A 125,995-nucleotide genomic window follows, 5' to 3' on the forward strand; every position below is an offset into this window, starting at 1 on the left:
CTACTTCTGAGTGGTCTCCAACATTGCATAAGGGAGCAGGCACAGATTGAAGGGAGTGCTATGGGTTTAAAATCCAAATGACACCCTATTTCCTTAGTTGTCCACTTTCAGCGGGAACCTCCCACCCAGTATGTTCCTGTCTACATGTGCATTTTAGCTAACTAGAGCCAGCTCACAATGGGTGGGATGGGCCAGGAGCCAGGGGAGATGAGAGGAAGCTAGTTGGGGAGCAAAAACAAGATATTATATATGGCACACACACACACGATACCACCTCCTGCTGGCATGAGACGTGACAGGTCTGAGTGGCAACATTTCCTGTTGGCTGTGCACTTTTAACAACACTACATCCCTCTTATCATTTGAATTACGGTAGCACACAGGGCCTCTGGTCAAGATCAGGGCCCCTGTTGTCTATGCCACTGCACAGACATGTAGTGACAGACAGTCCCTGCCCTAAGGAGCTGAAATAGCCATGACGGACAAGAGGTGGGAGGGGAAACGGAAGCCCAGAGAGGTGGATTGATTTGCACAAGCTCGCACAGCAGAGCTAAGGTGAGAATGCAGGTTTCCTGAACCCCGGTCCAGTGTCCTCTCCACTCGCTCCACCCTCCTGCTGTGCTAAGGCTACCTTTCAAATGGAGACCCAGGGCCTGTCCTTGTGCAGCCATTCATCCCTGTGCAAAGTGCATGTAAAATGCTGCCACCTCCAAATGGGAGTATTTTACCCCCATGTTGCACAGGGCTAAATGACAACCCAAAGGGCAGGAAAGGGGAAATCTAGGCCCTCAGATTGTTAAAGCCCAGCCGAAAAGAAAGCAAAGAGTTAAAGTAGACACTCAGTTGCATAACTGCATTCTGCTGCAGCTGAAATCTTCCCACAAAAGAGGCCTTTCATTTCTAAATAAATGGAATTGATAAGCACAAAATATTACAGTAATGGAGAAGCTTTATGGTACATAAGTGGCGTAGGAGGACTAACGCATAAGAAATGGGTGGCTTTTTGTTGCAGGTCCAAGAAATCATTTAAAAAGAAGCCTGACCAATGTTCTGCTGTGCAAACTTTCACCCTTTTGTTCTAGGCTCATCCCTGTGACCCTGCGAGTATGTCTTTCTACAAGACTTCAAATAGAAGTGGTGGAAGCATCAGTCTTTGTAAGATTCCTTGTGGTGTTGCTCAGTGAGAGGAAGGCTGGCCTGGGAATCAGGAGATTGGGGTTCAGTTCCCAGGTTTGCCACTGACTTCCTGTGTGATTTAAACTGGGATTTCAAAAAGGTGTGTAAGGGAATAAGGTGCCACTGAACTTCCATGAGAAAATTCAGCTGCACTCTCTGTGCCTCACTTCCCCATCTACACAATGGGAACAATAATCCCCCATCTGTCTGTCTTGTCTAGATACAGTGTAAGGTTTTCAGAATAGGGACTCTTACTATGTGTATGTACAGTGCCTAGCACCATGGGTATATAGGCACTACCATAACATAAATAATAAAACAAGGCAGCTGGAGATTAAACTGGCAGATTTTCCTGTCCGTATGCAGAGAACTACATTGCCTACAGGTTGTGCTATGATTGGATTAATTGAATTCTTCCTTTTTAATATATCTGTTTATATGATGATATGCCAGACTTTCATTAAGCATTTCCTTAACACTTTATAATGTACGACATGTTATACTTTAATTATGGCAGTTTACAGCATTCATGATTATGGCAAAATGTATCCCATCATGAAAAGAGAAAACAAATCTGCCCTTTCATCTGCCTTTCCCTGGCACGGTCCATTTTGAAACAACAGGCTTGAGGCGTTTACAGACATTGTCAATTACACCAGACCAGCTTGTGATTGGAATTGTGTTACACTGTATTTTGCAAGGCAGACCCATGTTGTCCCTAATGCTAACCATTTCCAAAGTTTGCCCCTTGGGAGCGAGAGAGAGGGGACGGGATTCTTTATTTAAGATGCTGGACCCATAGAGACGGTGTAGCTCCCCAACTTTCATGTGCAGACAGCCTCTGCTGCAGTGTCACCACACCAGGGCCCTCATAATCTGCACTCTTCACAGCTCGGCGGGAGGAATGCAAAGGTGGCTTTAATACACCTTTACTCTCACCCAGTCCTGCCCTGGTGCTGTTACAGTCCATGAACAGAGCAATCCAAAGGTTGCTATAATCTGTAACGCCTGCAGACTGCATCAGGGCGACCATTCTGTCCACTGGGGATTACCTGGGTGTAGGAACACCTTGGCCTCACAATCCTTTTCCCTCCCAGACACACTCTCACTGCTCCATGGGCTTAGGGGTGGGTTGTAGGCGCTATACTACCAGCCATTCCCTTAGTCCGAGAGAGCACCACTGGCTGGTTATGCTGGTATGAGGCAATTTTGTAGCACCACAGAACTGCCCCATTGCAAAGGGCGATAGGGCCCAGGGTCCACCTAAATCCTAACCCAGATTTAGCAAATCCCAGAGTGGATGGGTGACTCCAGCACTAAAGTGAGAAAAGAAAAGCTTAGCAATTCTAACCTAGAAGGCAAGAATAGCAGATAAAACAAGCAAGTATGTGAGGCAGTGCAACCACTAGAAGGAGCCCGAGTGTAACACATCAGGAAACAAACAGTGGGTTTGGACCTTGTAAAGTAGAATCATTAGTCACAATCAGGGAGAACAGAAATCTCTGGGGAATACTGGCAAAATATGCAGGAATTTCCCATTTTATTTGCTATTCTATTTGGCTGCAGCTCTTCTGTTCTGATACCTGTTAGTTTTTTTTAAGACTGAGGAAGGTCATTAAAAATATTTCTTAGCTGATTGAAAGTGACTAACTGCCTTAGGGGAACTGGTTGGTTTAGGGGATTGGTAAAGTGGTCAGGAGTCATCTGAAACCAGTTCTAATCTGGTCCACGTCAGCAGGGCCTGAATGCCAGACCATCTGATATGCTTTTTCGGTAGCCCATGTTTAAAGGAGTTGCTTGTCTCAGTGCAGTTCCTAGTGGACAGACACCCGTGTCACAACAATGACAATTGGTACCAACTAGCAGGAGTGAGTGTAATAGCCAAGCTATATAGTTTAAAAGCATAAGATTTCTTGGAGGCAAAGATTGTTAAGAGGAACAATGGAAATGCAAAATGAACAGAAGTGTTCATTCAGACAGCACAGGGGGAGAAGCAAAGAAGTCCTGCTGCATTCTTCATGAATCCACTCCTGCAGAGATGGGGAAGACAGGAAATAGGATGTGTTGGGCCCAGACCACAGCTGGTGTAAACTGGCTGAGGTCTCAGACTCATGGACTTTAAGGCCAGAAGGGACCATCATGATCTAGTCTGACCCTTCTGCACACTGCAGGCCACAGAACCTCACCCATTCACTCCTGTAATGGACCCTAACCTCTGGCTGAGTTACTGAAGTCCTCAGATCATGGTTTGAAGACTTCAAGTTACTGACAATCCACCATTTACACTAATTTAAACCTGCAAGTGACCCATGGCCCATGCTGCAGAGGAAAGTGAAAACCCCCCCAGGATCTCTGCCAATCTGACCAGGGGAAAAATTTCTTCCTGTCCCCTAATATGGTGATCAGTTGGACCCTGAGGTCAATGGAGCTATGTTGAGTTACACCAGCAGAGGACGTGTCCTGGTGTTAGCACTAGGTAGAAGTTGAGGAGGGAGCAGGAATAAACCTCTTTTCTCACTGAGACATCCTGTCCCTTGTTATTTTTTAATATAAAGATTTGCAGGCCCTGCCTCTGCAATGGGGACTCAGCATTGCCATGTTTTCTCCATTGGTATTTTCTTAAGTTTTTCACTGCATTTACCCTGGCCATGGAATCCTGCTGTCTACTGAGAGCAGTCCCTGTAAATGACTCTGAATCTAGTACAGGCGTGGCCAAACTGTGGCTCGTGAGCCGCATGCGGCTCTTTCACAGTTAAAGTGCGGCTCCCAGAGCTTCCCATGCGCCTCCCCCACCACATTCTCCTCCTACTAGACTGGACCGGGGGTGGGGGCCTCAGGGCTTCTGCCCTGCAAGGGGTGGGACCGGACTAGGGGCTTCAGCCCTGCAGGGAGGGGGGTCTAAGGGCTTTAACCTCTTGCCCCGGCAGGGGCCGCCCCGTGGGGCAGGTTGTGCATGTCTTGTGGCTCTTGCGCTTCTTAAGAATATTGTATGCGGCTTGGAGGGTCAGTAAGTTTGGCCACTCCTGATCTAAAGTAGATCTAAAATCTGCCTTCAAAAATGTTCCGAAGATGAAGAGTAACAAAATGAAGAATAATGTCAGGATCTATGGGCTAAGTTCAGAGGCATCTGCGTAAGGTGCTCAGATACGATGGAGACGGGCTCCAGCCCAAGACACTAGGATAGATAGCTTTGAATTGGTAAGTGGCTATAAAGCAGCATAAATCAGTGTTAACTCTGAGGTCCTGATTGTGCTGTCAGTTCTGTCAGTGCAAAGCCAGAGAAACTCTTGCCGTGTCTACACTGGGAAAGTGAGGTGGGTTTAGAACACTTTTTCTCAACACTCCTTGTTTTCCCAGTGTAAACAAGACCTACTTTGGTTTCAGCAGTGCTATGCGAGCTCAGACCAATGTGAGAGCAGAAAGCAGCCCTGAATGGACAGGAAAGAGGAGTGCAGCAGGCAAAGAAACTTCTGAGGAGGGGAGAGAGGAGCCCGTACACTGCTTTAGCTCACCCCTTCTTCTGTCCTCTCTAACAACACCACAGTGCCCTGGATACCACCGTCTGGGTCAGCACTGAACTGGGCCCTCTGAGTGTTAACAGTGATCCCGGTCCAGATCCTGAGAGGTATTTAAGTGTCTGACTCCCACTGATTTCAATGGGAGACAGGCACCTAAACTACCTTTGAGGATCTGTACCCACATTCCCGAGGAGCAAGCAGCAGACACCAGCCTGCAAGTCTGTCTGACTTTTCACTCCCTTTCCTGCCACCTCCTCCAACCCTCCCAGCACTGGCACGGACTGACATTATTTTTCTCTTGTTGTTTTTCCACCTCCTCTCCTTCCTCCTCAGGGGAATCAGCACTGGTGACCTACGTATGAGTGACTCACAGCCTGGGGCCTGTGGGGAATCAGCTAAGCTACCAAACATATTTTCCATTGCCTGCTCTCAGAGCATTTCCTCTGGTGCGCTACTCTACTGGAATACCTTCTGCAGCTGGCTGAAGAGTCAAGGGAGGGCTGTCAGAGGACTAATTAAATTATATTCCCTAGAAGTCTTGGCAAACAGTGACCCAGTCTGCGAATGATGCTGATAAATTCCTTGTCAATGAATGTTCTGCCAGACTTCACTGTTATCTACAAACCGCAATTTCGCCTGGACATCAAAGAGGGGCTTCCGGACTGCGGGAACTCATAAAGAAAGAGGGACGACACTTAGTCTTGTGAGTTAAGGCAAAGGCCTGGGAGGAATGAGAGCTGGCTTTCTTGTCTCTGCCGCAGACTTCCTATGTGACGAGGGGCACATTACTTAGGCCTGGATCCTCAAAGGGATTTAGGCATCTAATTCCCATTGGGGATCTGGGCCTTGATCTTTGTGCCGTCATTATCCCATCTGTAAAGCAGGGTAAATAATGCATCTCTGCTTCACAAGGGGGTGGCAAAGTATTACACCACCTTTCCATTCCTCTAATCCTGGGGGAAAATGAGGGCTGCTTCTGTCCAGCCTTAGGGCGCCTCGAACTTCCACCAACTGGTAACAGGCCCCCGGGAAGATTGCCAGAGCACAGCTCCGTTCTAGCCAAACCACCTCAGACCCCCACAGAATGCCATCCTTCTGTGGCAGTCCCCCACTGACTATTTAAGCCAGCTTTCTGGCATTGGTGCAATTCTAAAGATGCCAAAGTGGGAGCTAGAATGTGACCCAACATGTGACATACTCTCACCACTGAACTTGGCCCCTATAACCTGCGTGTAAAGACTGGAGAAAACCAATACCATGAAAGGAGACTCTCACCCATAGGGGGAGCATTTCCTCAGAACTCAAGAGTTCCCTCATTTAAAGCTGAGGCAGAGTGATGTTTCCAAGAGCATCCGATGAAGCTTATGCTCAAATAAATTGGTTAGTCTCTAAGGTGCCACAAGTACTGCTTTTCTTTTTGTGAATATAGACTAACACGGCTGTTACTCTGAAACCTCCAAGAGCATTTTTTTCTCTCCTCAGTAACCCCAAGCTGGTTTCTTTTCCCAGGCCAATAATTACTTACAATTGACACCGCACGGAAGTGGTTTAGAGCAATTACCTGCTTCTCTCGTCTGGTGAAATGCCCCTGTACAGGGATTATTTCAGCTGGGGACAAGGAGGCCTCAAATCCGCCCTCATCTCTGGCTTCCTGCATGCTCACAGACTGCACACTGATCACATCATTCAGCATAGCAGAGGAAGCTTGTTCACACCTGGGCGGTAGAACTAACACGCTCTACATTAGGCAAAGAGACATCCTAGTTTCATGAATCCCCTTTACAGGGAACATGCCCCTCAAGGCCCTGGGCCATATCCCCAGTGGGTGTAAATCACCCTCGCTCTCCTGACGTCAGTGGAGGCTCTGCTCTCCGTCTCCCAGCTCAGCTTCCATTCCTGAGGTCCTGCTTTCTCCTCACCAACCGAAACACCTCCTGAACGAAGCTCAGATTTTTCCAGTGCCACTTTCCATACCCAAAAGAGCACAAACACACAGTATTGCCCTGCCCAAGGATTCACACCCAAGTCTGGCCCCCAAAATCATGAGATCGGTTTAAAACCCCCCCCCCCAATGAATTTTTCTCTTTTTAAAAACCTCATGCATTTGGGTTTTTTTCCTTGCCTTCAGGCTCCTGAGCCTGCAGGGTGCTCTCGCTCCACGTTTCCAAGCTTTTCTCAACAGGGTGAGAAACATAAATGCGCTTTTATAAAAAAAAACGAAAGGGGGAATTGTCATGCAGACTCTCACGCCCAGCAGCTGGACTCCCAGTGAAACTGGCAAGAGTTAACCATACTGGGAACCTTTGAAGAAAGGTTTCCCCTTGGATAGCGTTAAAGCTGCTGCACGTGCAGGATCCATTTTTGTTCTGTTTGTACAGTGCCTAGCACACGGGGGCCTGAGCACCTAGACACTACTGCTATACGAATAAAGAATTTCCCCTGTGATGGAGTTAAGTTAACGGGAAGATGTAGCAGTTTAGAAGAAATTATCATTTGATCCACTCAGTGTTAAATACTCCTCCTTTCAAGGGAAATGGCACGGAGAGGTCAGTGGGGTTTTGACTCACTAAGCTGCCTACTCATGTAACATGTCAACAGCTGTCTCCTGCATGAGTTTGTGGACGCTAAATTCCGCTCGCAGGTTAACATGAGGACAGGGCCTAACCCTCTGCGTATTGGTTTACACAGCACATTAGAGTGCCACTAGCCCACTAACAGAGATGGAAGACTGCAGCTTGACAAGGCAGGAATAAATAGATAGAAGCCATTTTCCATAGAACAAAAAGAGTACTGGTGTATCGCCTACAGACCCTGGTCGTCGGCAGGCAGGATCGAACCGGGGACCTCTGGAGCTTAGTGTATTAGCCACTACAGCATGAGCTAAAAGCCAACTGCCTCTAGCTAAGGCTGTAGAGCAGACTCATTAATTGCTCTCTAAGTGGTCTCGGTGCCACAAGGTGGGATAGAACACCACACCCAGAAGGTGAGTGGGTTACACTGGCACTCTCTGAAAGGAATAAAGCTGTTAAAGGAGCTCTCAGCACGAGCAGAAGTGAATACCAGTCTACGCAGCTATGCATGCCTGAGTTATTTACTGCAGCGAGAGATATGGAGGGGCTGGGGAAGAGGGGAAGTCTGACCTAAAGTATTCGTTGCTTTGGTTGATTGTTTGTGAAGGTGGCAGTGACGGCTGCGGCGTGTTTGGTGCAATGTAAGGGACACAAGCGGACAGGATGGCCCTCCGAGCAGATAACTCGGGCACACAGTGCTCACAGGCAGGAAGGCACTGGAGCCAGTGGTTAGAGCGGGCAGAGCACCCCTGACTTGGGCTAGACATTTTTAACCTCTCTAGGTGTGTCTACAAAGCAAGTGGTGCGTCTCAGAGCTCTGGTCTATAGGCTTGGGCTATAGCTCTAAAAATAACTAGGCAGGCATTTGGGCTTGGGCTCTGAAGCCCACCTCCCTAGGCTTCAGAGCCTGGGCTGCCATGTGTACACGGCTGTGCTTAGCGCCATAGTGTGAGCCCTCCTCTGTCGCCCTAGGCTCTGAGACTCGCTGCCGCTGGCTATGTAGACGTACCTACTGTGCCTAACCTTAACTGTCTCCTCATTTACCGCTGTGCAACGCAAGTGCAAACCTACCACCAACTCACAGCTCTTCACTCTGCTGGTGTATTTTAGAACCCCCATGCTCAATGGTAAATGACAACACAGTGCCCAGCCCTAGAGAACCACACCCACAAAGACCTGTCTCAGCAGACCCAGGGCTCACTATATAACCCAGGACAGATTTCTGGGGACAGTTACTCCAAAAACCTGGTCAGGAACTTTGAGAGGATGCCCCCACAGGACATTACAGTGATCTAATGTGGTGTTTCTCAACCTTTTTGATACCATGGAGCGGCTTGCTGCCTTCCTAAGCCGTGTCAGGGAGACCTCAGGGACTCAGTAATCATGTTTTTAGGTCCAAAGGAAAAAAATATGGAGGAAGCCAAAGTGCAGCAGGGAAGGACTTGTTAATTACCCCAGAAGTTCTGAAATAGATGAACCATCCATTAAAATAATGCTCCTATGATGTCGTCCAGCTTCCAGTAAGTAAAGAACATAAATACTCTTCGGCTTAATGAAGCCTGATGTAATGTACCCTGCAACAGCAGTTAAGGTGGGCTGGGCTGGGCTGGGGTTGGGCTTGCTATTGCGTCTGGGTTTGCATTTCCAGGACCAGTGGGAGAACTTTCTCTGCCTTTTGAACGTGCTCCACCAATAGTTCCAGTGTAGGACACACGGCACTATTTAGGGTTTGGATGACCTTTTGTTCCCTGATGAGATTTCTGGTGACAGCAGCAGAGGTTTTGGCTAATACCACCTCCTGTTGGTGGCTTTGAAAGTTGTTCCCTTTAACACCACAAACTATTTAAAGGCAGAAAGATGAGTTAGGCACCCAATTCTGATTGGACTTTCATTGAGAATTGGGTTCCTCTCATGCCTCTAAAAGTCTCCCCCCATATTTATAGCTAGGTCTCTCATTGCCACGGCAACAGGTGCTCTAAATAACTTAGGTCCAGATTCTGATATCTTTACAGTGAGTTACATTACTCAGAGTAATAATAATAGTCCCATTCATTTTACTCTTTTCCTGTCTGATTTCAATGGGGCTGCTGATGGAGTAAATGTACCACTCAGTGTGACTAAGAAGGTAGAACTTAGCCATCAGCAATGTACTCTTTCCGTAACAGCTGTAACCTTAGAAACCCAACTTTGTTAGAATCAGTCAGTAGCAGATGGAGCTCTGGCAGAATCTCAAGCAGGCAACTGAAGCCAAGGCAATCATGTTGGACCTGCTTCAGCATGAGTGTTTGCATTTGTTTCTCACAAGACAATATAGTTGCCTTACAGGTTAGAGAGACAGGAATTGGATCAGTTTTCCCACTAGAGATGGAGAAACTGCTTTGGAATTCATGAGAAATAACTGAACTAGAACTGAGTCATTAAGGTTGTAAAACAGGGATCGGCAACCTTCGGCATTCAGCCCACCAGGGTAAGCCCCCTGGCCGGCCGGGCCGGTTTGTTTACCTGCCGCTTCCGCAAGTTTGGCCGATTGCAGCTTCCACTGGCTGCAGTTTGCCACTCCAGGCCAATGGGGGCTGCAGGAAGTGGCGGCCAGCACATCTCTAGCGTCTCTTATCCTCTTGTATCTTCTCTAAAACCTTGTTCAACTTTGTAGGAACTCCAGAGGGCAGCTGAGAGGGGCAGGGGGGAGGAGAAAAGCCTTCCTCTCCTCGCCAATCAGAACCAAACTCCTTATTTTAGGCTGAATTTAGAGCTGGTGAAAGATCCTGGCTGACATATTTGACCACCAGGATGCAAAGGGAAACCCATAGAAGGCTCCTCTCACAGATTCTTCCCTCCTCCCCCGCAGTTTGAGGGGAGGAGGCCAAAAAGGAACTGGGATCAACTGTTTACTTGGGACAACACAAAAAAAGGTAGGGTCAGGAATGGGGTACAAGAGCAACAAAAAAGGGCCAGTCCACAGACACCAAACAGAATCCAGGGCAGTGCCCACTGCTCTGAGAATTTGCCAAAGAAGCCAGCAGACACTGAAGCCAGGAGCTCTGCCTGAGTAGATGTGGGGCTAAGGAAAACAATCCCACAGCCACAGAAAGCCTCCCTGCTCCTGGCCTTCAACATAACCTGCTTGGCCAATGGTGAAAAATGTTGGGCCCAGAGACAGATGCCTTTTTTCTGTTTATTCCCATAGCCAGTGTGCTTCATACCCAGGGACTGCCTCTTGGAATGAAGGCAGAACAGACTCATGGCCAGGACAGGCTTTGGCAGAGCAGAACGCTGGTAGATTACAGCTCACCTTATGTTAGCCGATGGCCAAGGATGTTTGGTGAGGTGCCAGCTATGCCCGTTTTATACCATCCGTGACTTTAACCGCTAGGACGCACTGTCCCTTCGCGGCAGGTAGCCCGGGCTAGGCTGACGGATGCCCCAAGGTCCTAAACACCCGTGACTTTAACTGCTAGAGCTCAGAGCTCCTTCGCAGTGGGCAGTCAACACTGACTGACAGGTGCCCCAATGGCAGCACTAAGAGCCTCTCCACACCCGTGACTTTAACTGCTAGAGCTCAGAGCTCCTTCGCAGTGGGCAGTCAACACTGACTGACAGGTGCCCCAAGAGTTTGCCCCGTGGAGGCGGCACAACTCAACGCTAGGCTCTTAGTACTCTCACCTAATGGCCAGGCTTTATAGCCAAAACGGCTGAGGTTCTTTAATTGTGTTGGCTGCTTTACAGTAAACCAGAGAAACAAGTCAGGCTTATGCACAAATGGTTACCAAAATTTATTAAACTAGATTCTAATCATGTGGTTACAAAATTGCTAGTGCCTACTTATTTAAATGTAGAGATGTTACACACACAAACAAGTTACAAAACTGAAGCCACAATCCCAAAGAAAGAAAACAAAGTATAGAGCTCTATTTCAAAATATGTGTACACTAAAGATAGGACATCAGGTGTGGGTGCTTCTTACCCTCCTTGCATCTCTCGATTCCAGCAGTGCCAAGCCAGGATCGGTCACTCAGTTCCGCGGAAAGACGAATAAGGGACAAGGCTTAGGGACCCTCTCAGCTGCAGAAGCCTTGGGAGGCTGTCACTTATCTGACCAGCAGATAGATAGTGAAAAGCACTCAAAAATCATGGTGCTGTAGGTCCCATACTTATACCTCTGTACTCCTTTATTCTCTTTCTCCTTTCTTATGCCAAATTGGGGCTGGTCTGTCTGGGCGACGCCAGCTCTCGCAAGAGTAGTTTACACTTGCAAGGGAGAGAAACAATAAGTTTCGACTACTGGACATTCCTTTTATTAGGGTAAATATTTTCCCACCTAGGATGTTGGGGTGTGTGCATCACGCTATTTAGTAGGGGCTAAGAGCCATGTCTGTCACAGCTTCTCTGTCTGCTGTGAGCCTAATCGTTGTATATGTTCCCAGAGGCACATTGTAGCAGCACACCTGTGCTTCTCACAGCTTCAAAGGCTGTGCTGGAATTTATGTTAAGTGCCCTGTTGTTTTGGCTCCCCTTTGTTCCCAGCCATGCTGGTCTGAGAAGGGGGGGGGGGGGCTGGCTGTCTGGCTACACCTTACCTGATCACTCTCCTTACAGTGTGTATGGTACCAGCCATTGTTTCATGTTCTCTGTGTATATAAATCTCCCCACTGTATTTTCCACTGAATGCATCCGAGGAAGTGAGCTGTAGCTCACGAAAGCTTATGCTCAAATAAATTTGTTAGTCTCTAAGGTGCCACAAGTCCTCCTTTTCTTTTTGCGGATACAGACTAACAAGGCTGCTACTCTGAAACTGATTTGGAAGGTTCTATTTACATATGGGCCAAATTCTAGTTTCAATTACACCCCATGCAACCCCACCCACTTCATGGGGCATATCTCAGATCAGAATTTGCTCCATAGTTCTCCACAGGTCTTTATCTTAATTGAATTAAATTAACTCCTAATTCTAATCCTTATTTTTAATTAATTCTTCTATCATCTCTCTCTCTTTCTCTCTCTCTCTCCCTCCTATTTTTTGTATTTCCTTACTTCTTTACAGTACTTCAATCAAGTTGAGCCTAATTCAATCCTAAATTGCATGGGTATAACTGAGGGGAGAATTCATAGAATCATAGAATCATAGAATCATAGAATATCAGGGTTGGAAGGGACCCCAGAAGGTCATCTAGTCCAACCCCCTGCTTGAAGCAGGACCAATTCCCAGTTAAATCATCCCAGCCAGGGCTTTGTCAAGCCTGACCTTAAAAACCTCTAAGGAAGGAGATTCTACCACCTCCCTAGGTAACGCATTCCAGTGTTTCACCACCCTCTTAGTGAAAAAGTTTTTCCTAATATCCAATCTAAACCTCCCCCATTGCAACTTGAGACCATTACTGCTCGTTCTGTCATCTGCTACCATTGAGAACAGTCTAGAGCCATCCTCTTTGGAACCCCCTTTCAGGTAGTTGAAAGCAGCTATCAAATCCCCCCTCATTCTTCTCTTGTGCAGACTAAACAATCCCAGCTCCCTCAGCCTCTCTTCATAAGTCATGTACTCTAGACCCCTAATCATTTTTGTTGCCCTTCGCTGGACTCTCTCCAATTTATCCACATCCTTCTTGTAGTGTGGGGCCCAAAACTGGACACAGTACTCCAGATGAGGCCTCACCAGTGTCGAATAGAGGGGAACGATCACGTCCCTCGATCTGCTCGCTATGCCCCTACTTATACATCCCAAAATGCCATTGGCCTTCTTGGCAACAAGAGCACACTGTTGACTCATATCCAGCTTCTCGTCCACTGTCACCCCTAGGTCCTTTTCCGCAGAACTGCTGCCTAGCCATTCGGTCCCTAGTCTGTAGCGGTGCATTGGATTCTTCCATCCTAAGTGCAGGACCCTGCACTTATCCTTATTGAACCTCATCAGATTTCTTTTGGCCCAATCCTCCAATTTGTCTAGGTCCTTCTGTATCCTATCCCTCCCCTCCAGCGTATCTACCACTCCTCCCAGTTTAGTATCATCTGCAAATTTGCTGAGAGTGCAATCCACACCATCCTCCAGATCATTTATGAAGATATTGAACAAAACCGGCCCCAGGACCGACCCCTGGGGCACTCCACTTGACACCGGCTGCCAACTAGACATGGAGCCATTGACCACTACCCGTTGAGCCCGACAATCTAGCCACCTTTCTACCCACCTTATAGTGCATTCATCCAGCCCATACTTCCATACTTCCTTAACTTGCTGACAAGAATACTGTGCAAAGAAAATTTGCCCCTTTACTTTCTTTGTCTGGCATCCTTAGATTCTCTGCTTTCTTCTCTAACGTCTGCATCTGGGGCTAGATTCTGTTATCAGTAACACTGGTGTAATTTTGGAGTAACTACAATGCAGTCAATGGGGCAGATCCTTATTGGTGTAAATGGAGTAAACAAAGTGGCTTTAGTGAAGTCAAAGTAGTTATGCCAGTTTACACCAGCTGACGATCTGGCTCCATGGATTAACATTGTTGTCACTGAAGTCAGAAACTGTTCCACGCTCTCTGTTCAGCTTAAATTGCCATTTCCACCTACCCTGGAACATTCTAATTCTGGCAATCTTCAGATTAAAGCGCTTGTCCATGTCAGGCAGGGGCAACTCTGGGACAAGATTTCCTCACAGAGTTGTTCTGTTGAGATGCTTGTGAAAGCTGCCATTACCGCATTCTTATGCTGTCATTTGCCTGAAAGGCAGGGCAGCTACCGTTTTATGAGTAAGACCTGAATTGGCTATTACAAAAGGAAATATCACTATTCTCTGCCATATTTCTTTTTGTTTCCAGCCCTATGTACCAGGGAGGGTATGAACTGGAGGAAGGCTCCTGGAAAAATGATTTACTAGGTAGAGTGTATTGCATGAGTAACCCTCCTGGCCTAGGGTGACCAGACAGCAAGTGTGAAAAATCAGGACAGAGGATGGGGAGTAATAGGAGCCTATATAAGAAAAAGACCCAAAAATCGGGACTATCCCTATAAAATTGGGACATCAGGTAACTCTACCCTGGCCTGATCCATAGCCCTGCCCCTAAACTGCATGCCCCTCCCCTTGAACCATAGCACTGCCCCCAAACAGAAGGCCCCGCCTCTTGAGCATCAGGCTCCGCCCCCCCAGTGCTACGTCCCGGCCCCCAGCGTTGCCTCAGACTCAGCCTGGTTGTAAGCCCCGCCCCTCACGTGTGCCAGTGGGCGGTGCAGGCTCCCAATAAAGTTGCTGTGGTTGGGGCGGGCAGCTGCTTCGGGGGCGGCCGGGGGGGTGGGAGGGAAGGAAGAGACAGAGCGGGATGCAAACAAACATGGCGGCGGCGGTCGGTGAGGGGGAGGCGGCGCTGCTGCCGGGGCCAGGCGGAGGAGAGCGGCCGAGTGAGCGCCGCGCAGCCGGAGCCCGGCCAGCCAGCCGCCCCGCGGGACGAGGGATGGAGGCGGTGGGGGCCGGGGAGGTGGAGAGCTACACGGTGAGGGGTTAAAGGGGCCGCCCCCCGGGGGCCGGTGTGGGGGTAACGCTGGAGGGCCGGGGGCCGCCCCCCGGGGGCCGGTGTGGGGGTAACGCTGGAGGGCCGGGAGTGGGACCAGCCGAGGGTGTCATCCCATGCATGGGGTGGAATGGGATCGTGGGAGGCAGGGAGGGGAGTAGGTTGCCCCCAGGTCCCATGGGTGAGATGGGGCCGGTGAGAGGGGAGCAGGACAACCCCCAGTGCACTAGTACTTAGCTCAGGGTCTCCTCGCGAAGTAGGGAAGGGAGTTGTCTGAGTGCTGGCTTTGAATAGCGATGCGGCCAGTTTGGGTAGCCTCCTCATTTCACTCCTCCCTCGGCTGCCCTCGGGAACGGAAGGGCAGAATTTTCAAAAGTGCCCAGTCCCCACTCTTGGGGCCAGATTTTCAAAAGCACCCAGTACATTGGAGAATGAGCCTTGCTCCTAATGGACGAGCACTCTTAAAAATCTGGCCCCAATTGCTGGTGCTGAGCCCTTGGAAATCTGGCCCAGGAGCTCATTTGAAAATCTAGCCCTGTGGAGCAAAGCAGTGCCTTTTATTTTGGCAGGATTTGTATGAGTGGCTATCATGTTCTTAGCATCTGTTTGCTCTGAGAATTTGTCAGTAAGGGAAGATCGCTTTTAAACCTAGACTAAATTAAATATTTTAATGATTGACATAATGAAAACACTTTAAACCTGTCTTCTAGGTGAAAAGTTTTGAGAGCTTTCTTGGGGAAAATCAGACGATTTGGGGGGGGGGGTGATTGGGGTTAAAATTCTCAGCAGACATTTCTGAGTTTACTTAAACAACAACTTGGGGAAGGAATTTAAAAGTACGCAAATTCTGTTTCTAAACTGTGTATATAGGAATTATGCTATATAAAATAGTTCCTTGGTCTGTTTTTCAGGAAGAAGCTGTTTAAAATAAAAAAAGTAATTGCACATGTCCATTAAATTACTCTGTGTCTATAACTAAACATTTGTTCTCCTAGGCTAGTTTACTGTGATTAGAACAATCTCTTCTCACTGAATCCATCAGTATGATTGCACAAACTTCATTCTGCCCACAGAATGAAGTGCTCTGAAAATGCTTAGAAAATTTAAAGGGACACAGTCAACTTAAAATTGGCTCTTTCTGAAATTTTTTTACCTACTATTGTTACAAGTACATCTAAGCTTACTGTAGCTGAAATTTTTGAAAAAAACCCTGTCTTTTTTTCATGTTACCTCTGTGAACAGGGGTGCTGGAACAATTTATATAGTGAGGGTGCTGAGAGTCATTGAACCAAACTGTAAACCCTGTATATGATAGAAACTGTTTCAAGCCAGTGGGTGTGGCAGCATCCCCAGAATCCCTAGTTCCAGAGTCTGTCTATGAACCTTCACACAGTTTTTAAATAGGCAAGTGTGTAGAACCAGGAATTGGCAGGAGGACTCAGACAGATGTAGTGCCTGAAATTCTGTAACTGTTTAGACGGATTTCAGAGTAGCAGTTGTGTTAGTCTGTATTCGCAAAAAGAAAAGGAGTACTTGTGGCACCTTAGAGACTAACAGATTTATCTGAGCTTAAACTTTCGTGAGCTACAGCTCACTTAAGCTTATGCTCAGATTAATTTGTTAGTCTCTAAGGTGCCACAAGTACTCCTTTTCTTTTTGTTTAGACTGACTAGATTTCAGGTTGGTGGTGTCCCTTTAAACATGTGTAATGTGACTATTCTCCCTATTTTTTCCACACTTTGCAATGAGTCAGACGTGACAAGCAAATTTGTTTGCTGTTTAAGAGCAATCACTGTGTTCCCTGTACAGCAGGGGTTCTCAACCTTTTTCTCTCTGAGGCCCCCCCCAACATGCTATAAAAATTCCATGGCCCAGCTGTGCCACAACAATGGTTTTTCTGCATATAAAAGCCAGGGCTGGTGTTAGGGGGTAGCAAGGGTAATTGCCTGGGGCCACACACCATAGTGGGCACTGTGAAGCTAAGTTGCTCAGGTTTTGGCATCAGTCCTGGGTGGTGGGGCTTGGGGCCCGAGCGGCAGTCCTGCATGGATGGACTTCAGCTTTCTGGCATGGGACGTAGTGAGTCTAATGCCAGTCGCTTGTAAACTTAGATTTGACCTAAAATTTAATTTTTATAAAATCAAGCTTTTATAAAACCTAAGGCCAATAGTAATGTTTTTATACATTTTTTAAAAGTCTACAGATTTTTTTAAAAATAAACACTTGTCTTGAGTGTTTGGAACTCAAACATTGCAACACGGAGAACCTGGAAGTGAAAGAGCCTACACAGAAGTGAAATGACTTAATTGTTTTTTTTTTCAATCTGAGAAAAATGTAAAAAAAAAAAAAATTAGCAGCAAACTGAATTTTTGCAATTTCCACTTTTAGTAATCCAAAGGTAGTGGTAGCAACATTTATACTGTGATTTTTAAATTCTCTCCTTTAAAAGACAAACAAAAAACAACGAAGGCCTGGTTCTGGGTTTTAATAAGGCGCACCTGTATTAAAAACGCTGAATTAACTTAAACGTTTAAATTAAGGGGGAAATAGGGTAAAAGTCCACCTCCGCTTTGAATTTTCTGCATGAACTTTTATTTTATGTTGTTGGTTTTAAATGAATCAGATTGCTTTAGCTTATTGCTTCTTATTTTCTTCCACTCCATGAGACTATTGAATTCAAGAAGGTCACAGAGACTGGAAAAATTTAAAGAGCCATTTTAATGCCTGTATCTTTGTAACAGCTTTGTCCTGTAAAATATCAGGGGTAAGACAACAGTTCTAGGTGGCTTAAACAGATGTTGGCAATTACCACTGAAATTGTTACAGGTGCTGAAGAATGGAAAGAAGGATTAAACTAACCTGAAAGAAACTAAACTTGCTATTGAGTCTCTGTTTGTCTTTGAAAACATTTATCAACGAAAATGTGAAGAGTCAGGGCTTTCTCTTGCTTTTACTACCTTTGTATTGTTCTGCTTGCAATTTAAGCTTTAGACATACCACAGCTTTGTCCTTCCTACTTAAGCCATTGCTATTAGATACTCACTGAAGGTTGTCTGGTTAAAGAAAGGACTCTTACCACTAGCACTGCATTTGTTTCCCCAACACACCTGGTTCATTGCCCCTGAGTTATGTGCTCCTGCATTTCCTGGCAATTGCAAATGTTTTTTAATCTAAATACTTTTCTTGATTTTTTTAAAGGAAATTATTGCAGCTTCTTGTATTGATAGAGAGTTTTTATCTACTTGTAGCTTTATTAGGGAGGAAATATGGTTTTGTGGTTATATTATGGGTCTGAAATTTGGAACTTGTTGGTGATCTGCACACCTCTGCCCCAGATTTCGGGCAAATCCCAGTTTCTCCTTCTGTAAAATGGAAGTACTTGCCATTTTCACCATTGTGTTAGCCATAATTCATTAGCATCTACTATGCTTTGAGATCCTTATGTAGAAGTTGCTATGGAAGTACAAATCATTCAAGTCTCTAATGTGAGACCAGCAGCTTTCTTCCTTGCACATAGAGCAAGTGAACTGGAATCAGGCTGTAGCACTGATGTTCACTTTAGCAAATGGGGTTAACAATCATACTGTTCTTTTTGAAATACTAACTTAATATAACATTTTCTTTATGTGCTTGAGAGGAATTCTATGTAGGATATAAACTCCTAACTACAACATCAACCTTAAAAAAAAAAAATCAAAATTCTTATCAGCTATTTGTTATGCATGCTAAATATTGGTCTTTGATACAAACATTTCAAACAAATTAAAAACTTGAAGTGACTAGACTGAGTAAACAGCTTCATGTCAAGAATGAAGAGATACACGTGCTCAGTACTGTAAGAGTATTAGCACGAAAAAATGACTGATCTATAGATACACTGAAGACTTTACAAAAGAGGATCTAACCTGTCCAAGACAATTAGTATATGCTGAAGGGTACAGAGTCCCTCACTAAACAGAGCAATCTGGTAAAATGAGACTGCCTGCAAAGTGGGAGTTGTGCTCAGAGGAGCAAGCCAGTGAACAGTCAGGTTGTAAACAGTTCTGAGATTTAATGAAAAACCTGTGTATGGCTAAAATGTATGCAGAGCTCTCTTGCACTAAGTTAATTTTTGTCTGCAAGACCTTACAGGTTGATGCAATTTTGTCATCTATTTCACTTTGTTTATATCATTCCAACAGATGGCTTGATAGACACACGGCCCATGAAAACTCTTAATATAGTAAGCATAGTCAGCCTTGTTGTATTAGTGGGATCAAACAAAATCAGTTAGGAATAGTTTTAAACATTAGTCTGACAAATCTTTTTTTAATCAGATTTTGCTTTAACAATTGGTAGTTAATTCTGTATCAGTTTTTGAAGCATTGCTTTGCAGGAAATCCAAGGCTCTATTCATATTTACTGAGTAAGTTATGACAGTGTGGATTATTGTGAAGTGATTCACCAATACTCTGGTTGCTAATGCTTTTAGGGGTGTGTGTATATGTGTGCTAATACACGGTGAATGAAGTCTAATTCCTTCCTCCTTGCCGCAGGTTATCAGTTTATACTGAGAAGTTTGACGTTTGATTAACTGTACCTTTACCATAGCTTGACTACTTCGAGTATTTTTGATCAGGCATTATCCAGTCTGTGTTTTACATGTAGCCACAATGTATAACCTCCCATAATAGTTAATTCATAAAGCTGATTTTGCTGCATAAAGTATTTCCTCTTATTAGTTCTAAATTTAATACCCTCCACTTTCATTAAGTCTTCCCTTTGCTTTTATATGGGAGCAGGTTATAGGGAAGGGACTGATAGTTTTAATCATATACTTAATAATTAGTACCACTCCAATTTGTTTTTGTTGAATTGTCCTAGGCCAGGTATACACTAGAGCAGTGCTCTTCACTATTTTTGAAGTGGGGGCCACTTAGACAAAAAACCTTCAATGTGAAAGCCACATCAACCTGACACAGATGGCTGAACTCTCAGAGTTCTTTGTTGGTTGATATGGTAATAATACGGTTATTGGTAATATTGCTTGCGGTGCAGGAAGGGATATGGGAGGCTGGCTCTGGGAGGGGGCTTGGGGCTGGGGTGCAGGAGGGGGTGAGGGATGCAAGCTCTGGGAGGGAGTTTGGGTGCAGGAGGGAACTCCAGGCTGGCACATAGTGTTTGGGTGCAGGAGGGGTATGGGATGCAGGCTCTGGGCGGGGGTTCAGGGCAGGGGCTTGGGCTCCAGGAAGGGGTATGGGGTGCTGGCTCCAGCAGAGGTTATGGGGTGCAGGAGGGGTTATGGGGTGCAGGCTCTGGGAGGGGGCAGGGGCTTGGTGTGCAGGAGGGGGTATTGGGGGCTGGCTCTGGGAGGGGGCTCGGGGTGGGGTGCAGGAGGGGGTGAGGAGTGCAAGCTCCGGGAGGCTACAGGTTGGGTGGTGGAAGAACTATTCAGAACCTGCCCATTGAAGGGGGTGGCACTTACTTTGGGTGGCCCCAGCCCCACACCACTCCTGAAAGGGGCCAACTTGCCTCTCCGGCCCCTGGGGGGGCACATGGCTCTGCATGCTGCCCCTCTCTGCAGGCACTGCCCCCACAATTCCCATTGGCCACAGTTCCCCGTTCTTCACCAAAGGGAGTTGCGGGGGCGGTGCTTGTAGGCAGGAGCAGCGTGTGGAGACCTCTGCTCCACCTATTATCCCCTGGGGCCGCGGGGGCCTGCTGGCCACTTCCAGGAGCAGCGTGGGGCCAGGGTAGGCAGGGAGCCTGTCTTAGCTGCAGCCCCACTGCGCCGCTGGAGAGCGTGATTGACAGGGAGCCGCACTTAGGGTCCATGGGAGCTGCCACTGGCTCATGGGCCTTGCAGGGAGAACACTGCACTACAGACTTATATCGGTATAACTGTCTTTCTCAGGAGTGTGAAAAATCATAGAATATCAGGGTTGGAAGGGACCTCAGGAGGTCATCTAGTCCAGCCCTCTGCTCAAAGCAGGACCAATCCCCAACTAAATCATCCCAGCCAGGGCTTTGTCAAGCCTGACCTTAAAAACCTCAAAGGAAGGAGATTCCACCACCTCCCTAGGTAACACATTCCAGTGCTTCACCACCCTCCTAGTGAAAAAGTCTTTCCTAATATCCAACCTAAACCTCTCCCACTGCAACTTGAGACCATTACTCCTCGTTCTGTCATCTGGTACCACTGAGAACAGTCTAGATCCATCCTCTTTGGAACCCCCTTTCAGGTAGTTGAAAGCAGCTATCAAATCCCCCCTCATTCTTCTCTTGTGCAGACTAAACAATCCCAGTTCCCTCAGCCTCTCCTCATGAGTCATGTGTTCCAGTCCCCTAATCATTTTTGTTGCCCTCCGCTGGACGCTTTCCAAATTTTCCACATCCTTGTAGTGTGTGGCCCAAAACTGGACACAGTACTCCAGATGAGGCCTCACCAACGTCGAATAGAGGGGAACGATCATGTCCCTCGATCTGCTGGCAATGCCCCTACTTATACATCCCAAAATGTCATTGGCCTTCTTGGCAACAAGGGCACATTGTTGACTCATATCCACCTTTTCGTCCACTGTAACCCCTAGGTCCTTTTCTGCAGAACTGCTGCTTAGCCATTCCATGCCCAATCTCTGTGCATATAAATCTCCCCACTGTATTTTCCACTGAATGCATCCGATGAAGTGAGCTGTAGCTCACGAAAGCTTATGCTCAAATAAATTTGTTAGTCTCTAAGGTGCCACAAGTCCTCCTTTTCTTTTTCCAAATCAGTGTAGAGGACAGTTTAAATTCTGCCATTGCTTACACTGTGCTTTGTAAGTGAGGGTAGAATTTGTCCCAATATTATTTTATGATTAATAGTATCTAGCTCTTATATATCACTTTTCATCAGTAGAATTCAAAGTGCTTTACCAAGGAGTTATCATTATCCCCCTTTACATTATGTAACACTTTTTATCCATAGACCTCAAAGCAGTTTACAATGGAGGTATCATTAGTCCCATTTTACAGATGGGAAAACTGAATCACAGAGTAAGTGTTGAGAGTCTCAGTGTCTTGCGAACAGGTAGGAGTACCTTGGGACTGGACAGTAAATAAGCAGGACAAGTCTTCCACCAAGGGCAAATGCCAGCTTGATATATGCATGCTTTTTTTATTCTTTCCTGAGCGTGGGAGTGCTGGCCTTCTTTCCCGCAGCTTTGTGACCTCAAAGGGGATAGTGCCTGTGAGAAGACTAAGACCTAAGCTGAATACATTCCAGGAAGAAGGTCTTCTGCCATCACCACAGTGTCTGCAGGATCTGCTGCTAAGCACTGTGTCATAATGAGGGAAGTATTTTTAGAGAGCAATTTTAATTAAGATCCCTCTGAATGTTCCATCTTCTTAGGTAAATAACAATTTGCTGTACTGGCATGTTTGTCTTCTTGTCTCATCCTGTTCTCCTGTTCCTAATTAATTCTCAACTGTGCGTGGGTGGCAGGATTAGTATATGCAGTCAGCGTCCCATCAGCCATTTCTCCTATCACTGTTTAAGGAAGCATTACACAAAAATGTCATGTTTGGAAAAGAGATGACTAAGGGGGGACATGATAAATGTCTATAAAAGCATGACTGGTGTTGAGAAAGTGAATCAGCAAGTACTTTATTTACCGCTTTACATAACACAAGAACCAGGGGTCAGCTGATGAAATTAAAAGACAGCAGATTTAAAACAAACATAAGGAAGTACATCTTCACACAATGCACAGTCAACCTGTGGAACTCATTGACAGGGATGCGGTGACGGTCAGAAGTATAACTGCGTCAAACAAGAATTAGATAAATTCATAGAGGATCAGACCATCAATGGCTATTAACCAAGCTGGTCAGGGATGCAACCCCATGGTTTGCATGTCCCTAAACCTCTGACTGCCAGAGGCTGGGAGTGGACAACAGGGGATGCATCATCTGATGATTGCCCATTCTGTTCATTCCCTCTGAAGCATGTGGCACTGGCCGCTTTGGGAAGACAGGATACTAGGCTAGATGGTCCATTGATCTGATCCTCTGTGGCCATTTTTATGTTCTTATGCAGTTCAGTTACTTTACTAGGCAAACACAGGGTCAGAGTCTGTGTTGATTTAACCTGGGGTTGCACAGGATGTAAATCAGTGCAGAATTTAGTCTATGGAGGATAAAATCACATGACGCTACTGCTTTAGTACCAAGAGTGAAATTTCTCTCTCTGTTACACCATTTAATTTCCATTGAAATCAACAGGGTTGAACTGATGTAACAGAGGAAAATTTGACCCTAACTGAGCATTTAACCTGCTTGAATAAATTCAAGAGCTCACAAAGGGTCTGATCTTCTTAAGTGCTAGACACCCTTATCTGCAATTGATTTGCAGGGAGAGAAGCACACTCAATATCTTACAGAACGTGCTCAGCCCCTTGCTATATCAAACCCTCCCTTGTGACTAGTGAAAAAAAAATCTTTCTTAAGAGCTCAGAGACTTACACTCCTTCCCCTTTTTGATTTCGCTGTTTGTGTAACCAAAGACAGTCACTGTTAAAGCCATTCTTAGAGTGTGTGAAGTGGACTATAGCTGCATCAGAAAATGTGTTGAAATCAGTACACAACCCTCCCACCCTCCTCTCTTTAGATGGTTTTGATTAACAGACAAATGAGGTTATAGAAATGACTTTTATTGTACCACAAAGAGCCTGCGGCCCACAAGGTACTGCCTCTCATGATCTCCAGATTAAATGAATTTCTGCTGTATTGACAGTCAGCAGACCGATGTTCTGTTTACCCACAGAACAGCCACACTGTGGACAAGCAGGAATGTTAGCATCCTCCATGCTGCTCCCTGGGGAATCACATCTAAAGGTTAGAGGGGGATTCAGAAGCAGATGGCATTCGGGGCCCTCCCACAACTGCAAGAGCATGCCCTTTGAAACAATCCCCAGTAACCAGCACTGTATTTTGATTTCCCACAAAAGGAGGGTGATGATCAAAATGGAGAGCAAACAGCCATGGAAGTCAGCAGGAGTTTTGCTTCCAGGAGGACAGCAGGATCAGACTATATACTGAAAGCTTTTCTTTACTTGTGTTACTCATAAGCTTCAGATTATTAAAAATGAAAGGATTCACATTTCCCCGTTGCTCCCATTTGTTCAGGTTTTGTGGTTCATTCTTTCCAGAAAGAAAACTAGTCTGGTTAATTTTACTTCGTGTTTGTAGTCAGTGAACTACAGCATTCTACAGTAATTATGCAAAGCACTGCAATTTACAACACCACAATGATTAGAGACATTACTGTGCTAGTGTTGTCTTTTGAAATAAGGGAAAGCTTTTGAGACTGATTTTCCAAAACAGCAGGTTAGTTTTTAAAGGGACGCTGTCAAATAATTTCATTTTTAAAAAGCGTTTCAAGGAGTTTCAGCTACTACATCTGCCTCTACCCCCTGCAGCTTCTGTAGTTCACGGACTTTTTGTTTCCATCGTTGTACCACCTCAGCACTTATTTACAATGAACAAACATTGGTGTCTTTGTAACCCCTCCCCAATAGATGGGACTCCTTGAAATGCAGCCCCTTGCTAACACCACCACTTTGGTCCTAGTAACTCACAGAAATCAGGAGGCTGGTTTGAGGAGGAGAAAAAAAATCACCTTTTCTTGGCAGCAAGCAAGAGGCAGGGACAGTGAGGGGGGAAAGATTCTCCCTCCAACTGCCGAGAGGAGGGAGGAGAAAAGAGAAGTTCTCTACTTGAAGCAGTCAAAAGGCAGCTCCCCATCACAGCAATCAGGAGGCAGGGAGGGAAGAGAACTTGATACATATCAGACATCCATTTGCTAAGGACCATACGAAAAAGGGAGACACAGGGCAGGGCCTAGGAATAGGTGGGAATCACAGTGACCCTTTCTGGTCAGCCAGAGCTGGGGAGCTTTGTGACAGGCTTCTAACCAGGTCATGCTCCTGGTCCTTGCGCAAGGATACGGAAGTAACTTTCCCTTCTGGCTAATAGGTTTTGGCCTCTGGGTATAGGGATGTCAGTACATCTTACAAGCCCTTTCCATCAGCCAGTCTAATCAGCCCTTATACTTTCAGAGGAGCATGCTATTTTTTTTTTCTGCAGAATTCCACATAACCAACCAGTGACTGCAGTTTTCATTCAGTGGAGACAAATACTAGTAATGGGCGAGCAGGGATTTTATTCACAGGGGACAGGCACTGTGCTGTTTACAGCAAGGGTTGGTGAGCAGAGAAAGACACCTTCCCTTCTGCCTTCTCAAAACACCATTGACTGAGATGTGTTACAGCTTTCCAACCTCTGCTCACCCTAACTAAATCACTGTTTCGCTTCTCAGAGGGCCTGATCAAAAGCCAAAGCCTTCCAAGGGCTTTGGACCAGGCACTAAAAATACTATGAGGCATCCCACAGGCTTTACATAGGGGAATGACTCATAGTAATCACCTCCCAGAGCGGCAGGAAGTGAGCATGAACTGGGCATCACACTCAGAATAATGCCCACTACAGGTGTGCTTCACAATGGACCTTCAAGGCTGTTGTGGGGTCACAAACAGGCTTACACATTAGCTCCCTGAAATGAGTATGGTATTATTCGGCACAGAATCCTATATTATCTGCCTGGGAAACAAAAATGGATAAAATAACATATCAGATGTGAATAGAACTTTTCTGACAAAGAATTGTTATTGTATAGTATGCTACACTATACGTAACACCCAGATCGAACTACTACTCTGTATTGATTATAAAGCCCCAATGACATTAGCTCAATCAAACTGTGAGTGAGAGAGAAGTGCAGTCGAGAGGTTAGAACAGGGGGACTGGAAGTCATGATTCCGTGGTTTTGTTCCCAGTCCATTGAATGCCCCTGGACAAACTGAGCTCTTTGTGCTTCAGTTTCCCTTAACATAGTGTATTCTTGAAAAGTGGCCATGACTCACAGCCACGAAGCACTTTGCCGTGTGCTGACCTTTGTGTGTCCAAAGCACCGAACCCCTACTAATATGCTACCTACGAAAGGCTAATATGCTCTAAAAAGAAAAAAAAATAACCTTTTTCTTTTAATTTCTTTGTTGGGCTGATGCTGACAAGAGGCCGGCTGTGTGTGGCGAACAGGTGTAACAAGGCTAGCAGGAGCCTGCAGAACAGCTAAAACACAGGCAGCTGCACAATCAGTTTCTCCTCTGCCACTCTGGCAATGTGCATCCATCCTAACCTGGAACGACTACTTCTCACGGGAGTGTTCCTGTGATTATTTGGTCCTTGGCCTCCCTGCAACCACCAGCTAGGCTGCCAATGAATGCTAATTATGATATGGATTAGAGATGGTCAAAATGTTTGCACAAAATGCCTGCCCCCCACGGAAAAGTAACCTTTTTGCAAACTATTGTTAGCATTAACCAAAGGTTCCTTTTTTGGTTACATTTTTGGTGGTATTTTGGGTAATTTTGTTGGTATGAAAACTTCTCAGTTACTGGAAGCCATCTTTTCTTGCTGAAAACCAGGTGGTCAGTAAATGAAAAATAGTCAATTTCAGTAAATAATATCACATAATTTTTCTGGAGAAAAACTGAAAACAGGTTCATTTCCATGCCTGCAAAACAGGGGAAAAAAAACTTTGAAAACTGTTCGCAAACTCATTTTCCCATTTTTTGACCAGTGCCAATATGGATACTTGTCCAAAGAGAACTGGACAGAGGCCACCAAACTCATTTCACATAGACCACCTTTAGCCTCATTTTCAGAGGTGCAGAGCCCCCAAAACTTGCAATTAAGCGGGTGTTCAGCACCTCTGGAAATTAGGCCATAAATGATCATTACTGACCTGAGTTTTACATCATGTTACCAGTCCTCAGATCCATCCTCTCCCCTACAGAACATCCCTTTTCTCAGCAGGGCAGAGACAGCGGTTGCTTTTGGTATTGGCTAATTTGTAAAACAGTCCAAGAAACACACGGGTGTCACGTTTAGCTGACTTCTTTTGCTGCTTTTCTTACTGTCTGCATTTGGACACAAGAGGGAGCCCCGGATTACTAAAGGAAAAGGACCTCACCATGGATTCCATACTTGTTCCAAGATCTTTAGCAATGTGCCAAACACTTTTCATGTATTTATTTATGCATATAGTACAATTAATGATAATAAGCTTATTTTTGCTGAGCCAGATTCTGCTCTCAGCTGCACTGGAGAAAATCCAGAGTAAATTCATCAACTTCAATGGATCTGAACCCGTATAACTGAGGACAGGATTTGCACCAACAATTTGTGAGTGAATAGAGAGCTGTGAAGTCACTTGTGAGCATCACCAGGGTAACTGAGAATTTACAATACAATAAAACAATACTGGCACTTAATAGTCTTTTCTTTAACATCTCTCAAGGTGTTTTACGAAGGAGGCTAGATATTAAATATCTCCATTCTGCAGACAGACAAACTGAGCCACTAAGAGGTTAGGTGACTTGCTTAAGGTCACTCAGTGAGTCAGTGGCAGAGTTGTAGATGAACCCCAATGGCCCATTGTATTATGTTCCTGATAGCTGTGCAGTGAGATAGAAATAGCATAAACTTAATTGACAGCCTTTTCTGCTTACTCACTTTCTGAAGAGGAGAAATGTATATAAATTGCTCATTGGAAGCTCTTCCACTTGTTTGTCTTCTATAAAAAAAGAAAGCAGAGACAGTTTGGATCAGAACCCAAGCTATTCCAGGTATTGGGAGTATTTGGATCCAGGGTTTGGGTCCAGTTTGTTATAAAGAAAGGGGCTAGTTGTCCAAACAGATGTCAATATTTAGTTCCGGACACCCTTCTGTTCTCACTGACTTCAAAGGGAAATTTGCCAGGGAACTCCAGAGGATCAAACCCATAGCTTGACACGAATATTTGCCAGTATTCACTTAATGTATTAAGCCAACTGACTTCAATGAGAGCTGGATCGGGCCCTTGGAATGCCAGCTGTAGGCCTTGCACAGTGCCCCTTCCCTCCCCTCCTCACAGGGGTGAGGAATTCTTGCTTGGAGTGGGTATCATTGATAGATATATGTTAGATTGCTGATGTGGTGAGCAGCAGCCCCTGAGTGACACATTTAGGGCTGACACCTTGCTATATTAGCAGGCATAGAAGGAGGGGACAGCTGACAGAGACTTGAAGTTTGTCTCTGTAGTGTTTGCCCTCCCTATCCAGCTTCTGACCAGCAATAACTAACCGTAGATGATATTTACAAGGCAGCAGTAAGTAATATATTTAAGTTACCTTGGTGAGAGTGCCTTTGTTGTATTAGAATGATGTTTCAAAGAGTTTTTGCTGATCTCCTAAAGCCACAATAAGGCACAGCAATGATTGTCTTTACACTGCGAGTACTTAATGTAACAATGAAATGCACTTAGGAATGTTAGCTCTAGTGAGGCACCTTCTAGTTCAGAACATAGAATTTTTCATGCCATGGCAATTCTAAATATGTAACGTTCTTCTTGTAAGCAGATAATTCTAAAAATAAGCTGCTAAATTATTTGTAATAAGTCTTTCCCTGGTTCTGTGTTGTGAAATAGAGAGATGGCATGTAAGTGTAATTTTAAATATATTTTGAAAAATCTACCGAAGTATCAGGTATGGTTACTGCTTGATCCAGGACCTGACAGGTCAACTGTTTCAATGAGGAACTGAAGAAGCATTGTTATTTTCATGTATTAAAATGCTGCCATTTCCAATTTCCATGGCTGAATGTTTTTCTGCAAGATATATTTTGAAAACCCCTTTTGATAAAGGCTTAGGAAATAAGTGATCTGATTTGCAATGTCTCTTTCCTTGTTCTTGATATCTATAGTGCAAAAAATTATAATGTAAAATGTGCTTTCTAAAGAGGACAAGAGAAAGCAGTTTTGCCTTCAACCATTGCATATCAAGCTTACTGTATAAACCCAAACTGTTCTGTCTTCCCCCCAATAAAGATGCAGCATTATTTTGTACCTTAAATAGCTGATGATATGGAGGCAGAACAACATGAGAGTGGTATCTTTCTGGAATCTGTATTGCATGAATCCCTGTACCTTAAATTCTGTGTTACCATGCTCTGTACATGACTCTTGTTGTTGGTTACAGGGTTATATATGGCGTTGCAGATAGCTAACAATTGGTTAGGTTGATCTTCACATTTCTATCAAGAGCATAAAGATAAATCAAATGTGGATATTTTCTTTCAAAAGTTCAAGATGTCCTAAAGGAACAGGATCGTGGTTGACACATGGCAACAAAACAAGTTGTCCTTCATATTAGACTAAACTATGACCTGCACTGAACTGGGACTCCATTCTACAGACCCCAGTCCTCTTGGGTTCAGTGAGCCAAAAGTCCAGGTCTTCAAAAAGAATGAAATAAAAAAGTGACCTATAGAAGTAAACAAAATTCATGTCTCTGCAATTGGCTCTTTAATTAGACTCCTGCGCCATAATGTTTAGAGGCATCACACACATGGTTATGAAGAAACGCTGAAACATTTTGGAAGCCAGCAATGCTAACAATTAGCCAAATGGATCAAATGTCAGTCAGGTGGATGGAATGCATTCTCTAGCACAAGGAAAGAATTAGAGTCAAGAGACTGATAGAGGAAGGTTTCCCATGCACAACTTTCAGCCTCTTTCATACCTCTCAACCTGCTAAACCCCACACAGGTCAAAGACCCAGAAAACCAAATTAATCCCTAATCTAACTCCATGGATTTCAATGGAGTTTGAGTTTAGTTCAAAAAAGGGCCACAAATACAAAAAATTCCATACCCCATAACCAACAAACTTCTTACTCCAAGCATAGCGTCGTTCTATAGCCAAGAAAGAGAGAGGAGAAGAAGACTCCGTGAAGTCCAGCAGAGACTTTGCTATGCCAATTTTTTTTTTAGCTTGGGGCACATTCAGATACTATGTTGATGAGAACCAGTAAAAAACTAATGTAGCTAGATGAAGTGGGATTCCTGTCTTGAGCAGGTTAACATAGCTGCATTTGTACTGTAATTAATTTACAAAGGCAAAATAATATTGGGTTGGGGCACAAACGTGGTTCTAAAATGCAGTACAACTGAGTGAAAAGGATATTTCCTTGGACCATTCCATAAAGACAGATCCTAAATATATGTACTGTAACAAAATATTAAACTGGAAGAAATCTAGAGAGTAACTAAAGCAAGGCAAAGTTGATTGGCTCTCACCAGCACAATTTCAGATGGAAACAGTGAATGAAGAACAAAGCCAAAAAAGGAATAACCAAGACAGCACCTTATGGCACTGTTTATGTATCCTGACAGCATCCTCAGCATTTACACACTGAGGCAGTAATGAAAGAAGTCAACCCCCAAGATCATGATACAGCTCAGGAACAGAGTGTATTGGCAACACTGGGGATATGGCACTAAGAAGTTGGGGAAGCAACCGGTAATGACTGTGGTTCATTGGCCTTATGTTATAGGCTGGTAAAGTGGTTGCAGATTTGGGTCCCATTTACATAGACTGATTTCAGAAAGGGGGTAGGAAAATGGTGTGAGAGCAGGACCAAAGGCAGAACCCTGTAAGCATCACAATTGAGCTGCCTAGTGACAGGGGAGTGTGGGTGGTGACAAGCAGTAGCAGTTGGATAGCTGCTGGAGGAAAGGAACCAGGAAGGTGCTGAAAGTGCCACCGAATTCAGCAGGCTGGTTGAATAGGATGTTATGGTCTGTGGTATTAAATGAAGCATTAACATCAGGAAGGAATTAACTGAGAGGGGGCAGTAGGTTCAGATAAGAGGAGAGGTGCTAACATTGTCCAACCAGTGGTTCTCAATCTTTCCAGACTACTGCATCCCTTTCAAGACTTTGATTTGCCTTGCGTACCCCAAGTTTCACCTCACTTAAAAACTGTTTGCTTACAAAATCAGACATAAAAATACCAAAGTGTCACAGCACGGTACTACTGAAAAATTGCTGACTCTCTCATTTTTACCATATAATTATATAAAATAAATTGAATGGACTATAAATAGTGTACTTACATTTCAGTGCAATATTTGAACCTATTTTTCACTTATGATCCTTTTGTGAAGCTGAAGCCCTGCCACCAGGGGCTGAAGCACGTAACTTAGCTTCATGGGGCCCCGGGCAATTGCCCTGCTTGCCACCCTCTAATGCCGGCCCTGCACTTGTGATGCCCCAAACCCATCCCATGACCCCCCTGGGGGCTGCAACCCCAAGGTTGAGAGACACTGATCTATATGAACTGAATACCCCCTGGAAGACCTCTGAGTACCTCCAGGGGTACACATACCCCTGGTTGAGAACCACTGGTCCAGACCACTAGCACATAACTACACAATCCTATTTGCTGTTCATGATAAGTTCATGGAGGATAGGTCCATCAATGGCATCCCTAGCCTCTGTTTGCCAGAAGCTGGGAATGGGCAACAGAGAATGGATCCTGTTCGGTTCATTCCCTCTGGGGCACCTGGCATTGGCCACTGTCGGAAGACAGGATATTGGGCTAGATCGACCTTTGGTCTGACCCAGTATGGCCGCTCTTATGTTCTGTTCCTGTAGATGTATCTTATTAATTCAAGTTTACACTAAGCCCCCACTATTTGATTGCTCTTGATAATCAGGGAAGGAGATAGAAATTATCTTACAGTCTAGTATTAATTCAGTACTTGACTAGAGGAACTCATTTACATATGATGCATAGCAGACATGCAGGGAAAAGCCACTACCCCTATAGAAGGGAGAGTAGGGTGCTCCTCCAACCTGCAAAGGCCATGGGTATGTTGAGTTTGGGGATTGGACCAAGGGCATGACAGGCCAGGTCCACTCGCTCTGGGATTATCCATAGACTTCAATAGACTGTGGAGCTGCCCTCCACTCTGTCCATAGCTCCAGGTGTCCATTCCCACCAGAGCACAAAGCCTACTTAATCAAGGACTTGGCAGGGTGAATTTTCACATTTTCACATTAAACTGTAGTAATGCAATTTCATTTGTTACCCTTATTTAATTCCTCTTCAGACTCTGTATTACCTCCACTTTTCAGCACACTTTTAGAGCACCAATGACGTAAGACTATAACAGAAACTGGAAGAACAGAAGTCCCTATGATCTATGTTCGGTCTCTGGGTTGATGGCATTAGTTGTGATTTCTCACTTAATAGAGTGGACCACATGAAGGCTGCCATCTTCCATTCTTGAAGAAGGTAGCCACCAAGACGAAGACCAGGGTCAACCTGGTCCAGAAACTGGCAAGCACAAGCTGGGGGGCATCAGCACCTTTGTCTACCCGAGTACTTTTGCACTGGTATGGACCAGAAGTAGCCACACTTGACTTGTTGATGTCCAACGGAACACTGCAATGTGGTGCATTGCTGGAACCATCAAGTTGATCCCAACACCATGGCTGCCTGTGCTGTTGCATATCACTTGCCCATCCATTCGCTGCAATGCTGCAACCCTCCAAGAAGTCTAATGAATCGAGGAAAAGTAGTCTTCCCATCCACCAAGACTTCAAAGACATCTCTTACCTCTGCTTGAAGTCACACAAGCCCTTTTGGATGATGCGCTTACTCTCCGACAATGTGATGAAGCTTGGAATGGAGTCCACAAGAAGTTACAAACAAAACATCTTGTGAAAGACCAAATACAGAAGATCTGAGGCTTCAGTCTTCTGCAAAGCTTATGGGTAACCTTAAGCCGCACCCGCACAAACCGTGGCAGCTGCAGACACCTGATGCACAAATGGAAAATTAAAAACTCTCCAGTGTGTGACTGCGGTCACCCAGAACAGACCATGGAATATAACGACTCAGTTTCCGATTCTCAAATATGAAGGAGGCATCACAGCGACACTCTCCACTACTCCTGATGCAATTATCTGGCTTAAGCTAACTGTAAAATTATAGTTGTTCTACATCTACATCAGCCATAGGAAGAACCACCACACAGTAGCTCTTCAGGTGTGACGAATGCTCCTCCCATTCAGTCCCCCAACGTTGCATAATTAAATGCTGCCCTGACTGTCTAAAAGCTAATCATGCAACATGCCTGAGACTCGTACTCTGGTTAAAAATAATGTTAACTCCAGAAGAGTGTAAAATATTTGTAAAAGATGAACAGATAATGCGATATACCAAAAAAAAAAAAAAAGGGGGGGGGGGGACTGTGCCAAAACGATCTAGGTAAATGACCCTCTTACTCCACAAGAAGGGCTGTTGTGAAGATTAGTTAAGGGTTGTAAAGCATTTTGAACAAATAGTGTGCAGTATAAGTGGTATTATCAATTAATGATAATGATTAAGTTTAATAAAAATGAATTTCTCTTTCTATTTTCATCACAGGTTGAGCAGTTGACAGAAGAACAGAAAAATGGTATGTGTATCTTTACTCTGATACCGTTGTAGACAGAAGATACTCCCTGTAATGGATAGTCAATCCGCTCTCAACCCATGGTGTTAGCCTGTGGCTTGAACAGGCCAGCTCAGGGTCAACAATTGCTGCCACAAGTGAAAAACCATACCTCCAGCTGCCAAAGTACAATGCAAAGCAAATGGCTTCTCATCCCCAAGTTTAGGAAAAGGGCTAAGAGGCTGGCAGTGGCATTGCTACAATAATGTTTCATGGTATTTCTGGTCCTAATGCTCTTTGGGACAAGCACAGGATCTTTTTGTGTGTCCGGCCAACATCTAGCACAGTGGTTCTCAAACTTTTTAGGCTGCGTACCCCTTTCCAAATAATGTAGTCTACTGCATACCCCCATCTGACATAGGGTCATAATATACCCATGATTTGTTTGCCAGGTCTTGCTAAATAAAGTGCATTGTCTGCTATTACAGGCTTTTCCTTGGGTATCCCCTGATGAGAGCTCGCCTACCCTAGTTTGAAAACCAATGGAGTTCTGTGCTAAACAGGGGCCTCTGGGCAGTTATGTGCCAAAAGTCGTGGATAATAATAAGGAAAGGGAGTACCAGCAATCCTGTTACAAAGCCTGTTCTCGTGAGAGTTCCAGCCCAATTTTGTAGAGTTTAGATGTTTGAAAAGTTCAGTGGTGGGGAAGTTGGAACCAGGGGCTGTTCTCGCTATAGGTGAACTAGGCAGCTGCCTTGAGGGGCAGATTTCTGGGGGCGGCATAGAGATTTCTGGGAGAAGTGATTTTTTTTTAAATGCTCATGCTTGTCTACACGGTGCTGCAGGTGATTTACAGGGGTGTGAACTGCAAACAAGGCCGTCCCTACCCATACACAAAGTACACAGCTGCGTAGGGCACTAGGAAATTTGGGGCACCACATTTCCTGGTGCCCTGTGCAGCTGCGTGCTGCTCCGCCCCAGCCCCACCCCCACCCCAGCCCCAAAGCCCCTGCCCCGCCCCCACTCCCCTGAGGACTGCCGCAGGGCCGGGCCTGCACTCACTGGCGGCGGGAAGTGCAGCGACCTGCCCCTAGCCATGCCGCCAGTGAGTGCTGGGGGGCGGTTCCCACCTGCCCCCCAAGCCAGCCCCACCCCCTGTGGAGGCTTGGGGCCCCACTCCCCCGTGGGGGGGCTGCGTAGAGCCTCAGAATAGCTAGGGACAGCTATTCTGCCTGCAAAGCTCTCAAACGTATAGAGCTCTAATGGCTCCATCTAGACCCTGCTGGAATGAAGAGGTAGCGAGTTTGTGCTGATGTAGTCCTGTGTCAACAGGACTATGTTAACATGGACTAGGTGCCCTTTAGTTCATGCCAGAAGGTCTATACAGGGCAGTTACAGTGCAACACATTAGAGGGCTCTATACTTCACACCCCCATAGACCCCTCTGTGGAAGGAAGGGGGGGCAGCACACTGAAGCTTTGCCTAAGGCAGCAGATTGTCTTGAGCAGCCTCTGGTTGGAACTTCTGGGTACTTATCCAAACATTGAGCCATTAAGCTCTGTCTACTCTAGACTCTCCAACTGTACTTTACAATGGCTGACAAAGAATCCCTCAGGTTCTTCCATTGGGGTTGATCACACTGTGTTAAATTGGGCGTTGAGTGGCGCTTACCCCAGCAGGATGACTGATTTCACACCAATGCAGGGGAGGTGGAGGAAATTAAGTTTGACTTCCATTGACACAGCTAAAAAGTCTTCCACAGACACACCTTTGAAGTTTGTCCATTCTTGGATCACCACAGCAATGAAACTCCCACTGATTTCCTGCGTGCTAACTCGTATCAAAAGGGCAAACCCCTCCATTTCTTCTTTTCCTCTCTAGAATTCAAGGCTGCCTTTGACATCTTCGTCCTGGGTGCTGAGGACAGATGCATCAGCACAAAGGAACTGGGGAAGGTGATGAGAATGCTGGGGAAGAATCCAACCCCTGAGGAGCTGCAGGAGATGATAGATGAGGTGGATGAAGATGGTGAGCTATTCTCTTAAATCCTCTAGGTGTCTCAGTGCACTGCAAAGCATTTACAGAAGGCCAGAATCACAGTGGTCATTGGCTGGACCTTAAATACTCTGCAGTTAGTGGTCAGTCAGGCTTTCCAGGCACAAGAATCACATGAAAGAAAACAGAGTGCACTCTCCTTCCACCAGAGAAAGTAGATCAGTATCCCAAGCACCAGGAATGCTGAGACACCCTGGGAACAGAGAACCACACTCTGGTAGTTTTTACCTGTTCCTTTGTACTTCTGGAGTCAGACAAACTGAGTAAGCACACTGGTTAATGCAGGGGGATCACTTCTGGTAATACTGTAGATACGGACATTCTGTGGAGTGGATCGTAAAGATACAATGCCATTTTGTGTAAGACTTTGAATTGTCCACAAGGCCATTGGCCACAATTCCATCTCTGCAATGGCATCGCAGCATGCTGTGCACCAGTTGGATGCCACTACCCACTGCATAAATTGGTGCACTGCAGAGCTATTGTGGGCACATATGGCCCAGTCCTGCAAGTTGAACTATGCAGGTGGACCGCTCCACCCTTTTGGAACTCTAATAGGCCTCAGTGGGTGCAGAGCTCTGCCTGTGTGGAATAAGTTGCAAGACTGGGACCGTAGGTTATAAAATGCTAAAGCTGAGGTTTTCAAACACCCAGACACCCACTGAATTTCAATGAATCCTTAAGTGTCTTAGATGCCGTTGAATATTCCAGTGTAACAAATGGAAGGCACTAAAAATATTACTACTATAACGGATGCAAAGAGATTTCTCAAACCTTTTTTAAGAGACACAGGTGCTCAGATACCATAGCGATGAGGGCAGTATAAAGATGCATACAGAAGAGGACACGTCAAAGATTATAGGTTGAAAATTTCATTCACCATTTTTTTTCTTCTGTGTTTGCAAATTCTATGGAATTATAGATGTGCAGCTTTTTAATCCCAAAACAAATTCTTCAGTGTGTGGATATGTAAACGCACAACAATATACCCACAAACAACTTCACAATAACAAACCAGCATGTGCAAATTGGCGGAAAACAATCTAGGAAAGAAACTGATAAAGATTTCAATTCCAAAATTCCAAAAGCTTGTTAAACACAAAAGCAAGAAAATTTATGCTAAGAATTGAGGAAAATATCTTGCCAGTGTCATTTAAACAACAAACGATAACATACCATCAGCATTAAAAATACAGTGCTTGATTCTCCACTGTTTTGCACCTTCCATAGTAATTTACATCTGTGCAACAAGGGTGTCAAATGCTACCAGATCAGAATTTTCCACACATTTACACCAGTGGTTGTGTTTTATATTCAATTTGTACTTGTTTAAATGACTACATAAGGTGCAAGTCAATGGTGAATCCATTCCATAATCTGTTACCCACTCCTTAGTGCTACTAACATGAAGTCTGTGGCTGGATTACTAAATAAAAGTTTAATCTCTGTTTTATGTATATGCCTGTTTGTCAAAACAAACAAACACGGAAGATTGCCTTCTAGATTGTAGTGTAATCTAAACCTCGTTTATTTCACCTTCAGGCAGCGGCACTGTAGACTTTGATGAGTTCTTAGTTATGATGGTCCGATGTATGAAAGATGACAGCAAAGGAAAATCAGAAGAGGAACTCTCAGATCTCTTCAGAATGTTTGATATGTAAGAGACTGGAATGTAATACACTAAAACAAACGACACTGCTAGATATTATGGCGCTGCCGAATATGTCCCCATAGTTACAGTAGAGTTGAGTTTTCTGCTGAAAGCAGCAACCAACCACTTTGTGATATCTGAAGAACACAAAACGACGGCAGTTATTCTTTGAGCATAGAATTCATTTTCTGAGAAATTTCAAGTAAAGCCATTCATCAGTTTATAAATTAAAATTAATTTTAAAACGGGTCCTTTTAGAAAGTTAGCTCTGCGTCAGACCCTTTTTGTGCCAAGTGATATTAACTCTTAACTTTCACGTAGTTAAGACTCATTGAAATCTTGTGCATGGGCTCTGTTTGAAGAAATTAGGTTGTAATTAAGTTCTGACGATTCCTGTATCTAATTGTTAGGATGATAGATTATAGGCTGAGCCAGCTCAGACATTGGCAATTTTTGTGAAAATAGGCAGAGACGTGAATCTTGAGTCGATCTGGTGCCACAAGTAGTTCTGAAAAAGAAATATATAGTATTAAGGGCTGTCTTTTGATATTACTTTTCATAAGTTAACGTTTTCCCTTCAGCAGAAGTTGGTATGGAAAAATGTCTCCTCCAGGGAAACTCAAAGAATTTCCCTCTTTCAAAATGGATCCAAGCACATGCTTCAGCAGTTTGCTGAATCAGGTCGTCATCACTTACAAAAGACTTTTACTTCTCCATGTACTATTTGTCCATGAAGACCATCCCTTAATTCACTAGCAGAAGCAAATAGTTACTACTCTCTGCTTTCTTTGTCTCAGGAGGCACACAAATCCTGTAGGGTTACTCCAATAGAGACCTGCAGAAAGGGGAGAGTTGTGTCCAGTCATTTATTCATCCTACCAATTCATGACAGGAAACCCAAGAGAATGAGTCACTAAAGGGCAGTTCACTGATAAAAACCAGACTGGAGACCAAGTGGAAGCGATGTAACATGGGGTGCGGTTGTCCATCCATTTATAGTATTTTTGGTTTTTATCTTTGAGCCATTCTGTCATTGCTCAGAAATGCTGATGGATACATTGACCTTGATGAACTAAAGAGCATGCTGCAGGCTACTGGAGAGACCATTACCGAAGATGATATAAAGGAACTGATGAAGGATGGAGACAAAAACAATGATGGCAAGATTGATTATGATGGTAGGTGTTTAAATTTGGTTAAACGTAAAAATGGGATCTCTATTGTGCTGAGGAACTCAGAACCTTAACAAAAGATGTAAGTAGTATATATTAGAGATGGGCCCAAGACTCACAATTCAGATCCAGGTTTTAATTCCCACACAATTTGAGAGTGTATGGGTATGGGATTAGGGTTTGGTCTTTCATAGAGTATGAGCCAGCTTCAAAATTAGGCTGCACACCTAGGTACAGAGTTACACCCTCTGCCCCCAATCTTGAAGGATGTTCAGATGCAGGTATTGGTTTCCACCCATTACAGAGGCAATGAACCTGTGCAAAACCAAGATCTGGATCCAATCCTTCCTCTCCAAATTCCAGAAGGTTTGGTTCAGGCTCTGAAACATGACGTTTGGTAGTCCCACCCTTTCAAAATAGCTTCTAAATGTGCATGTGCAATATTTGGGGAGAACAAACACCTGAATTTGCTTGCACGAGTGCTACTTTGTTTGGTGAGAGGTATTCAAAGTGCCCTCTTAGCTCACATAGATATGGTTTATTATGCATACAAAGTTGCAGGTACAAATTTGAAGAGTTGGCTGGGGTTTTCCCTAGACCATACAAAGAATGATATTGATAAAGATTCTGCTTTATAACTGCCTATGCCACTTCTGTATTATTATTATTGCCAGAACTACCTAAGGAAGGTGTGATGCATGTATAGACCCCACACAGCAGCAAGACACAGAATGAAGAGAGTAATCACTGCTCTTGCTGTGGGCTCAATGGCTTGTGAGCAAACAGCTGGGATAAAAAACAGCAACCAAACAGAGCAGGGTGGCTGCTGGAGAGACTGGGAGCCATCATAGGGAAGCTCCACAGCATCAGATGAGGCAAAGCTGCCCGGAGATATCAACTTCCAGGCAGAAGGGTGCCATACGGAAGAGGCCTGCAAAGGCTGTAGGTAGAAAGTGGCCCAGAAACTAACCAAATGCCCGTGACTGCCTAATACAGATTTCCTGGGCTGGGACCCAGAGGAGAGGGTGAGTTTGGAGGGAAGGGGCAGGAACTGCTGAAGCCTCAGATTTGGACTGGCAGCCCTAACATAAGACTGTTGGACTTTATTTCTGTTTTTGCTTCCTTTGTTCCTTCCCTGGTGAAGAAGGGAGAGAGGGATACTGGGCCCAAGGCCTAGTGGCGGGAGGCCCCTTATCACCCCAGAAGGGGAGAGATTCCAATGACCCAGACAAAGGGTCTGGAGCTGTAAAGAGAGGCCAAGTGCTATAGGCCACATTTCAGAATACCAAAAAGGAAACTTAGGCAACTCTGCCGTTATCAAACTCTTGGCCATGGGGGTGTATTAAAGGGCTAGAGGCCTGACAACAGGAGGTTAGTGGCCAAATTCTCTTCTCCGTTACACACAAGCAACACAACTGACTTCATAGTGGGGGGGTCTTGGATGGTACCTTCTTTAGAGTACTATAATTACATAGGCCCTGATCCTGAAACTGACTCCACGCAAGTGGACTCCTGTGCCCCACAGAACCCCAGAGACTTCAAAGGGGCTCTATGCAGGCACCTGCACTCACCTGAATGCACCAAGCTGCAGGATCAGAGCTTTTATCATATCTACAGAGGCACCAGTCTCCAGCACAATCCATGCTCCGGAGTCATCGTCACTGTCAGAAACTGAAAATAAAACTGTTACACACACGAGAGCTTGTCAAAAACATTTTGTCAGAATTTTAAAATTTCACCACTCAATGAAGCTGGTTTAAAAAAAATAAAATAAAAGGGTTGGGTTTTAACTTTTGTCAAATTTCTAAAATTCTCGACCTGCTCCAGTGAATACGATTCTTTTTTAAAAAATGGGAGCTGCAGTTTCAAATTGTATGCACAGGGCATTTTTAGAAAGTTGTTGCTCTGAATGTTAGAGATCTTGAGCTAGATCCTCATCTGATGTCCATTGGCATCTATCTATTGATTTCAGTGAGGCTATGCTGATTTATAAGTGAAATTTGACCACCTGTCTACTAAGCCCAGACTCCAGCTAGTAAGCCTCCTCAAGTCTTTCTGTACTGCCGTTCTTTCACTGTGCTGAATCATGTTAATGGCACTTCCAGGAGGAGTAACAAACCCCTCCGTGACTGGAGCAAAGCTAGCTATGTTGTTAGGCATTTGGAATTGTAAAGGGGAGAAAAAGGGTGAGAGAAGAAGGGTGATTCTGGAGATACCCAGAAAGAGTGTGAAGTGTTACACACTGACTCTCCGGTTGTCATCTAAAATATGTGTCTTTCATTTCCCTTCCTTGGCAGCATTCCTGCAGTTCATGAAGGGAGTTGAATAAATCTGAAACAAGACGTGCAGCCTCGACTTTTAAAGCCCTCTGATTCCTCATCTCGTCTATGTGGTTGAGCATGAAGACTAAGTGCTGAACAGGGTGGCCATCAGGCGAATACACTGTTTGTTATTAAGTGCCTCAGATGGTCATTCCATGGATATTTAAGTAAGAGACCTAATAATTATCAAAGATGTTGCTCCTTTGAGCGATAGCAAATGTGAGTGAGCCAAGTCTTGAGTCCCTTGACACACTCTGGAGCAGATAACATAGTGAACATATCATTAAGTCTGTAAAGAATGTTTTTCCTATAGTCTAGTAAGAACCTGTCATAAATATAAAGGGAAGGGTAAACCCCTTTGAAATCCCTCCTGGCCAGGGGAAAGCTCCTCTCACCTGTAAAGGGTTAAGAAGCTAAAGGTAACCTCGCTGGCACCTGACCAAAATGACCAATGAGGAGACAAGATACTTTCAAAAGCTGGGAGGAGGGAGAGAAACAAAGGGTCTGTCTGTCTGTCTTTATTCTGTCTTTGCCGGGGATAGACCAGGAATGGAGTCTTAGAACTTTTAGTAAGTAATCTAGCTAGGTACGTGTTAGATTATGATTTCTTTAAATGGCTGAGAAAAGAACTGTGCTGAATAGAATAACTATTTCTGTCTGTGTATCTTTTTTGTAACTTAAGGTTTTGCCTAGAGGGGTTCTCTATGTTTTGAATCTAATTACCCTGTAAGGTATCTACCATCCTAATTTTACAGGGGGGATTTCTTTATTTCTATTTACTTCTATTTTTATTAAAAGTCTTCTTGTAAGAAAACTGAATGCTTTTTCATTGTTCTCAGATCCAGGGGTTTGGGTCTGTGGTCACCTATGCAAATTGGTGAGGCTTTTTATCCAACATTTCCCAGGAAAGGGGGGGTGCAAGTGTTGGGAGGATTGTTCATTGTTCTTAAGATCCAAGGGTCTGGGTCTGTAGTCACCTAGGCAAACTGGTGAGGCTTTTTACCAAACCTTGTCCAGGAAGTGGGGTGCAAGGTTTTGGGAAGTATTTTGCGGGGAAAAACGTGTCCAAACAGCTCTTCCCCAGTAACCAGTATTAGTTTGGTGGTGGTAGTGGCCAATCCAAGGACAAAGGGTGGAATAGTTTGTACCTTGGGGAAGTTTTGACCTAAGCTGGTAAAGATAAGCTTAGGAGGTTTTTCATGCAGGTCCCCACATCTGTACCCTAGAGTTCAGAGTTGGGGAGGAACCTTGACAGAACCTATCAGCTGTAAAAAGCAAAACCAGTGACTGCCAGCAGACTGTGCCAGCAGGGCACAGAACTTACATGTAACCCCTTTTTGAGATGCTCAATCCCTGCATATTTCTTACAGCTAGACATTGAATCAGGCATTTGGAGCAAATTCCTGTTCCTATGAAGTTGTTAGGAATTTGCCATTGGATTTGATGCTACCATGATTTGGCCCCCCAGCGCTCGATGGGTTGCATCACATCTCTTAGAACATATTACAGTGAAACAGTTAGCATTTGAACCTTCAGTTGAATGATGATTTGAGACACTTAAACTGTCACTGAACATTCTGACAATCTCTATTCTTCCTCCACATCCAACCATTGATTTTAAGTGCAATGTACGGGCAATGTGTACAGAAATAAGATTCCTTTTCGAAATGCTAATAAAATAATTCATAAGCTAGAGTAGTTATTTCATTCCTGCTTGTTTCACAGAAGCAATTTATAGTTGCAGCTGTAAGACCAGCAAAAGGAATTCCCAGATGAAAGACACTCAGTGAAGTGTCAGGTCTGAATAAAACCACACAGTGTTGGGAGGGAGGGAGAGAGGGGGGCAGGGAGGGGTATCTCAGGATGAAAGCTTTTCACTTCCCTCAGAATAACCTATTCATAATCTCCATTACTGAGCGCAGATATCCCTGAGATTGTGCCACAAATGGCCATGGTACTTTACAAACACTGAGTAAGGCACATCCATGGCCCTAAGCCCTGGTCTACACTAGGACTTTAGGTCGAATTTAGCAGCATTAAATCGATGTAAACCTGCACCTGTCCACACGATGAAGCCCTTTATTTCGACTTAAAGGGCTCTTAAAATCGATTTCCTTACTCCACCCCTGACAAGTGGATTAGCGCTTAAATCGGCCTTGCCGGATCGAATTTGGGGTACTGTGGACACAATTCGACGGTATTGGCCTCCGGGAGCTATCCCAGAGTGCTCCATTGTGACCGCTCTGGACAGCACTCTCAACTCAGATGCACTGGCCAGGTAGACAGGAAAAGAACCGCGAACTTTTGAATCTCATTTCCTGTTTGGCCAGCGTGGCAAGCTGCAGGTGACCATGCAGAGCTCATCAGCAGAGGTGACCATGATGGAGTCTCAGAATCGCAAAAGAGCTCCAGCATGGACCGAACGGGAGGTACGGGATCTGATCGCTGTATGGGGAGAGGAATCCGTGCTATCAGAACTCCGTTCCAGTTTTCGAAATGCCAAAACCTTTGTCAAGATCTCCCAGGGCATGAAGGACAGAGGCCATAACAGGGACCCGAAGCAGTGCCGCGTGAAACTGAAGAAGCTGAGGCAAGCCTACCAGAAAACCAGAGAGGCGAACGGCCGCTCCGGGTCAGAGCCCCAAACATGCCGCTTCTATGATGAGCTGCATGCCATTTTAGGGGGTTCAGCCACCACTACCCCAGCCGTGTTGTTTGACTCCTTCAATGGAGATGGAGGCAATACGGAAGCAGGTTTTGGGGACGAAGAAGATGATGATGATGACGAGGTTGTAGATAGCTCACAGCAAGCAAGCGGAGAAACCGGTTTTCCCGACAGCCAGGAACTGTTTCTCACCCTGGACCTGGAGCCAGTACCCCCTGAACCCACCCAAGGCTGCCTCCTGGACCCAGCAGGCGGAGAAGGGACCTCCGGTGAGTGTACCTTTTAAAATACTATACATGGTTTAAAAGCAAGCATGTGAAAGGATTACTTTGCCCTGGCATTCGCGGCTCTCCTGGATATACTCCCAAAGCCTTTGCAAAAGGTTTCTGGGGAGGGCAGCCTTATTGCGTCCTTCATGGTAGGACACTTTACCACTCCAGGCCAGTAACACGTACTCGGGAATCATTGTACAACAAAGCATTGCAGTGTATGTTTGCTGGCGTTCAAGCAACATCCGTTCGTGTGTTATCCTCAGGAGAGTGAGATATAATCCATGGTCACCTGGTTGAAATAGGGTGCTTTTCTTCAGGGGACACTCAGAGGAGCCCATTCCTGCTGGGCTGTTTGCCTGCGGCTGAACAGAAATGTTCCCCGCTGTTAGCCACAGGGAGGGGGGACGGTTGAGGGGGTAGCCACGCGGTGGGGGGAGGCAAAATGCGACCTTGTAACGAAAGCACATGTGCTATGTATGTAATGTTAACAGCAAGGTTTACCCTGAAAGAGTGTAGCCAGTGTTTTATAAAATGTGTCTTTTTAAATACCGCTGTCCCTTTGCTTTTCTCCACCAGCTGCATGTGTTTCAATGATCACAGGATCTTCTCCTTCCCAGAGGCTAGTGAAGATTAGAAAGAAAAAAAAACGCACTCGAGATGAAATGTTCTCCGAGCTCATGCTGTCCTCCCACACTGACAGAGCACAGACGAATGTGTGGAGGCAAATAATGTCAGACTGCAGGAAAGCACAAAATGACCAGGAGGAGAGGTGGCGGGCTGAAGAGAGTAAGTGGCAGGCTGAAGAGAGTAAGTGGCGGGCTGAAGAGAGGGCTGAAGCTCGAATGTGGCGACAGCGTGATGAGAGGAGGCAGGATTCAATGCTGAGGCTGCTGGAGGACCAAACCAGTATGCTCCAGTGTATGGTTGAGCTGCAGCAAAGGCAGCTGGAGCACAGACTGCCACTACAGCCCCTGTGTAACCAACCGCCCTCCTCCCCAAGTTCCATAGCCTCCACACCCAGACGCCCAAGAACGCGGTGGGGTGGCCACCGGCCAACCAGCCACTCCACCACAGAGGATTGCCCAAAAAAAAGAAGGCTGTCATTCAATAAATTTTAAAGTTGTAAACTTTTAAAGTGCTGTGTGGCATTTTCCTTCCCTCCTCCACCACCCCTCCTGGGCTACCTTGGTAGTCATCCCCCTATTTGTGTGATGAATGAATAAAGAATGCATGAATGTGAAGCAACAATGACTTTATTGCCTCTGCAAGAGGTGATCAAAGGGAGGAGGGGAGGGTGGTTGCTTACAAGGAAGTAGAGTGAACCAAGGGGCGGGGGGTTTCATCAAGGAGAAACAAACAGAACTTTCACACCGTAGCCTGGCCAGTCATGAAACTGGTTTTCAAAGCCTCTCTGATGCGTACCGCACCCTCCTGTGCTCTTCTAACCGCCCTGGTGTCTGGCTGCGCGTAACCAGCAGCCAGGCGATTTGCCTCAACCTCCCACCCCGCCATAAACGTCTCCCCCTTACTCTCACAGATATTGTGGAGCACACAGCAAGCAGTAATAACAGTGGGAATATTGGTTTCGCTGAGGTCTAAGCGAGTCAGTAAACTGCGCCAGCGCGCCTTTAAACGTCCAAATGCACATTCTACCACCATTCTGCACTTGCTCAGCCTGTAGTTGAACAGCTCCTGACTGCTGTCCAGGCTGCCTGTGTACGGCTTCATGAGCCATGGCATTAAGGGGTAGGCTGGGTCCCCAAGGATACATATAGGCATTTCAACATCACCAACAGTTATTTTCTGGTCTGGGAATAAAGTCCCTTCTTGAAGCTTTTGAAACAGACCAGAGTTCCTGAAGATGCGAGCGTCATGTACCTTTCCCGGCCATCCCACGTTGATGTTGGTGAAACGTCCCTTGTGATCCACCAGAGCTTGCAGCACTATTGAAAAGTACCCCTTGCGGTTTATGTACTCGGCGGCTTGGTGCTCCGGTGCCAAGATAGGGATATGGGTTCCGTCTATGGCCCCACCACAGTTAGGGAATCCCATTGCAGCAAAGCCATCCACTATGACCTGCACATTTCCCAGGGTCACTACCCTTGATATCAGCAGATCTTTGATTGCGTGGGCTACTTGCATCACAGCAGCCCCCACAGTAGATTTGCCCACTCCAAATTGATTCCCAACTGACTGGTAGCTGTCTGGCGTTGCAAGCTTCCACAGGGCTATCGCCACTCGCTTCTCAACTGTGAGGGCTGCTCTCATCTTGGTATTCATGCGCTTCAGGGCAGGGGAAAGCAAGTCACAAAGTTCCATGAAAGTGCCCTTACGCATGCGAAAGTTTCGCAGCCACTGGGAATCGTCCCAGACCTGCAACACTATGCGGTCCCACCAGTCTGTGCTTGTTTCCCGAGCCCAGAATCGGCGTTCCACAGCATGAACCTGCCCCATTAGCACCATTATGCATGCATTGGCAGGGCCCATGCTTTCAGAGAAATCTGTGTCCATGTCCTGATCACTCACGTGACCGCGCTGACGTCGCCTCCTCGCCCGGTAGCGCTTTGCCAGGTTCTGGTGCTGCATATACTGCTGGATAATGCGTGTGGTGTTTAATGTGCTCCTAATTGCCAAAGTGAGCTGAGCGGACTCCATGCTTGCCTTGGTATGGCGTCCGCACAGAAAAAAGGCGCGGAATGATTGTCTGCCGTTGCTCTGACGGAGGGAGGGGCGACTGACGACACGGCTTACAGGGTTGGCTTCAGGAGGCTAAAATCCACAAAGGGGGTGGCTTTACATCAAGGAGTATTTCAGGCAGGACTTCACGGAGGGTTCCAATAAGAAATGGTGCACCTAAGTTATTGTTCTTATTGGAACAAGGAGGTTAGCCTGGCCTCTGATTGATACATGGCTAGATCTACCTCGCAGCACCTTCTCTGTGAGTGACTGCAGTGTGACCTAGAGGAATGAGTCCCCTAGACAGGGGAGGAGGCAAATGAGTACAAAACAAATCTGGTCTATTTCTTGTTTTGATCCACTCCATCTATCTTTTACATCTTTGGCTGGCAGCAGACGGTGCAGAAGGACATATTGCCTGCCTGCTCACCATAAGACGGTTCAATAGGACTGACTGCCGGACTAAAGAGAATGACCTGGTCAAGTCACTAAAAATTTAGTCCCTGCGCCCATGTCTGCCCAGGCGCTCCTGATCGACCTCACACAGGCGACCAGGAGTACCTCGGACATGACGAGGACGGCTACCAGTCGTATTGTACTGTCTGCTGCCACAAGGCAATGGGTTGCTGCTACTGTGTAGCAATGCCGTGCCGCGTCTGCCAGCACCCAGGAGACATACGGTGACGGTTACCTGAGTGGGCTCCATGCTTGCGGTGGTATGGCGTCCGCACAGGTAACTCAGGAAAAAAGGCGCGAAACAATTGTCTGCCCTTGCTTTCACGGAGGGAGGGAGGGAAGGGGGGGACTGACGATATGTACCCAGAACCACCCGCGACAATGTTTCAGCCCCATCAGGCATTGGGATCTCAACCCAGAATTCCAATGGGCAGCGGAGACTGCGGGAACTGTGGGATAGCTACCCACAGTGCAACGCTCCGGAAGTCGACTCTAGCCTCGGTACTGTGGAAGCACTCCGCCGAGTTAATGCACTTAATGCACTTCTGTGGGGACACACACACTCGAATATATAAAACCGATTTCTAAAAAAACGACTTCTATAAATTCGACCTTATTCAGTAGTGTAGACATACCCTAAGAAGCTTTTGATTAGAGCTGGGCAAAAATTTTTTGTCAAATAGTTCATTTGCTGGAAAATGCAGCTTTGTGATGAACAAAACCTATCCACAAATTCAGGTCAAATTCAAAACAGTTTTGGTTGAATAAAAAATGAAAGTCAAAAGTCAAAATGGCTTGTGTAGACATTTTCTAAATGAAACACTGACTTTTCATTTCAAAATGATGTTTTGTGGTTAAATTTAGTTAGAGGCGCTTAATTTTTTCCCTCCAAGGGTAAAAACCACCCAAAACAATTTTTTCTGGTTCTTTGTTTCGGCACCAAAATAAAATATACGCTCATCTGTACTTATGATCTAAGAGAGACAGAATATGGCACTACAGTTTATGGAAGGGAGAACGAGGCAAGATTATTGGTGAGCGGAATAAGGTAGGAAGGATCCCTGGAGGAAGCAGGTTTAAGAAGGGATGTGAAGGAGCATTTGAGAGAGCTTGCTGGGCAGGACATGGGAAACTGTTCCAAGAATAAGGGGGAGCATGACAGAAAATGCAAAGTTAAGAGGCCCTGATTCAGCAAAGCACTTAAGCCTAAAGAATGTCTACATTATGGGTGCTAGGGCAGCAGAGCTATAGTGCCGTAATTATGCAGTTGCAACCCCATAGTGTAGACACAGACAACAGCAATGAAAGGGGTTTTTCCATTGCTGTAGGAACTCCACCTTACTGAGTGATAGGAGCTAGGATGATCGAAGCAATTTTCTGTCAACCTAGCTGCATCTCCTTGGTCAGCACAGCTATGGTGCTCAGGGTGTGGATTTTTCACGCCTCTGGGAACCATAGCAGTGTCAACAGCTGTTTTAAGTGTAGAACAAGTCTAAATTCGGTTGGCTTTAGTGGGATCTAACCACAAGTTCAGGCACTTAAGTTCTTTGCTGAATCAGGGCCCAAGTGCACAGAAAGGCAGTAAGGGGAGAGGACTCGGTGGGCCACAGGGGCAAGTGGAGAGCAGAAAAGAATGAGAGAAGAGGTCTAGACATGGGCAAGATTATGGAGGGGCCCGATGAGGAAGACAAAGAGCTAAGAGACAGGGATTTGAGGGGGCAGTCAGAGCAGCAAGAGAGGAAGGGTCAGAGGACTACTTCTTTAAGAGTATCTCCTCTCCTTTTCCAACCCTTATTTCTCTTTAATAGTGGTCCCAAGGTCCCCCCGCCACCCCGCCCTGAGAAGATGATTATCACATTCCTGTAGCATTAACAGTTCCTCCCACGCATGGCTCAGCCATGCTGTTTATCTCCATTGAATTAACACTCACAGCTCAGCTCTCACATTGCTTTCATGTCGCTGAAATCAAACATTTACCCAAGCAAAGCAAAAACATCCAAAGGCTGAGAGAGCTGCATCGCTCAGAGCCTTAAATATTGACCGAGATACTACTGCTGGAGGAATTCTCTGCTGGGCCTGCCAGAAATTGCCTAGTGGCTTTGATAATAGGGAGAAAGAGCTCCTGGTGCCTTCAGCATGCAGTTTACTCTAGGATGTTTTTATTCTAGCTAAGAACAAAAAAAGTATTGAAATGATTAGTTATGTGAAATTAAAAATGTATGTGAAGCTGAGCGGCCTGTATCCCACCCTATGCATTTCTCTTCTTTTAGATGAGTGTATTGCCACTTATTTAATACAAAATGGGCAGAGTCTTAAAGGTGATCTGCAAAGGAAAATTGGGTTCATGTGCTATTTTGCTTCTTTTGAGGTATGAAGAAGGCCACAAATATTTCTTTTCTGGTTGTTCGAATTTTACATTGGAAATTCAGCCTTGTCTACTCTGTTTTACTTGAAAGGCCCTGTTGGCTGACTGGAGATCCAGGAGAGCACCTGTCCTGTAATGATCCACATACATGCTTTGCTTAACTTACAGCACTGTATGTAAAGCTCAATGCTTAAATTTGTGCCAGGGCTTTCCAGGGTTGAGCCTTGGCACCTCTAGGCTTGGCAATTCATAGTCCTAGCACCTCTGGGCTTGCTACATCAGTTATGAATGTAAAAAAAATTGCTTGAGCCCTGGCACCTCTTTCGTTACAAATTAAGCACTGGTTAAGCATGTGAGTAGGCCTTTGCAGGATCTGTGTCTAGGTTTGTAACATCAGAGAAGCCAAGCAAGTAAAACATGATTAATGGGGGGGTGGGGGGTGGGGTGAGGAAGTGATTTTTATTCAGACTGTTTACAACTCAAGGTAAGAAAAGGTGGGTGAGGTAATATCTTGTACTGGACCAATTTCTGTTGGTGAGAGCCACAAGCTTTTGAGGTACACAGAGCTTTTCTTCAGGTCTGGGAAAAGTACTGAGACTGTCACAGCTAAATACAAAGTGGAACATACTGTTTAGCAGAAGTATTTAACACGTATTCTAGGGGACCATTCGAGTTGAAGTGGCTGGTTCAAAAATGCACTCATACAGAAAAATGATAAAAAGACAAAAACACTAATCACCCATGGGTGAACACTTTTCACAACACGACCACTCTAGATCTGACCTCTCAGTCCTCGTCCTCAAATGAAACCTGCACAACACTTACAAAAGACTAGCCTGGGAACTTAAATTTATAACTTTGCTAGACACTAAAAATCATAGTCTTAGTAGAGATACTTAATAGAGGTACTGGATTTATGGTTTATTACAACAACCTGTAACTCCTTTTTTGTCCTATAACTGGAGGGGTATTAACTGGCCTTTTCACCTTGAATGGTCCCTTAGATGTGTTAACTACTTATGCTAAACTATCTGTTCCACCTGGCATTCAGCTGTGACACTCTGAGTACCCTTTCCAGACCTGAAGAAGAGCTCTGTGTAACAGGAAAGCTTGTCTCTTTCACCAACAGAAGTTGGTCCAATAAAAGATATGACCTCACCCACCTTGTCTCTCTAATATCCTGGGACCAACATGGCTACAACACCACTGCAAACAATAAAACTCAAGGTGTGTAACACCTATTCCACTCCTGGGAGTAATTTCTCTTTGTTGAAGATTCAGTACTCAGTCCCCCTTCACTTAAATGGTGAGAAAACTCCCACATATCTGCGTCATCCAAAGAAACCTCCAGAAAACCAGAGATCAGATTTGACATTCCTGATATTTCTAAGATTAAAAAAACAAGCAACCCTCTTCCTCCACAACAGCTGCTTAAAAAACCCCAAACTTTTTCAGGCCTGTTTATGCATATGATAAAACACATATACACACACCAAACCAAACCAAACAAAACCAAACCAGAAACTCATTGTTTTCCTTTGAAGGTCACCTTCAAGAAAGAAGTAGCTTTGCCAGAGCAGTCACCTCCAGTTTTTCTATTAAGAAGGATGCCAGATGCATCAGTCTGTTATTAGCAACTTCCAGTTACAGCAATATAAAATAGGGTGAGATCATTTACATTTTTCTACCAAAACATTTTTAGTTGAAAACTGGCCTTTTTTTAAGATCAGAAAGTTTCATTTTTTAAAATTTATTCAGCAAAAAATGGAAAATGGAAAAATAGATCCACCAAACTCAAATTTTTTAAACTACTTTCTCCTTCCTTTCCCCTTTTTCAGTGGCAAACGAAAGGGGAAAAAGAGAGTGGGGAAGAAAACAAGGGACGAAGGGTCAGGGAGGGAAGCCCAAAGTTAAAGAAAATTAAGTTAAAAAAAAAAGACCCCTCCCCCATCCCCAAATTTCCAATAAACAAAATTGTTCTGGATTGAAACCTGTGAAACAAAAATGACTTCAATATTTCATGAAAACCTCTCATCTTTTAACCAGCTCTAAAATTATGCCAAAGTTTGTGTCATAAAAATAAAATAGCTTACATAAAAGAAACTGGGACACCATCCAACAGCCATCAAAGCCAAGGTGAGTCTTTGCATTGACTTCTCTGAATGCTGCTTTGGGCCCTCAGTGCTTTCAGTCCAATTCCCAGGGAACCAGAATCTGCATCACAAAACCCAGCATCCATCACAAGCGGCAGTAACTCACTACCTTGTTGGCAGAGAAACCAAGGACTGAATGACATGGAGATGGACTCTGACCATAGCAATGGACCCTGAGGGTCACGGCGCACCAGCAGGGAAGCTCGTGTTCTGTGGATCAATGGAGAAGTTCTCTATTCAGAGATGACCATCTGGCGTGAGCGTTAAGGGCCTGATTGTCAGAGGTGGTTCCCATTGCAGTCAATGGGAACTGTGTGGAGCTGGCCACACTGAGAACAGGTGCTAACCAAATAAAATTGAAACAGAACAACAAAAATGTGGATTGGCCATGGATATAAGGCCAAGTTTTCAGTCAGGATGCTCATTCCTGCAGAGCAGAAAAATGACAGGCAGTGCACGTTGGAAGAAGGCTGTCAGCTCAGTTTTACCAGCTTTAGGAAGTCACAGAGCACAGACCACTCTGTAGATCAGCTGGGAAGAGCAGGAGGTCAAAGGGCACAGCCACAAGGAAATGGGCATGGGCCACATGGTTGGTCTCAAGCAGAATAGGTGCAAATTTTCATACTGCTTGGGATAGGTATATTTGTGCCCATCAGAAGTGAGAAGGTCAAACATTACCCTGCATTAGCCAGAATTTGGCCCACACTGTAGTATTCCTACATTCAAAGCTGTGATATGCTATTTATCAGTATCGCTTCTGATGTATAGTAGAATTATGCTGGAGGCCCCGCTGACAGCAATTCCGGGCCCCAGGGCAGAACAGTCAATGGCCTGCTGCTGCGCATTGGCGTGGCATCCCCACGTGGGCATGGAGCTGGACCACACGCAGCGGCTGGTGCGCACTCGCACAAGCTGGGCCCACTCGGGTGTGGTCCGCCTGACATTTGGGCGGTGCTGTGCTTGCACTGGCTGGTGCCCAGCGAGCTGCTGGCTATGCGGCTGGGTGCACCCTTCAGCCGAGCGGGCATGCGGAAGCCCTGGCCGTGCCAGCGTCAGCTACCGCAGCAGCAGCGGCCTCCGGGCCCTTTGCCCCCCCGTCAGTGGACCTGCATCTCTAGATGTGTATTTGAGACCTGCCTACCATTTATTTCTACCTCTAATAACAACAACAGAGACAGATTTTAAAGCATTAAATATGCAGCTGTGTACCTAGTTTTCATGCACAGTTACCAGAACTGTGTGCACAAATCCGGTAAATTGGTTCACAAATGGCCAGTTAAGGTGATGTGTGCACAATTACCCAATTTATAAGTGCAGCTGCAGTAATTGCAAACACAAATTAAGCATGAACGATGTGAGCATTTGTCTCAGAGTGGTGTATTTGTGTTTTTTAGAATATATGGTTCATAAGCTTTAACTTATAACCACCTCATGCCTGAAAGGCCCTACTTGGGACCTTAGCAAAAATAAACTAAAAATGTAATTTACAATAAATAGTCCAAATGCCCAGTTAAATCTCCAAGTAGGAATAAAATCTAATGAGAACTCCAACACACACACTCAGCATAATCAAACAACATACAAAATAAACAGGATGTTTTAAACAGAGTCTTGAATTTCATTTTGAAGGATGCCACTGATGGACTTTTTAAATGTCAGGGGAGAGAGAATCTCAGAAGAGAGGGTGATTATTAATAATCATAATTCCTAATTAATAACAGCAGTAATTCTTAGTAGTTACATAGCACTTTTCATCCAAAGTGCTTTACTAATGAGGATTAACATTTGCATTTTAGAGCTAGGAAAACTGAGGCACAGAGCAGTAATGTGATCTGCCCACTCTTTCCTCTACATCACACTGCAAGGTCTGTGGCAGGGATAGAAATTCAGGTCTCCTGACACCCAGCCCATGACACTGTCTGCTGCTGGGCTACACTACCTCAATTAAATACTAATGGCCACATGGTCAAAAACGTGCTCACATGCTTACATACCCACATAATGCACAGACTACATTTCCATGCATTTATGTATGCAAACCCCATATTTGTATGTGCAAAGGGTACCCTCCCCACAACCTTGTGCACCCATGGGACTCTCTCTGGCCCCATCGTCACAGACTAAACAAAACTATGCTATGGGTATTAAGGTAAAATGTTAGCCAGCGAGAGTGCATTCCTTTAGTTGTGAAAGAACCTCCAAAATGTTCAGGGATTCGGTTCAGATGAGTTTCTAAGCACTTGGATGCTTTTCTGAACTACCCAGACCTTTGGATGCTACTCTCCCCTCTGAAATCAAATAGGGTCCCAGCTCCCCATCCCCATTCAACCCCTCCCAGCCACACAGAGCTCCTTTGGGGTTCTTGTTCACATCTATCAGCCTCTTTGCTGGATCCCAGGCTGCTGCTCTGCACCCATTCTCTGTATTCTGGGGCTCCCATGACCCAGCATGCATTATACACGCTGACAAAGCACGTGTAGAGCAGCGTGCCTCGCTGATTTACATACACAGAATGGACTAGGGATGGGGCTCAATCTGGAATTCCACTCCCTGAACTGTGGGGGAATTCAGGTCCAAACCCCCAAACTTGGATCTGTCTGCTAACTGGGCCCAAATTGAAACTCTTCATGCAAACACAGTGGGCTCTCCAACCCACCCCTAACATACGCTTCATTTTCATAGAGTGGCACCTTCTCTTTTGCTATCTTTGGTTGCAGCATCACATGGTTAATTTTACCTTGTGTCTGATTAACTGTACCTTGGACTCTGCTTTCATGTGTTTTCCGTCACCTGCCGTTCCCAGGGCTGATGACCCTGTGGTCCTAAGGTGAGCGGTTTCTGGGGTGCAGGCCTTTCAAAGCCATCCTCTTTGAGAAGAACCACATGGTGCTGGCTTGTCTGTTTGTCTGGCTGTAGCATTTTGTTTGCTGCTTCCTGATTCCTTTGAGACTTATTCTTTTGTCATATGGCAAACTCTTTTTCACCCTGAGAAAGGAGAATCTCCTCAGTCCAAAGGGAAGTGTTTATACCTAAGATATAATACTTTGCACTTACTGGGGAATCTCAGAGCACTTTGAAGGGGGTGAGAAGTGTTATCATCCTCACTTTACAACAGGGTAAACTGAGGCACAGAAAGGTTCTGGTATTCGCCTACAGACACAGGGTGAATAGCAGCTACAAGGTGCTGAGCGCCTCCTTGGAGTTGAGGGTGTTCAGCGCCTTGCAGAATGGAGTCCAGAAGGATCTGAAAAGTATTCCAAAAGGCTGTCTGCACCGGTTATATTTCTTAACAGGACATTCACAGGCATTTTAAGGGGAGCAACTGAATTTCTCAGACAGCTGCGCAAACACACTTAAAACTCGTGTTACAATCGCAAAACCAGTTTGCCACAAAGTTCAGAGTGAAGCTGGGGGGATTCACGGTTTCGGTGGTTACACAGCGGGTACCACTAGGAGAGAGAATCTAGAGCATCAAGGACATCTTTCCAACAGGAGCTGAATTATGTAGCGAATGGCCTCCTACTGGAAATGGAGGGAACCGCATCGCGTGAGACTGGGCAAAGCACTGGACCATACTGCATGGCGTTGTCGAGGAGACGGGCTGTACTGAGTGAGACACAAGGGGTTATTACTACATTATTCAGGCAGAAAACCAGCCAACCCCACTGGTTCCAGCTGAGCTCTGTGGTTCTGGGTTTGTTGGATGCAGCCGGCACATGCTCACAGGGCTCTGGAAACAACTGCCTTGTGGTAATTAAAACCCCCCATTAAAACTATTCAGGCGAGGTATGTCCTATGCCAGTACGACAGTGTCTATTTCTAGCCATATTATTCCTGACATGCTGGGAATACTTGATGCAGGTGTTGATTAGGCAGCTGTCAGCTCATTCTGTCCCTGGCCGTCAACCCCTTTGACATGCTGGTGTCTACATGTCTCTGTCAGGGTTTAGTCTGAGCATCTGAAAGGTGGGGAGAAGGTGACGCCTTGTCAGTACCATGAGAGCTGCTGACAACAAGTCACATCAGTTCTCAACCCTTTCAAAAGACAGTGAAAGCCCCCGAGAGTCATGAAAATGGGCGACGCTCACAAAGGGCCAGATCTGGGCCCTATTGAAGTCAATGGCCAGACACCAACAGGGATTCAACCCAATGGAAGCACAAGGAGCCTGGCTTTCCCCCTGAGATCTATGCATGGAAGGTCCCATTCCTTGCCCCCCCTCACCCCCGCCCCCAACTCCTATGTGTGCATCTCACCCTTCACAGGCAGGGAATGAGATCTCAGAGTCCTTTGTGGAGATATGGACCCAGGACTGGTGAGGTGCAGGGTGGGTACGGGCAGGGAACCTCCTGCCATCTTAAGCCAAGGTTCCAGGAGCCACTGTTGGCAGGAGAAGCCCTGTGAACACAGACCCATCACAGCCATGTTGGCAGGAAGCCAGGGAGGGCAGAGGGGCACAAGAGTTCCTGTGCCTCAGTGGATCCCCAAGATCTGGATTTGTGTGGCTTGGGGGTCTCATTTCTCTGCTTCTTCCATAGGGTTGGAGGACAAACCCTTCCCCCACACAGAGAACACAGAGGTTCATCTACCCTGGATCTCTTCCCCCAAGTTTCCAGTGTGTGGGCTGATCTGGGCGAAGGAAAAGATGGTTGGTTACTGTAATTGTGAGAGTATGGAAGTCTTGGGAGCCAAACCAGGAGTCTTACAGGGAAACTGAGGAAGCCCAGGACTACAATGCAGAGAGCAGATCCTATTCACCTCAGTGCGGATTAAGGGCACTCATCACCTCACTGAGGGGTCGGGGATGGTCCATGCCACATGTGAACGGGGCCAAGTATTTTATGAGCGTGGCCAGTCCATCTAGGGCAGTATCCTCTCTCCAGCAATGGCCCAGGCCAGATGTCAGGGAGAAAGGCATAAATAACGTTCCTAAATTGTGCACTATTATACCATGGAGGAAATTCCTTCCTGGTGCTCAGTCCACACCCTGAAGACTGAGGATTGGAATTCTGATCCTAGTTATTATAACTGCAGTTGCTATTCTACTGCATATACATGGGGCAATTCTGATACCATTGCAGATGGTAAAAATCCCTCCCATCCGTCAGAAAAGCATAGCCTTTTTTGCACCCAGTTATCCTAATACTTATGCAGTTTGAACAACACTATGCCCTCATTTTTCCAAGCTGTTTTAGACACAGGCACAAACTAAGCAATGGCTAGTGAAACAGAAGAAACCACTTTCTGATAGGTTTTCCCTTCTCTTTCATTTCCCACTTCACAGGCGAATGGGATGTGTCTGCAACTAGACTAATACAATTAGTACCTGCATTCCAGCAACTGCCAGCAATGGCGCTGCTGTATCAGTGCTCAGCTGCTACTGGAGCCAGGGCTCAGGCACTCTTTGCCGGGCACGTAAACCTGCTCAGAGCTGCATGTTCTGTGCACCCTCTTTAGCCGGCAGAGATTGCATTCCTGCCACGGTTAGGGTGACCACATGGCCTGTTTTGGCCATGACGGCCCCTTTTTTAAACCCTGTCCCAACTTTTTTTTTTCTTTTCAGAAGGAGCCATTTGTCCCGTTAGCTCTTACTGAGTAGATCAGTTGGCAAGAGCACATGGGACAAATGCCCACTTTTGTCCCAAAAGTGGGGTGCAGTGCGGAGGAATGTGGGGGGGGGTGAGCAGAGATGTCAGCTCCCTGCGGGGGGGAGGCAGAGCTGGGGGGGGTGGTAGGGTTCCAGCAATGGGCAACAACCTCACGGTGGAGGGTGGAGAGATGGGAAGGACACTTGTGATCTGAAGCAAAGTAGTCTAGTGAATAGGGCCATGTACTAGGATTCAGGACACCTGGGTTATATTCCCAGATCTCCCACTACCTGCTGTGTCACCCAGGGCAAATCTCTTCACCTCTCTGTCATCGTCCCCCATTCAGAGTGTAAGTGAATTGGGGAAGGGACTGGTTCTCACTTGCTGTTTGTACAGCACCAAGCACAATGGGCACCTAATCTCACTTAGGGCCTCTAGGTGTACTATAAAACAAAGAGTTAACCATAACAACAAACCTGGGCTGCACCACCACCAGAAGGGTTTCTGATTCTGGCTAGGACACAGCCAACTTTGTAAGATATGCATCCCCGAATACTGAAAATCTCCAAAGCGTATTATTTTGAGGCCAAAATCTTGCAAGGGCAGCTTGTGCTATTTCTGTACCACGGAATCTGATCCCAAACACAAGGACTGACACTGATTCAGCCTCAGACCCAGACCATGAACCCCGCCTCAACTAATCCAGATCCACTTCACCTTGCACTCTTGGCCTCGTCCAGTTTGGTGTACTTCTATCAACAGCAATTTCACATGCATAAAGCTCAGACCCTTCATAACCCTGAGGCTACTCTTCCTGATCAAGCACCTTCCATCTCCTCACGTGCAAGAGGGACTTTCATGGTGGTTAAAGCTAACTGAAATATCAGTGCAGACTTTAAGCAGAACATAAAATATATTTCTGTCTTACATATTCAGTTACAGCCATGTCTTGTTTCACTTGTTTCCAAGCACTTCTGTAGCCACATTACTAGCTATCAAGGATGTTTGACTGTTTACACAAGGGCGTTCTCCTCCACTTGCTGCTGCTGTGGATTCATACATCTGACATTGATGACATCACAGTGATATCATAAACACAGAGCTATGCTTTCATGACAGGATCAGGCAGATGATGAAGGCAAGTGGGGAGGGAGAAGGCTGGAATTTAAACTCATAGCTAAAATAAAGAAAAAAGAAGTATAGAAAATTACTGACAAAGCTGACTGCTACTGGTCTAAGGGGTCTCTTGCTGCCAAACACCTTTTTTTGAAAGTCGCTGGGAAGCCCATAACCTAGTGTTTGTTCCTAGGACTCCTAAAATAAACATTAGGGACACAAACAGCATTTTGGTGCCCTAGATCTAGAGTGCAATCTGCTGCACTGTGCACTTGAGCCTGCATTCCTTGCACCTCCACTCACTTCTATAGGAAGATTTCAGTGCATAAGAGGAAGCAGCAGCTCTCCATAGGCACCGACTCTGTGCTCAGCTACTCTTAGACCTCAATAAAGAAAACAGGCTTCCTTTCTTATTTCATAGCTTCTCTTCATAGGAACTATTTTAGAACTTCTAGGTGACCAGTAATGTTTTGTGATACAGAACAATCTCATTGCTAGGTGGCTAGGGTTACAACTCACCTGAAAATGGCTTTATAAATACTCCTAAGCGGCCTCAGATTACCAATGGGAAAATGAAAACAGAGTGTTTAAACTGTTTGGCCAACGCCACAGGAGCAGTCGGTGTCAGTCCTGGGAACTTCCAGCCCTACACTCAAACCCACAGGCCATCCCACCGTAGGCTGCCCCATCCATTCTACTCATATTGCTTTCCTCTGCCCAAGAGGATGGAGTGGAGCATCTGGCCTGCATGCAGGTTGAGAGCTCTTTGGTGCACGGACCAGCTTTTTGTGGTGTTGGTACAGCGCCTGGCACAACAGGGTGGCAGTCTAGGACTAGAGCTCCCAGCTGCTACTGTGACACAAATAATACATAATGGTGATCATAACCAAGCTGTGGCTCACTATGGACTTGCATTTAGCAGAAGTCTAGTAAAATAGTAAAGCAGGAAAGGACAGCTGTGTGATTCTGCCTCCAGCTGCCTGGGGTTTGGAAATCAAATGTCTTGCTCATGCCAAGGCTCCTCTGGAGAATGCCCAAGCGCGTACAGGAAAGAGTCAAAAAGGCACACAAGACAAGAGTAAACCTGACACTGAGCAGCTGTGAAAGTTCAAGAGTCCCCGTTTCTCTCTCTCTGCACAATGAAGCTCTGGATTAAGGTTACATTATTCCACACTGCATTGTGTCACACGGGCTATTTTGGTCAGGAAGTAGCTGCGCCCATATTTGGGAAAGTCTCTCACATTGAAGGGTAGGCTGAAGGGCAGCGATGAGAAATGGCTCCTCAGAAAGGCAGTTTTACGGTGGGGGAGAAAGGCTCAGAAATTCTCCCCTTAGGCCCTTCTCCCCATTAACAGCAGAAGCCCCTGCTCTAACCCTGACCAAGTGCCTCTCCTGTGGCCACTACGTATTGTGGCTTGTGAGCAAGGTACTCAAGATGCTGGCACTTCTGGGAGAAAATGCTGAGGGGACAAGGAAAAGTGGAACTTGCCATCCAGGAGTAATCGCCTCAGAGATTTAAGGCAAAGTTACAGCTGAGATTTTACATACACCAAAATGTACAGCAAAAAATTTACATGTCCCCCCCAGCCACTATAACTCTGCTCCTGGCAATCTGTTCTTCCCATCAATTGCACAAAGCATTGTAACTGCAATGCCTTACTAGACAGAATGACAGATACATGGATGGATCCGCAGCTTTGACACCTTTGACCAGGGCCAGCTCTAGGTTTTTTGCCGCCCCAAGCCAAAAAATCCCCCCCCCCTTTTTTTTTGGTTTTTACACGTTTGCACTTTGCAATGTTTTTGTTTTGTTTTCACTGTTTAAAATAAAAAAAGGTGAAAACAGAATTTGTAGTTAGTGAAATAAAACAATTTTCTACGAGTGTACTCATTTAATTTTAACAAAATCACAATTACAAACAATTTGGGTTCAACTATACCCTGTAATGAAAAATGTTAGTGTCTTCCGGTGCGCCCAGTTTCTCATAAATTAAAAGAATTTATATTAACTGAATTTTTCTGGTTTTTATACTTACATAGTCTTTTAATCATTCAGTGAAATCTAAATTTTTTCCAATGGTACTTTCAATTGAAATTAATGCAAGTCCTGACAAATGATTTTGAGACATGGTGGACCTCAAATAATTTTTTAGTAATTTCAGTTTTGAGAAACGGCGCTCACCAGAAGCCACTGATACTGGTAATGTTAAAAGAATGCGTAATGCTACCCCAGTGTTTGGAGTGAGGTGCTCGGGGCCGTCCATCCTGCCCATGGGCCCCCAGCCTGGTCTCAGACCCAGCCCCAGCCGCGCAGAGGGGACAATAACCGACAGAGTGGCTGGGGGGGTGGGTCAGCCACTGGGAGGGGGGCGGACCGGGGTGACCGCCCAGCGCCGAGCCGCCCGGGGCAGTTGGTCCCTTACTGGCCATGGATCCTGCCCCGATCCCGGGCTCCTCTCTGCTCCGGCTCCTCCACCGCTTGTGACATGTGTGGCAGGGGTGGGCAGGGGGGGAGGAGCCACATCGCCCCTCTCCCCCGGTGGCGGGGGGCCAAGTCAGGGACTGCCCCTGGGCTGGGACCCCCACGCTGAGCTCGCCGCCCCGCCCCACGCAGGGGCTCATTGGTTGACTGAGCGGGGCTGGGGGGGTGGGGGGGGAAAGGATGGCCAGAACGCCACCCCTGGAAACGTGCCGCCCCAAGCACGTGCTTGATTTGCTGGTGCCTAGAGCCGGTCCTGCCTTTGACCCCTACAGAGAGTGAGAAGTTGTTCATGAAGGGACCAGCCCTGTTCTTAAAAGTCATCAAGGCCTCGAGCCTCAAAGGTATTTAGATACCTATCTCCCACTGAAATCAATGGGAGCGAGGCACCTAAATATGACTGAAGGTCTGGGCCTAGGGGACTAGATTGTCTCCAGGGGATTTCTCTAAAAATAGACTCTGCAGGAAGGGTTAAAACTAACAGGGCTCTCTCCCGCCAGCTGAGCCCATGCAGGAACCTTGCTTCCCAGGAACACCTACTTGTAGAGTAAGGACTGGCGTCCCTTGCTTCAGAATGTATTTAACACAGGCCATCTCCAGCTCCTGAACAAGCTGTAGCAACTCTGAAACAGGGCTCAGTCTGGCCTCTGGGCTCAGAAGCTCCTCTCACTCAGTCACCCTCTGGCAGGGGAACTTAATGTTCAAAGTGGGAAAAACAGGGTGCCTGCTGGGGGGGTTGGGGGCAGGCAGAGACAAGCACTCGGCAAGATTATGGCAGCCAAGGGAAGGGGGATAGGGAGGGACAGCTACTAACTCTTCATTCCCCCCCTGCTTTCAGAATAAAAACTGGGTCATGTTACATCCCCCCCCTTCACTGTCTATCACTGGCCATTTTCTACCTTGTATCTGCACCTCCAGCTCCCTTCCTCCTAAGTCTCCCTGTTCTGACTCTTATGTTATTTCTTGCTCTTCTCACCTCTGATACTTACTGTGCTTTCCCCTTTCCTCACCTGCCTTCCTTCTCTCTGTGCCCTGCCCCCTCTCTCTCCCCTGCCTCCATTCATTCATTTCTCCCCGACACCAAGGCTGCAGGGGCTGATTTAGGGGAGATGTTCAAAGAGCTAACTATGGTGAGCTTGTCAACTGCTGGGGGAGGGAGGGAGATAATAAAGCCTATAAATAACTGATGGGTCTAGAGCGTGAAAGGAACAGTCTGTGCAGCACAGAGAGCTGGGACTGGGACTAGGATTAAGGGGGCAGAACTAAAAGAGGAAAATTGAGGCTAAACAGGAGAAAAATCGTCCCCACAGGGGATGTGTTAAACCAGGGATCAGCAACCTTTGGCACGCAGCCCATCAAGGACGTCCACTGACAGGCCAGGTGGTTTGTTTACCTGCAGTGTCCGCAGGTTCAGCCGATCGCAGCTCCCACTGACCGCTGGTCACTGCTCCAGGCCAATGGGGGCTGCAGAAAGGGCGGCCAGCACATCCCTCAGCCCACGCCGCTTCCCACAGCCCCCATTGGCCTGGAATGGCGAACTGCGGCCAGTGGGAGCTGCGATCGGCCGAACCTGCGGAGGCTGCAGGTAAACAAACCAGCCCGGCCCGCCAGTGGCTTTCCCTGATGGGCCGCGTGCCAAAAGTTGCCGATCCCTGTGTTAGACTGTGGAATAGTTTCCCCAGGGAAGGCTGTCACCAGCAATATTAGAAAGTAGGCCAGAAAACACAAACACACTTTCACTGGCAGGGGGGTGGTCTGAGAGGAAGCCTTCACCATCTCTGACCTCTGTGATTTACGCTCCCTCCTGGCTCCCAAAGCAACAATCCAGCCCAGCTCTCTGTTGCAGAGGAGGAAAAAACAAACACCCACAGCTTCTCTCTCTCTTTCACTCAAGCCTGCTTCTTAACTAGCCACAGCTGGCACTGACTGACAGCCCAGGCAGCTTCTTCCTATAGCAGCTTTTAACCTGTTTGTTGCATGACTGGGTGTGGGGTACATGCCCCTCATTACAGAGCATCCTTCCTTGGGTCCAAGGGAGAAGACACTCATCCTCTAGGTATCTAGAAGTTTTTACAGGCACATCTCCTGGGGACTCTCTAGTTACAAGGGAGAAGCAGAAGGAAAAAAGGGAGCAGGTGTATGCCTTGAATAAAAACATCAGACCATTTTTCACCTGACAAGCATCCCTTTTGCACCATCTGGCGGTGAACTGTCACTACAGCAACCCCACCACCAAATAATTGCTCCATCGTCATGTTCAAAGACAAAAACAATACGTGATCTAAAGAGCTGCCACAGGGTTGGCGTCAGCCCTCACGCTGTCACAACTTGTTCTTCCAGGTTGCACACTGGCAGGAGACAGCATGAAGGGGCACTGTGCTGTCCCCTGCTCTGAGGAGCAGTAGAGACGCTCAATCTCCAGGACTGTCAAGTCACCACCAAGTTCATTAAAGAGACAGTAACAACTAATTTTAACACAGGAACTCTGTAAAGCCATCAGGAATTGCTTAAAGTCTGGTAATTTTACATGACCCTACAAACATGGATCACATGTTTTCAGCAAGGGAGGCATTGATAACATCCATAATTACAGGGGTGACAGTAGCCACACCTGAACTCCCAACAGTTATCCATTATTTTTCAAGTACCTTATTGAATCCTATTATAAATGACAACACACACTATTTCTTCCCAGTGTAATAAAATAGTCAGCTAGATCTATAGCATAGTTCTGCCTCTATTTTTATTACTCAATCTCCTTCCCAGCAAGGAAATGGAAATGCAACTGGCTTTGTGTTCCCTTTCTAGGCAATACAGAAGCTTTCTTCTGACTAGCAACACCAAGAGTGCTTAGAGCAGGTCTGAGATAGTTGACGAAAACCAGAGGCAAACCATATCCAAATGGGCAGCTGGAGATCAGAGACACTCTTCTTCACTTAAGCCATCTTTACACTTTTCTAGTAGTGTAAAGGGGCCATGAAATGAGGTAACTGATGTAGTAGGAAGAGAGCCTGAAATATAAGCCCTTGTATCAGAGTCCTGGTATGAGGAAGGACTTGCTCACAAAATCTGGCAAGAACAGGGCTGACAATGCAGAAATACACATTCCTAAGAAATGCTAAGCACAGATTACTCACACAAACACATCCCGATATCAAGTGGTACCAGAACATCCCGAAATCAAGGATGGCACAAAAAACATTCCCCAAGGATAACAGGAACACACCGAGCCCTCCTAAAAGATAAGGTCAGAATGACTTTACGTAATAGAGATGTTTTGATTCAACCAACATGTACAAGGTGATGGGTGATAACTAGCCACATCAGGGGGAAGTAACTATGTCAGAGGCAGTACTAATTTGTTTCAGGGTATAAAGATGTATCTCAGAGGGAGTCTCTTTGTCCAGCCGAGGGGTGCGTGGGGGGAATGGAAGGTCCTGCCATTCACTGAGTTGCATCCATTGTCACAGGCATACATGCCATGGTATCCTTGTAGAATCTGCCAGGGGCTATTACCGTGCTTTGTCGACAATAAACCTGGCCTCGTGCCTTCGTACCTTAATGGATCTTGTGGTCATTGGGCAGTTTGCTTGAGGTCTGCTGGGCCTGCTCTCTGCGCAGAGCTGGGGCAGCACACAGGGAGAACACACACACACATACAGCCAAACAGCTAACACCCACTTTATGGCTTCAAACACTACCAGAGTGCTGTGAAGAGGTCTTAGGACTTGCCTACACACAAAAGCTGCCCTGTTTTAATTACACTGGTAGATAGTGACACCCCCTTAGTGCGGATACAGTCATACAAGGCCTGGTCTGCACTACAGCTTACGTTGACCGGTCCTGTGTATCTACACTAAAATGTAACTCCCACTGATGTAACTTGCCCACTATGCTGACTTAACCTCTGCAAGAGGCGTAGCGCTTAGGTTGATGCAGTGACAGTGTAGACGCTGCATTGCGTACATCAACTATTGCTGCCTTTCAGAAACCATCCTACAATGCCCCCCACTGACCGTGAAATCTGTGCATTCTGGTGAGGATGCACACTGCCGACACAAGGAGTGTAGTGTGGACATGCAAAAGTGATTTAATTACTGTGGTGACTGTACTTAGGTTGACTTAGTTTTGTAATGTAGACTTGACCCAAGTATAGGCCTTTCCCATACAGTATAACTGTAACAGTAAAATAAATCACACTCCTGACAGATGCAAAAACCTTGTGTTGAACAGGCCAAATGAGAATCAGGGCAACAGCATACTTTGAAGTGAATTGTTTCAAATGTTTGTGTTATGCTGGCTTGACCAGCATCATAACTCTACAGCCAAGAAACACCTCGTACCAGTGATGTGTAAAAAGGGGCCATTTTAATGACAGATGATATGTAAAGGTAGCCCAGAGTCATATAAGGCAGTGACTCATTGTTAATGTGGGGATGCACACACCTCATAGGTGATGCTTTACCTTTAAGGCATTAGACAGAAAACTACAGCTACTGTGGCCCTCCCCAGTGTATTTAAAACTGTCAGCTATCCCATTTTATATATAATCCCTTGGCTTTAGATAAATTGTCATTGACCTCAGTGATGGGTGCAGCAGAAACACCTAAATAGAATTTGGTTATGCAAAGTTAGGATGTCCCCGGATAACTACACTACCTTGTCGGTAGTAGAACCTACCACCACTAGAGCATGAATTTTGGTTCATCAAAACTATTTTTTAAATTGCAATTTCTGGAAAAGGAAGCTAGTCCTTTAGAGCAGGTATTTTGGTTCATACACAGAAAAGACATTTTACTGTAATTTGTCAAAGTAATCCGACAGTAAATTTTACCTCTTAGGCAATGACAGATTCCTCAGGTTTATTTCTATATAAATGTAGAGTTTAGTGGATATCTTTTGGTACCAAGAAATACTGTTTTAACAGGACTACTCCTTCGGAAGGTATTCAACACAACCACTTTACATTTGAAGAAACTCACACAAGGTGCTCCATTGCCAGCTTTACTTTTAGAGTTCAAGTAACAAACACATTTTGTAACTTGGAAAAATAGGCTAGTGTGAAACACGTACGTAAAATCCAAAACCAGAGTCACACCAATAATGTGTTAGACTAAAAAAGCACTATGGGGGAACAGTCATTTCAGTTTCCTTTGAGGATAACAGACATCAGCTGGCAACTGTGAAAACTCCAGTTAATCTGAACAAAGATACACACACAGGTGACTATAAAGAGCCTCTAAGACACCTCAAATGATATTTAATATGGATTTTAAACAATCTGAATATTTAATATTGAATTTTTGAGAACTCAACATTTCGAAGGCTCGCCTTCAAACTCAAAAGGCCAGGATGTTTGCTCTTGAATTTTGTTACTTCTCATTTTATTTGTATAAAAATGCTTAGAGTGAAAAAAATGCCAATAGAAAAAACTGCTTTTCAGGTTCAAAACAAGCCAGTCCTTTCATTGCAGAGAGGCACGCTGGTTACTTGGCATTGTTGGCCCGCATTTTTTTCAGTCCCTTCTTGTTGTGCTTCTTCGCAAATCGCATGTTCCTCAGAAACTTGGGATCAACCTATAAAACAAAAAGTAAAAATAAACCAAATTGGGGGAGGGAATCGTAGGTCATTTGAAATGTACATTCAAGCTAGGAAGCGTGCCAGTGTTTCCCCACTTGGGACAGATACATTAGACATAAAAATAAAGTCCCCCAAAATTGGTGGCATTTAAATCAGAACTCTTAATTCTGAAGTAGTTTCAACACAACAGGTGTAGTTCTTAGAACTAAGCTAGTGTTTTCCCTCAGTTTTAGAAACAGTAACAAAGAGCACTTTGGAGTAGAAATTAGATAACGCTAATAAGGCAAATTTAATTTCCATGCAATGAGATCAAAATTTCATGTAATGATTTATTCTGGATCCAATATCACCGCCAACAAATCCTGTTGATCTTTTTGGGGATAGTTCTTAGTATTTCCAGGTCAATACCAACAGGGCCTTGTCTTCACTAGGTTAAACGGTCTGACCTTACCATGTGTTAGCTAACATGGGGTAAGAAGATATCTTTTCCCCCATCCACTCATAAAGTATAAGGGCGAAATAACTATGTGCTTCTTGGAGCAATCTATGCCACAATACCACTGCAGTAGTATGTGTGGACACACACCAATGTGAACACAAGCTAACACAGTCAAACACTATAAAATGGCCCTAATTGTGGCATAACCAAAACACATTATGGAAGCTTTGAAGAATGACTGCATATACCAAGGTTTCAAGGGAATACAGATAAACCCCTAAACAAAGGGAATGTCTTATTCACTTTTGAGTGCAAGTAAACTTTATTTTCCAAAAAAGAGAGGAGCTGTTATTCCAGCTGTCTCATTTCACAGTTAGAGGAATTTAAAGCCACTTCTGTCCTATAGAGAGGGGAGTTTCTCAACACCAGTAAGGACAGAGAAATAATACAAAGGGAACCAGTGAAGTTAGAAACCTAGGCAGAAAACAAATGGATTCAAAATGGAAAATAATTACCCAACCCACGTATATTCACTGAGGAAGAGAAACACGGGAAATAATAAAGATAACCCTTGCCCAGACTAGGATTTGAAAGGTGTCAGCTAATGTATGTTAGCAGCCTAGTTAGAGGTAAGGTAGCATGCTTTTAACAAAATGGTTCTCAAACTTTTGTACTGGTGACCCCTTTCACACAGCAAGCCTCTGAATGTGACCCCGCCTTATAAATAAAAAATAAAAAACATTTTTTTATATTTAAACACTATTATAAATACTGGAGGTAAAGCAGGGTTTGAGGATGGAGGCTGACAGCACACAATCACCTGAGGGGTCATAACCCCCCAGCTTTAACAGGTGTTAAGCCAGTAGAGTTAAAGTGGAGTCTAGACAAGGCCTGTGAGACTAAACACTGTTTGTGGATAGGTAGTTGCACAAATCTGCAACACAGTATATGACTGCAGGAAAGGCAAGTGCAAAACAGGGAAAAGAGAAAAATAAGGTTTACTGTAGTAAAGTTTAAACCCACGCACATTAGGAACCGAGACAACCATTTTCAACCAGAGGACTGGAAAGTAAGTGTGCAAGTACTGATGCTGGATGTCTACAGCTCATGTGTAAGACTGCAGAACCTGACAGCAAACTTATAAAAAGAGAAATAGTCACCCCCTTCAGAGATTCATATCTCTGGGACCTGGGTTTCTTGATACCATTTCTGTGCCATTTGCGAGCTGTTGACAGATAGAAACATTGACGGATTAAAAACAGAACTGCAGATATTATCTAATATTCCTGCTAGTATGCTATTTTTGCCCACCACTTATCATATAAAAAACCCCCACTCAATACAGAATTCAGTACAACACATCTAAACTTTTTAAATACAATCAGTAATTTAAAACAAACAAAAAAGTTCCTGCTTTCTGTAATTCCTTCCCTTTGCATCACATGAAGTTTAATAGTTGCTGGAACAGTTATGTTATTATTGTAGCTAAGTTTTGATGAGAAAAACGGTATAGAAAATATTTTATTCAACCGCACAACTGATTTTCAAGAATCCACAGAAACCAGTTTTCCTTGCTTTTTGAGGTGAGCACAAATCCTTTCTGTGCTGCTATATACTAACTTGACCATTTACATTTTATTTTTGCTTGTTTACAGTCACTTCCTTCAACTTGAGGCACGTTAGGCCACAAAAAGAGCAGGAATGCTTTCCTGTTGAGTGACATAAAAGTGTAAAATAACTCACCAGATTGGTTGGTTTTCTTCTGAAGGAAAAATAAAATGAAGACCCTAACCCAATCTTTCTCCAAACTAGCAGTCTAGCAGAACACACCTGGAATTAGTCTGACAACCAGAGGATGGCAAAATATTTACCTATCCCAAGCCCATGCTAAGTATTAGTGTTATTGGCAGATCTCCACCATCTCTCTTCCACAAGCACTAAAGAGGCCGTGTTGAAAATATACCTTAAACTGTACCTGACTGTACTAAACCAAGCAACGTTTTTAAACTCTCAATGCTTTTGGGTCAGAACCAGACCTAAACTTACACTGGTTGTGAGTCGTGTGATTCTTGGACTTGGCCATGATTAAACCTGTGAGGGAGAAAGAAACGTTCAGCTCAGAACAGGCAGGAAGAGAGGCACCAGACTCCTCTGCACCCACATGCTCTCTGATGCTTCCAAGAGGGGAATGCAGAAAAAGCATCCCCAGCCTATATAACCCAGCCCAAGAGATTATCCCTAACCTTCCCCCTGCAGCCACAACCCACCCAATGGGAAATATCCTGTTCCAATTCCTCCTGCCTCTGGTTCCACAAATCTCACATGTCCGCCCTAAGCCCAGTGGGAGCCAGACTCGCCCCAAGCTTCATCCTAACATTCCCCATCCCAGCGGCCCCAGTCCCGCTCCCAGGGGTTCCCCAGCGGCCCCAACCCCGCTCCCAGGGGCTCCCCCCCACAACGAGCTCCTACCCTCGGATCCGACTAGCCCTCAAAGCCCGATCCCAGAGATCCCCCCCCCGGTTCCCAGCCAAGGGTCGCCGCGCACAGGAGCGTGCGCCGCGCCCCAGGCGGAGAGCGGGGGCCACCCCCATCACAGCCCGCCCTGCACAGGCCCCACCACCGCCTCCTGCGGGCACGATGGGGCCGGATTGCGGAGCGACACTCACCCGCGCTCCACCGCCGCGGCGGCCGAACCGGAAGAGAAGGGACAGCTGCAAAGCCTTCTGGGAAACCAGCCGAGGGAAGCGGAAAGCGCGGACCGGAAACCTCAGTCCCCTGAGTCCGTCTGGAAGCAGGCTCCATGGGGCAATAAGAGGGACAGTGCGTGTCCACCCCTGCTTCAGCGCATCTGGGACTGTCCACTTGTGTGTCTCACTCACACTCCCTCTTCCCCCCGCCTCCTTGAAATGGGGATGAATCCACAAAGCAACACTCACACACCCTCCTTCCTAAAGGGAGGATGAGATCTGGCCCTAATCATTATTATTATTATTATGCACAGACAGTCATGTCCTTTAGGCACATTATAAAGGATTGGTTTCGCCTCTGTTTTACACTAGTGTATTTTAAGAGTAAATCTATTGAAATCACTGATATAAGTGAGAAGAGAACTCATAAAATGTCAACCAGTGCTGCTTACAGTAATAGCCAGTCCCTCATCCACCACCCCTTCATGTTAACCGTGAGAAAACCTCCATAACCTCATCTCAACGAGAAATAAATACTTGGCCACTGCACCATGAAGAAGAGCAAACTTGCCTTGACAGCTGGTCTGTAGAGCAAAGTACCTAGCCAGGATGATGTTCACAGAGAAAACACTGTTTCTGATTTTTAGGGATTCAAATCTAGGGCTACGGAATTCTGCTGCTAGGATGAGATTAGGTTGCCGAGCCAATTGAGAACGCAACAGTTCTAGACTCTGCCTTCAGTTCTGCTTCCCCAGAAAAGCTTCAAGTAAGAAAACACTCACCTGCTTCAACAGTGCCAAAGATGACAGCATAGCATACTGTCATCCGATGAAGTGAGCTGTAGCTCACGAAAGCTCATGCTCAAATAAACTGGTTAGTCTCTAAGGTGCCACAAGTACTCCTTTTCTTTTTTCTTTTTACGAATACAGACTAACACGGCTGTTACTCTGAAACCAGTGAATGTGACTATCCACCTAGTGCTGTCAAATGTACCAAATAAAGACACTGAGAAATGGAGAAATTTCCCCCCCTTTCATCTCTTTCTGGTTGTACAGGATAGAAAATCAGGTCAAGTTCCCAGAGTAAAGCTGTGTAAACACACTTGCTTAGGACTACTCAGACAAATAGCTTCACATTTCACTCAGGCTCAGATCCTGAACTAGTGTAAATTAGCATAATTCTGTTGAAGTCCATTGAGCTATGCCAGCTTACCGCAGTTGAGGATTAGGGCCCAAGTTTTTATCCTGAGCCTTAATGAGCCAGGTGATGTCTTCAGTTATTGTATTATCATGAATAGCTGGCCATCTTGAGTATAATAACAGTTTTAATGCTTACAGACTTCATAACTTAGTGTTATTCTCAGTGTCATCTATTAAAGAGTGGTGTTTGTAACTGGGATTTTAAAAATGCATTGGTTAAAATGAACATCTCAAAATGCCTTTGAAATGACAGGAACAGACAGTGTTGTATCAGCCAATGGAAGACAATCTCTATATACCGCTCATAGCCTTATTATTTCTTTTTACTTTGTTGTTCCCACATCTCAGAAGCAGTTTCTAATTCCATTGCTGAAACTACTCCCTTTAGCTTATATTTATACTTGGGGCAATGAATTAGCACAAGTAGTCCCTCATTCGTTTATTTCACCGATTGTCAAGGAAGTATAGTCGCTGGACCAATTCTCAGCTGTTGTAAATCACTGACTTAGTGGAGCTACACTGATTCACACAACTGATGATCTGGTCCTTATGTATTTAGGATGCATTTAACAGTCATTGGAACTTTTCAGAGGCATTCAGGTATGAAGGAACCCTTTGCATGGGATAGAAAAATCTAGGACTCTGTGGACATCAGTCAATCATTAGCTATTGTAGCTAGCAGACTGAGTTGTACATCGTCAGTAGACTCATGCCTCAGGTGCCACTGCCAATCTGTATGCTGGAACACGCTGGACAGCAGAGATTGTCAGTCAGCCTTGTTAAATGAGCCACTACTCTGCAAGCTGGTAGATACCTTTGTGCTTATAACAACCTGTTTACATGCAAATATGCCAATTCCCATGCTGATGCTTAGTTTCAGATCTGCGATGCTGATTCTGAAAGCCCTTGGCCTACTTCTGAGTGGTCTCCAACATTGCATAAGGGAGCAGGCACAGTTTGAAGGGAGTGCTATGGGTTTAAAATCCAAATGACACCCTATTTCCTTAGTTGTCCACTTTCAGCGGGAACCTCCCACCCAGTATGTTCCTGTCTACATGTGCATTTTAGCTAACTAGAGCCAGCTCACAATGGGTGGGATGGGCCAGGGAGCCAGGGGAGATGAGAGGAAGCTAGTTGGGGAGCAAAAACAAGATATTATATATGGCACACACACACACGATACCACCTCCTGCTGGCATGAGACGTGACAGGTCTGAGTGGCAACATTTCCTGTTGGCTGTGCACTTTTAACAACACTACATCCCTCTTATCATTTGAATTACGGTAGCACACAGGGCCTCTGGTCAAGATCAGGGCCCCTGTTGTCTATGCCACTGCACAGACATGTAGTGACAGACAGTCCCTGCCCAAAGGAGCTGAAATAGCCATGACGGACAAGAGGTGCGAGGGGAAACGGAAGCCCAGAGAGGTGGATTGATTTGCACAAGCTCGCACAGCAGAGCTAAGGTGAGAATGCAGGTTTCCTGAACCCCGGTCCAGTGTCCTCTCCACTCGCTCCACCCTCCTGCTGTGCTAAGGCTACCTTTCAAATGGAGACCCAGGGCCTGTCCTTGTGCAGCCATTCATCCCTGTGCAAAGTGCATGTAAAATGCTGCCACCTCCAAATGGGAGTATTTTACCCCCATGTTGCACAGGGCTAAATGACAACCCAAAGGGCAGGAAAGGGGAAATCTAGGCCCTCAGATTGTTAAAGCCCAGCCAAAAAGAAAGCAAAGAGTTAAAGTAGACACTCAGTTGCATAACTGCATTCTGCTGCAGCTGAAATCTTCCCACAAAAGAGGCCTTTCATTTCTAAATAAATGGAATTGATAAGCACAAAATATTACAGTAATGGAGAAGCTTTATGGTACATAAGTGGCGTAGGAGGACTAACGCATAAGAAATGGGTGGCTTTTTGTTGCAGGTCCAAGAAATCATTTAAAAAGAAGCCTGACCAATGTTCTGCTGTGCAAACTTTCACCCTTTTGTTCTAGGCTCATCCCTGTGACCCTGCGAGTATGTCTTTCTACAAGACTTCAAATAGAAGTGGTGGAAGCATCAGTCTTTATAAGATTCCTTGTGGTGTTGCTCAGTGAGAGGAAGGCTGGCCTGGGAATCAGGAGATTGGGGTTCAGTTCCCAGGTTTGCCACTGACTTCCTGTGTGACTTAAACTGGGATTTCAAAAAGGTGTGTAAGGGAATAAGGTGCCACTGAACTTCCATGAGAAAATTCAGCTGCACTCTCTGTGCCTCACTTCCCCATCTACACAATGGGAACAATAATCCCCCATCTGTCTGTCTTGTCTAGATACAGTGTAAGGTTTTCAGAATAGGGACTCTTACTATGCGTATGTACAGTGCCTAGCACCATGGGTATATAGGCACTACCATAACATAAATAATAAAACAAGGCAGCTGGAGATTAAACTGGCAGATTTTCCTGTCCGTATGCAGAGAACTACATTGCCTACAGGTTGTGCTATGATTGGATTAATTGAATTCTTCCTTTTTAATATATCTGTTTATATGATGATATGCCAGACTTTCATTAAGCATTTCCTTAACACTTTATAATGTATGACATGTTATACTTTAATTATGGCAGTTTACAGCATTCATGATTATGGCAAAATGTATCCCATCATGAAAAGAGAAAACAAATCTGCCCTTTCATCTGCCTTTCCCTGGCACGGTCCATTTTGAAACAACAGGCTTGAGGCGTTTACAGACATTGTCAATTACACCAGACCAGCTTGTGATTGGACTTGTGTTACACTGTATTTTGCAAGGCAGACCCATGTTGTCCCTAATGCTAACCATTTCCAAAGTTTGCCCCTTGGGAGCGAGAGAGAGGGGACGGGATTCTTTATTTAAGATGCTGGACCCATAGAGACGGTGTAGCTCCCCAACTTTCATGTGCAGACAGCCTCTGCTGCAGTGTCACCACACCAGGGCCCTCATAATCTGCACTCTTCACAGCTCGGCGGGAGGAATGCAAAGGTGGCTTTAATACACCTTTACTCTCACCCAGTCCTGCCCTGGTGCTGTTACAGTCCATGAACAGAGCAATCCAAAGGCTGCTATAATCTGTAACGCCTGCAGACTGCATCAGGGCGACCATTCTGTCCACTGGGGATTACCTGGGTGTAGGAACACCTTGGCCTCACAATCCTTTTCCCTCCCAGACACACTCTCACTGCTCCATGGGCTTAGGGGTGGGTTGTAGGCGCTATACTACCAGCCATTCCCTTAGTCCGAGAGAGCACCACTGGCTGGTTATGCTGGTATGAGGCAATTTTGTAGCACCACAGAACTGCCCCATTGCAAAGGGCGATAGGGCCCAGGGTCCACCTAAATCCTAACCCAGATTTAGCAAATCCCAGAGTGGATGAGTGACTCCAGCACTAAAGTGAGAAAAGAAAAGCTTAGCAATTCTAACCTAGAAGGCAAGAATAGCAGATAAAACAAGCAAGTATGTGAGGCAGTGCAACCACTAGAAGGAGCCCGAGTGTAACACATCAGGAAACAAACAGTGGGTTTGGACCTTGTAAAGTAGAATCATTAGTCACAATCAGGGAGAACAGAAATCTCTGGGGAATACTGGCAAAATATGCAGGAATTTCCCATTTTATTTGCTATTCTATTTGGCTGCAGCTCTTCTGTTCTGATACCTGTTAGTTTTTTTTAAGACTGAGGAAGGTCATTAAAAATATTTCTTAGCTGATTGAAAGTGACTAACTGCCTTAGGGGAACTGGTTGGTTTAGGGGATTGGTAAAGTGGTCAGGGGTCATCTGAAACCAGTTCTAATCTGGTCCACGTCAGCAGGGCCTGAATGCCAGACCATCTGATACGCTTTTTCGGTAGCCCATGTTTAAAGGAGTTGCTTGTCTCAGTGCAGTTCCTAGTGGACAGACACCCGTGTCACAACAATGACAATTGGTACCAACTAGCAGGAGTGAGTGTAATAGCCAAGCTATGTAGTTTAAAAGCATAAGATTTCTTGGAGGCAAAGATTGTTAAGAGGAACAATGGAAATGCAAAATGAACAGAAGTGTTCATTCAGACAGCACAGGGGGAGAAGCAAAGAAGTCCTGCTGCATTCTTCATGAATCCACTCCTGCAGAGATGGGGAAGACAGGAAATAGGATGTGTTGGGCCCAGACCACAGCTGGTGTAAACTGGCTGAGGTCTCAGACTCATGGACTTTAAGGCCAGAAGGGACCATCATGATCTAGTCTGACCCTTCTGCACACTGCAGGCCACAGAACCTCACCCATTCACTCCTGTAATGGACCCTAACCTCTGGCTGAGTTACTGAAGTCCTCAAATCATGCTTTGAAGACTTCAAGTTACTGACAATCCACCATTTACACTAATTTAAACCTGCAAGTGACCCATGGCCCATGCTGCAGAGGAAATGAAAACCCCCCCAGGATCTCTGCCAATCTGACCAGGGGAAAAATTTCTTCCTGTCCCCTAATATGGTGATCAGTTGGACCCTGAGGTCAATGGAGCTATGTTGAGTTACACCAGCAGAGGACGTGTCCTGGTGTTAGCACTAGGTAGAAGTTGAGAAGGGAGCAGGAATAAACCTCTTTTCTCACTGAGACATCCTGTCCCTTGTTATTTTTTAATATAAAGATTTGCAGGCCCTGCCTCTGCAATGGGGACTCAGCATTGCCATGTTTTCTCCATTGGTATTTTCTTAAGTTTTTCACTGCATTTACCCTGGCCATGGAATCCTGCTGTCTACTGAGAGCAGTCCCTGTAAATGACTCTGAATCTAGTACAGGCGTGGCCAAACTGTGGCTCGTGAGCCGCATGCGGCTCTTTCACAGTTAAAGTGCGGCTCCCAGAGCTTCCCATGCGCCTCCCCCACCACATTCTCCTCCTACTAGACTGGACCGGGGGTGGGGGCCTCAGGGCTTCTGCCCTGCAAGGGGTGGGACCGGACTAGGGACTTCAGCCCTGCAGGGAGGGGGGTCTAAGGGCTTTAACCTCTTGCCCCGGCAGGGGCCGCCCCATGGGGCAGGTTGTGCATGTCTTGTGGCTCTTGTGCTTCTTAAGAATATTGTATGCGGCTTGGAGGGTCAGTAAGTTTGGCCACTCCTGATCTAAAGTAGATCTAAAATCTGCCTTCAAAAATGTTCCGAAGATGAAGAGTAACAAAATGAAGAATAATGTCAGGATCTATGGGCTAAGTTCAGAGGCATCTGCGTAAGGTGCTCAGATACGATGGGGACGGGCTCCAGCCCAAGACACTAGGATAGATAGCTTTGAATTGGTAAGTGGCTATAAAGCAGCATAAATCAGTGTTAACTCTGAGGTCCTGATTGTGCTGTCAGTTCTGTCAGTGCAAAGCCAGAGAAACTCTTGCCGTGTCTACACTGGGAAAGTGAGGTGGGTTTAGAACACTTTTTCTCAACACTCCTTGTTTTCCCAGTGTAAACAAGACCTACTTTGGTTTCAGCAGTGCTATGCGAGCTCAGACCAATGTGAGAGCAGAAAGCAGCCCTGAATGGACAGGAAAGAGGAGTGCAGCAGGCAAAGAAACTTCTATGAGGAGGGGAGAGAGGAGCCCGTACACTGCTTTAGCTCACCCCTTCTTCTGTCCTCTCTAACAACACCACAGTGCCCTGGATACCACCGTCTGGGTCAGCACTGAACTGGGCCCTCTGAGTGTTAACAGTGATCCCGGTCCAGATCCTGAGAGGTATTTAAGTGTCTGACTCCCACTGATTTCAATGGGAGACAGGCACCTAAACTACCTTTGAGGATCTGTACCCACATTCCCGAGGAGCAAGCAGCAGACACCAGCCTGCAAGTCTGTCTGACTTTTCACTCCCTTTCCTGCCACCTCCTCCAACCCTCCCAGCACTGGCATGGACTGACATTATTTTTCTCTTGTTGTTTTTCCACCTCCTCTCCTTCCTCCTCAGGGGAATCAGCACTGGTGACCTACGTATGAGTGACTCACAGCCTGGGGCCTGTGGGGAATCAGCTAAGCTACCAAACATATTTTCCATTGCCTGCTCTCAGGGCATTTCCTCTGGTGCGCTACTCTACTGGAATACCTTCTGCAGCTGGCTGAAGAGTCAAGGGAGGGCTGTCAGAGGACTAATTAAATTATATTCCCTAGAAGTCTTGGCAAACAGTGACCCAGTCTGCGAATGATGCTGATAAATTCCTTGTCAATGAATGTTCTGCCAGACTTCACTGTTATCTACAAACCGCAATTTCGCCTGGACATCAAAGAGGGGCTTCCGGACTGCGGGAACTCATAAACAAAGAGGGACGACACTTAGTCTTGTGAGTTAAGGCAAAGGCCTGGGAGGAATGAGAGCTGGCTTTCTTGTCTCTGCCGCAGACTTCCTATGTGACGAGGGGCACATTACTTAGGCCTGGATCCTCAAAGGGATTTAGGCATCTAATTCCCATTGGGGATCTGGGCCTTGATCTTTGTGCCGTCATTATCCCATCTGTAAAGTAGGGTAAATAATGCATCTCTGCTTCACAAGGGGGTGGCAAAGTATTACACCACCTTTCCATTCCTCTAATCCTGGGGGAAAATGAGGGCTGCTTCTGTCCAGCCTTAGGGCGCCTCGAACTTCCACCAACTGGTAACAGGCCCCCGGGAAGATTGCCAGAGCACAGCACCGTTCTAGCCAAACCACCTCAGACCCCCACAGAATGCCATCCTTCTGTGGCAGTCCCCCACTGACTATTTAAGCCAGCTTTCTGGCATTGGTGCAATTCTAAAGGTGCCAAAGTGGGAGCTAGAATGTGACCCAACATGTGACATACTCTCACCACTGAACTTGGCCCCTATAACCTGTGTGTAAAGACTGGAGAAAACCAATACCATGAAAGGAGACTCTCACCCATAGGGGGAGCATTTCCTCAGAACTCAAGAGTTCCCTCATTTAAAGCTGAGGCAGAGTGATGTTTCCAAGAGCATCCGATGAAGCTTATGCTCAAATAAATTGGTTAGTCTCTAAGGTGCCACAAGTACTGCTTTTCTTTTTGCGAATATAGACTAACACGGCTGTTACTCTGAAACCTCCAAGAGCATTGTTTTCTCTCCTCAGTAACCCCAAGCTGGCTCACACCAGTGGTTTCTTTTCCCAGGCCAATAATTACTTACAATTGACACCGCACGGAAGTGGTTTAGAGCAATTACCTGCTTCTCTCGTCTGGTGAAATGCCCCCGTACAGGGATTATTTCAGCTGGGGACAAGGAGGCCTCAAATCCGCCCTCATCTCTGGCTTCCTGCATGCTCACAGACTGCACACTGATCACCTCATTCAGCATAGCAGAGGAAGCTTGTTCACACCTGGGCGGTAGAACTAACACGCTCTACATTAGGCAAAGAGACATCCTAGTTTCATGAATCCCCTTTACAGGGAACATGCCCCTCAAGGCCCTGGGCCATATCCCCAGCGGGTGTAAATCACCCTCGCTCTCCTGACGTCAGTGGAGGCTCTGCTCTCCGTCTCCCAGCTCAGCTTCCATTCCTGAGGTCCTGCTTTCTCCTCACCAACCGAAACACCTCCTGAACGAAGCTCAGATTTTTCCAGTGCCACTTTCCATACCCAAAAGAGCACAAACACACAGTATTGCCCTGCCCAAGGATTCACACCCAAGTCTGGCCCCCAAAATCATGAGATCGGTTTAAACCCCACCCCCCCAATGAATTTTTCTCTTTTTAAAAACCTCATGCATTTGGGTTTTTTTCCTTGCCTTCAGGCTCCTGAGCCTGCAGGGTGCTCTCGCTCCACGTTTCCAAGCTTTTCTCAACAGGGTGAGAAACATAAATGCGCTTTTATAAAAAAAAACGAAAGGGGAAATTGTCATGCAGACTCTCACACCCAGCAGCTGGACTCCCAGTGAAACTGGCGAGAGTTAACCATACTGGGAACCTTTGAAGAAAGGTTTCCCCTTGGATAGCATTAAAGCTGCTGCACGTGCAGGATCCATTTTTGTTCTGTTTGTACAGTGCCTAGCACACGGGGGCCTGAGCACCTAGACACTACTGCTATACGAATAAAGAATTTCCCCTGTGATGGAGTTAAGTTAACGGGAAGATGTAGCAGTTTAGAAGAAATTATCATTTGATCCACTCAGTGTTAAATACTCCTCCTTTCAAGGGAAATGGCACGGAGAGGTCAGTGGGGTTTTGACTCACTAAGCTGCCTACTCATGTAACATGTCAACAGCTGTCTCCTGCATGAGTTTGTGGACGCTAAATTCCGCTCGCAGGTTAACATGAGGACAGGGCCTAACCCTCTGCGTATTGGTTTACACAGCACATTAGAGTGCCACTAGCCCACTAACAGAGATGGAAGACTGCAGCTTGACAAGGCAGGAATAAATAGATAGAAGCCATTTTCCATAGGACAAAAAGAGTACTGGTGTATCGCCTACAGACCCTGGTCGTCGGCAGGCAGGATCGAACCGGGGACCTCTGGAGCTTAGTGTATTAGCCACTACAGCATGAGCTAAAAGCCACCTGCCTCTAGCTAAGGCTGTAGAGCAGACTCATTAATTGCTCTCTAAGTGGTCTCGGTGCCACAAGGTGGGATAGAACACCACACCCAGAAGGTGAGTGGGTTACACTGGCACTCTCTGAAAGGAATAAAGCTGTTAAAGGAGCTCTCGGCATGAGCAGAAGTGAATACCAGTCTACGCAGCTATGCATGCCTGAGTTATTTACTGCAGCGAGAGATATGGAGGGGCTGGGGAAGAGGGGAAGTCTGACCTAAAGTATTCGTTGCTTTGGTTGATTGTTTGTGAAGGTGGCAGTGACGGCTGCGGCGTGTTTGGTGCAATGTAAGGGACACAAGCGGACAGGATGGCCCTCCGAGCAGATAACTCAGGCACACAGTGCTCACAGGCAGGAAGGCACTGGAGCCAGTGGTTAGAGCGGGCAGAGCACCCCTGACTTGGGCTAGACATTTTTCACCTCTCTAGGTGTGTCTACAAAGCAAGTGGTGCGTCTCAGAGCTCTGGTCTATAGGCTTGGGCTATAGCTCTAAAAATAACTAGGCAGGCATTTGGGCTTGGGCTCTGAAGCCCACCTCCCTAGGCTTCAGAGCCTGGGCTGCCATGTGTACACGGCTGTGCTTAGCGCCATAGTGTGAGCCCTCCTCTGTCGCCCTAGGCTCTGAGACTCGCTGCCGCTGGCTATGTAGACGTACCTACTGTGCCTAACCTTAACTGTCTCCTCATTTACCGCTGTGCAACGCAAGTGCAAACCTACCACCAGCTCACAGCTCTTTACTCTGCTGGTGTATTTTAGAACCCCCATGCTCAATGGTAAATGACAACACAGTGCCCAGCCCTAGAGAACCACACCCACAAAGACCTGTCTCAGCAGACCCAGGGCTTACTATATAACCCAGGACAGATTTCTGGGGACAGTTACTCCAAAAACCTGGTCAGGAACTTTGAGAGGATGCCCCCACAGGACATTACAGTGATCTAATGCGGTGTTTCTCAACCTTTTTGATACCATGGAGCGGCTTGCTGCCTTCCTAAGCCGTGTCAGGGAGACCTCAGGGACTGGTCATTGAGAAACACTGACTAATATCTGTGGCTGGGGAAACCCATAACTCAGGGTTTGGCAGTCAGGACAAGGGAACAGAATTCAAAACGTTTGCTTTAAACATCATAAGTAAAGGTATTGCTAAGTCTGCACCTATAGGGTGTGCGGTTAGCAGTGTGGCATCTTCAGCAGTTTGAAATAACTCCTCCTGACTGTAAATTAAAGAGCTTTTCATTTCAGCTTTTACAATTGGATGATGCCCAGAACTTTGATCAGCTTTTTGTTGTTAAGAGGAATCCCTATCACCGAGTTAGTTGGCTGGTGAAAGGATTTGTGCTCTAAGAGCACAAAGCAGACTTCAGCTTCTATCCTCGTTATCTTTTTTGGGGCAGCATGCCAAATGAGATTGAAGCTCTGCGGCACAGGGTTTTCAAGGGTAAACTCTGAGCCTGTCTAGCTTACAGTCAGGCTCCTTTGGCTCTCTGCAATTCTGTGGCTGAAATAAAAATCAATCCCCAAATCCTTTGTCTGTAAGGAATTTATTGTAGTCTTGTGTGAGAGACACCAATTCCTGAGCCCTTAGAAATCATGTCTTGCACTCAGTTTTTGCTTAAATTGCAGCTCATCCTATGTCCGGGGTGGGAAAACTACGGCCCGCAGGCCGGATCCAGACCCTCAGGGCTTTGGATCCAGCCCGCGGGACTGCCACTCCTGTGGCACTGCAGGCCCCGCACTGCTCCCGGAAGCAGACAGCACCTCATCCCTGCGGCCCCTGGAGGAGGAGGGGCAGAGGGCTCTCCGTGCTGCCCTTGCCTGTGGGTACCTCCCCTGAAGCTCCCACTGGCCGCGGTTCGCCGTTGGGAGCTTCAGGGGAGGTACCCACAGGCGAGGGCGGCGTGCGGAGCCCTCTGCTCCCCCTCCCGCAGGGGCTGCAGGGACGTGGTGCTGGCTGCTTCTGGGAGCGGCGCGGGGCCAGGGCAGGCAGGCAGGGAGCCTGCCCTGGCCCTGGTGAGTGCCACTGCCACCCCAGAGCCGGTCCACGTAAATGGTGCTGGGCCGGAGCCTGCATCCCAACCCCTTGCCCTGAGCCCTTTCCTGCACACTGCACCCCCTCCCACACCCCACACTCCCTCCTGCACCCCAACCCCCTTCCCTGAGCCCCCTTGTACACCCCGCACCCCTCCTCTGCCCCAACCCCTTGCCCTGAGCCCTTTCCTGCACACTGCACCCCATCCCACACCCCGCACTCCCTCCTGCACCCCAACCCCCTTCCCTGAGCCCCCTGTACACCCCACACCCCTCCTCTGCCCCAACCCCTTGCCCTGAGCCCTTTCCTGCACACTGCACCCCCTCCCACACCCCGCACTCCCTCCTGCACCCCAACCCCCTTCCCTGAGCCCCCTTGTACACCCCGCACCCCTCCTCTGCCCCAACCCCTTGCCCTGAGCCCTTTCCTGCACACTGCACCCCCTCCCACACTCCGCACTCCCTCCTGCACCCCAACCCCCTTCCCTGAGCCTCCTGTACACCCCGCACCCCTCCTCTGCCCAACCCCTTGCCCTGAGCCCTTTCCTGCACACTGCACCCCCTCCCACACCCCGCACTCCCTCCTGCACCCCAACCCCCTTCCCTGAGCCCCCTGTACACCCCACACCCCTCCTCTGCCCCAACCCCTTGCCCTGAGCCCTTTCCTGCACACTGCACCCCCTCCCACACCCCGCACTCCCTCCTGCACCCCAACCCCCTTCCCTGAGCCCCCTTGTACACCCCGCACCCCTCCTCTGCCCCAACCCCTTGCCCTGAGCCCTTTCCTGCACACTGCACCCCCTCCCACACTCCGCACTCCCTCCTGCACCCCAACCCCCTTCCCTGAGCCTCCTGTACACCCCGCACCCCTCCTCTGCCCAACCCCTTGCCCTGAGCCCTTTCCTGCACACTGCACCCCCTCCCACACCCCGCACTCCCTCCTGCACCCCAGCCGCCTGCCCCAGCCCTACATTCATGGCCCTGCATGCAATTTCCCCACCCAGATGTGGCCCTGAGGCCAAAAAGTATGCCCACCCCTGTCCTATGTGCTGCACATGTTTATTTCAAAGCTGTAACATGATGCAACACTTGATTTGAGAGAGCATGTTCTAGATGTGAGCAGGGTGCTGATTGTCTGGACTCCTGGGTCCTATTCTGTTACTGGCTCACTGCATGTCCTTGCACAAGTCAAATACAGTGGCGTTTTGAAAGCAGAATGTGGGTAGTTCTTGTTCTTTGGAAACGTGCTGGCCAAGTGCTCGGGCCTCAGCTGGGGGCCCAGCCGCTGGGATATTCAAAACCTCATTGCTGTCTAATGCTAGACCTGTGAAGAAAAATTAACCCTTGCTGGAGTGGGGGAGGGGAAAAAAGGAAGTCAGTACCAGCCTCGCTCTTCTATCCCAGCAGCACAACAAGCTGCAGCCAGTGCATAGAGCTGCTAAAGAGACTTTCAACCATCTCTGCTATCGGGCATCCTGCCATGACACGGAGATCTGCGGCTGTGGCCATCTCCAGACATTCAGAAATCATAAGTTAGGGTCCCTAAAAAAAAATCACAAGATTATTTTAAAAATTATGAAACTTCTTAAAAAAATGTTTTTTTATTTGTCTTCTGGGGTTGTAGCCTTTAGAGCAGGGCCTAAACTTTTTAGCCTGAGGGCCACATCTGGGTGGGGAAGTTGCATGCAGGGCCATGAATGTAGGGCTGGGGCAGGCGGTAGGGGTGCAGGAGGGAGTGTGGGGTGCAGGAAGGGCTCAGGGCAAGGGGTTGGGGCAGAGGAGGGGTGCGGGGTGTACAAGGGGGCTAAGGGAAGGGGGTTGGGGTGCAGGAGGAAGTGCGAGTTGTGGGAGGGGGTAAAGGAGGTGGCTCAGGGCAGGGGGTTGTGGTGCAGGAGGGGTGCAGGGTGCAGCAGGGGGCTCAGGGCAGGGAGTTGGGGTGCAGGAGGGGTTTGAGGTGCAGGCTCCGGCCCGGCGCCATTTACCTGGAGCGGCTCCAGGGTGGCAGTGGCACTCACTGGGACCAGAGCAGGTGAACCGCGAACCGCGGCCAGTGGGAGCTTCGGGGGCGGTACCCACAGGCAAGGGCAGCACGCAGAGCCCTCTGCCCCTCCTGCCCCAGGGGCCGCAGGGACGAGGTGCCGTCTGCTTCCAGGAGCGGCACGGGGCCTGCGGCGCCACAGGGGTGGCAGTCCTGCCGGCCGGATCCAAAGCCCTGAGGGGCAGGATCCGGCCCGGGGGCCGTAGTTTGCCCACCCCTGCTTTAGAGTTTGACAACCAGCTTTTCTCCAAGAAAGTAAGCAAGTGGCGCATGTAACAGGCATCCAGGAGCTGAAGCTTTAAGAAAAAAACATCCAATATCACAAAAGTCTACAACCAATATCATACTTGCTGGCATTCTCAGCAGAAAACACAGGACTGAACTGACCACCGAGCATCCATTTCAGGCTGCACTATCCAACTCAGAGATCAGACATGTTGGCAGGGAAGCTTGTGCTGATGGGGGCCTGTTCAACCGCTGTTCTGGGGGGAGATTTATATCAGGGCTCTTATCACAGCACCCTTCACCACTGCTGGGTTTTTAAAGAAAAAAACATGGGGAATAAATTTACCCATATGTAGTTTCACACAAAGGAGAGCACATTTTCCTACCCTGCCCACTCCAAAGAGGTCTAAGATAGTTTTCAGAACGGACCTAGCATTGAACTACTATGTATAAGCTGCTCATGATCAAACAGCAGCTCGTAGTTCTGGGCATCAAACTCATTCTGTTTTTGTTTCCCAAACTCACTGAATTTTGTTTTTAATTGTGGTCCATGGTAGGCCTAAATACTGCCAAGAAAATTCTCCAGCAGCTTCACTGTCATTAAAAAAACTCAGGTTTTTAATGAATTGAACATCACAATTAATGCAAATCAGTACAAAAGCCCTGGCATTATTTAGTTTGCTAGCAAGTTCCATTTATATTACACTGCCCCCACAGTTTCAGTTTTTGATATGTCAAACATTTTTCTGTGAATACAGAACTGCAATGAGGAAGTTGCCAGGGGGGAAATGGCAGTTGAGTAGGAGACAGCTAGGGCTTTGACACATTTTGGGATGGAGACAAATGCGGTGGCTGGATATTTTGGTGAAAATAAGCAGAAGTGAAGCAGTTCACAGCACTGACTTTTAAATTGTCATCCTCAGTGTGATGTATTAAAAAACTGTTACAGTTGTCAGCTATCACTTTAAATGAGAAGGTTTTTTCTTGTTCCCGCTTCCACATGAGGGGGCTCTGCAGGGAAGCATGTGACCTGGGTATAGCAGTAGTCAGTCTCCTGAGAACCAGCCCAGAACAAGGTGGGTTGAGCTGTGCCGCTGTGTGTGTGTATTAATATATAAAGCGGATCTTGCTGAGCTATTGCTTCAGACTAGGGTGACCAGATGTCCCGTTTTTAAAGGGACAGGCCCATTTTTTGGGACTTTTTCTTATATAGGTGCCTATTACCCCTCACCCCCATCCTGTTTTTCACAGTTGCTATCTGGTCGCCCTGCTTCAGACTATCTGCACATTCAGGCAGACAACATTGCCTGGTTTATACTCGGCTCATGTTTGGAGGGTGTTCTGCACAAGACGCGGGCTAGAAGGCTAGGCCTTGTCTGTCTGAGACAATTGCACTGGTTTAACTGAACCGAAGTCAAAGCGTGGACTTAACTTCAGGTGATGTGAGGCACTTTTACATGGAAATAAAGAGTGCCCACGTAGGGACAGGCATCTCTGACTTAAAAACGCACCTTCAGTTAAACTGGTCGAACTTATGTGCAGACAAGGCCTTGAGGTTTTTAAAAGATGAAAGAACAGATTCTTTGCAAACTGAATAGGCCATGTAGCCCACAAAGGGAAACTAAGAAGTTATGCCCCATGGTCTGGCCATGGCCCGGGGCAAGTATCTGAAATTTCTGGATTCTTTTGAAATTAAGCGAAACTCCTCTTGTGCTTCCCAGAGAGAGGCCATTCATTCTCAGGCACCCAATATGTTTGTGAATTCTGGCTGCACACAGTAATGCTATAAAATTATCCTGTCTGATTAGTTGACAACATAGGGAGACTGCAGAGGTTGAGTCACAAGGGAGTTAAGGAAAATCCAATTTCACACTAGGATTTAAGATCAGACAGTCACATGGGGCATATATTCTTAGTTCCTCCCCGGCCTACAGCAGAGAGGAGAATCCTTTAATGAATTGAATGAAATTTCAGAACAGGCAGTGATCCATTTTTTTTTCCAGCTTCAAAGAATCATGGAACCTGTTTGGATGCTGGATTTTCTTTACCTGTGGGAAGAGGATTATTGAAAAACCACATTGATAAATGCTGCAGCTGAAAACGAAGATGAGCTTCTGCACAAAGACAGTTTGTTTGTGCTAGTGGGGGGATGGGTGGGGGGGGGAAGTTGACATTCAAAATGATGCTTACCTGTGACTCCTCTAATACAATGGCTGAAACCTTTCATTTGTAGCAACATAATCCAAGGTTTTCTTTCCAAACAGCAGGGAAAAATTGGTCATGCTAAGCAGAGGTTAGGGGAGCTATGCACAGGGTTGTGGGCTGTCTTGTGAGGCACTGAGTGCCCTCAACTTCCTCTGAATGCAGGATCGAGCCTTTTGTTCTCAAACTGAGCCCTGGTCTACACTAGGACTTTAGGTCAAATTTAGCAGCATTAAATCGATGTAAACCTGCACCTGTCCACACGATGAAGCCCTTTATTTTGACTTAAAGGGCTCTTAAAATCGATTTCCTTACTCCACCCCGACAAGTGGATTAGCACTTAAATCGGCCTTGCCGGCTCGAATTTGGGGTACTGTGGACACAATTCGACGGTACTGGCCTCCGGGAGGTATCCCAGAGTGCTCCATTTTGACCGCTCTGGACAGCACTCTCAACTCAGATGCACTGGCCAGGTAGACAGGAAAAGAACCGCGAACTTTTGAATCTCATTTCCTGTTTGGCCAGCGTGGCAAGCTGCAGGTGACCATGCAGAGCTCATCAGCAGAGGTGACCATGATGGAGTCCCAGAATCGCAAAAGAGCTCCAGCATGGACCGAACGGGAGGTACGGGATCTGATCGCTGTATGGGGAGAGGAATCCGTGCTATCAGAACTCCGTTCCAGTTTTCGAAATGCCAAAACCTTTGTCAAAATCTCCCAGGGCATGAAGGACAGAGGCCATAACAGGGACCCGAAGCAGTGCCGCGTGAAACTGAAGGAGCTGAGGCAAGCCTACCAGAAAACCAGAGAGGCGAACGGCCGCTCCGGGTCAGAGCCCCAAACATGCCGCTTCTATGATGAGCTGCATGCCATTTTAGGGGGTTCAGCCACCACTACCCCAGCCGTGTTGTTTGACTCCTTCAATGGAGATGGAGGCAATACGGAAGCAGGTTTTGGGGACGAGGAAGATGATGAGGAGGAGGTTGTAGAGAGCTCACAGCAAGCAAGCGGAGAAACCGGTTTTCCCGACAGCCAGGAACTGTTTCTCACCCTGGACCTGGAGCCAGTACCCCCCGAACCCACCCAAGGCTGCCTCCTGGACCCAGCAGGCAGAGAAGGGACCTCCGGTGAGTGTACCTTTTAAAATACTATACATGGTTTAAAAGCAAGCATGTGAAAGGATTACTTTGCCCTGGCATTCGCGGCTCTCCTGGATATACTCCCAAAGCCTTTGCAAAAGGTTTCTGGGGAGGGCAGCCTTATTGCGTCCTTCATGGTAGGACACTTTACCACTCCAGGCCAGTAACACGTACTCGGGAATCATTGTACAACAAAGCATTGCAGTGTATGTTTGCTGGCGTTCAAATAACATCCGTTCTTTATCTCTCTGTGTTATCCTCAGGAGAGTGTGATATAATTCATGGTCACCTGGTTGAAATAGAGTGCTTTTCTTCAGGGGACACTCAGAGGAGCCCATTCCTGCTGGGCTGTTTGCCTGTGGCTAAACAGAAATGTTCCCTGCTGTTAGCCACAGGGAGGGGGTAGGGTTGAGGGGGTAGCCACGCGGTGGGGGGAGGCAAAAAGCGACCTTGTAAAGAAAGCACATGTGTTATGTATGTAATGTTAACAGCAAGGTTTACCCTGAAAGAGTGTAGCCACTGTTTTATAAAATGTGTCTTTTTAAATACCGCTGTCCCTTTTTTTTTCTCCACCAGCTGCATGTGTTTCAATGATCACAGGATCTTCTCCTTCCCAGAGGCTAGTGAAGATTAGAAAGAAAAAAAAACGCACTCGAGATGAAATGTTCTCCGAGCTCATGCTGTCCTCCCACGCTGACAGAGCACAGACGAATGCGTGGAGGCAAATAATGTCAGAGTGCAGGAAAACACAAAATGACCGGGAGGAGAGGTGGCGGGCTGAAGAGAGTAAGTGGCGGGCTGAAGAGAGGGCTGAAGCTCAAATGTGGCAGCAGCATGATGAGAGGAGGCAGGATTCAATGCTGAGGCTGCTGGAGGACCAAACCAGTATGCTCCAGTGTATGGTTGAGCTGCAGCAAAGGCAGCTGGAGCACAGACTGCCACTACAGACCCTGTGTAACCAACTGCCCTCCTCCCCAAGTTCCATAGCCTCCACACCCAGACGCCCAAGAACGCGGTGGGGGGGCCACCGGCCAACCAGCCACTCCGCCACAGAGGATTGCCCAAAAAAAAGAAGGCTGGCATTCAATAAATTTTAAAGTTGTAAACTTTTAAAGTGCTGTGTGGCATTTTCCTTCCCTACTCCACCACCCCTCCTGGGCTACCTTGGTAGTCATCCCCCTATTTGTGTGATGAATGAATAAAGAATGCATGAATGTGAAGCAACAATGACTTTATTGCCTCTGCAAGCGGTGATTGAAGGGAGGAGGAGAGGGCGGTTAGCTTACAGGGAGGTAGAGTGAACCAAGGGGCGGGGGGTTTCATCAAGGAGAAACAAACAGAACTTTCACACCGTAGCCTGGCCAGTCATGAAACTGGTTTTCAAAGCTTCTCTGATGCGTACTGCAGCCTCTTGTGCTCTTCTAACCGCCCTGGTATATGGCTGCGCATAACCAGCAGCCAGGCGATTTGCCTCAACCTCCCACCCTGCCATAAACGTCTCCCCCTTACTCTCACAGATATTGTGGAGCACACAGCAAGCAGTAATAACAGTGGGAATATTGGTTTCGCTGAGGTCTAAGCGAGTCAGTAAACTGTGCCAGCGCGCCTTTAAATGTCTAAATGCACATTCTACCACCATTCTGCACTTGCTCAGCCTGTAGTTGAACAGCTCCTGACTACAGTCCAGGCTGCCTGTGTACGGCTTCATGAGCCATGGCATTAAGGGGTAGGCTAGGTCCCCAAGGATACATATAGGCATTTCAACATCCCCAACAGTTATTTTCTGGTCTGGGAATAAAGTCCCTTGCTGCAGCTTTTGAAACAGACCAGAGTTCCTGAAGATGCGAGCGTCATGTACCTTTCCCGGCCATCCCACGTTGATGTTGGTGAAACGTCCCTTGTGATCCACCAGAGCTTGCAGCACTATTGAAAAGTACCCCTTGCGGTTTATGTACTCGGCGGCTTGGTGCTCCGGTGCCAAGATAGGGATATGGGTTCCGTCTATGGCCCCACCACAGTTAGGGAATCCCATTGCAGCAAAGCCATCCACTATGACCTGCACATTTCCCAGGGTCACTACTCTTGATATCAGCAGATCTTTGATTGCGTGGGCTACTTGCATCACAGCAGCCCCAACAGTAGATTTGCCCACTCCAAATTGATTCCCAGCTGACCGGTAGCTGTCAGGCGTTGCAAGCTTCCACAGGGCTATCGCCACTCGCTTCTCAACTGTGAGGGCTGCTCTCATCTTGGTATTCATGCGCTTCAGGGCAGGGGAAAGCAAGTCACAAAGTTCCATGAAAGTGCCCTTACGCATGCGAAAGTTTCGCAGCCACTGGGAATCGTCCCAGACCTGCAACACTATGCGGTCCCACCAGTCTGTGCTTGTTTCCCGAGCCCAGAATCGGCATTCCACAGCATGAACCTGCCCCATTAGCACCATGATGCATGCATTGGCAGGGCCCATGCTTTCAGAGAAATCTGTGTCCATGTCCTGATCACTCACGTGACCGCGCTGATGTCGCCTCCTCGCCCGGTATCGCTTTGCCAGGTTCTGGTGCTGCATATACTGCTGGATAATGCGTGTGGTGTTTAATGTGCTCCTAATTGCCAAAGTGAGCTGAGCGGCCTCCATGCTTGCCTTGGTAGGGCGTCCGCACAGAAAAAAGGCGCGGAACAATTGTCTGCCGTTGCTCTGACGGAGGGAGGGGCGACTGACGACACGGCTTACAGGGTTGGCTTCAGGGAGCTAAAATCAACAAAGGGGGTGGCTTTACATCAAGGAGTATTTCAGGCAGGACTTCACGGAGGGTTCCAATAAGAAATGGTGCACCTAAGTTATTGTTCTTATTGGAACAAGGAGGTTAGCCTGGCCTCTGATTGATACATGGCTAGATTTACCTCGCTGCACCTTCTCTGTGAGTGACTGCAGTGTGACCTAGAGGAATGAGTCCCCTAGACGGGGGAGGAGGCAAATGAGTACAAAACAAATCTGGTCTATTTCTTGTTTTGATCCACTCCATCTATCTTTTACATCTTTGGCTGGCAGCAGACGGTGCAGAAGGACTGCATGCCATCCACATCTCATGGCTGCTCGCAGAAGATGGTGCAGTAGGACTGCTAGCCATCCTCATCTCTTGCCTGCCCGGCAGAAGATGATGCAATAGGACTGCTAGCAATCCGTATCGCCTGCCCGCTCACCATAAGACAGTTCAATAGGACTGACTGCAGGACTAAAGAGAATGACCTGGTCAAGTCACTCCAAATTTAGTCCCTGCGCCCATGTCTGCCCAGGCGCTCCCAGCCGACGTGGCCAGGAGCACCTCGGACATGACGATGACGGCTACCAGTCATACTGCACCGTCTGCTGCCACAAGGCAATGGGTTGCTGCTACTGTGTAGCAATGCCGTACCGCGTCTGCCATCACCCAGGAGACATACGGTGACGGTTACCTGAGCGGGCTCCATGCTTGCCGTGGTATGGCGTCTGCACAGGTAACTCAGGAAAAAAGGCGTGAAACAATTGTCTGCCCTTGCTTTCACGGAGGGAGGGAGGGAAGGGGGGCCTGACGATATGTACCCAGAACCACCCGCGACAATGTTTTATCCCCATCAGGCATTGGGATCTCAACCCAGAATTCCAATGGGCAGCGGAGACTGCGGGAACTGTGGGATAGCTATCCACAGTGCAACGCTCCGGAAGTCGACTCTAGCCTCAGTACTGTGGAAGCACTCCACTGAGTTAATGCACTTAATGCACTTAGAGCATTTTCTGTGGGGACACACACACTCGAATATATAAAACCGATTTCTAAAAAACCGACTTCTATAAATTCGACCTTATTCCGTAGTGTAGACATACCCTCATTTTAGGTGTAGGGAACAGCAGATACTAATTTTTATGGAAGGTCAGTCTGTGTGTTAAGCAAAGATGGTTGCATGTGCTGTTGAACTCAGTCCAGAATTACTATCAGGATCAATAGTGGAGAAGGGCATTTAAGATGGTTTGTGCACGCTAGGAACCCTAGACATTTAGCTGCTGTAATCTTGCATGTGTAATACTGAGGTCCTGAAACAAAGGCATACAATATTACTACTTAGCCTGCATGCAGCACTTTCCATCTCCCAAGTGGTTTACAGATATTAATGTCCCTGTAGCCAATAACCACACGAAGTAGGGATACATATGCTAATCCCATCACAGATGAAAAGTAATAGCTAAAATATGGGCAACTGTCAGAGGCAATGGAGCAGATTTGAAGGGTTAATCATCTGATTGGGGTTGGTGAATCTAGGCTTCCACGTCCATTAAAAAAAAAGTTGTTTTTAGGCATTTGTATGGCTCTGACCATGGTATCTGAGCTCATAAAGTGAGAGCCAGTGGGGCCAGATGGATGATCCTAGTTTTCTATCTAGGGATATCAGACCATCACTGTGGTATCATAGCATCTCACAAAAAACACCTTATATATGCTGAGGTAAAAAGACCTCTGAAGAGCTGACTCCTTTGCGAGGCTGTAGGCCCTGTGATATCTCCCAGTGCAGAGAATTCTTGGGTACTTGTGCCTACCATTTTAGCATACCCCACCAGATGTTTCAGTGCTCTGGTAAAACTTCCATGTGGCTGATTCTCTCCTCTGTTGGGCATCCTTTGCCCAAGCCTGTAACTGCTCTGATTTCTTCCTGAGCTCTCTAAGGTTGTTGACTTCAGCTTTCAGCTTAAGCTTCACATCTTCTGTTTGCTCCCAGAGCCTTTTCAGCTCAACTTTCTGAACCAATCCCTCCTCTCCATCCTCTGTTAGGTAAGGGGCCACTTTCTCTTGCCTTTGTACTTCTGCCAGCAGGTTGTAACATTTCCCCAACTTTGCATCCCTCATTTCCCTTCGTCTTCCAGGGCAGACCCTTCTGATGTGTCCCAACTTTCTGCATCTGGAAACCTTACATCTCTGGTTCCTGGCCTTCCAGTACCTCTGCTTCCCTGAGGTACCTCCTCCCTGAGCCCATGCCCAGTGTGCACTCTACCACCTGAGGCACTCAAACCTTTTATGGGCAGGCTTTCTACACTGGAAACACCAGCATGACCTTCCTCCCCTCTGACAACTTTGATCTTCTTGCCATCACTGCTGGGCTAGCAGGAACTCTGGCCACATCTTCTGTTGAGCAGCCCACTGTACCTCCTGCTGCTTCTGCCAATGCCCCAGAAGGTGTAGAATGTCCTCAGTCCCTCAGGCTGCGCCATCACCATCCCTCCTTGATGGGAGGGCGGGTCTTGTTATCTTGCTGACTATGCCAGTGTCACAGGATGTTTCCACCTCCAGAGCACCCCACATGGCCTGTAGCACCCCTGCTTCAGTTTCCCCGTTCTTCAGGGCTTCTTGAAAACTGCACAGGCTGGTTTGGCTGATGCAGTGACTTGGCCCTCCAGCTCAGTCAAAACAAGAAGTCAGCCCCTTCCAGGGTAACTGAGTCCCTTTGTCCAAGTTCAGACCCAACAAAACAGTCTTTGCTACAGTCTCAAACTAAGCGCAGGCCCTCTTTCCCAAAGGCTCTGTCTTCTTTCCTTTAGTTCTTCTACCCATAGACTCAGCTTTTGACCTTCCCAGGCTGCTGTTGTCTCTCCCTTCAGCCCCTCCTAGGTGCTTTTGGGATGCTCCCTATTCTTTCCCAGACAGGCACTTCCAGGCCTTCCTAACTGGAGTCTTCCAGCACAACCCTAAATGTCTACATAGCATTTTTTTCAGCCTCATAGCCCAAGTCAGCTGACCCGGGCCACCTGTGGGCTTTTTATCTTTGTGTAGACATACTTTATATAACCCCATTGATCTCTCCTAGTGAAGGAAACACAAGTTTCCAGATAGCTCCAAAACTTGCAATACAGACCAGAAACCATGGACCAAACTGTGATTGCTTTACTTATGTGAGTATTCCCCATGATGTAACTGGGACTACCCACCTGAGTAAGTTGACAATGCTTTGGCCTGATGTGGAGAATGCCACTTTTCTTCTACTGCAATTTTAGCAGCACAAGAGGAAATTCTCACTTGAACTTAGCAACTATTTAACTTGTCACTTGACTAGCCATCAACTACTGTAGTACACAAAGTGTAGCTACTACATTCAAGCACAAGAGCTTTATTGCCCATTCAATAAAAGCATTGTGGTCTTTGTACAGTATGTGAATAGGGAAAAGAAAACATTATGCAGGTTAATTAAGTCTCCTTAACTCTTTTAGTTCAGTGTTATATTGTAGTCCAGTCCTGTATCTGAGGGGTAGCCGTGTTAGTCTGTATCCACAAAAACAACGAGGAGCCCGGTGGCACCTTAAAGGCTAACAGATTTATTTGGGCATAAGCTTTCGTGGGTAAAAAACCCACTTCTTCAGATGCATGTATGTTTCCCATCCTTTGCAGCCAAGAAGCACAATGACCAGAGCAAATCTAGTCACCTCGGTCCAAACCCTTACACCACTGATTTAGTGGTATGAACCACTTTGGCTTCAGTGGGACTAGGATTTGTCCCATGGTGATATTTTAAACAATCCTTTGCATATTCATCCATTCAGTTAACAGAGGAATGTTATGTTTACTCAGCAGAGCATAAATTGCCAAAATGTTTGCTCTCACACCCTTCCTGTTTATACTCAGTTTTGGGCAGGGGTGATTTCAGAAACAATTCTGAGGGGCGAAGTTTGCTTTCCTAATGATTGTCTCCAAACCTGATGTGGGGAGGTGGAAGTAGAAGACAAGGGATCACACAGAACTCTTAAAAGTCTGGGGGTGGCAAACACCTCGCAGGCCTCATCGCAGGTGTCACCCCGTTTTGGGCAATCGATATAGAAGATATATACACACCTAGGGCCAGTATTGCTTCATGGGACTTAAATGGAATTTACACTGAGTTACAGCAGCTGAGGATCCGGCCCTTCACCTTTTAGCAGTTGTCTGTACAACATGTACCAAATAATCTTCACTTCTCAGAGGCTGCAGAAGTCAGCAGAGGGGAGCAAAGATTGAACTAGAGATTAACCTGAACCAGTAAGCCCAGATAAAACCACCCCTAAACTTTGGAGAGAATTGGATCTGGTCTGTACAATGGGCCAAACTCAAACCAGGTCTAGAACACCCTATTCATCAATTCATGTCTGGCCTGGCTAAGACGACTGTCACCCTTCGTAGCACATCAAAACTGTGGGAGAGTTCAAGTTCAGATCTGAGCTTTGTTACCTGGGCCTATCGCTCATTGACACACATTTCAAATTCTCAGGGTTCACATTCCATGCTGAGCTTAATGGAGCATTGAAACTGAAATCCTGCTTTACTGCACTGGTCTCTAGGAAAATACCTATGCCCTAAAGTGCAAGAGTACTAGTGCAAAACTACAAACCCCAAACAAAGCACCACATGCATTAACCTGCTATATAGCTGTTAGCTTTTGAATTGTTTGCTGATAAAAGTGTTATTAGGTTTGGACTCAAATGAGAATACTGGATCCAAACTCCCTTGGATTTTGACGCAGCTTGGGCCTGGACCCAACTCTTATTTTTGACTCCTGTTGCCACTGCAGAACAATGGAAAATGAATCTGGATTCTATTCTGCCTCATATGCCATCTGCAGAACTAGCAGCTAAGTTGTCTGAATATAAAATCTTAATTGCTCATGACAGTGGAATGGGAAGAACCAATTTTTCAGATCGCAGGTTGAGTTTAAAGATAGGGAAAATATCATTATTTGTCTTGTAAGTTGTCTGGAAGTCATTGAGAAAGATCAAAGAATAAACATGGAACAATGAGCACAGAGGAAGTGACTACAAATAAATGAAACCACAATGTTATCGTTAGAGTAAATTTTCTGACTGTAACCACAACATAAGCATGTCCACAATCTTGCATTTGAACTCCTGATTTGTTCTCTTTTCCAGGAATTATCTTCCCTGAACAAAAAATCAATCTCTTTCCCCAGACTCTCCTTATCATCTCTCTGCGATGACGTGCATTACGTGTCTGCACGCACCTTTGTCCTAAGCAAAGTCAGTTTTAATGTCCTTCTTTCTACTTAACCAAATAGATGGGGCAGTTTCCCCTCCAGCTCACATGTAAGTGGCATTGATTATTGCAGTTAGTTCAAATAACTATCAGAAAAGGGAGCATCTTCTATCTTGCTGCTACTATACTTGAAAACTATCACTTATAGCCTAATAGAGAGACCACAATGATGTGTGTGACCCGCAGTCTAGCCCTCTTACATCTCCACAAGGAGGGTGACAGGAAAGAGTTTGGTGGCACCGTAAAGACTAACAGATTTATTTGGGCATAAGCTTTTGTGGGTAAAACACCACTTCTTCAGATGCATAGAGTGAAAACTACAGATGCAGGCATTATATACTGACACATGGAGAGAAGGGAGTTACCTCATAAGTGGAGAGCCAGTGTTGACAGGGCCAATTCGATCAGGGTGGATGTAGTCCACTCCCAACAATAGATGAGGAGGTATCAATTCCAGGAGAGGCAAAGCTACTTCTGTAATGAGCCAGCCACTCCCAGTCCCTATTCAAGCCCAAATTAATGGTGTTAAATTTGCAAATGAATTTTAGTTCTGCTGTTTCTCTTTGAAGTCTGTTTCTGAAGTTTTTTTGTTCAAGTACAGCTACTTTCAAATCTGTTACAGAATGTCCAGGAAGATTGAAGTGTTCTCCCACTGGCTTTTGTGTGTTACCATTCCTGATGTCCGATGTGTGTCCATTTATTCTTTTACATAGGGATTGTCCGGTTTGGCCAATGTACATGGCAGAGGGGCATTGCTGGCACATGATGGCATATATAACATTAGTAGACGTACAGGTACCATTCACTTGCACCGGACAGTCCCTATATAAAAGAATAAATGGACAGATTTATACACCTTGCCTGATGCATCCTAGGATCGCATTAGCCTTTTTCACAGCCGCGGCTCATAGTCATCCTGTGATCTACCAATCCACCCAGGTCTTTCTCTTCCTCTGTCACTTCCAACTTATAAAGTCCCTAGCTTATAGCAAAAATTCTTGTTGTTAGTCCCTAAGTGCATGACCTTGCACTTTACACTATTAAATTTCATGCTATTTCTATAACTCCAGTTTTCAAGGTCATGCAGATCTTCTTGTATGATATTCTGGTCCCCCTCTGTATTGGCAATACCAAACTTTGTGTCATCTGCAAATTTTATTAGCACACTTCCATTTTTTGTGCCAAGGTCATTAATAAAAATGTTAAATAAGGTTGGTTCCAATACCAATCCTTGAGGAACTCCACTTGTAACCTCCCTCCAGCCCGGCAGTTCACCTTTCAGTATGACCCATTGTAGACTCCCCTTTAACTAGTTCTTTATCCACCTTTCAGTTCTGATATTAATCCCCATCTTCTCCAATTTAACTAATAATTTCCCATGTGGAACTGTATCAAATGCCTTACTGACATCCAGGTAGAGTGGATTTACTGCATTTCCTTCGTCTATTAAAAAAAAATAAGTTATCTTCTCAAAGAAGAAGATTAAGTTGGTCTGGCATGATCTACCTTTTGTAAAACCATGTGCATTTTATCCCAATTATTGTTTACCGCTATGCCTTTAACTACTTTCTCTTTCAAAATTTGTTCTAAGATCTTGCATACAATTGAGGTTAAACTAACAGGCCTGTAATTTCCCAGATCACTCCTCCCCCCCGAGTTTACAGATTCATTACAAATCCTTGCTGTTGGGCTTGCAACTTCATGTGCCAGTTCATCTTTCATCCTGAAACCATGTTAAAATGCTCTACAGAGACTGGGCCAGTTTCAGACCTGGCAGAAAAGGATGGAATTGTATTGAAGTCATGGAGTGGCACCCATTTAAAGCATATGTGAATTTGGCCACAGATAGACAGACAGTGCCTGGATTACTCCCCAACTACTGATATACAACTTCCCTGGAGTTGAATGGATTCCCCCATTCTAGGAAGGCAAGTGAAGTAATTTTGTAAATTGAAATTACAGGGGATGTTATAGGAAGGCAGAATATGAGCACCCGAGTTGGTGCTTGGTCAGGACATAGAGGTCAACATCTGTACTTTGGGAAAAGTGCCATGAAGTCTTGCAATGGGGTTTTACAGAAGGCCACACTTCAGCAGCACCCCCCAGCCCATGGCGTGGCGCTGGTTCATCCTGGATGCAAAGGGAAGAACCCTAGCTGGCATCACCAATGCTGCTTCCTGCAGCGCCTGAGGTTTCCCTGGAAGTTTGCTAGCCAAGGACTGACCTTTCCTAACTCTGCTTAGCTTCTGAAATGTGACAAGATCCCAGCCAGAGATGTGGATGCAGGCCATGTGCATACTAAGATAAAAGGCAGTCCCCAGGCAGGTGTGGGAATAAGGTGCCACAGCCATCCTGGTTTCATGTACTAATGTTTTCCTTTCTCTGCCTGGATAATTGTGTCTTAGCCAAACACCATGATAGAGGACAGTGTTCAGGCTCTCGTTCTTCATACTGGACTTTAGATGGGGTAGTGTTTCCATTATCGAAAGCGTGAAATGTTTGATCCCACATATTGAACAAGCCTTTGGTCATCAGTGTGGTGCTGTGCTTGGGCTGGGTGATTTTGCTGCAGTTCACATTCCCCTGGAGCCAGAACGTACTGGGGGTTCTGTGGGGGGACACAGACTCAGAGCCTGAAGGGGGAAGGAGCAGCAGAGATTGGCACCATCAATAGTCTCATATACAGCTGGTTTTGAATGATTTTCTTCCTGCCATTGTCCCTACCTCTCTTTACCTCAGACCACTTCCAGGAAAGCCTGATGGAGAGGAGTGGGCCATTCAAGATATTGGTCATCTTCTCTCATATGGTGCTGCAGGCCTGACCTTGTATCTTGATCTGTATTACTAATACAGAGCCTTGCATCCGAGTGGGATTCCGTGGGGCTCAGCCTAGCCTTTCACAGGAGCCGGGTAACTGCCCCGCTTCACTGGCATTCACCTGTTCTTCATATTTCTCCTTTGGGGTTTACATATACAGGAACAGAGTACATGCTGCTAAATGGGATGACTATCCCTGCTAGAGGAGCAAGTGGTCGAAGTTTGGAAAATGGGGTTGCAGTATGGAAGAGACTGGGAACTACTTTCCTTAGGCATCCAAGTAATAAACAAGTTGATGTAGAGACTCCCACTGACTTCAATGGACTTTGGATCAGGCCCCATATGATGTCTTAGAAAGCAGGTAGTTGATACCCATGGTCAGCCAAGCACTAAGGACGCAAAAGTCTTTAGCCATTCAAACAAGGCCAGCTGCGGTCCTTAGCGCCTCAAGGACAGTGAAGTCAGTTCTCTGCACTTTGATTTCTTCTATCAGTGTCTAGCAGTCTGTGAAGCAAGCACCTCTCGTGAATAATGTGAACATAGCAAGTGGCACTCACGCCTCAGCAACATGGATCACTGCTTCCCCCACTTGGACAAATACCTCAGTAGTCTGTAGCAATTGCAGAAATGCTGCAGGGAGGCTACTGCCAGCTGGAGCACTGGGGGCCAAGCTATATTTATTTATTCGAAGCTAAGAGACATAGTCATAGTATAACATTATTAACATTAATCAGAAGACACACAGTGCTTGGGCCTCCCAGCGGAAAAGTGAATGAAGGAGGACTACCACCTGTGACCCCAATTCAGCTGGCCATCTATATTCAGAAGAGTACCTAAGCTGGGGCTGGTAAAGAGGCCTAGGAAAATTTCCATAGGAGTCAGACATCTCAGCCTTGGGCTCTGTGCGTCACAGGGATTTACGCACATATTAACGAGATTGCTGAATATGCACGGGTTTTTGTACAGGCTGAAATGCTTTGCTGAATCAGGACCCGTATGAGGAGAAGGGAATCAGAGTGATATCTGGAATGGATGGTGGGAAGACACCTTAAAAAAAAAAAAAAAAAAGAGTCCCTGCCCCATCCAGCAGCCTATGAAGGAGGGGAAGCAATACTCAGTAATCATGTTTTTAGGTCCAAAGGAAAAAAATATGGAGGAAGCCAAAGTGCAGCAGGGAAGGACTTGTTAATTACCCCAGAAGTTCTGAAATAGATGAACCATCCATTAAAATAATGCTCCTATGATGTCGTCCAGCTTCCAGTAAGTAAAGAACATAAATACTCTTCGGCTTAATGAAGCCTGATATAATGTACCCTGCAACAGCAGTTAAGGTGGGCTGGGCTGGGCTGGGGTTGGGCTTGCTATTGCGTCTGGGTTTGCATTTCCAGGACCAGTGGGAGAACTTTCTCTGCCTTTTGAATGTGCTCCACCAATAGTTCCAGTGTAGGACACACGGCACTATTTAGGGTTTGGATGACCTTTTGTTCCCTGATGAGATTTCTGGTGACAGCAGCAGAGGTTTTGGCTAATACCACCTCCTGTTGGTGGCTTTGAAAGTTGTTCCCTTTAACACCACAAACTATTTAAAGGCAGAAAGATGAGTTAGGCACCCAATTCCCATTGGACTTTCATTGAGAATTGGGTTCCTCTCATGCCTCTAAAAGTCTCCCCCCATATTTATAGCTAGGTCTCTCATTGCCACGGCAACAGGTGCTCTAAATAACGTAGGTCCAGATTCTGATATCTTTACAGTGAGTAACATTACTCAGAGTAATAATAATAGTCCCATTCATTTTACTTTTTTCCTGTCTGATTTCAATGGGGCTACTGATGGAGTAAATGTACTACTCAGTGTGACTAAGAAGGTAGAACTTAGCCCTCAGCAATGTACTCTTTCCGTAACAGCTGTAACCTTAGAAACCCAACTTTGTTAGAATCAGTCAGTAGCAGATGGAGCTCTGGCAGAATCTCAAGCAGGCAACTGAAGCCAAGGCAATCATGTTGGACCTGCTTCAGCATGAGTGTTTGCATTTGTTTCTCACAAGACAATATAGTTGCCTTACAGGTTAGAGAGACAGGAATTGGATCAGTTTTCCCACTAGAGATGGAGAAACTGCTTTGGAATTCATGAGAAATAACTGAACTAGAACTGAGTCATTAAGGTTGTAAAACAGGGATCGGCAACCTTCAGCATTCGGCCCACCAGGGTAAGCCCCCTGGCCGGCCGGGCCGGTTTGTTTACCTGCCGCTTCCGCAAGTTTGGCCGATTGCAGCTTCCACTGGCTGCAGTTTGCCACTCCAGGCCAATGGGGGCTGCAGGAAGTGGCGGCCAGCACATCTCTAGCATCTCTTATCCTCTTGTATCTTCTCTAAAACCTTGTTCAACTTTGTAGGAACTCCAGAGGGCAGCTGAGAGGGCCAGGGGGGAAGAGGAAAGCCTTCCTCTCCTCGCCAATCAGAACCAAACTCCTTATTTTAGGCTGAATTTAGAGCTGGTGAAAGATCCTGGCTGACATATTTGACCACCAGGATGCAAAGGGAAACCCATAGAAGGCTCCTCTCACAGATTCTTCCCTCCCCCCCCAGTTTGAGGGGAGGAGGCCAAAAAGGAACTGGGATCAACTGTTTACTTGGGACAACACAAAAAAAGGTAGGGTCAGGAATGGGGTACAAGAGCAAAAAAAAGGGCCAGTCGACAGACACCAAACTGAATCCTGGGCAGTGCCCACTGTTCTGAGAATTTGCCAAAGAAGCCAGCAGACACTGAAGCCAGGAGCTCTGCCTGAGTAGATGTGGGGCTAAGGAAAACAATCCCACAGCCACAGAAAGCCTCCCTGCTCCTGGCCTTCAACATAACCTGCTTGGCCAATGATGAAAAGTGTTGGGCTCAGAGACAGATGCCTTTTTTCTGTTTATTCCCATAGCCAGTGTGCTTTTTACCCAGGGACTGCCTCTTGGAATGAAGGCAGAACAGACTCACGGCCAGGACAGGCTTTGGCAGAGCAGAATGCTGATAGATTAGAGCTTGAGTAAAATTACTTGTTAATTCACAATGTAACTGGTCAACCACTATTTGTTTGGTCTAATCCATCCATCTGGGCTTTCCTAGCACAGTGACAGGCACCCTACCTGTGCAGGATTAATTGTTAACGCCTCATGCCATTTACTTTTCTGAATCTGGGGAGGGGGGAACCAACTTTCTTGGGTGCAGTGTCTGCTGCTTAATTCTGGTAGAGTTCTTTTACTAGGATCTTTTCAGATGGTCATGCTAATTAAGAGATCATATCCCCGTCCACTAATGCAAATATATCTCTGTATGCCTCATGCATGCTATGAGACTCACTGCAACTAGACTGTCTCTCTTGGAAGGCGGTTTAATATCCTGGCTCCCAGCAATAGGATATTCCACAAACACTACGCTTCTATATTAAGGACATAAATTATTAAACAGTCTAGTGGCACTGTCCTTTATTAAGTCAGGGTGGATAAGTGGCTGGATAAGTCCTTGCACATAATTCAAATTAAAAAACCTTAATTACTCAATGGCTATACCAAAAAGTGCAGGCTCGCAAGTAGATCTGCAAAAGAGCTCAGACTTTCCAGTAAGAGATCCATCAGTCTGCCAACATTTTAATTACATCTATATGTTTTAGAACCCATTCCCAGATCTATTGGAATCAACACCACGTGGTTGTGTCTGGGTGCTAGTGGTTTATCAGCTTTGAGGTCCTAAGTCAGGAAAGCACTTGAACAGTTCTTAAGTCCATCCCTCTTCTGGAAAGCACTTACATAAGTGCTTGAGGCCCGTTGACTTCAGTGTAACATCAGTCAAAGTACAGCTAAGTGGGACTTAAAAGGATGAGAAAATCTGGAGTGTGGTGAAACATCCATTAAATAACGCTCACCGGACATAACACGGGTTCCAGTAAGTAAAGCACATAAATATCCCTCTGCTTAAGGCTGATGTAATGGCATGCGTACCTCTAAAGCCACTATCCATCTGTAACCCTGCAACAGCAGCACAGATGATGTGCTCAGTTGGAAGGTGCATGGAGTTGTTGCCTGTGAAGCTCTGGTCAATAAAATGTTGGCTTTTTTCCTATGTGCATGCTGAGGTTTGTTTCTCAAGGGATAGTGCAGCTAAACTTACTCCCCTGATCAGCTGGAGCGAGGAGACACAAGTCTATCTCAACTGAAGGCCATACTGCAATCCTCTTTTTAAATCAGGCTAATCTTGAACAGTTTATCAAATTAAAATAAAGTCAATAGTAGAGGTGACTCGCCTTAGCCATATGTTTTGACAAGGCTCATAACATTTTCACTTCCATAATAACTTTAATTAGTACAATGTCCTTAAACTCCATTATACAGATGGGGAAACTGAGGCACAGATTTTTAAGCCTAGAACTTCAGAAGGGGCTACCGATTTGGGAATGTCTGATTTACAGTACTCGTGACATTAGTTGAAATCAGTAGGAGCTGCAGGTTAGGGTTAGGGTTAGAACCTCTGGAAAAATCAAGTCAGTAGGAATCCCAAGTTTGGGTCCCCAAAACTGAGGCCACTTTCAATAACTTTGGTTGAAGTGACTTGCATAAGGTGACACAAAAAGTCAATAGCAGAGCCAGGCACAAACTCTAGGAGTCCTTGCCTTCCCAGTTCCAACCCCTGGACAAACTATCGCGGGATACACCAGACCAGCTCATTCTTTACCACTGCAATCCTCATCTGCTGGAGACAGGATTGATTTTAATGTGTAATTTGTTCACTTTTATACAAAAAAAAATATCAGAGGCTGGCAATGTGTACAGAGCTGGCCTTAGGGAGAAAGGGTCTTTTGTGAAGTAAGACTGAGTGAATGCACCTAGCTCTCCCCCTGCCCCCAATGTGACCTCCAATAGCTGCCACATCTCCACAGCAACCCTCCACCCCACCCCACACTGCCTCATGAGGTCAAAGGCTGCTGCAGAGTAGGCAGGACAGCTGTGGCATGCAACAAGCACAGGAAGCAAGGCAGGGATAGGAACTGGTAGGAGAAGCTCCTTGGCCTGGAGCCTTGCTAGCCTGCAGCACTGCAGGACAGATGACTGGGAAAGGAACAGATTCTGAGCAACGAGCCAACAATCCTGCTGGAGCTGCCACCCAGTTAGCAGTGGGGTGCAGAACACATCTGGGGAGGGAGCAAGGGCCTAAGAACTATAGTGTCAGCTTTTGGACAGGCTAGCTGGGTCGGGGAGCAGGATGGTCTCATGACTAAGGCATAGGAGTAGGAATCAGGAGACCAGGTTTCTATTTCTTGCTCTGCCACTCGTTGTAACCTTGGGCAAGTCACTGACCCTCCCTGTGCCTCAGCTTCCCCATCTGTGAACCATTTATAATACTTGACTTGTCTCCTGGGGGCTACGCAGCTTAATTCATTCATGTACACACACCATGTTGGGATCCTAGGATCGACATTTCTTCCTCGGCCATATTTACATAACTAATGTCCAAGTCCTGCAGACACATACACATACTCATGTGATTAGTCCCCTTGGGCCCACAGATTGTCAGCTCTTCAGGGCAAGGCCTGGGTCTACGCGTGCATTGCTATGATGCTAAAGGAATAATTAAGACCATAGCTCTCCCCAAAAGCAGAGCCCAGGACAGATCCGCCTTTGCTAAGCCCTGCATGAAGATGAATCAGAGTAGCACGACGGGCTTAGGGTCTGCACAATTTGCTCTGTAGCCTCACTGTCCTGGACACCTAGTTTCAACTATGACCCACATTCCTCCTATGCAGCCCAGAGCATCTTCACTTCCCCCACCCTTTTACTGCTAGCTGTACAATACTCCAGAGCACCTAACCAGCTCCTCCCTCGATGCCTACACTCTTTCAATAAGCACAGGACACCGCAGCCTCGGCCCTTCGCCCAGCAAGACATTTTGGCTTCTCCAGGGGCTACTGCAGCTGGAAACAGCTTTTCGTTTGCAGGAAACAATGAAGCATTATTTAACATGTTGCTTCCTCCCGCCATTAATTATTTAGGCTAGAGCTGTGGGGGGAGGGGAGGGGAAGCCACGCACTTTTACTGAGGTGGGCCAGCACAGAGCTAGGACACATGGAGAGCCCAATTTAAATAGTAATGAGACAGGGGGGTGCTTGCAGAGCTCTAGTAGCTTCAGCCTCGTCTCCCTCCCCCTCACACTCAGCCTCCTCCACCCAATTGTCCTCAGTGTTGCATCTGGTGAGCTTTACAGCTTCTGACAGCTGGCGCACCGGCCCTGCCTGCTGAGCAAGTGCTGCGAATCCCAGCTGGCCTCGTGGCCCCACAGAGACCTGCGAGGGAGATTGCTCCAGGGAGAGGGGAAGGCTGGAGTGCGGGCCGCGGCCTTCCCTGGGCTGCAGATGTAATGAATGAAATCGTGTTGACCAGGAAACCAAAGGCCTGTCAGTACCTATCAGAGATGGAAAGTCGCCTTGGCCAGCGAGGACATCAAGACATCGGTCACCCAGATGCTCACTGGAGCATAGGCCGTGGAGGGCTGGGGAGGTGAGGGACAGCAAAGGAAAGGCCTGAACGCAAGCTGCCTTGCCTTTCACTCTATCTCCTCCCTGCTTCGTTATCGGGGGGGCGGGGAGGGGGCGCATTTGTGACTCTCACTCTCCCCTCTTTGTGGTTTCCATAGCAACCGTGGTGTCTGTTGGCAAGTCTCACATTTTCCCCCAATCCAGGCAGAGCGTGAGCTCAGTACGCGCAAGCAGATTTCCCCCCATATTAGGGAAGGCATGGGGCAGGGACTGAGGGGAGGGGACAGGTCATGGGATTTTCATCTCCAGGGTGCCTGGACAAACACAGCTCAAGCAATCTACACTGGTTCCCCCACCCTTTGGCTCTGCCCCCTTCCCCATCGTGTCAAATTGAAGCTTCTTGTGAGTAGCCTTGAAGGCAAGGTCAGCTGTGTCCTATTGTATATGTCATGCCGTGTCCCTTGCTGCCCCGCTTCTCCCACGGGGACACCAGCCTAAGATTTCTCATTCATAGACTTCCCCAACAAACATCTCCTCATTCTCTTTCCCTCAAGCCCCTCTGCATGCAGAGCCCTCCCAAAGCTTGTCTGAATGGTCATGGCTCTGCTGTAGAGCCATTTCTGTTGGGAGCCCTACAGTGAGTGACCTATTACCCCTCTGTTCCACTACTTTCCCTGTGCTTCATCTGATTGTGTTTTTGCATTGATCTTTTTGGGAACAAGCTCTGTGTCTTTCCTCCCTGTTTGTCCAGTGCCTAGCACATTTTGGAGGCTACTGTCATATATCCTAACAGTAAGTCAGTAGCAACTGGCAGCTTTTGCCATGTCAGACAGCCTGTGCAAAATGAGTTTGGTGGCCTCGATCCAGCTGTTAACGGAGGGAGGATCATATAACAAACAATGCTACATGTGGCACTCATTGCCCTCTTGCTGACCGTTTCTGCAGAGAGGCCAAGGACTGAACATGCCCCTATAGCCTGGATTTCTCTATCCTAAAGGTGCATCTCTCCAGGTCAAAGCTTAGGCACACTGGAAGTGCAGAGGGAGTCTCTACAGCTGACCTCTCTACTTTACTCTCTCTATCTCCTCTCTACAACAGAAACAGAAAAATGCACATGTAGGAAAATAAAGCAAATCTAATGGGGTTTGGATCAGCCTTCATGTATGTAAAGAGAAAGACTTTCACAAATTTAAGGACCCAAAGCCCATTGAATTGTGATACTTCCCTTCCCTACCACTCTCTGATGTCACTGCCCTGAATTAGGTCTAAGATGCAACATCACAGTAAACTGCTGGCACGCGCATGCATGCCCATGAAGCTGTACCACCCCCTTTTGGGATAGCAAGGGCCACTAGCCACAGATAGTCCTTGCACACACAGAGAGTGCACAGATTACAGCTGTGACTGGCCTTTACATGGAGGGCATAAAGGCTGGGAGTTCTTTGTAACCTCCCCACCTCATTCATTTGTCCCTTAACCTGTAAGCACTTCATGGCTGGAACCTTGCCTTTATTTCGGCAATGTCCCATGCACCACCTTGATGCTGTGTAAATAGACACCACTCCATCTGCAAAACTCTGCAGTGCAGTGGCTGTTATGGAGTTTGGGTGATTCTTGACCTCCCACCGCCCTATGCTATTCTTGCCCAGGGATTTCTCTAACTGCTGCTGCCTGGGGTTTCTAGGTGTGAAAAGTAGGTTTGTTAAGAGCACATTTGCCAGTTGCTGAACACGCCATCATTATTTTCAGCTTGGGACAATGTCCCTGTTTCTTAAAACTAAACCAAAGCACAGTCAACAGCTCACAGCAGAGTGATCTCAGTCTCGAAATGAGCTTTGGCATGTGTGGACATGTGACTCAGAAGCCACTTCCCATCTTTGGAGACCTGCAGTATGTTCCACGTCCTCCTCCTTAAGGTCTTTAAAACTCTTAAAAAAACAGAGTTCATTCATCCACCAACAAAACAGGCTGTTATCTTGCATAACCAACGGAGAGAGTTTCTATAGAACTTTACTGGTTTCATTTGTACCAAGTCACATAGGACTTTTCCATGAGTGGAATCAAAATACAAATGTCTCCTTTCTAATTTTGTCTGGTTTTTTGCAAGACATCAAATTAATTACACTAAAAGAGACCCTGTTACTGAAAAACTAGATTTTCATGGTAGTCGGGGATGTAGGAAAAAGCAGTGGTATTGGCAACTCTCTTTGATTACCTCTTCTTAAGCTCCCTTTAACATTGGTTTGAGCCAAGAACAGTGATGAGCAAATCAAAGAACTAGCAAGGCATTGGCTGGAGCCAATTGAGATAGGAAGTCACGGGTCTGTCTCTGAAACCCATATAGATGGTCTTGCCATTCCTGAGTGGGCATTTCCAGTTCTGCCCAAGTCAAAGTTATTTACAATGTTACCATCTGAAAAATGTGGATGTGGAGGCAGATAAACAGTGACTAAAAGTTAGATAAGATCCTGGCTGAAATGGCTGTTGCATATGAGCCGGCATCGATGTATAACAACTGAAGGGATTTCACATGGATTTGAGAGAGAGACTACCTAGAGGACTGAGACTCATCTATTGGTTTATAGCTCTTATCTATGCCAGATTTAGTACCAGTTTGTTTCAACTAATACCTCAACCTTATGATGCTCTGATTTTTGTCCCGCATGAAAAAAAAGAAATCTCATTCTTCCTGGCATCCAGGAGATTTGCCTCCTTCTCTAAATCCCCACAGGATTCTCTAGGAGAGTTCCCATGAGAACTGTCATCCTGGAGCTCTTCCAGCAGCCGGGATCCAAACCTCATCTCCTTCCTCACATCAACATCCTCCGTTTCCTTTGTTAAACACCAGAACAACTGGAAAGGGAAACCCACTGTCCATGTTGTAGCATATCAGGCAGCTGAATATCGCCACGACTCACTATGACACAATCACAGTGAGGTGATACAAACAAGGTGTCTAACATCTAAAGGGGAAACTGCTCCTTCACCTCCCTTCACAGACTCTCTCATTCTAAATGGGAATGGTGAAATGACGTGACACACACTGGGGCTTGCCAACTACCTGATGTCATTGTACGATAGCTACAATTCCATCCACCCACCCCCAGCAGCACCAGTTTATGGTTTACCTTTAGAAGGTATTTTATGGGGTGGCTATTGCTGGAAAAAACAAACCACCAATACAAAAAATGACAGTGGAGGATTCCACATTTATTCTCTCTCAGTGGTTTCTATTTCAAATGCCAGTTTACAAATAAAAAAGGCTGATTAATGCCATCAGAACTGAGCTGACAGTTTGGATGAGGATGTTGTTGTGAGGTAGAACAGAACTAGTTTGGCCTCCCATAACTGCAGTGGTGAGGGTACAGAAAACTTGGATTTGTCCAGCGTTTTAAGCAGATACAACCTGAAGCCACACTGGGAACAGATGCTCTGCGTAAGCAGGTGCCAGTTTCACATAGTTATTAACTAATCATAATTCTACTTTGTGCTTTTTGTATCACTGGTTTTCTTGCGGTATATAAATGTGCATACATGTTTTGAATGTTAATTCCTACATGCCTTGCTGAGATAGTCCAGCTGTCCCCAGAAGACATATAACCACTGCAGTAAATTTATTAAAAATGAAGTCTTACAGCTGAACATGTTTTTTCCTGCAACCCTCCAACCTGGGTGCACTTTCTGCCTCGGGCATGCAGTAACCACCAAGCATTTGGCTGGTGAATTCAGAGCCTAGATGAGAACTCAACAGCAAATAGAAGCTTTGCTCCAAAGTGAACTTTTCTTAGATGGAACAGACTCTGTGCTGTAATTACAAACCCTTTAAATACAATCCCTCATCCCCCACTCCCTCTACAGAACCTCTCACTTATTAAGGCAACTAGACTCACTTATCCCATATGAACAGAATGTTAGAAAATGAGCCACATGCCTTATACTGCAGACTTGGGCTGAAGAGGTAGCATAGTCCAGTGGTTAGGATGCTCACCTAGGACAGGGGAGACCTGGATTCAGTTCCCTGCTGTTGTTTAAACTTGAGTAAGGTACCTAGTTTCTCTGCGCTTTGGTTCGCCATCTCTAAAATGGGAACAAGAGTCGCCCGCTACCTCCCAAGGAGGTTGTGAGGAGAAAAATATTGGAAACTGCAAGATGCTCAGATACTGGGGTGTTGGAGGTGGCATGAGCAATGAGAAGAGAGAGAAATCTTTGCAGATCAGGTTTTGAACAGGATGAAAAAAAATGTAACAAAATGCAAAGCAGAATTTATTAAAACCCCCATAGATCTGCCTCAGTTTAACACTGAAATTGAGTTGGGAAAAAATCCTGTTCAGAGTTTGAGATAGACATGATTTGAAGACTATATCTGACCACCCTGAACGTGGGAAAGTTTGGATCCTGAGTTGAATTTCACTGCTTTGCCTTAATCTCTATTCAGAGCATAGTAGCTCCCCGTAGGAGATACAGGCCTAACATGTACAAGAATGAAAAGTACTGAGATCGGACAGGTTCGTGGCAAGCCAGGCCTGAATTCTGCCAAGCACTGAAACCTGCGCTTAACTTTCATGTACCATTCAATTCTCAACCTGTCTGGCTCTGTACGCAGGGGTGAGTTGTATCCTTTATGATTCTCCAGTGAAAGGCTCTGTACAAACGCGAAGCTCTGTTCATACACCAGTGGCATAACTAGAAGTGAAAGTTTGGGAGGGTCCCAGCTTATGGTGGACAGGCAATGACTAGAGGTCTGCTGTCACAGCAAATCATTTATATTCCATATCAGCAGCGAACGCTGGGGAGGGGGAAGGATTGGAAGGACGCAGAGGAGGGATTTGAGAGCAGGAGGATTGGGCTGGCCAGTGGAGATGGGCAAACCCTGCGGCCCCACTGGCAGGCAGGGTTAAGCTGGGGTCGGGGAGTCGGTTGGTACCTGAGTAGAGCCCAGCTCCCATTGAAGTCATCTGGGGCTGGAAGAAGTTCACAGTGCTAGATGGAGACAACGGTGGGGCCAGCCAGGCTATTCCACTCCATTCCCTGCTGCAGATGGGGCCAGAGCTCTCTGTTCCTGATCCACAACCCCATACTCATTGCCTCCTGTGTTCAGACAGGCTCAGGTTTGGGTAGGGTTGCCAGGCGTCCAGTTTTCAGCTGGAATGCCCCATTGACAAGGGATCCTGGAGGCTCTGGTCGGCAATGCAGTGGCGGCCTGGGGCTAAGGCAGGCTCCCTACCTGCCCTTGCGCCGTGCTGCCCCTGGAAGCAGCCATCAAGTCCCTGCGGCCCCTAGGCGCTGGTGTGGCCAGACACCTGGAGGCTCCACACGCTGCCTCCACCCTGAGTACCAGCTCTGCAGCTCTCATTGGCCAGGAACCGCAACCAATGGGAGCTGCGCCGGGGGTGGGGGGAGTACCTGTGGGCACAAATGCAGCACGGACTGCGCAGAGCCGCCTGGCCGCCCATGCGCCTAGAGGCTGCAGGGACCTGGTGGCCGCTTCCTCGGAGCTGCAGTAAGCGCCGCTGGGACCCTGCACCCCAACTCCTGGCCCAGCTTGGAGCCCCCTCCCACACTCCAAACCCCTCTTCCCTGGCCCCATCCCCAGCTGGGGCCCTCACCCCCCCTGCACCCCAACCCCCTGGCCCAGTCCAGAGCCCCCTCCTGCATCCCAAAAGCCTCATCACTTGCCCCACCCCAGAGCTTGCACCCCCAGCCCAGAGCCCTACCCCCTCCCTCACCCCAGCCTCCTGCCTCAGCTCAGTGAAAGTGAGTGAGGATGGGGAAGAGTGAGTGACAGAGGAAGGGAGGATAGAGTGAGTGGGGGTGGGGCATCAGAGAAGGGGCAGGGCAGGGGGCGGGGAAGGGGTGTTCAGTTTTGTGTGATTAGAAAGTTGGCAACTCTAGGTTTGGATAGGTCTGGGTACTAACTGTGTGGGCTACGCCCCTGACATTCACACACCCTCACAGTAACATAGTTTACTGATCTTTCTACATAGAGTTTCAGTTTTTCTTAGAGCATCAGCCTATCACAGCAAGCCTATAACTGGCAGTGTCCCAGTGGTTTGATGTGAAGAGAGTCAACCCAACAGGCCTGATTCTCGTCCACTGACTTTTACACCAGCATAACTCCCCTGACAGCACTAGGGTTACTCCTGACTTACTCATCAAGAGGTGAATCGGGCTCTTGGTTTCCATTATTTAGCTGCTCTGACACAGCCACATCCAGCTTGGTAAAAAGTCACCCCTCACAAATGCCTTTTGCATCACTACGTAGAATCTCAGTTAGGCCTTGTCTACACTGGCACTTTACAAAACTTTCTCGCTCAGGGTTGTGAAAAAAACACCGAACTGCGCGCTGCAAGTTTCAGCACTGTAAAGTGCCAGTGTAGAGAGTGCACCAGCACTGGGAGCTACTGAAGGGAAGGGAAACCGCTGTTGTGTGTTCACACTGTCAGCTGCCTGTGCAATAGCGTGTTCGCACTTATGGCACTTGTAGAGGTATTTGGAGCGGTGCACTCTGGGCAGCTATCCCACAGAGCACCTCTTCTGCTGCTAAGAGTTGTGGGAAGGTGAAGGGGGTCGCAAGGCATCCTGGGTCCTGCCCAATGCCCCATGATGCATTGCTTCACATGCCAGCAATCCCTGTGCTTCCGTCCGCATTTGGCGCCATCTTTCAACAGTTTGTGTACTGCACGCCCTGCCTCTTTGGGCTGCAGGAATGGATCCCGAACGGTTGACCAGTATGCTGCTTGCTCTGACCAACATGTCACGAGTGGCAGTGGAGTGATTCCTTAAACTACAAAGGCAAGAGGAGTGCGACATTGATCTCGCCATGCATGTAGCTACGACATGAGATTGCTTGTGGCATTCACGGAGGTGCTGACCACAGTGAAATGCCGCTTTTGGACTCGGGAAACAAGCACTGAGAGGTGGGATCACATCGTGATGGATGTCTGGGATGATGACGAGCAGTGGCTGCAGAACTTTCAGATGAGGAAAGCCACATTCATGGGACTGGGTGATGAGCTCACCCCAGCCCTGTGGTGCAAGGACATGAGAATGAGAGCTGCCCTGCCATTGAAGAAGCACGTGGCAATTGCACTGTGGAAGCTGGCTACTCCAGACTGCTACCGATCGGTTGCTAACCAGTTCGTAGTGGGAAAGTCAACTGTTGGACTCGTGTTGATGGAAGTCTACAGGGCCATTAATTGCATCCTGCTCTGAAAGACTGTGACTCTGGGCAACTTGCGTGACATTGTAGATGGCTTTGCACAAATGGGCTTCCCTAACTGTGGAGGAGCGACAGATGGCATGCATATTCCAATTCTGGCACCAGACCACCTAGCCACCAAGTACATTAATCGCAAGGGGTATTTCTCAATGGTTCTTCAGGCACTTGTGGATCACCATGGGCATTTCACAGACATTAACGCAGGCTGGTCTGGAAAGGTGCATGACACATACATCTTTTGGAACACTGGCCTGTTCAGGAAGCTGCAAGCAGGAACTTTCTTCCTGGACCAGAAGATCATCATAGGGGAAGTCGAAATACCCATTGTGCTCCTGAGAGACCCCACCTACCCCTTAATGCTGTGGCTTATGAAGCCATACATGGGGCAACTTGACAGCAGCAAGGAGCAGTTCAATGGCAGGCTGAGCAAGTGCAGAACGACTGTTGAGTGTGCTTTTGGCCATTTAAAAGCCCGCTGGTGCTGCCTCTGTGGGAAGCTGGACCTGGCCAATGACAATATTCCAGTGCCTATAGCCGTGTGCTGTATGCTCCATAATATTTATGAAGGGAAGGGTGAAAGCTTCACTCAGGGCTGGACCGCAAAGGCTCAGTGCCTGGAGGCTGAGTTTGAACAGTCAGAGACCAGGACTCTTAGAGGGGCACAGCACAGGGCCATAAGGATCAGGGATGCCTTGAATCAGCAATGTGAAGCTGAAAGCCACTAATATTTGTTGCTATGCTCGGAAGTGCAATGCTTGTAATGCTAGGAGGTGATTGGTGCAGACAACGCAATATGTGGGTTTAACATAAATGTATGTTGTTTTGCAGGGCTCTTTTTGCTTTCAATTAATAGAATAAAGATTGCTTTCAAACCAACACAATTCTTTTATTAAAAAACAACAACCCGAGGAGAAAGTAAAACAAACAAACAAACAAACAAACAAAAACCCATTAGCAGTGAGGGGGATGGGGGAAGGGAAGGTCCCGGGATAGCTAAAGATTGTGTATGTCCAGGGATCATATCCAACCGTCTCCTTTGGAGTAAATGCAGTGGGTACCGTACTTCAGCAGGGCCAAACTGCAGAGGGATGGGTGTTGAGTGCAGTGGGTAGTAGGAGTCCGCAGTGCTGGACTGTGAGGGGGGAGGAGTGGAATGTGAGGAATGGACTGGAGCCAGGAGGTTGATAAGAGTATGTTGGCGGTATCTGGGGGGCAGCATGGGAAAGAGTTTTGCGACAGCGGCTGCAGGGGACGGCAGGTGCGGAGCCGCTCAATTTGAAGAGCTAGAATCACCTGGAGCGTATCTGCTTGGCGCTCCATAATGATTAAGAGCTGCTCTGTGGCTTCATTCTGGTGTGCCGCGTTCTCCTTTCAGTCTCTCTTCTCGCTGTCCCACCACTCCTTCAATTCCTGTTTCTCGGCAGTGGAGTGAATCATAACATCATGCACAAAGTCCTCCTTAGTTCTTCTTGGCCACTTTCTAACTCTGTGCAGCCGTTCAGCCTCCGATAACAAAGAGGGAGGCTGGGCTCCCAAGACCATGTCTGTGAAGTTTAAACGCAACATTTTACAGAAGGAGTATTGTTTGCCACACACAGAACACAGATTCAGTGCTTTAAAACACAGCCAGTACTCACACACCTGTCACTAACTGGCTGACCTCAGGCAAGCACAGATGAGCTACAAGACCCCCAAAATGGTGAGTAGCCACAGGGGCAGGGTAAATCTCTCTTCCCAGACCCTGCTGTACACTGGGCACGTGGCTCTTGGGGAGAGCCAGCACTGGGTGGGGGGCGGGGCTGATAATCATTCCTGTCCCCATACTTTCCACAGGATGTGATCATTATGGAAGATATCTCGCCGCTGAGGATGAGCAGCGAATCAAGGAAGGGTCTTCTCCAAGACTGCAGCTTCCGCCTTGGCCCCTATGCGGCTCGCTTGTGTGCCGCAATGGTCCTCCATTCCCCCCCCCCCGCCGGGATGGCACAGTGGGGTGGGAAAGTTATCATTAATGGGGCAAGAAACAAAGCAGCTCTGCCGAAGAACCTGTCGCAGTGGATTGTCCAGTATCTCTATGAGAGTTTCCTGGAGATCTGAGGCAGATTCCCATGAAGTGAGGGAGTAAATCAACAGCCTGTTCCGCTGCTCAGACTAGGCATGCGGTGGGAGACAAGTCTGCTTTCTGCAACCCTCCTGCCCCCAACAACTCGCTTCAGAGATTCCCCAAATCAAATCCACTTACCTGGGGCCTCCTCTTCTGTTTGCGCTTTGCCAACATCTGAGAGCTGTGACTCGCAAGCCTCCTCCTGGGTAATAAAAAGCTCCTGGCTGCATGCATCTCTGACCGCCGAGTCATCCTCTGCCTCTGGGTCCCCGTCCCCCTACACATCCTTGTCCAAGATTTCCTTCTCCTTGTTTGGCCCACTTTCGACTGGCATGTGAGTCACTGAAGTATCCACAGGGGTCGCTGCGGAGTATCATGTCCTGCTCTTTGTAGAACCGGCAGTTCATGGGCACAGCACCGGAGCAGGGGTTTGCCTCCCGTGCCTTGTGGTAGGCGTTCCGCAAACTGCTTCACTTTGACCCTGCACTGCAATGTGTCCCAGTCATGGTCCCTTTCTGTCATGCATCGTGAAATCTGTCTGTAAGTATCATAATTCCTACGGCTGGAGCGCAGCTGGGACTGGACAGCCTCCTCTCCCCAAATGCTGATGAGGTCCAGCAGCTCGGCATTGCTCCAAGCTGGGAATCGCCTGGTGGGGGGAGCAGGCGTGGCCACCTGGAAAGATGCGCTGAGACCACTGCACGCGTCACCGAGCAAACAGGAAGGGGACTTTCACATTTCCAAAGGAATTTATGGGGTGGGGCTGATGGTTGGTCACCTGAGGGCAGGGCAGTAGAGCTCAAACCGACGACCAGAGAGGCGAGAACAGGTATTGTGGGACACCTCCTGGAGGCCAATCGCAGCACTATAATCGCCACAGTGTCTACACTGGCACCGCAGCACTGTACCTCCGGTGCAGAAAGCTCTAGGCCTCTCTTTGAGGTGGGTTTTTTACAGCTCTACAACTGTGCAGTTTCTGCGCACTAAGTGGCTTGGCAGTGTGTACACCTTGCCAGTTACAGTGCAGAAAGCTGCTTTACGGCACAGAAACTTGTCAGTGTAGACAGGGCCTTAGACTCTGCTGCCGCTAGGTTATTGGTCTTCCAGCCCCACTGTTTACAGGAAGTTCCATCAGAGAGTATGGAATTAGAAAAACCACAAGGAAGAGAGAGATTATTTGCTGGAAATTAAAGGACACAGAAAACCCACAGGACAAGTCAGTGGGGCCAAAGAAGGACTAAAATAGCAGCTACCCTTTCAGCCGCTGGTGTTTTTACCAGCCATGCTGCAATAGGAAAAAAATTTGACATGAATTGAATGGGACAGATTGTTCCTCAGATTTTTGCCAAGGCAGGCATGAAAGTAGCAGGAAACCTGCTAAAGAGGCCCAACATCAGCTGGAGGAAGGGAAACTGAGCCTAAACTACTCCACCCACTGCCACCACCCTACCAAAGCCCCTCTGCGTGACTTATGCACAAGTTTATGGAGCGTGACTGGGAAGGGAGGAGTGTACAACTGGAGCCTTGCTATACAGCTTCTTGACAATCCCAGTGGAGAGCGACCATTGGCTTTCGTGAGGATGGGAACAGCACTACTTCTTGTGGGCTTCTACCCTATGCCAGCAAACTCCTTTGGGGCAAGGCACTGGCAGCACAGCTCCAGATACAGCCAGGCTGCCACTGGAGCCCGGGGTTTTCTTGGCATATCTTGGAGTATCCATGGGGCTGGAGAACCAGGTCCTCTCACTGTGTGCAAAAGCAAATCCCACTGCCCACAACCCAGCCCCTAGGATGTGGGGGTAGAGGGAAGACTGCTTGTAGGGGGCTGCAGCAGCACAAAGCACTCACAACTTCCTCTTTCCCTCTGGAGCATCCAGAGCCAGGCAGCATGGGCCCCAAATAGGGCAGAACTGGCTACGGGCGGGGTGTGTGCCCAAAGTGCCCAGGGAATGGGTTGGTTCTGTGCATCAGAGGGACCTAGACAAATTAGAGGATTGGGCCAAAAGAAAGCTGACGAAGTTCAACAAGGACAATTGCAAAGTCCTGCACTTAGGACGGAAGAATCCCATGCACTGCTACAGACTAGGGACCGAGTGGCTCGGCAGCAGTTCTGCAGAAAAGGACCTAGAGGTTACAGTGGGCGAGAAGCTGGATATGAGTCAACAGTGTGCCCTTGTTGCCAAGAAGGCTAACGGCATTTTGGGCTGTATAAGTAGCGGCATTGCCAGCAGATCGAGGGACATGATCGTTCCCCTCTATTCGGCATTGGCCTCATCTGGAGTACTGTGTCCAGTTTTGGGCCACACACTACAAGAAGGATGTGGAAAAACTGGAAAACGTCCCGGGGAGGGCAACAAAAATGATTAGGGTGCTGGAGCACATGACTTATGAGGAGAGGCTGAGGGAACTGGGATTGTTTAGTCTACGGAAGAGAAGAAGGAGGGGGGATTTGATAGCTGCTTTCAACTACCTGAAAAGGGGGTTCCAAAGAGGATGGATCTAGACTGTTCTCAGTGATACCAGATGATAGAACAAGGAGTAATGGTCTCACGTTGCAGTGGGGGAGGTCTAGGCTGGATATTAGGAAAAACTTTTTCACTAGGAGGGTGGTGAAGCACTGGAATGCGTTACCTAATCTCCCTCCTTAGAGGTTTTTAAGGTCAAACTTGACAAAGCCCTGGCTGGGAGGATTTAGTTGGGGATTAGGTCCTGCTTTGAGCAGGGGGTTGGACTAGATGACCTCCTGAGGTCCCTTCCAAGCCTGATATTCTATGATCTCCAGGTGACCTTTTCGGTGGGGATGCTATGAAGTTCCAGCAGAGTTTGTTTAAAGCTAGCATGTACGTGCATCGTAGTGCAAAAATTGCCTGTGCTCCTCCAAACTCACTTTATCGCCCTTGCGCTGCAGAGGTGTTTAAAGCACCTGGGCTCTTGGAGTGTGTGAAATCACATTGTGCTAGAGGATGGGGGGGCACAACTCAGTGATCTCTCCTTGTCTTAAAGCATGTGTTGTATTCTTTGGCAGCAGCACTAGCAGGACTGCAGACGCAGGGATATTTTGGCATCAGCACTACAATATCTGGTCTTGATTCTTTTCCAAGAACAGGCAAAGGCTTTTGGGGTTGAATCATGAACATTACAAAAAACCCTACCTCTGAACCCACATCCACCAGACCGCTGTGGAAACTGGGTATTGCTGCAGGATTTGGGGCAAAGACATTGAGGCCTGTTTTTATCCACTAGTTAAAAGTACCTCTGGTTTTGAGTGCTCACCACTTGAGATACGATGGGCCTGATTTTCAGAGGTGGTGAGTAGCCACCCTGCCGACCAGTGCTCAGCATCTCTGAAAATTGTGCCCGATCTCAAGTCGGCCATTGACTTTAGAGGCTTCAGCTTTCAAATGTAGCCAAAGCAACGTGTGCAAAGATAATTAAGTCAGTAGCAGAGGCAAAAATGGGAGCCAAGTCTCCTGGCTCCCTGTCCCCACCTCTAACCATTAGGTCATGCTACTGATGGATAACACCTTGCTCTTTGCTCTCGTTCATTATCTTTCCATTGCATCTGTAAAGCCATCAGTGTTATCGCTACACTTGTCTCCTACAGCAGATGCATTATACCACTGTTTCTCCTCTTCATGGGGCCCTTTGCTCAAAACTAGCCAGCAGAAAGGCTGGCTTTGGGAAGGAAGAAAGGAGGCTGGATGAACCCTTTAAAACAGGCCTCTTTTAGGACTGGCCCTTGAGGGTGGGGTAATGCAAGAAAAACGTGTCTCTCCCAGCTGTCATTTGTGCACGGATCACAGAATCCTTAGTGACAGGTTTCAGAGTAGCAGCCGTGTTAGTCTGTATTCGCAAAAAGAAAAGGAGGACTTGTGGCACCTTAGAGACGAACCAATTTATTTGAGCATGAGCTTTCGTGAACTAAACGAAAGCTTATGCTCAAATAAATTGGTTCGTCTCTAAGGTGCCACAAGTCCTCCTTTTCTTTTTGAGACTCGTTAGTGTCTTTGAATTACTTTTCCTAGTAGCTTGCAGGCCTCCTGCTCCCACTGGAATATAGAGTAGTTCACGAAATGCCTCTGGCCCTGCCACGTTCCCCCTCTCCGATTCCCCTTCACTAGCACTGACTTCCTGGACAAACACGCAAGCTCCGCAACTGTCTCCTCTGCCAATTCTCTTCCAAACCAAGGGATTCAGGTGGCCTCAATTTGTTTTCTTTTGCCAAAAATGTGGCTTTCTTCTGACACCATCTAAAAATGAGGCAGCATTCTGGAGCGCTGAGAACACACTAATCTTTATTCTCTGGCCCCATTCACGTGACAGGGGGCCAGCATTATAAAAGGTTAATGCCACTGTCATGTGGCAGGGGTCAGTGTCCCCACTCCCCAGCGAGGATTGTTGTAGCATTGGAAAGCTACCACCTCCAGCCGCACTGGGTGTTGATTCAGTCCTGACTCAGTGGGAACAGGGCCACCTACTGAAACCCCAACACCACTTCCTGCAGCGCTTTAGGTTTAGCGGTTAGTATTCTTCCATGGAGAGTTATATAGAGCCTGCATAACAGCAGGAGAGAGAGTGGCTCCATTTAGAAAGGAGAAGCCCACAAGCGAGGCCACTGTGAAATGTTCCTTTGGCTCTCTCCCCTTTCCCCTGTATCCATGTGGCTGAACACAAATGGCTCTCTGCCTGCACGTTTGACTCAGGGCAGAATTTGGCTGGTGGTGCATCACCACCAGCTTGGTTTGGGAGAAAAAAACAAACTTTTTTTTTTGGTTCTTCTTACAGACAGAGAAAGGAGAAGGGAGGTTATGTTATAGGCTCCGCGGAATACCCAAACCCCTCTTAGCTGAAGAATGAGACTTGCTACAAGAAGTTACATTTAAGAAAAAATTGAGTTGAAGAACAACCCAACCAGGAAATGACAGCACATTCTTATTAAACTATCAGCCTCATCCAAAGCTTAATCGAAGTCAGTGGAGACACTCCCATGGGCTGAGGACTTGAGGCCAGGTCTGATGCGTGTCATGGAAGAAAAGAGAACCCCAAAGTGGTGAACATGTAAGGGAATGTCTCTTTGCTGGGGTCGGATCCCAAGCCCAAAGTCAATGGAAAGACTGGTGCTGTATCAGGATCACTGGTGATGGGGCAATGGACACCTTAGATGTATCACAGATACTGTAGATGGAGAACTCTTAGTAAGAGCCCTCAGGGACTGAGCTAGGAAAGGGCAGACTCCTATGTCTACGCTGCCGAACACTTGTAATTAAAAGGAATTTTAGTTCCTTTCCTTTGAGAAGCTCTCACCCCTCCATTATTTGCAACATGCCTGCGATATTGAGCCAGGGGCTAGAACAGCACTCTTTCCTTATTCTGGAAACAACCCCCCTCCCCCATTTCCTTCATAAGGCCAAGTGTGCCAGCCTGCCAATGCTGGGCTCTCGCTGCTGCCACAGCACTGGCAGACACTGCTGTGAATGCCTGAGAGTGGCAGACAGCTAGAGCGGGCAGAGGGGTAAGGAGCAGCAAGAGCAGGCCTGGCTAACTCCACACCTGTAACTCCTAGATCTGGCCCCAGTGGCCCTTTCATTACCTTCCACCCCACAGGGGCATCCCAGGGGGCAGCTGCTTCCCCAATAGCTGGGCAGGGGCACAGAGAAAGGCGAAACATGTCTCAGCCACCACCTAGACCCAGCACATGGCATCAGTGGTCAATCCCCCACTGAGGCAACTCATGGGACAGGAGCGCCCCCCACTCAAGGCTGGGCTTACTCACCCCCTCAAGCCATCCTCCCCACTTGGCCAAACCAGCTTCCCGAGCAGCTACATTAGCTGGCAGCAGAAGTGGTAGAAGTCAGTGCTGAGCATTTAGTGTTCAGACCTGCTAATGTTTCATGATTGGGGGCTGTGCATGTGAGAGAGAGAGACAGTGGCACACAACAGAATTTACCTTTTCTTGAAAGAGATAAATAAAATCTAGGACATTACATTTAAAAAAAAAATCTATATGTAAACTATCAAAATTAGGAAATGCCAGATTTACACTTGCCCATGCAACCTTCATTCTATCCTCTAATACACGCATTGTGATAGCCTTGGATTTACTTGATCACAGACTATGCCCCCTCCTCCCCCGGCCTGGAACCCTGCCTCATTCAGCACACATGGTGGATGCACAAAGGGGGCAAAACCAGAGGGATTTTAATCCTGAGAGCTCAAATTTTGACACAGCTTTATATGTGGAGCCACATGCTGCCTCTTCACTCAAGATCTAGATGTGAAATGTCATGAAAACACTATGGACAGAATCAGAATTGCTCAATGTGACATAGGCCCTATACTGCAATAGAGGATCTTTTAAAGTGGTGAGAGACAGATTCCCTCCTTTCATACTGAGGTTGCTCCCCATCTGGGGGTTGTGCATGATTTATTAAAAAACAACAAGTGATATTTTAAAAATGGTTATAAAATAAATAGGCCAGATTCTACCTGGTAAAAATAATCATCAATAGAGAGTCAAAGCGAGCTATATAGATTTATACCAGCTGAGGATCTGGTGCAGAACCTTTGAGGGAGGAGGGGAAGTGCTAGAAAGGATGTTAATCTTTTATTAATAGGGGCTGCATGTTTGTGTATTGCAGAGGCACTGCCCACACTACATATTCCTAGCGCAGGAGTTAGGGCACACTAAGGGGGGGAAATAACAGTCTTAAAAGGGTAAATGAAGAACATATTTCAGTGAAGAACAAAGGGGATTTTGCTTGGTTTTGGGAGAGCTTTTCTGACGTATAAAATGGCTAAAGCTATTAAGCCACATTTTGCAATGCAGCAAGAAGCTATTTCCATCTTAATATCGCCATTTCTGTGCCGTGGAGTCAGTTATGCTTCACCATTCAGTTGTTTTTACAAGGGGAGCGGGAGAGAGATTCTGCAAGGAGAAAGTGGCCTGGCCTGGCCTGGCCTGAATTACATTCATTATTTCATTGATTCCTCTGCAATGAATGGGGAGTTAAGGGATGTCACATGACTCCCTGCAGCAAGGAATCTCTTGGAACTATTCCTAACCTCATTATATACAGTAGCAGGCGGGCTACTGGAGTAGTGACAGCAAGTCTGTGCTTTTGCAGATAAAATGGCTTAACAGAAACTGGATCAAACTGGTCCAGCCTTGAGGGTTTTGCTTTAACCCTGCAATTACGAGGTGGTATTAGAAGCTGGGGATTCTATTTCACGAGCTCACATCTAAAGCAAACCCCTCCTCCACCCCAAACATTTTTTCTTTCTTAAAATCTTTTTCCACCAAATGCCAGGTGCCTTCCAGGAAACCCAGTTCAATGGCCCTGCACCGTCTGCAGAAGTGTTCATTACTGCTGTTGTGTCAATACGGGTGCTGGGAGACATTTCAGCACTGTGTAGGAATGTAGCTATTGAGTAGTTATTAATGCTAATGGGAGCGGTTGTAAAAGATTATATTCCCAACCAGTGTCCTGATTCAAAGCCCCCTAAAGTCAACAGGAACCTTTCCATTGTCTTTGCATCATACGTCAGAGCAACCGACTTAGAGATACTCCCTTGAACACACGTGCTGTAGACAAGTGCCCTGGAGCAGCATTCGCTACATGTTCTCAAGTGACTAGTGATTTTGGTTGCCTCAGTGTTTGAGTTCCCACCTTGATCCGCTTTAAAGGGGCCAGATTTCCAGAAAGTGCTGGCCACCCACTCTCCAGAATAAAGAAAAACAAAAAACGGCTCCCTTTAAGAACTCTCAGTTTGGACACTCAAAAGTCACTCGTCCATTCTGAAAAAATAAGCCTCTGGAAGCACATTAGCCGTTGTTGACATAACCTCTTGCCCAGATAGATGCATTCAGTACAGTTGCTAGTTCTTTACCTTAAATGCTGAGTTGTAGTGCAGTTAATTGCAAGGCTCTCATAAACGGAGATACATCTGTGGGCCTAACAACCCCTTGCATCACGCTGAAAATAGACCACCTTCTATAGCTATTTTCTGCTAAGACAAATGTACGGTTCAGCAGCAGTGAAAAAAACACATAAAAAAGACACCCACATGCCAAATGTAGGAGGCAGTGAATATTTTAGAGTGGCAGTGGTTTGGCTTTTGCCAATTTGCTATAATAAACTTAGTTTTCAGAACCTTAAATATTCCTTGCATGCTAGGTTTGAGATTGAAGTGGTCTTATGGGCCAATGGATTTTGAGTTGGGCTCTGTAATGTGGCACAGACTGAGTGAATGGGAGGAAGAGTAGTTTTGGGCCTTTGATAATATCTTACGTTTAAATGATGCCTTTCAGCTCAAAGCATATTGAATGGGCTTACAGACTCTGAGCCCGATGATCCATACACAGAGTCCTTTCTTCCACAGGTGATTCATTGACCTCAATGGGACTACTGCTGGTTTTGCAGGCATTCCAGGTTCAGAAGCCATTGGGAGATGGAAATCATGGTGCTGCCTCTGAAGTGGAAGATCGGTAGGAAGGCAACCAGCACAGAAGTAGTGAGAAGGGGAATATTGGACAGTGCAACTGGACTAAACGCTGCTCTTATGCAAATTGCTCTCAGACGTTCAGTGCCATGGCCGAACAGGCAAGGCTATGGTTTGAGGCTGGGCCAAAAAAACAGACTTGCAGTAAACTGAATGGAACTCAGTAGATGTTGCTAAGTGTTCAGCACTTCTGAAAATGAGGCTATTTATTTAGGAGACTTATTTTAAGCCTCTATTTTTGGTCTCGATGTTTAAGCTTGAAGAAAGTTTTAGCAGGGGAGTGAAGTTTGGCAAGAATTCCAGGACATAGGAACTTTTGTCCAGTTCCCTTCATATCAGACTGGTCACAGCTCTTTTGCATTGTAACTAGGTTTAATTCGTTTGCTGTTTGATGATGGAGTTGCCCTTGAGTAAGCTGCTAAAGTCTGAAAGCCACTAAGATAGTGGCTATCTGGCCCCTGTAGTGGTAGGTGTATACTGGCACTGAGAGGTGTACTTTCCAGTTCAAGCAGCCATACCTACGCTAACTCTGATCAAGCTAGCGCAGTAAAGAGATCAGTTAGTCCCTCGCATTGCCATGGCTACCTGAACCAAGAGGTACCTTGGGTCTTGGATGGGATCAGAGTCAGAGCAGCTAGCCCCTCCTGCTGCCATGACGACACTGCTATTTTTGGCATGCTAGCTCAGGTATGTGCACTCCAGCTAGAAGTTACACCTCCAGCACCAATGTAGACACAACTGTGATTTATACCGAGCAGGGGGATGCCTGTTTTATCTATTGTAATCATCTAACAAACATTTTGCATCCCCAGCATAGGGCATATACTGTGCCCAGAGTTTTATCGTTTAACTTCACCTTACAGCACCAACTGGCTGTCTTGGTTTAAGCTAAGATGTGTGACTACATCCCAAGCTGTCATTCTTGCTCTGTTATTTGCTGCAGATGAAGTGGAAGGACCAGGTAGGGGGAAGGCGAAGAGGGTCAATCTGTGCAGAAGTAATTGTGTAGTGAAGCTTGGGAAAGGGCAACACGTGCACCCCATGCAACTAGCACAGAATCATCTCACGCAGAAAGCTGGAGAAAGAGACAAATGTCTGTTCAGAGCAGGCCTCGAGGGGGTAAGGGAATGCTTTGTTCTCTCCAACAGCCAAGGAAGGTTTGCTTTCCGATGCCTCACAATTCATTCACAGCTCAAATACTCCATCCTGGTGCTGGTGATAAGCCTCTGTGATCTGCCCTGGATTATTGTGTTACATTATATTGTACAGGTGTGGTCTGTCCCCAGTTACAGAGGTGACTCACCAAAACTAAACTAGTCTAGGACTTCAGTGATCTTAGAGCCTCACCCTGAACAAAAGTGCCTTACTCTAGCTCAGTTACTGACCCCCCCCCCCACCTCGAATCCCCTGCACATGCGAGCAATGCTGGAGAAAGAGCAGGCACCAATAGGGACCAACTTCTAAAGAGGGAGCGGGGTATGGCCACTGTGACAAAGTTCCTCCTCTGCCTTGGTGGGTCCTGCGCTTATTGGCGGATTTGCTCGCCTCAGAGAGTCATGGCAGCCCTCAGTTTGGCCACTTTCATGGCTCAAATCTGCCGGTCACTTAGCTAACCTCATCACTGGCCAGCATGGGGAAAAGGAAGAACAACAATCCCTGCAGTCTCTGCTGATCCACCAAGTGGGTTGGGGAACAGACCAGAGACCTTCCCCCCTAGTGGAACCCACAGTCTAGGTCAACACCTCCTGTGTCTGATCAGGAGTTGTGAGGTTTGGGGGGGAAACCCAGGCCCACCCTCTACTCCAGGTTCCAGCCCAGGGCCCTGTGGATTGCAGCTGTCTAGAGTGTCCTGTAACAGCTGCACGACAGCTACAACTCCCTGGGCTACTTCCCCATGGCCTTCTCCCAACACCTTCTTTATCCTCACCACAGGACCTTCCTCCTGGTGTCTGATAATGCTTGTACTCCTCAGTCCTCCAGCAGTACGCCTTCTCACTCTCAGCTCCTAGTGCCTCCTGCTCCCAGCTCCTCACACACACACCTCACTGACTGAAGTGAGGTCCTTTTTAAACCAGGTGCCCTGATTAGCCTTAATTGATTCTAGCAGCTTCCCAATTGGCTCCAGGTGTCCTAATTAGCCTGCCTGCCTGCCTTAAGTGATTCTAGCAAGTTCCTGAGTGTTCTGGAATAGTCCCTGTTATCTTACCCAGGGAAAAGGGATCTGCTTAATCTGGGACTAATGTATCTACCTTCGACCACTGTCTTGTAGCCACCTGGCCTGACCCTGTCACACCACGCAGGCACAAGGAAATGACAGATCCTCGGCTGTACCCCATGGCACATAATAGCTGAGCCAACCCAGAGGGGAAGTAAACCGCCTAAGGAAAAATGGTCAGGCACAGCTTGATTCCCACATGGAGCAAGCAGGGACAGAATTGCAACTCACGGTTCATTCTCCAGCCTGCTCCTGGGGCATCCCAACTCCATACTTCTCAGTGCTTAGTTTATGCCAGAGCTGAGCCCCAGCACCTCTGGACTTGGCAGGTCATAGCCCTGGCACCTCTGGGCTTGCTGTATTATATTTATAAAATAAAATATAATTGCTCGAGCCCCAGCACCTCCTTCATTACAAATTAAGCACTGGTACTGTGCCTTCGGACAGGACTGTCAGATTCCACTCTAGCCAGTCAGTAGCTCACCACAGTGATCAATGGTAGTAACTTACTCAAAGAGACGTAGTCCAGGCAGGGAGCTCAGCCCATCGAGGAGAACGAGGATATGAGGCACCCGCACTATAACTCCTATGAGGCTGCATGGCGATATTTCCAAGTCAAGTTTGTCTGTCATCTAAAATTTTCCAAGGAGGAAAAAATGCCACCTAGCGCTAGTTGTGTACTGCTTCATTTCCAGAGTGAGGAAGTAGAGTGTTTAGAAGTAATCAGGTTTCAGGGCCTAGTACTGCCTCCACGGGTCATTGGCAAAGTTTGGATTAGTTATTGTGGGGGCAGGTTGAAGTTCCCAATGTAATATTTGGATGAGTTTGTTTATAGAGAGGAGCTGGTGGAGGGGAAGATTGCTGCAAATACCACGGCAAGGTGCGATTTGTTTGGATTAATACCTTTGTTTGTGCAAGATTCTCTTTCAGTTCCTCAGCTGCTCCAGGGGTCTGCTTGGCACAACTGAACAGAGTAAATGAGAGGTGGCTTTAATCCACCTTTTTTGGCTCTCTCGATCCCCAGGCATCATACATCAGGTTCCCGCTTGGGGTACCACCTCTGGGATGAAAGGGGTGTTTATGTCTGTTCAATCCATGGCATTTCTGCTGAGATTGTCAGGACATGGATCCCTGTCTCATAAGAACCAGAAACTGGGACCACCAATGACTTCATTTGGAAAGGGCGTCAAACCTGGTCAGAGATGGTATTTGCCTGCCATTGATGTTGACACAGGCCCGCTTTGAACTAATATCCTTGGTGAGAAAGGACAGAGATATATCCTCAAGCCATCCAGTTTCATGCGGGAGGTTCTGTGGCATGGACAAAATATCTACCTGATATCACATCAGGCATTTGCTTATTATACTATAAAACAAGTCATTATTATTTGGAAATAAGCTGCAGCGAGGAGCCAGGCAGGACTCTCTTGTGGGAGTCGCTGTACAGACCCTAAAGGTTCCATTAACAATTGAGGGCTGGTTTAAGCAGGCAAAACTCCATTGATTTCAAATGAGTGATATTTGCTTACACCACTAAGTCTGGCCTTGTATTTAGAATTTCTGGGCAACTAGTAAAGGAACTTCTATTGTCAAAGCTCCTTAGAAATTCTTATTGCTACTCCAGCTGAACTTGGACAAGGTCTTGGCATACAGTATATTTAAAACATGTGATGGCATTATAGTTTATGCTAATCCACATCTTATGGGCTCATCACGGTATGTGCCATTAGAACTAAATAAAAATCTTCATTTCCTAATCCACTGTGTACTGAGTTGTGGGGAAATGTATTTCTCACTGACTTAGCAGCAGATTAAAACTGTCACACGTTTGTATTTGCCAGTAAATGACCCTATAACGTGTTTTGTTTCATCTTTCCCATCTGAATACCAGGACTGTAAAGAATAGAAGCCTATAAAGCTCTTGTATAGGAAAGCCAAACCACTTTTTAAAAAAAAGGATCAGAATTATTGCACCAAGCAGGCCTGGGTTCCCAGGTACTGTCTTCAAGCAGGGTTTTTTGTTGTTGTTTATGGAAAATTGGTGTATCGTGGCACTAGTTCACCTCTATATTTTGGCAAGTTTGATATTCAATTTAGGATCAGACCAATGAAATACCAGCATCTTTATATAGCTACTCCCGGTTTGGTCCTGTAACTTCATTCCTTGGGACTAGTACCTGCTTGGTGTGAAACTGACCCGTTCACTTGTCCTGAATGTGAAGATCAGAGAAGACTTTTCCTTTCACTTCCATTCTCCAGCCCAGAACCACAGGGGATTCCAAAAGGGGGAAGGTCCCATTGATTTCGGGACAGTACTGATGGGTGCTCAGCATCTTTCAGGGTTGTGGCTGATCTCTCTGTACAGTGTGCGCTAAGGGTCTTCTGTTCTGAAGGAATAGGAAGTTTGCACTGAGCTGTGTTGAATGAATTAGAGTGCGTAGTAAA

General features: G+C 46.7%; 4 protein-coding genes across 5 annotated transcripts; 3 read left to right on the plus strand and 1 right to left on the minus strand.

Annotated features, from left to right (window-relative positions):
• The first annotated feature begins 14,568 nt into the window (after positions 1-14,568).
• On the plus strand, positions 14,569-41,990 carry LOC141990721 (troponin C, slow skeletal and cardiac muscles-like). The gene is made up of 6 exons (XM_074958268.1): positions 14,569-14,739; positions 33,092-33,122; positions 34,980-35,126; positions 36,696-36,810; positions 37,846-37,982; positions 40,274-41,990. The coding sequence occupies exons 1-6, from the start codon at positions 14,569-14,571 to the stop codon at positions 40,303-40,305; spliced, it is 633 nt and encodes a 210-aa protein (XP_074814369.1). The 3' UTR covers positions 40,306-41,990.
• A 769-nt stretch (positions 41,991-42,759) lies between these two features.
• Positions 42,760-44,398, plus strand: LOC141991523 (uncharacterized). 2 transcript variants are annotated; one of them, XM_074959846.1, is made up of 2 exons: positions 42,760-43,231; positions 43,811-44,398. In XM_074959846.1, the coding sequence occupies exons 1-2, from the start codon at positions 42,826-42,828 to the stop codon at positions 44,350-44,352; spliced, it is 948 nt and encodes a 315-aa protein (XP_074815947.1). In that variant the 5' UTR covers positions 42,760-42,825; the 3' UTR covers positions 44,353-44,398. The 2 variants fall into 2 exon arrangements, with proteins under 2 accessions (XP_074815947.1, XP_074815948.1); XM_074959847.1 differs by having other exon boundaries at positions 43,835-44,398.
• A 20,890-nt stretch (positions 44,399-65,288) lies between these two features.
• On the minus strand, positions 65,289-68,901 carry RPL29 (ribosomal protein L29). Its single transcript, XM_074959845.1, has 4 exons — positions 68,751-68,901; positions 68,131-68,175; positions 67,245-67,309; positions 65,289-65,641 (listed from the first exon to the last, which is right to left on the minus strand). The coding sequence occupies exons 1-4, from the start codon at positions 68,884-68,886 to the stop codon at positions 65,552-65,554; spliced, it is 336 nt and encodes a 111-aa protein (XP_074815946.1). The 5' UTR covers positions 68,887-68,901; the 3' UTR covers positions 65,289-65,551.
• A 16,705-nt stretch (positions 68,902-85,606) lies between these two features.
• Positions 85,607-87,291, plus strand: LOC141991524 (uncharacterized). Its single transcript, XM_074959848.1, has 2 exons — positions 85,607-86,133; positions 86,722-87,291. Exons 1-2 carry the CDS (start codon positions 85,731-85,733, stop codon positions 87,240-87,242), a joined length of 924 nt encoding a protein of 307 aa, XP_074815949.1. The 5' UTR covers positions 85,607-85,730; the 3' UTR covers positions 87,243-87,291.
• The last annotated feature ends 38,704 nt before the right edge of the window (positions 87,292-125,995 follow it).

The sequence above is a fragment of the Natator depressus genome, chromosome 7 (assembly GCF_965152275.1).
Source record: "Natator depressus isolate rNatDep1 chromosome 7, rNatDep2.hap1, whole genome shotgun sequence".
In the NCBI taxonomy this organism is placed as follows: domain Eukaryota; kingdom Metazoa; phylum Chordata; order Testudines; family Cheloniidae; genus Natator; species Natator depressus.

Excerpts from the sequence above, each read along its gene's own strand:
- LOC141990721 (XM_074958268.1), top strand. The coding sequence starts at position 14,569 with ATGCAAACAAACATGGCGGCGGCGGTCGGTGAGGGGGAGGCGGCGCTG. Across the intron at positions 33,123-34,979 it reads GACAGAAGAACAGAAAAATG|AATTCAAGGCTGCCTTTGAC; the intron begins GTATGTGTATCT and ends TTTCCTCTCTAG. Across the intron at positions 36,811-37,845 it reads CTCTTCAGAATGTTTGATAT|AAATGCTGATGGATACATTG; the intron begins GTAAGAGACTGG and ends GTCATTGCTCAG.
- LOC141991523 (XM_074959846.1), top strand. The coding sequence starts at position 42,826 with ATGAAGGACAGAGGCCATAACAGGGACCCGAAGCAGTGCCGCGTGAAA. Across the intron at positions 43,232-43,810 it reads AGGCGGAGAAGGGACCTCCG|CTGCATGTGTTTCAATGATC; the intron begins GTGAGTGTACCT and ends TTTCTCCACCAG.
- RPL29 (XM_074959845.1), bottom strand. The coding sequence starts at position 68,886 with ATGGAGCCTGCTTCCAGACGGACTCAGGGGACTGAGGTTTCCGGTCCG. Across the intron at positions 68,176-68,750 it reads GCCGCGGCGGTGGAGCGCGG|GTTTAATCATGGCCAAGTCC; the intron begins GTGAGTGTCGCT and ends TCTCCCTCACAG. Across the intron at positions 67,310-68,130 it reads TCACACGACTCACAACCAGT|CTCGCAAATGGCACAGAAAT; the intron begins GTAAGTTTAGGT and ends ATCTGTCAACAG.
- LOC141991524 (XM_074959848.1), top strand. The coding sequence starts at position 85,731 with ATGAAGGACAGAGGCCATAACAGGGACCCGAAGCAGTGCCGCGTGAAA. Across the intron at positions 86,134-86,721 it reads AGGCAGAGAAGGGACCTCCG|CTGCATGTGTTTCAATGATC; the intron begins GTGAGTGTACCT and ends TTTCTCCACCAG.